The following is a 142,883-nucleotide window of genomic DNA, read 5'->3' as shown; positions in this document are numbered from 1 at the left end:
TAGTTACTTCAAATCTATTTAACTTTTTAAAATAAGGTTTGTTAATAACCATAATATTTCCTTCCATTTCAACATTTTAAAGTGAACTTCAATGATGATCACCTTACACATAGAATAATATGCAGTCCAGGATTAATTATTTGATAATCATAGAACTAACTGGGCTTAAATTAGTATTTAACTAAGAAACATGCATGTCCCATAAATTAAAGATATCCAATATAAAGATATGACTGCAGGGTCAACAGCACACATGAATTGATTGATTACAAGCAAATGGTGTCCCTAATAATATACTCACAAAGATACTTATCCGTATTACTACGTTTTAAAATTAATATTTAGTTCAATAAACGAAAATAATATTTAGCAGCACTGTTTAGTTTCTATTAATTTTAAGTAAAACTAACGAAAAGTCCAAAAAAACTTTTCTTTTAACAAAAAGTCATTTTTAAAAGTATAGTGAATAGTGCTAGTTAAAGGAAAAAATGTGGTTTTTCATTAAAAAGTGAACAGTACCGGAAGTGTTTTGTTAAAACTTCCATAATTTTATCATTAATTTTTATCATTAATTTTATCATCAAGTGCAGTTTGGGAAACAAACGAGCCTACCCCTAACTGGTGATACTTTATTTAAGGGTAAAATTTTTCCATCTTAAACAAAACACATAAACTGAAAATTACAATTGAGCTGCGAGACATCCCACTCGCTGCCTTGCACATGGTGCCCTGAATTGTTCATGTCAAAACCCATGAAATCGAAAGAAAGGGACAAGGAGGAAAATAAAATGGCATCTTGTTTTATTTGTTTTCCTCCTTTATTTTAATGTCATTATTATTTGTTAGATTAAGTTAATGACTTGAAAACTAACATTTATTTTCCTCTTTTATTCTCAATTGAATAACAAATCATTATTTATAATAAACTAACTCTAATCCCCACTAAGCAAGAAAATAAAACTCTAATTTTAATGGGTTAAGCCCAAAACTCAACAATAAAATAAACCTAAATGTTATTACTTTTCAACACCCCTCGTCACATAGGGAAGAGTTAAACAATGCTCAAAACTCAACCAAAAGAATTGAAACAAAGAAGATGGGTGATGATGAGTTGGGGGTATGTTAAAGTTTTACATGGCACCGAAAATCAAGAGATGCATTGGCATTTAAGGTAAAATGTACCTATTTTTCTTGAATGGTGATTGAGAAATTTCCATTCATGAATCATGATTGATCACTAATACAGTCTAATCTTATGCATATTTAGTGGTTGAGTTGTAAGTATGACTTTAATGGTGTACCATAGATCTCTGTGTCATCTAATTGTCCCATAGATCTTGTTCATCATGAAGCCATGAATTCAGAGGAATTCAAATTTAGTTGGATGTAATTTCCCTTAGAAAAGGAAAAGAAAAGCCTTAAAGATAGGAGAGTTAAATTACAAGTTGCTAAGTTTAGACCCAAAATACGAGAAAAACTCTCACATGCCCATTGTCATACACCGGTGTCTTTCTTTTACATCACGTGATAATAAATCATGTATAAAACTGGCGTAACCAAGTTTTTGTTTTCAAAACCCAACAAAATTAAGTAAGAAGACACTCAAGAATTGCATGTAATATGAGGTCATGCAAGTATGACAATTCTTCACAACATAAATTGTCATACAAAGAATAGATAATAGAAATTATAGAATAAAATACAAGAACTATATATTAAAAAAAGAATGTTGAGAGAAGTGGGAGTGGGGAGTGTTTTGGGGGGGGGGGGGGGGGGGGGGGTGGTGGAGAGCACCGCAGATTCCGTGGTTCCAGGCTTGCACTCCAATCATCATCTCACAAATCGTCGAGGCAAAGTAGTGGGGCTTTGCCTTTCAGCCTTTGCCTTTGCTTTGCTTGCTTCCCTTCAACACACTTTGTAAATACCAATTCTCTCTCTCTCTCTCTCTCTTTCATACTAAAATAGCATGTACACATGAACATGTGTAGCTGCAGCCTGTATTTTGCAGTATCTTCAACAAGATGTGTTAGTAAGTGTGGTAGTGTACACGCGCCTAACAAACCTCTAGGCTCCACCACCACCCTTTTTCAACTTTGATCAATAAACACTGAGAAGACTATGTTATGTGGAATTCCATTCAAGCGTTTTAGACTTGTATACTGTTATAACAGATTTGTACAAGTTACTTAAATTCTAAATGCTTGCGTTATGTGTCATTAAATATTATAGTACAGATACAGGTTTCATCAGTAAAATACTTAATCTTACATTAATTAATAAGACATTATAACTCTTATTCTCCTTCATTTCAATTTAGTCTTCCTAACTTATTACATACATACTATGATATGTTACATGCATGTGATATGGTTTCTCTACACACAAAATATGCATTTAAGAGTATAAAAAAAAAAAAAAAAACTCAATGAGTTATAACAAGCAAGTACGCCAATGAAGTTTGTTTTCTCTATAAATTATCCTTTATCAAGTAAAGAAAAAATATAACACAATTAAATGTATTTATTTGGAATTGAGATTACTTACTTAATATTAACTAATTAGTTTAAAATTAACATCTAACTGAAAAGAAAAGCTAAAAACATACATTTGGTATAGTAGGTAAGTGATTTAAAAAGTCCTACTTCCTTAAATCTCAATCAACAAGTTGAGGGCACTTATTAATTAGTATTTTATTACAATCTTAGACTTCGCACCTAATTTGTGGGACTAGTACAAGTTGATTGTTGGAATGAAGAGCTTAATTAGCTAGGTGTGGCACTTACTAGTATAGTGTGTGTTGGGAAATTGGAAGGTGAAGAACACGCGCTTTGGAGGTGAGAGTAGGTTAGATTATGAGGGTGCATGGTAACGTACGGAAATATTTTTGCGCATCACCTCAAGTGATGGTGATGCTCACCACTCTATTTACCGTTATTGGATGAGTTTAAATTTTGAGATCTGTGTAGTGGATAGATACAAATCTCAAAATTTAAACTCATCAAGGTGATGAGCATTACCATGGTGGTGAGCAAAAATGCACCCCAACCTCAATAACTTTGGTTTGTTTGTTTTTGTGTGTGCAATTGGTGAAGAAGTAATGAGTTGGCAAAGTGTGAGAAAGAGAGCATGAAACGGACTTTGCGTTTAACAACCTCTCTTCTCTTTTGGGGCTTTACACTCCTCATCTCTAAATTTGCCTCTCTTTTCCGTTATGCCTGGATTTTGTTTTTGGCTTTCTTTGCCTTAATCTCTATCTATCCCACATACATTTACTAAAACCTCACTCTCTAAAATTACAACTCCTCATCTTCTTTTGTTTTGCTGGTTTTTCTATTAATTTATTTTTAAACACAATTTCAATTTTATAAACGGAAGTGACTTTTTCATATTATATTTCTCTTCATGCATACCTCTGTTTTTTTCCCTATATTTCCCTTTATAAATACCTTTGAAACTCAACAAAAGATGGGAGAGACTAAATTCACAGTTACTGTTGTATAGGGGCATGGCCTTAAATTGCGACTCTCTCCAACATGTCAATATTCACCATATATATATATATATATATATATATATATTGTAATAACAGTCTTCCTCTCCTTGCTTCCTCCCTACCAATTAAATCTCTCTCTTTTCCTCTCTCTTCTCTCTCTTTATAAGCTATAATTCCAAGTCTCTTGAAGGTAGAGGAGGGGGAATTAGCCATGGAAGCAGCAGGTGGTGATCATCATCATCAAGAGGATGTCATGATCTTGGGGTGCAAGGAACAACACAGCAACAACATTAATATTATGAAGGGTAAGCGCACAAAACGCTTGAGGCCCCAATCCCCAATCCCCTTTGCCATCCCAACAAACTCATCGTCCCCTGAGGGTGGCACCAGCCGTGGAGGGGATGATGGCGGCGAAAACAACAACGATTGCATCAATAGTACCAACTTGTCCCCCACCACATCAGCTGAATTATTCCAAGACAGCACATCAGAAGAGGAGGACATGGCAAACTGCCTAATTCTTTTGGCGCAAGGCCAATCCCGGGCGGCTTCTTCCTCCCCCAATCACCACCACCAACCCCCCAACGATCATATTACTACAACTAGTCGAAAATTCTTGGAAGCAACAACTGTCACCGCAGGCAAGGCGGCAGGGGCGGCAGGGTATTACGTGTATGAATGCAAGACTTGTAACAGAACGTTCCCTTCTTTCCAAGCATTAGGGGGTCACAGGGCGAGTCACAAGAAGCTGAAGGCAAATATCGGAGACGATCACAAAAACAAACATCTTGGAATTGGGCTGTTGCCCCCGTCGGATGAAGATCAAGACACGCAATCGTTAAAGGACAACATTTTCCACAGAAACAACATCAACACATCTTCATCTCCACTTTCTCTCCATTTGAGCAATAGGGGTTTGGTTTTGAGCTCCAACAAGTCCTCTCCTAAAATCCACGAGTGCTCGATTTGCGGAGCGGAATTCACGTCCGGGCAGGCCTTGGGAGGCCACATGAGGCGCCACAGGGCGCCGATTGGAGCCACCAACACAACCTTGTCGTTGACGCCTCCGCCAGTCTCAGCCGCCTTTGAATCCCATCAGCAACAACATAAACATCAACAGCAGCAGCCACAGCTGCCCATGAAGAAGCAGAAAAGCATGTTGAATTTGGATTTGGATCTCAACCTTCCAGCACCTTCAGAGGATGATCACCACAAAGAAACCAAGTTTGTGTTTGCATCAAACCAGCAGCAGCAACAACAACAACAAGAACAGCAGCAGCAAGAAAGGTTAAGAACACAAATTTTGGTGGATTGTCATTACTAAAAAAAAGGTTAAGGTTTTTTTTAGTGATTCTTCACTCCACTATTGATATGATCAATGGTCAACTTGATGTGAACTACCAACTTTTTTCTTTTAACTTCTTTTATTATACCACCATTCAAAATTGAAACACTATTCTTTGGATTCTTGGGATATATCATGACCAATGTTATAAAACTATATGAACTTTGATCTAATTATTTTGTTAAGGAAAATGTTAGATTTCTGTTTCTTGATTGGAAAGTGCATGATCATGAGAAACCCTTTTGGTTTGTTGGATTCTGCTTTTCAAAAATTCAATTGAATTTTGAGACTTCGAGTATAAATATGAAATTTTTTAACCGAGTTATAATCCTCTTATCTCCTCTTGTTTAATCGGATTATTTTGTTGGTGTTATACACTGAAATTTGTCTCTACCAGTAAAACCTTAAAAAGTCATCATGCTGTAAGTTTCATTGTTTCATCTACAAGAAAGCCTGCCCTGGCCATCTTCCTTTTTCACACTAATCTAAGTGATAATAATAGAATAAAAAGTACAGAAAAAGCACTCATATTACTGCAATTTCCACATGAATATCCCAACCTATTGTACTTTTCTCTTTTTATTCTATAACAATATGTGCTACTAAAAAATTGTATCTAGTTGCTATTTTTGTCACTTTCTTCTCTAGGTCCACCTCTTGTTAGTTACTACCCCACTGTTATGTATATACACCCGAGCATTAGGCTTGGCAATTCCTGATACGACTCGATAACCCGACACGACACGACACAAAATTAACAGGTATTTAGGTTGACACGATAACGAATCGGGTCGTTATCGTGTAACCCGATAAGCACCTGTTAAGATAACGGGTTGGTTCGGGTATACACGTAGGTAACACAATACACGATAAACAGAATATTAATTTAATAATTTTATAACCCTAAAAAATACTATAATTATATATATATATATATATTAAATTAACTATAATAATTATATATATAATTTTAAATTAAATTTTATACCCCTAAAAACTATAATAATTATACATATATAATAAATAGATTTAAATCTTCTTAATAAATAAATAAATAAATAAATAAATAAATATATATATATATATATATATACTATTGAACTTGATGGGATACGAATTATACGAAACTAATTTCAACGATCCTACCGTCAAACTTGTTCGTATATGCTTCGAGATTGTATCAATAAAAAATCGCAAAAAACAAACATTCAGAGATCAAGTAATCGAACAAAACTTTTCAACGGTTATAAAACGAAAAATCACGATGTAACTGTTATTTTAACTCCGCTTTTTATGATTTTTATAGCTACACTCCTTGACCCTATATGAATACAATGAATGAATTCGATCTTCAATTTAAAATATTTACACTAGTGTGGATATCTTATGTTATACTTAATGAAAGTATGAATAAACTCTTAAGTGTTAGTGAATTTATTGTTTTGATGGGATACACATTCTACCAAACTAATTTCAACGATCCAACCGTTAAACATGTTTGTATATACTTCGAGATCGCATATGCCAAAAATTGCAAAAAACGAACATTTAGAGATTAAGTAACCAAACAAAACTTTTCGACAGTTATAAAACGAAAAATCACGATTTAATAGTTGTTTTAACTCCGATTTTGATGATATTTTACAGCTACACTCCTTGACCATATATGAATACAATGAATGAATTCGATCTTCAATTTAAAATATTGACACTACTTAATGAAAGTATGAATAAACTCTTAAATGTTAGTGAATCTATTGTTTTGATGGGATACCCATTCTACAAAACTAGTTTCAAGGATCCAACCGTCAAACATGTTTGTATATACTTCGAGATCGCATACGCCAAAAATTGAAAAAAACAAACATTCAGAGATCAAGTAACGGGACAAAACCTTTCGACGGTTATAGAAAGAAATATTATGATTTAACGGTTATTTTAACTCCGATTTTGATATTTTTTACTGCTACACTCCTTGACCCTATATGAATACAATGAATGAATTCGATCTTCAATTTAAAATATTTACACTAGTGGATACCACAAAATGTTATGTTATACTTAATGAAAGTATGAATAAACTCTTAAGTGTTAGTGAATCTATTGTTTTGATGGGATACGCATTCTACGAAACTAGTTTCAACTAGGGGTGGGCAGGGTTTGGTTCGGTGCGGTTTTGAGTGAAACCAAAACAGAAACCGAAATTTTTTGCGGTTTGGTTCGGTGTGGTTTTGAAGCCAAAACTAAAATGAAACAAAATCGTTTGGTTCGGTTCGGTGCGGTTTCAAATGGTTTCGGTTGGTTTTTAAGAAAAAATGTACAATTTACAATTTAACATATTAATAAGCATTTCTCAGTAGCAATAGGAAAAAGACATTTGTTATGTAAGCAATTAGCATGTTGCATGCATTTGTGATGTTAAAATATGTTTGTGCAACAAAAGGGTGTCTCATACAAGGTATAACATAAAACAAGTTGAAAAACTTTGAATTCATTAAACGTGAGCGAAACTTTCATACTAGAATATGTGATATCATGCTTCAAATGAGTGGACTTCATTAGATCAATGTTCGACTCTTGATAACAAGAGTAGTCCACCCTTGTACATATGTGTGTGTGTATGTGTGTGATGGTATAAAATAACAAAGGTCCTTCAAGTTAATGAACAAAAGAAAGTGATGAATGATGATATTCTAGTGTGGTTGAGTCCATACTAAATGTATGGATTCTAACAAACAACCAATTAAAACATGAAATCTAATATGGACATTTAATTAAATGTTTATTAATATTTACGGTTTGGTTTGGTTTTGGTGCGGTTTTCAAAAGCCAAAACCGAAACCAAACCATTTTCTATGTTGCGGTTTGGTTTCAAAACCGAAACCGTTTCAAAACCGCAAAACCAAACCATTTGGTGCGGTTCGATTTGGTTCGTGTTTCAGTTTCGGTTTTCGATTCTAAGTGTCCACCCCTAGTTTCAATGATCCAACCGTCAAACACGTTTGTATATACTTCGAGATCGCATACGCCAAAAATTGCAAAAAAAAAAACATTCAGAGATCAAGTAACGGGACAAAACTTTTCGACGGTTATAAAAAGAAAAATCACGATTTAACGGTTATTTTAACTCTGATTTTGATGATTTTTTACAGTTACACTCCTTGACCCTATATGAATACGATGAATGAATTCGATCTTCAATTTAAAATATTTACACTAGTGGATACCACAAAATCATATGTTATACTTAATGAAAGTATAAATAAACTCTTAAGTGTTAGTGAATCTATTGTTTTGATGGGATACGCATTCTATGAAACTAGTTTCAACGATCCAACCGTCAAATATGTTTGTATATACTTCGAGATCGTATATGCCAAAAATTGCAAAAAAAAAAAAAGCATTCAGAGATCAAGTAATGAGACAAAACTTTTCGACGGTTATATAAAGAAAAATTACGATTTAACGGTTATTTTAACTCCGATTTTGATGATTTTTTACAACTACACTCCTTGACCCTATATGAACACGATGAATGAATTCGATCTTCAATTTAAAATATTTACACTAGTGGATACCACAAAATCTTATGTTATACTTAATGAAAGTATAAATAAACTCTTAAGTGTTAGTGAATCTATTGTTTTGATGGGATACGCATTCTACAAAATTAGTTTCAACGATCCAATCGTTAAACATGTTTGTATATACTTCGAAATCGCATATGCCAAAAATTGCAAAAAACAAACATATAGAGATCAAGTAACGGGACAAAACTTTTCGACGGTTATAAAAAGGAAAATCACGATTTAACGGTTATTGTAACTCTGATTTTGATGATTCTTTACAGCTACACTCCTTGACTCTATATGAATACAATGAATGAATTCAATCTTCAATTTAAAATATTTACACTAGTAGATACCATAAAATCTTATGTTATACTTAATGAACTATAATAATTATATACATTAATTTAACAATTTTATACCCCTAAAAACTAAGATAATTATATAATATAATTATATATATATATTGTTTATACCATATTTAGGGCCTCGTATTTAGATCTCGTACAAATATTCGGGGGATTTAAATGTAATTATGTGATAAAGGAATGGGCAAATATGTAATAAGTGAGGAGTCCTTATTTTATAAAAGGACCCCTCACCTTCACAATGGAGGAGAGCCTCATTCTCACCCTCGAAGACCAATTCCTAAGGCTCCTCACCCCTTCTCAAAGCTCTCACTCTCAGAGCTCTCTCTCTCCCTCAGATAAATACATAATCAGTGTGGACGTAGCCCAAACCTTGGGGTGAACCACGATATATCTTGTATTATTTACATTTCTTGCAGATTCACGGTCAGATTTACGTTATTTCAAGACATCCGGTTTTGTGCATCAACATATATATTAAATTATGTGTTTTAATGTTTTGAAATAATATTTATGTGGCAAAGTGTGGTATGTGCAAATTTAAGAAAAAAATATATTTTTCTTAACGGGTCATAACGGGTTATAACGGGTCGGGTCACTTTACCATAAAATAACAGGTGTGACACGACACGACCTTTTAAGATAATACGTGTTACACGAAAATGACACGAACACGATAGACACGACCCGTTTGCAAGGCCTACCGAACATTATCTAGAATGTGATGCACTGTTTCATGACCCCACATGCAGCTCTGCGTCAGTCCTAGGCCTTTAAACTAGGGTATTCAAGAGAACATCCTCCCACACTGAAGGAGGAGAAGTTTCGAACTTAAAACACCCTATAGTTTTAAAAACGAGATTTTGCTAGTTTGTTCGACTTTGTTAAGGAGTTGCATTGTTTGACATTGATCTCAATATTGCAATTATCTAATATTATTTGCACGACATTTACTGATGAAATTATTTATCATATATCTCGCATAAGTGACAATATCCATTAGTATGTATGGATGAAAACCACTTGCATTAGATTGTAGATCCGTTCCTATAAAAAAAATGATATAAAATAACTTAATTTGAGATTTTTCTAATTTAGTAATTTAATTTTATAGTGTTAAGTACTTAGCTCGGCACCACGTAGTGTAAAGAAGTCCGACAACCCATGTAGTATTAGTGGCTCATGTCCAATGCACATTGCGTGGTTGGAAGATTTTTCTTAAGCGTTTGGATATGCTAATCGCAAATGCTGGAAGATTTTTTTATAAAGCTTTTGGAACATGATGCTAATCTCTAATGCTGATAGGGTTTGGCAGATAATGGAGTACCTAATTAGATATTGGAAGTATACTTAGGCTAGCTAACTAACAAATCAAACTTGCGGTTGTATGATGGGTGTGACCACGTGGAAGCACAAAGTTGCGATGATATCCTTTGAAGACAGGATTAAAGAGAAGACAAAGAGCCTTGTACACAACTGTACGAAATCGGCAAATCCCCTTGTCCTTGTATCATGGCATTGTTAAGCATAATTAGCTGTTTCTAGGTAAAGAGTTGGTGTCCGTCTACCTCAATGTGTGTGTGTGTGTGAGAGAGAGAGAGAGAGAGAGAGAGAGAGAGAGAGAGAGAGAGAGAGAGAGAGAGAGAGAGAGAGAGAGTGTGTGTGTGTTTTGAGAAGTTGGGCTAATTGGGAGTTGAGTGAACATTAGAGCTAAATAAGAGATTGAACTTGTGATATTAAAAAAAAACAGTGTTTTTGTAGTTAAGATTAGACTTGGTTAAGCATTCGATTTTCTTTTATTGTAACTAAACGATGTATATGTGACACATGTTGTAAGGATGTGTGAGGTTGAACAATTTTATGTGGTGGTATAGGTAAATTTAAGGTAACATGAATGCACATTTTCCTAATGGTTTAAGGTTGATCCAGCTTGATAATGGTTGATGGAAAGATCATACGTGAAATTTTTTTTTTTGGAAAAGGGTAAAACCATACCTAAGCCATGTGTGAATGGCGTTTTAAAGAGTATTAGGCATTATGTGAAAGTGGGTGCATGTTTAATTTGAAATTTTGTATTCGACCCTAAAGTTCTACTCCGAATTTGAAATTCATAAAAAAAAAAAAAGGATGAATCGTGTAATCAAACTACAAATGCGATTATTTTTTACATAAAATTGTCAAATTTATTCCGATCTAAAACTTAAATAATTGTATGAATCTTGTAATCAAATTTATCATGTTCATTGTTAACTTGGGATCTGTTTTATATTTTAGTTGTCATTTTAATAAACAGATATATTAAAAAAAATGAGGGGTATAATATTATAAGTATGAAAAGATGTTTGTATTGGACTATGTGTATATACTATGAGAGAATTTATCGTATATAGTCAAAATTTAACATACAAATTTAAAAATGTCAGTTTTTATAAAATATTTTAAATATAGCCAAAACTCCACTTGAATAGACCCAATTACCCTTAAAATTTACACCTAATTACGTCAAAAACACTTTCAAATCTTGTGTCATTATTGATGAGATTTTGGGAGTGGTCAATTGGACACGCACGTATATTAGTTACAGCCATGGTTGAACAAGGAAGACACCATGAATGTACTTCAGCTGCACCATTGCGAAGATGGAAACGCATTCCACTTGTCTACCCTAAGTATAAAATTTGAAGAACTCTACCACAAATATAAAGTTCAAAGAATAAATTATATTATTAGAATAGATGGGAGCCATGGAAATGACCATTAAATCAAAAGAATCCAAACGCGTTATAATTGCTAGACTTGGCATGCCTTTCATGCTCAATATCCATCTCTTAATTAAATAGCTAATATGATTTCGGGGATCCAACAAATATGCAAAATGCCATGAGAATGTGTAATGGCAATTTCCATGAAAATTTCTGAAAAATAGCAATTGAATCTTACACAAAAACATAGATAAATTGTATTTTTGTGTAATTTTCTTCATGGTATTGGTTGTAAGTTTGTCAATTATGAATTGAATTTGAGAATATAATGGGCTCGATTCCATCAGAATAGATGCCATATTTCTTTCTATATTTTCGAATTACAATATGGAACCTTAAATTGAAAAGGAATAAAAAAGAACGAATAGAAAATACACATCTCTTTGGTGTGTGATTTTTTAATAGGAGGGTATTTTGGTATATTAATGCACTATTAAAATTATGCTTATAGGACACCATTTTTTGCACACCATTTGCAATTGGTGGCCATGGATAAAAAGCACTCACTCTTAGCATTTTTTTGGTGTCTTTACAATGGGATGCCACTGATATGGGTGGCTTTCAACATTGAGACACCAATGATTGGTGTCTGTTAAATAGTTTTATTTCTTAAAATTACTTTTCTTCTACTTGTTTATTTTATTATTTATTTTGTAGGCACCGATCGAAGTGGTGCTGGTTAATTTTTTTGTTTTCAAAGCTGGGATATATATTGCAATTTTTTTTGTTTTGAACGTTGTGATATATATTGCAACGGGAGAAGGCTCGTCCTAAGAAGAGAACCTATAGATGCAAGTGAAATACAAAAGGGAGACAAAGGCCAAAACCCATAAAAGGACAGAGCCTTGGACCCTAATCGCATCTCTCGGCCATTATTGCATTAGTGATGAAGTCGGGCGGTTCCATGAACCAGTCGCACTCGCAGGATGCAGATAGGGTGTAGCGGCCAAGGGAAGGTGAGCGGCCTCGTTTAGTTGGCGACGGGCGTGGTCAGCGGAAGCTCCACTCCCAGTGAAGGGCTGGTTATTTGCTTCTCAATCCTTGCCCTTTCAATTTCTCAATAGATTAAGCTCCTCGGTTCACCATTTATTTTTAGTTGGGTTTCATACAATCAATTTGGGGCTGCAAGACATTGAATTGATTTTGGGGAGTAAAAACAGGTAATTTTGCGTTTCTTATATTTAATATTCAAAAATTTTTAGATCAAACTTTTCAATTTGGTTATTAAGTATTTGATTCTTGGGAGTTTTTAGAAATTGGGTTTGAAGTGCTTCTTCTATCTGTTCAAGTTGGATCAAACTGGAAACCATACAAGGTTTAAGCTTATAATTGTTCTTGCAGATATAAGCTAGGTGTTCGTTTCTTGTTATATAAATATGTAAATTCCTTTACTGTTTCCACGAAAGCATGAGTTAGGCAAATCGCAACTACGTTTTGGAATTTGATAATTTAGGTGTTTTTTTCTTTCTTGTTTTTTGAATGACTACGAATGTTGCTGGAAGGTAGGTGGAATTTGAAAATTTAGGTGTTCTTGGACCTTTTTTTTTTGTGAACGACTATCCTTTAAGCTTGTAGAAACTGAAAGAAAAGGGATATAAGTAGAAATATCTATGTAAAGTTCCACTCTTGGTTAAGCTTATGCTATAAGGATATTGCATTTTGTTCTTATGTTCTGTAAACACCGTAATCACAATAAGGGACTGGGTAGAGAAAGTCTGGCTTATATTAACAAGGCTATGAACGAACTTGCATATGTTATTTTGTGTGTTTTTAAGTTTTGGTATGATTTTTAGCTGATACCTATTACCACTACATGAAAACTAATAGTTAAGCTAGATTTCATGCTTCGTTATGTGGTCTAAAGCTTCAAAACAATGTTATTATTAGTGAACGAGGAAGCGACATGACCTCTGTTGGACAACTCCCTGCTGTTTACCTACGTGCATTCATTTTGTCTCATCAATATATATAAATAGGAGATTTCCCTTCATTACAGCATTTGCACCGCTCTCCAAGAGTGATGGATTAACATTCAAAAATCACAAGGGGTTTTCGACACGTCTTTGCTAAAGAGCCCTATCTTTCTTCATTCAAGTAATATGCTAAACTCGCTCACCTTCTATACATTACATTAGTAGGGTAGGAGTTGATCATTTTGTCGTCAACCGTTTTGGAAGTTTGAGATTGAATTCAAATGGGTAGATATATCTTTCTTGAAGTCGTGCCTCTTAATCAAATGGTGCAAATCAAGAGATTTAGGTTTTGAATGGTTGTTTAACCATTCTAGAATGGAACACTTAAACCTCTATAGATAGAGATGAATTTGGAAGGACACACGATTAACATTCCTACAAATACTATACAAAAGCTGTACACAAAACATACTTATTACCTCTACCTTTTTTATTGAGAAACCTAAGTAGTAAAGACCAATTTTCTGTAAATTCTCTTCTTGGTATAAACTTGAGTGTTTCTTGTTATTTTTTGTGTGTTAGAGATTTTCTTTAGGAGTGTGCAAAAGTTAGGCCTCTGGTGAATTATATGAACTTGTTACTATCCCTTGCACCCTGTGTTCTATGTACAAGCCTCATACATACAATGTCACTCATAAAATCAATTGAATTTTTGTTTTCCTATTACAAATGATTCGTTCGTACAATATATACTCTCCCTTGCAGTTGGAAATTGTAAAGTTTTGCCTCTTTATTCGCATACTATATTTACTTAATTTGTTTCAGTTACATATTTTACTTGACTTCTTAATCATTAGGCACCTTATTGTTCCAATTCCGAAATCTATTTATTATATTCAATCATGATGGACAAAATTTGGGCCACCTTGAATCCGTTAGCAGAGGATTATAGAACAAGGCTAGCAAAATTTATCTCAAACTCATTACAAGTTTCCTCTCATGATGGCAACATCAAATGTCCATGTGCTAAATGCTTGAATAGGTTTTGGTTGAGTAACAATGAAGTCGAAGCGCATCTAATTGTTGAAGGTATGGACCGTTCATACTTGGAAGGCTCATGGGTATGGCATGGAGAGACATTTGGTGACCCTCTTCCAAGTAGCCAAGCTGCACAACAAATTGTTGTTGTTAATACTCCTTATTGTGAACTAGGCCCCTTGCTTGAAGATATTTTCTCGGGTCCCAATGTAATGGGTGGCATGCCTATTAATAATCACAGTGGTCAGGAAGCTCTAATACCTGAATATGCACGTAAGTTTGAAGCCATTGGCACCTGACTGCAGTGTAGGATTTTGCTCGTACTCGACTTGGACGTGAAAGTTAGCCTCTAGGTAACGCAAAAAATCAGGATCTTCATGATTGGCAGTGAGTACAGGGACAAGGTTTTCCTGGGTGGGAACCGGGGTTGCAATGTTATTGGTTGGGGCAGGCATCATGGGACCAATTACTTCATGATTAACCACAGGAACAAGGGGTTGTGTTAGAAAACAACTGTCTGCGAGCGTTTAGGAATAAAGGGGCCATTGGTGATTAGGTGTGATTTTGAGAGTTTTTGAAACTGCTGTAAGTCCAAAAAACTCTTCAAGGTTGATATTTATAATTGACATTAGAATGGAGGGCAGGGAACTTGTAAGTTCACACCCACTTAGTGTAAAAAAATTTAATTAGGATGTCTTGGGATTCTCCTTACAAAAGCACGGGACTGTTATCCACACAATGCATATGCCAATCGCATCAACCATGATTTCCAAATCTGCCAACTCACCGACTATCAAATTATTTAATGGGTTGTCAATTTTTTTATTTGATAATAGCAACACCTGGCCAGTTTGTGTGGCTAGGGGCTTACCTCCATAAGGGTATATCAATTAATTAATGGTTTTACTAGGGATTACTTGGCGGGAATGTTGGAAATGTGCCCTAAAACCAATCATATGATGATACTTTACGGACATTTCACATGTTAAACTAATCTAGTTTAATATCAAGGGCAAAGATTATTGTTTTAAGCTGTCTCATATAAATGTTATATGCTTAAACGATAAGTCCAAGGAATATGTAATTAGGAGAATGTAATTTAAGGAAGTTAGATTCATGAGATCATTCTCTTTCGTATACATATCCTAAACGTTCCTGATCATAGGATTGCCAATTGGGCATTGACAGTCCGTTAAGATTAGTACGTGCTGTGTCTTCTCTCAGGAAAAGTGACTGGTCTCGAGTCATTGGTGTGATTGACACCAAGACAAGCATGTAGGTGCTCAATAGAGAATGAGTCCATTGAACACAATCAACGAATAGTTCTCATACTCATGTCACATGAGAACTCATGGTTGGGATAATGCAAAGTAGTCCTTTGACCTGAGGCATCATAGTTGTCTTGTAGTTATGTCCTTGATCTTTGACTATGTCAAAGTCACTCTGTCAGAGGGTGTCCACGGCATAGTTGGGGTTAAGTCACTTAGCCATGGAAGCAAGTGAATGCGCAACAAGGGATCTCTAACCTTCAAACCGTTTGAGGGAGAATATTCTATGATATGTTTAAGAATCTCTGGCCAGAGTATGAATGAGATTTAGGAAGTCGTTCCAAATCACATTCAAGGTAATCATATAAGTAAATGAATCACATTGGATAGTAGACATGAATAAACTATCAAACCAAACAATGTGGTCAAGAGTATTGTATTAGAGAAAGACCGTATTGCATTGTAATCCTAAACTGAATAGGTTCTCCACCTATTCTGATTAACTTGGGTAACCATGACATACTGTTAGGTGTCACTCATGGTCTATGGAAGCCCTAAACGTGTATAAACACTAAAGGGAGAATTGAAAGTAAGTTTCAATTCACAATCGATTTGAAAGAGTTCTAATCGCCCACTGCCTCGCTAAAAGGAACCTAATGGATCGTACACCGTGTAAGGTAGAGATTGAAGAAACAACGGAGATGAGTAAGGATAATTAAATGGTTTAATTATTTATGGCAATGATTAATTAATATGTTAATTAATCAAAAGAATAAAGTTCGTTAAAGACCTCGGGTTAGTTTTGGGCCTCAAGGCCCAATGGGCTTCGAACGTCAAGCCCATTGACTTAAGTTGTATGACAACTTAATGACTAATTATTCACAAAGGCCTAAACAGCCCAATAACACCCTATGGCCGGCCATATTGATAAAGGAGTGGGTTTTGGACTTATTACAAGTTTGTCACTCCAATGAAGGTAGGTATAAATATGACTTTATAGCCTTTTCTTCATTAGGGTTTCTTTTAGAGAAAAGATGAGAACACAAGCTCCATTTTTCTCTCCAAGAGGCTGGCCCCCTTGGAGGAGATTAGCTAGCAATCTCTCATTCTCCAAGGTCACTTATCTCTTTTTCAAGTCCATCCTTGGTGTGGAAAAATTAAAGGTTCTCAACTTTGGGAACTTGGAGAATCCTTTCAACCATCCTCATCCAAGAAATCCATGTATCTAAGAAGCAAGGAATGAAGGCCCTCTCCTTGGGTGATTAGCCTTTGCTTATGCAAAGAGGAATCAACAAAGGTATAAAATCTCTCAACTCAATTTGTTCTTGAGTTGAGTCTTGGTTCACCTTTCTACTAGGCTTTGAATTTCATGGGTAATGTTTTGTTTTGAGTGCATACAAGCATGATTCTGCCTTTAATTGTTAATTGCATGCCTTAGATGTTGCTCAAATGAACATGTTTTTCACAAAATTTCCTTCAAGTAGTATCAAGAGCCTAGGTCTAGTAGTTGGTGAATCCTTTTGGGTTTTGTAGTTCATAGTCTTTGATTTGAATGTTGTAATTGTTACAAGCTTTATGCTTGCTTCTTTGAATGTAAATTTTGTTAGAAAATTTGCCATCTCAAATGTTGTAGATGTAGTTCATATGAGCATGAATTTTGGAGCTAAAATTTGGTGCCATGTTTTTGGGGAAATTCTGCCAAATCCAAAGGGTGGATTTTTGGGTTCATGTTTGTCTTGTTAAAAGTGTTTTAAAGTGACATTAGGAACCCCTAAGTACCCTAGTATGGTAATATCTTATTTCCCTTAAGTTTGAGAGTTTTTGGGGTGTCTTTGGGTGAAAATTGTTCATGGAGCTCTTATGGGTTTTCATGGATGTTCTTCATTGTTCTTGTTATGTTTTTGGCAAGAACAAAAAAGTTGGGTATTTTGATTCAAAAGTTTTGGTTGTTGAATAAAGTTTTTGTTTGTGATGGATGATTTGAATTTTCAATAAATATCCATACCAATCACTTACACATTTTCCTTGTTTCAAGGAACCATGTTTTATGGAAACCTACTTTTTCAAACCAACCCATCACCTTTCACTTTGTTGAAAAATTCAAAAGTTTTTATGACACCATCACTCTCACCAACCGACCACCCTATTAAAATAGGGTACTTTTGGGGCTTTTATGAAATTACATAAAGTTTTGATACTTTTATGTATTTGTACTTTGACCCGAAAGTTTACGTTTTTACGTAAAGGCCCAAAATCACTAAAGGACAAATTGTTTTACTCCTTTAATGAAGTTTTTGTATTTGATGAAATTTTTGGGTTCTAGTTGTAATTACATGAAGTAGTGGACTTTTGTGTTCTTACAAAGTGACCTCAAAAGTTTGTGTTTTGCAACATAGTCCAAAAAGTTGAGGTTATTGCATTTGGTCCAAATTAGTTGAGAACAAAATAGTTTTGTATCTTTAAATGAGAATTGGATTTTCATTTCATTTAGCTCCATTTAAATCAATTCTATGGAAACAAAAACCAAATGAAAATATTGCATTCAAGTTTAATTAGTTAAAGCGTTAATTAATTAAAGAAAGGGTGATTATGAACCTAAGCCTACGATAATTGAGCTATGTGAAAGGCCGTCTCAAATTTGTTTGAACCATGGGAATGTGTAGATTAGATTTTGGTTGTAATTTGATATGATCAAATGTTGTAAAAGAGCATAAGCTCTTCTTTACTTTAAAGTAATTTGTTTTAATCAAATGTTGTAAAAGAGCATAAGCTCTTCTTTACTTTGAAGTACTCCTTTCTTGTTTTATTTGATATGCATGAAATTGGAGTAGTTGGGTCCAACGCCCAATAGGAAAAAGACGCCTTAATATAATTAAACGCGTAACTATAATCAATCACCATCCCTAGACCGAGATTCAACACTAGGCTCGTGTTGGATCGAATCAAAGGTTCATAGTCATCCTAAGGCCCTAAGGCAACTATATAGGCCATCAATGAATGCAAACCTTATGTTAGTAGTACCATATACTCTTGCTTTAAAAACCGTTTTACAAGCATAGTGGGAGTATTATATACAACTAAATCAATCACATGGACCAATAGTTGTAATAGGACCAAATTGTTTTAATAAGATTAAAATGCATGCTTATATGTGATGAGACCTAAAATCCTCAACCAAACCATTATTAAGTTAATAAGCGTGAGAGTGCTTTGAACACTCTTTCGTGGCCTTCCACCGTGGTAGGCTCCAATCGTTTGTGACTCGTACACCGACTTCACCCTATCATGGGGGAGTACAAAGTGCGTGCTTACACTCAGGAGGAGTTCTATATGCATACATGATGTTGTGAAGGTAGGCAACGAGAATGATCAACATCATATCATTGTGAGGTTGTTCTTAAACGCCTACTTGAACTTGCATGGTGGGAATGACTTAACTAAGTGCAATGGAGCCAACATCATATCATTGTGAGGCTTCATTCTCTAGAGGTCAAATAAGATGGGTACTTGCAAGAGATGCAAATGAGTAAGCGTACTCTCTCATTATTATTGATGCTAGCCAACATCATATCATTGTGAGGTGGGCTTGGTAATGATAAGTCTCCCATACCCTACTAAGAGTTTCCTCCAAAACTCTCGAATTCCGATGAGGGATATGGAATGTGCCAAAAATAGTGGGTGGTGCTATTTGATTTAAAGACCCGGATCAAATGGCTTAAAATCAATCAATTTATATTCGTTATGTATTTATTTACCAATATATTTGCAAACGCTATCCAAAACTTGACAAAGAAAAAGCTGAAAGCTTTAGTTTCCGGACTTGGTACTACAATCCCATAGATTGTCTATAATGGCTTGTATATGTATCTAAGTAGTCTCATCCTCACAATCTTCCTATTGATAATGTATCATTGAAGAACATGTTAGATAAGTCTATCATAAAGAGGACAACACTTTTAATGTCATAATTTTTCAATTACAAATTGTTGTATGAAGAAATAAGAGTTGCTTTGAACAACCCTTAGCTAACGCAAACATTAGTGCTTGTTTCTTTGTTACATGAACAAGGAACTTGAGAAGTAAGCACAAGGGCATGGACACTTTATATGCCATGATTCTTCACTTACAAATTGTTGTATGAAGAAATGAGAGTTGCCTTGAACAACTCTTGAAAGTTTGTAATTATGTTTAGAACATAATGGTTGGTTGACAAAAATAGTCCATCAACATGGACTTATGATGATTTTGAATCATTGAGTGTTGAAGTGTTAAACCACTTCTAGAGACGGAAACTAGGCAAGGACTTCACCTTTGTGTCCCTATCCAAATGGTTCACTAAGTTTATTGTAAACTATATAGTGAACAATAAACACACGCTCTCCAAATCGTTTGATGTGTATAACACAATTGAAATAAGTTTCAAGAGAGATAGTGGGAGTTTAGGGACCATGACTATTGTAATCAAAGGAGAAGTCAAATGAAGAAGGGGAAATAACTCCAAGGGAACAAACTTTCTTTATGAAATGATGGACATTGGAAGGGGTATTTGCAAGAAATGTCTTGCAAGTGTCAAGAACACACCTTTCGAAGATGTAAATTGTTCTTGAAAAGTTCAAAACAGTTAGTTCTTCTACTTGAATGCTTGATTCCGTATTAGTAACTATGTTTTACAATCGTCGTAAAAGTGTGGCTAATAAGAAGTAGAAGATTAATGAGAGAAGAGAAAGTACTTCACATTCGGAACGTAAATCAAATGTAGATCTCTGCAAAAGCAGATCGTACTTACTTCCTCATATGAACTACCAAAGAAATTGGAAAAACCAAAGATTGTCTTTACATTCCAATTTTATGGAACTTAATTCCGTCACTATGAAAGATGGATGAATGTTTTGTTTGACAAAACATTGTTCTTTATTAATGAATGATTAGATTATTGTAATCTAATTGATTATCTCTATAGTAGAGATGATATGGTAGTGTTAACTGTTTAGAATATAACGATGCTTAAAACCCAAAAGGTTGCAAGGTAGTGACTAATCCCAACTGAGTTGTGATACCTCTAAAACACAAATTACGAGTTGGTCATAGATGGATGCTTTGGATCGTTAGATCCGGATCCAATGCCTTCTTGTTAAAATTGTATAGAGGCAAAATGTTTGAATCTTTATTCTTTTGGAAAGGAAGAAAGAATCACAAAGTTGTTGAGGTTAATTCACTTAGATGTTAGTGGCACTTATCCACAACATAATACTACTCATGTTGTATGACATTCACCGAAGATCGCTCTCGGTTGGACTATCATTTATTTTGAATAAACACAAGTCCGAATACTTTGCAAAAGGTTTCAAAGAATTCAAGAAATGTAAGTTGATGAGTAAGATGTCTAAAGTATTTACCTCCTTAGATTTGATCCAAGGAAAGGTAACACTTTAGAACAGTTTCCTTGAAAGATATCAAGGAAATAAGCATCATAAGATAATGGATTTCTCCATTAAGAGAAGAACGAACTCAAATAAGATTTAGTTCGTTGGATGTTATCAATTACCCATATATAAGATATACACTTGATTGTCAATTAGAAGATCTTCTAAAATTTTCATGACTCCATAGGATGTAGTTGGAAAGAAAGACAAATCTTAATCATGTTAAGATTTGGGGTTGTGTGCTAATAAGCAATATTTGTTTAAAGAATTATCTTGTGGGTATCCTTAAATTAACATTTGGATATCACTTCTATAAACCAACTAACAAATGTTGTTTGTTGGGTAGCTCATTGTAATCCTACACTAGGATTTGCCTAAGATAGAGCAAATGAACGAGGGATAGAACTCAAAGAATGGGTTCTTTGAGATACAAGATAGTGATCAACAAATATAACAACCTAGTTCCTATATCACAAGCTCCAAGGTAGTCGAGAAGGATTTATAAATTGTCTCAGTTGAATGGTTTGAACTTTATGATTATGTCATAGAGTTACACCTCTTAATTCGAAAGAAATAAGAAAGAAAATCCTTATGACTACATTGAGTGTATATACGACATATACTCAAGGAAATGGTAAAGTACCATTTGACCCGAAACAATGAAACCTTTATAGCTAATTGGTAGCTTAAGGTGACTACAATCAAAGAGATTGGTTGACTTTGAAGAAACCATCTTTAACGTAGTCTTGGTTTCAATTAATTTGAAGATTGCTAGCTACAACTAAATGGTGATTCAATGTTTGGACATAATATGGGTTTCCGAAACCATTATTAAGATAGTCTTGATAATATATATCTAAAACTATGAATCACAAGACATGTAAGTTGTAGAGATCCATCCATCATGAATCTTAGCAAGCTAGTGGGAGCTATAAGCGTCTTATGAGAGAAAAGATCAAATCGTTTGATTTCTCATAAAGATGTAAATGAATCTTTTGTTTACTAGGTTTACAAAAGATTAGTGGGAGTTAATCATGTTCCTAAATTTGAATATATATATATATATATATATATATATATATATATATATATATATATATATATATACACATATATGATATATTAATTTGGGAAATGAAAAGAATACTTCTTCGTTAAAGTTATGACTTTAAACATTCTATAAAGATAGAATGTATATGGGAGACATAGTCTATAAACATGGGATGGAAATCTATAATGATAGATTTCAGAATATAATTGGATTATATCAAGCCCTAATGATAGACAAAAGATGCTAGGAAGTTTCTCATATGATGATAAACTTCAACCAGAAGAATAACTCTACTAAGACTAGGAGCTAGCTCATCTCAAAGGGAACGTACCCTTTGACTCCCAAAGAAATAATGCGTAAATAGAATCCTTTATGTATACGCAAAAGGTGATTTATGTATTTCATATTGTATGAAAAACGTTGATATGAGTTGTACCAAGATCGGTACAAGACTATATCAATGCAAGCCTAGGATCAGAACCATGGCAACTGTCAAGTGAATCCTTAAGTATTTGAGAAATAATAAAGGATGGATTCCTCAAGAATGAGGAAGAATTAGAGTAACGTAATGGAAGCGTAAATGTATTAGATTATGAATCTAATCCATTATTGGATGTTTCTTCATTATGAATGAAGAGATAATCATATATCTCTTTATTATGACTAAAGAGATATCTGGATGGAAACATTAAAAGTAATGACTTTAGTGTGTTCCATTATGAATGCAAAATATATTGCCATATAGAAGCTTACAACAATGTTGTTTGGATGGGAAAGTTCATTTATGAACTCTCTATTCGGTTCCAACCAGAAAGCGTCTCCAGTGTACCGACACTATGACACTAATGAGGCGATAGATCAAGCCAGGGAATCACGGTCTCATCAAGATTCGAACTCAAATGAGAGACTGAACCACATGATTGAGAATCATGTATAATAGTGACGTCGTTATTCTCAAGGTTGTTTCTATGGATAACATATAAATATCCATTGCCTAGGCCTACTATTTAGCCATTTTTTGAAATGACTACAAAAGAGGTATCATCATTGATGACCAAGCTAATTGGCTCTAGTGCAAGTGAGAGATTGTTGGAAATGTGCCCTAAAACCAATCATATGATGATACTTTACGGACATTTCACATGTTAAACTAATCTAGTTTAATATCAAGGGCAAAAATTATTGTTTTAAGCCGTCTCATATAAATGTTATATGCTTAAATGATAAGTCCAAGGAATATGTAATTAGGAGAATGTAATTTAAGGAAGTTAGATTCATGAGACCATTCTCTTTCGTATACATATCCTAAACGTTCCTAATCATAGGATTGCCAATTGGGCATTGACAGTTTGTTAAGATTAGTACGTGCTGTGTCTTCTCTCAGGAAGAGTGACTGGTCTCGAGTCATTGGTGTGATTGACACCAAGACAAGCATGTAGGTGCTCAATAGAGAATGAGTCCATTGAACACGATCAACGAGGAGTTCTCATACTCATGTCACATGAGAACTCATGGTTGGGATAATGCAAAGTAGTCATTTGACCTGAGGCATCATAGTTGTCTTGTGGTTAGGTCCTTGATCTTTGACTATGTCAAAGTCACTCTGTCAGAGGGTGTCCACGGCATAGTTGGGGTTAAGTCACTTAGCCATGGAGGCAAGTGAATGCGCAACAAGGGATCTCTAACCTTCAAACCGTTTGAGGGAGAATATTCTATGATATGATTAAGAATCTCTGGCCAGAGTATGAATGAGATTTAGGAAGTCGTTCCAAATCACATTCAAGGTAATCATATAAGTAAATGAATCACATTGGATAGTAGACATGAATAAACTATCAAACCAAACAATGTGGTCAAGAGTATTATATTAGAAAAATACCGTATTGCATTGTAATCGTAAACTGAATAGGTTCTCCACCTCTTCTGATTAACTTGGGTAACCATGACATACCGTTAAGTGTCACTCATGGTCTATGGAAGCCCTAAACGTGTATAAACACTAAAGGGAGAATTGAAAGTAAGTTTCAATTCACAATCGATTTGAAAGAGTTCTAATCGCCCACTACCTCGCTAAAAGGAACCTAATGGATCGTACACCGTGTAAGGTAAAGATTGAAGAAACAACAGAAATGAGTAAGGATAATTAAATGGTTTAATTATTTATGGCAATAATTAATTAATATGTTAATTAATCAAACGAATAAAGTTCGTTAAAGACCTTGGGTTAGTTTTGGGCCTCAAGGCCCAATGGGCTTCGAACGTCAAGCCCATTGACTTAAGTTGTATGACAACTTAATGACTAAATATTCACAAAGGCCTAAACAGCCCAATAACACCCTATGGCCGACCATATTGATAAAGGAGTGGGTTTTGGACTTATTACAAGTTTGCCACTCCAATGAAGGTAGGTATAAATATGACTTTATTGCATTTTCTTCATTAGGGTTTCTTTTAGAGAAAAGATGAGAACACAAGCTCCATTTTTCTCTCTAAGTGGCCGGCGCCCTTGGAGGAGATTAGCTAGCAATCTCTCATCCTCCAAGGTCACTTATCTCTTCTTCAAGTCCATCCTTGGTGTGGAAAAATTAGAGGTTCTCAACTTTGGGAACTTGAAGAATCCTTTCAACCATCCTCATCCAAGAAATCCATGGATCTAAGAAGCAAGGAATGAAGACCCTCTCCTTGGGTGATTAGCCTTTGCTTATGCAAAGAGGAATCAACAAAGGTATAAAATCTCTCAACTCACTTTGTTCTTGTGTTGAGTCTTGGTTCACCTTTCTACTAGGCTTTGAATTTCATGGGTAATGTTTTGTTTTGAGTGCATACAAGCATGATTCCGCCTTTAATTGTTAATTGCATGCCTTAGATGTTGCTCAAATGGACATGTTTTTCACAAAATTCCCTTCAGGGAGGACTTCCCCGCTCGCCTTAACTATCTGCTAGAATTTGAATATTGGATTTCAAAAAGGAAACGTGTATGGCGTAATAGCTATCACTTTATTCACTTTGCTTGTTTAATTGTATCAAGTTATCAACTCAAACAAGAAAATATCTTGAGGGCACAAAGGTTTAATTGAAGCCATTTGAGGAGGTATCTACTACTCTTCTCTTCTTACCATAAAATTAACTGAGGTATTAAATAAAGGGGTGTGCTATCCACACACCCCTTTTTACTTATCCCACACCTCTTGTTAATTTCTATCATGTGATCTTCTTCAATTCATCCGATTCGACGATCGAAAATTAAAAGGATGTGAGAGAAGTAAAAAGGGGTGTGTCGATATCACATCCCTAAATAGAAATGATTTTGTTTACAAATGTTAATTTAACACATATGTCTTGTGTTTACATGAAAGGTAATTACTTCAGTACTGTGGGTCAGCAACAATAACTCACTTGCATCAATGTCAATTGACGATGGCTTCGAAACTCAACCACTGACATTCAACCTGATGGAACATGACCACATAGATCATTTCATGGTTCCAAATAATGTCAAATGCGTCGTGGACGAATGTCAACGTATGACCCGTAGAGCACATGCTCCTAGGGGAATAAATAGGCCATGATGGGCACCAAATAGTACAAAGGAACTAATGAAATTTAATGAGAAAGGGTAGCCAGTAGAGCCTCTTCATACTATTGCTAGATTTTCTAGGTTCATAGGAATGCTATCTTAAGAACCATCATATTTTTCAATTAACATAGTTGATTTGAGGCATTTCTACAAGGCTTCAAACATGGATCGTGCTTGGCAGATGATTAAGGTAAATCAACAGAAGAGGCATTAATGGTTGGTTGGTATTCCTATATATATATAGCTAGTTATGTCATTGTCTTTTAGTTTTAACCCTCGAATAAAAAAACCCCACAAAATGCCATCAGTGGAAGGCTTTTATTTACTTTGTCAACAAGCAAGTTGAAAGCATACGTTTTTAATTATGGTTAATTCATTCCAAACCTACTTTGACCTCAACCGCTGTTATCCATACACAAGTTTAACTCTTCATTAGTTATGTCAATTATTTTGCAGTTGGTCACTCAGAAAGGAGCACTAGAATAATTACAGTTCATTGTGATATATTTGAAATAAGACGCACCAATTACTTAGTAAGAGGCTCCATATACAATTAGAATAGGGTCCACATCACATTATGCATCACTAAAAGGCAGCATCTGTGCAGATTGGTGATGTGCAAGATGGCTTCTTTTAACTGTCTCTTTCAATTTTAATTTGTTATACTAGAAAAATATTTGAAACCTACTGGAGGGGTATTACAAAGTAACTGTACAAATTCATATTTCATATATTAAATGATGGTGCATAATTAACAACATCATATCTGTGTATATGGGTAGGGGACTCTTGATTGGATAGATGCTATAACACTAGAATTGGAGCAAAAAATTCGGCGGGTTTATGAGATGAAGTTGAATGATAGATAGAAGAAGTACAAGGCAAACCTTAAGAAGGCATACTGTACTCCATGCCTGCACTCACCATTATCGAAAAGGTTCCATTGTCATGATGGACATGTCAACCAAGGCCAATGGAAATTGTTAGTGCAACTATGGGATACTGTAGATGCTCAGGTGGTACCACACACAATCAACAAATGTTCTTCCTTTTTTATACACCATATATGCTTCATTTAGTTATGACATAATATGGATGATATTTGTATGGATTGTATGTATTGGAAATTAGAATGAATTTCCTTTCACATAGCCCTACTAATGCATGCTAAACTTAACATATGCAGAAGTGTGCTACATCATGTAAAAAGAACAGGAAGATCCTACAAATAAATCACACGACTGGAATCAAGACTTTTGCACAAATCAGACACGAACATGAAAGGCTCTTCCAGGTGTTTTATGTTATGGTAAATTAAGTACATGTTAGTACAAATGGAATGAAGGTGCCGGTTGATGTCAAGATATGAAATAATGTGGAAATTAGTTGTTTGACAGTTTATGTTAACAGGAACAAGCAAATGGAAGCAAATCAAGCTGCATTACATTCTTTATGCTGACACATACACGGAAGAATGAGGAATCAGTGGATGCTCGGTTAGCTGCAATAATTGTAAGTATGCCATCAATTACCAGCTGCTACTATTTATATGTAGGTATTATATGATATGGGGTGACTGATGTTGTATATGACTGATGTTGTATATGGTTTTAGGGTTATTAGACGATATGGGGTGACTGATGCTGCATAGGACTGATGCAACATTAATCACCCTATATTGTCTAATACAGCATCAATCACCTTATATCGTCTAATAGTAAGCAAGATATATAAAAGGTTTGTAGATTATGAACAATCATGTGTTTTAGATGATTTGCTATTTAATGTCAGTGAAACAAAGAACATAAGCCAACGACAGCTTGCATTAATGAATACAGTGAAGTAATGAAAGAGATTCCCAAACATATGAGTTTATTGGTATGCACTATAGCCTGAAGAACATAACAATCACTCATAGTACACGTATTATTAAGAAACATGGTTGGAATATCTTTGATTTAGAAGGCTTCAAATATATGTAGAGTGCATATACATTAGTAATGAATCTTGGCAAGTACTTGCAGGATGATTTCAATACAAAGCTGAAAATGTACGAGGATAGGAATGAGATCATAACTGATGAGGTTCGCCATATTGTGTACGCTGATGTATTAGGGCCTGAGAGAAACAATCGTGTAAGAAGGTTTGGGACAGGGGTTGTGTGATCTGACGTGCCAATTATTATAACTGAGAAAAGGGGAATTTGTAGAGAGGTTGAAGCAATTAGAGCATCATATGAGGAGCAAAGAAAAAACTGCTAATATTGAAATTGAGAGACTTAGGATGGAGGCAAGTGAGAGAGAGGAAAGGCAAAGGATTGAGTCAGCAAATATGGTTGCACAATTGAGGAAAGAGCATACCAGTTTAATGGTGGCACACAACAGACGGGTGGACTTGGAAGTGGAGGTTAGCCAAATTTCTAGTAGTGATGTAAGGTTTTGGGTAGATTTGAAAGTTTTTATAAAAATTGACATTTATGAATTGAAGAGCTAAATTTTGGGTATAAACGATAAATTCTCATACTATGAGGACGCATTGTATTATATTTTGTCTCATATGTATCCATAATATATACCAAAAAATTAAGAAAAAACATTAAATTGCATATACACAAAAGTTCCTAAATATGTTTTGAAAATTATGAGATAACTTTGATACTGAAAATTCTGAATATTCTGAACTCTACAAATTGAAAAGAAAGTTTGATTCTAAAAATTATTTTATTGAAAATTAAAATGTTTTTTCCGATCTGATTCATCTGAAAATCATCCAAAGTGAAACATAAGCAGGAGGTATAGTCTTTCTTCTTTTCTCTTCTCCTTATCTCTCTCTTAATTTTCTTTTCTTTTTTCTGACTGGTTTAAAAGGTCAGTCAATTTTTAAGTGATGAGTAGACTTGACTTAAGTTGGAAATATGACTATGCCAATGAATTAGTACATGCGGACATGAAAGTGCACCGAATTGGACATCAGCAAATGCGAAAAATGTTGAAGAAACATGCAATCAGGCTATCAACATCTTGAATGAAAGTCTTGATATATTCGTTCTTGGAGATTACAGATTAATGGTCTTTTATCTTTTGGTTTAATATCAAGGGTTTAAATTTAAACACTAGAAGCATATTCATTTGTTTTTTTATCCTTGATATCAAATTCAAAGATGAGTGACCATATATTTCTTGGTCACAAGACTATTTCTATCTTGAATGTATCATCATATTTGTTCACATTTTCCACCATTTTACCAACATATTTTAATTATTTTTTCATTATGATTGAGAGAAGGGGAAGGGTTCGAAACTTTTACAATAATTTAAGAGATGAGACAATTTCAAACTTAGAATACATGGGTAAAAACTCAACACCCAATCACGATGATATTGTTCCACATGCTACCAACATATATATTTTTTGGGAAAAGTTGTTGCGCCATGGTGGGGATTATTCTTAGGCTTTATACTCAAAATAGTCCCTATAATTGGCATAACTCCTCACTTAAGTTTTTGAGATTTAAAATTGATAGAACTAGTCCTTTAGTTGTCCACCATCAATCATTTTGGTCATTCCATAAAATATCTCCGCTAAATAAGAAAAAAATGGCAAAAATACCCTCAAAATTTGTCAAATCATTTCGGCTCATTGTTTATTAAATTGAGGGTATCTTTGTTATTTTGGTTCTTATTTAACAAAGATTTTCATGAAAGGACCAAAATAATTGATGGTGGACAAACTAAAGAGCACTTCTAATGATTTGAAATCTTACACTATGTTTGGACGAGGGAAATAAACTTGGAATTTGGACAAAAGTCAGAATTTATAATTTGACATGCACTAATTCTCTTGTTTGAATTCATAAACATAGAAATTTAGAATTCCCGCGTGGAAAAAATACTTGGAATTTGGGACCTCCAATTCCCAAGTTTAAATTCTATGTAAATAGGTGTCATTTCTCAATTTCTATGAGTGAGAGTTTTAAATGTAACAAATTTTGTATTCAAATTTCATTGTTCTTTTAGGTTAACCAAACAAGAAAAATTTACAAATTCTAGAAAATAAAATTCCGTCATATCAATTTTTGTCATTTTAAAATTTCTTAGTAATCTTAAATTTCCTCATCCAAACAGCGTGTTAAAGACCAAATTAATGAGTTTTTATCAATCTCAAGAATATTTTAAGCTAAAATGCTTTATTCTTATAATGTTTTCCTCCTTAACGTAGCATGTCCAGTCACCAAAAAAAATATTAAATGACTCATCTGTTGTAGGCATAATTTACTGAACGATTATGAAGGCCATAGAGAGAGAAATGTGGAGCAATAGTAGAGAGAAGAGAGAGATGTGTAATTGTGGGTGTGTGTTATTCCACCCTTATTGTGCCTTTATTTATAGTAGTAGGATATGTAAAAACCTTTAGGATTACAACATTTAATAGGTAATCTACTCCTAATAGGAATATAAGATACATTTCCATATCTACTAAGATTTACACAATCACATTCCTAATTGAGTGTGTAAATACTCAAGTAAATGGCGCATTAGGTCTTCAATGATGAAGCAAGTACAGTTGATGAAGTCGTCGGCACAATGAGCGAACTCGAATCTCAAATCAATGGAAGAATGCATAAAAAGGTAAAACTCACAAAACCTCGCTATGGTAAAACCCAAGGTGGGAGAAAAACCCATAGTCTAAGGAGAAAAGTGAGAAGTTGCATTAAGTAAAAACTATATGCCTTTTGGACGCAAGTAGAAGAACTCACAAGGGTATGATCAGCCCAGGATGGGTGCTTCGTTAAAACTTAGTTAGGTAGAAAAAATCTAGTGGAAAAAATGCTCCTAATTGTAAGGAAAAATAATACATTAAGATCAAGTGAGTATACTTCTGGATACTCCCCCTAAGTTTGACATAACTTCCAAATGAGAACTACAAGCATTGCATATGAATAGTTAGGCATACCAATTCCTTAGACAAGCTTCTGGAAGGTTGACTTCGGCAGTGACGTCGTGTAGAGGTCGGCAAGGTTGTCTGGGATCAGCTTGCATGACTTCAATCTCCTGATGCTTTGTTGATGTAGATGTAGAGGCAATATGTCTTGGTGTTGACTTCGTTGATGTATCATGGCTTGGTTGGGTGGATACATGAGGCATAGCCGTTATGGATTGTCGTTGGGACTTAACGATGGATGAAAATAGCAAGTACTTCAAATATGCTCAACAAGAACTCCTAACCATGTCTCATTTGTGGCGTAGTGAAGTGAGGTGAGTCTTGGAACAATTAGAAGATTTCACAACTAAGGTCATATCGTGGACCTTCAAGATATTGCGATATGCCTAATAGTAAAGACATAACCATTTGGGGATTTTGCCTTGTGTGCGGGTTTATTAAGTAACCAACATCAGCATAACCAACAAGGCAAACATCATTCCAAGGATCAAGGGGGTTGGATCCGTTGAGATGCATTGGGATTTGATTTGCCCAAATTCGTAGTACTTCATGGTACGTCTTTAATACCAATTCAGTGGTTGCGTATAGGCGATGTGCTGCATCTTTACCAAGATTAACAGCGAATGAGATATCTTGTCTTAATACAATGAGCTAAGTACAATGAAGCGCAAAGTTGAACTTTAGATATGGAATTTCGGATTCCATAACCTCTTCAAGGGTTTTATTTGCGTATAACGTATGGACGATCAAATGTATACTCAAAAGGTGACACTTTCAGGGTGTAGTTTGACTGGTATACCAAAATACCATCAAGACAATGCTTCAACTTCAGGTCAAGGAATAAACGAGTTTTCCTAAGATCCTTCATCTCAAATTCCATCTTTAGGTGCGAGGCAGTTTTCTCAAGCTCTTCCGGAATCTTAGTGAGATTTGTTTTAACGACATAAACTATAACTCTAGCAATTTGGAATAAGACTTCATAGTTTAACACGCAAGGCATAATTCATATTCCTGACTAATTAAATAATCACTTAGACGGGTATACCACATTCGTCGGATTTTTCAATCCATAAGTGAACGCCTCAAAACGAGTTAAGAGGGTGTTCCGTGGGGTTATAACTATTTGAACCAGTCCATGTAATTCTTCGGGAACTTACATGTAAATCTCCGTATCTATATCCCTATAGAGAAACACTAACCACATTTCATAATGCTGCTATCAATCATATGACGTTTTGAGAGAAACCTTACGCCATAAGGCGTGCATCATATCGCACTATTTCATTCATCTCATAACACTTCCTTTCCCACTTGTAACACAACGGGGTTACCTTGGGCAGTGTAGGAACGACAGGTCCAATACACACTTTCATAAGGAATTTGACCTGGACTGTAATTTTAGCTGTCCAATCAGTTTTACGTTGTCACTTAATCAACGAAACATGGTTCGATATCATCACTTTCATTATTGTCAGTAGCTACCATATAAGTGAAAACATCATCGATGGTAATCTCATTTCAATTCCATTTAGCTCATCCAAACTAGTATACTGGACCAAGAACTTCAAGTCTCGGGAGTAATCCGGATTAATCTTATGAGATGGAAATGATTTCAGACAGCGATCAAGAATGGATTTATTATTGTGTCGTGTCTTCCTCTTCTAGGGAAGTGAATCCTATGAATCGAGTAATTTGTCATGCTCCAGGCCAAGACAGATTGATTGGCTATCCGCTGGTGTACCAGATAGTCCAACAGGGGCATCCAAACCGTCCAACAGGGGCGGCACACCCTCTAAGGATGTTGACTCGACGTCCGTTAAGTACGTCTATCCTTGCAGGCATGTTTGTAACTAGTATATGATCTCGTCACTTTGGCTAGATCAGAGGAATGCGTCTGGAGCAACATTCTGAAATCTAGAATTCATTACACTTGCTTATCATACTTGTGCGGTATGGGGATTGAGATGAGACATAGTGGGCAACATTCACGCAAATTCGCGCAGATCTTCAGGAACGTTAACGTTCTTATCTCCCCCTAACGACGGGAAAACTGTCTCATTAAAGTGATAACCTGCAAATGAGCGGTAAAGAGATCGCGTGCAAGGGCTCGAAGATAGCTAGTGTGAAGGAGAATCATAATTGACAACGATTCACATCCTTCGTTGAGGACCCATGTTGGTACGTTGTGGCATTTTGCATATTGGCATATGGAATGCACACCCAAATGCGTAAATACGAAAATTGTCAGGTTTGTACCCAGTAACCAACTGTAACGTCATATAGGTTGGGTGGTAATGGGCCTTAAGGCGGACCAACATAACTGCGTACAAGATTGCATAGCCTTAGGTAGAAACTGAAAACTTGGTATGTTTACCAAATTTTGGGTGATCATTTAAATTGCGCTTTTATGATTGCTAGGTGAGGCTATTTGGTGTGAACATGGGAATTCAATGTTCAATTATAAACCTAAAATACATGCAATACTTTATTGGAAACTATCGATGTAAACTCTCCGGCATTATCCAGTCTCCCAGACCTTATGGAATAAGTAGGGTGGTGAACTTTTAATCGGCCAGGAGGTTTAGCAGCAATGTGTGTGGACAAACATGTGACCAGTTTGTCGATTTATCAACCAAAACCATAAGTATTTATATGGTCCGCATTTTGGTTGGATTAGTCCACATATATTCCCTTGAATCCACTGTGAAAAGAGAAGCATGTCGTATCTTTGTAAGGAATGATATAGAAATCAATTTCCCAAATGAGCGAGCTTTGGCAAAGTGTGCTTGTAGGCACAAGATCCTTACTTCGGGTAAGGAGATGCATCGTAGCATCATTGTTCGACCTAAGTGTCCCAAAAAGTCGTGCCAAAGCAAGTAAACTGCTTAATCACCAAGCTCCAGGCTGGGCACATGTGGTGTATTCCCAGTTAGGAGACAACTCATTGGCTTCATGCTCATTTTTGGAGGTGGTGCAAATATATTTCACTTTATTTTCTTTAGTGGTTTCATTAATGATCATTGTTCTTTTGAATATCCTTAAAAGTTCAACGACAGGGATAATTTAAGGTATCTTAAATGGTAATTCAGTACCATTCATACAACGAGGAGCGTGCCAATGCTCTTAATCAGGTTGAATAGACCTAAAGTCGTTGTTAGAGATGTGATTTAGGTGTAAAGTTAGTGTACGTAGTACGCATTCATCTTGACAACTAACTTTCCCACATTTCTACCTAATCACGTGTTTAATTGAATCGGTCACATGTATTAAGAAACATGATTCAATTAACTTATATTCGAGGACAATATCAATAAGATTATCCATAAGTAAAACATACACCAAACGTGAATCGAATAACATGGAAAAATGTTCACAAAGTAAATGGTTTACTAAGGGGATTCGGCCAACAAGGCCATCCATGTCAAAATTTTGCTCTTCCAACGATGTTTGGTGGAGCAAAATTAGTCTCACATATTGACTTATAGAATGGTACCTAATTAACAACATTGGTAGGGGCACGAACATGTGCATAACCAATGATCTATTCCATCGAGATGGAAGTAGATTTTGCAGGGTTAAGGCTTAGGAATATTATTCCTTTATTCTTGAAATCTTAGGTCTTAGGTGCCAAAGATCACGCTTCGGGCATGATGCCATACCTTGGCAGGCCCTAATTCTACCATATGTTTGTGGTAGTAATCAGGTCCAAGAATTTGGTAAACTTCCACTTTGTACACTTGTTGCTTTAGGAGCGAGTTAGAAACAAGGAAGGACCAGAAAAGTATTCTCTAGTCAAAGTTCGATCAGATTTATAAACTTCAGAATTGTACTCATTCATGGACGTAATCATGGTGCGCTTCATGCAATGTCTTGCATGATCAGACGGTCCATAGAAGCAAGCCAAAGAGCCATGGAATCCTTGTTCATGAGGTACTTCCGTTTGTAATGCTTTGGGCATAAGTCTTTGAATGAAGATCATGACGGAGGCTTATTCATCTCTTCCTTGCCATTGTTGGCTTCAATGGTTTCTTAGCTACTTGATAGTCAAATGGAGATTCATGTCTTGTACCCCATATAAAGTGATTTCTATTAGAAACGTCCAAATAAGGAAAATCAAACTTGTGACGGTTCGACAATCCATTGAATTTGGAGGGAACAAGATTGTGATTGGTGTTATAGGAATGAATCATCCATACGCATCAAAGTTAGAACATTCAAGTTCTAAGACATGGTTTTCATGAAAAACGTCGAGTTTTCATGGGTGTATTGTTTTATGAAATCTTCGGGTTTCAAATGTACTAAATTTGAAAATATAGGTTCAATTTAGTTTATGAACGGTTAGTTCATAAAAGAGAGGTTCCTGCAAGAACATATAATGCAATATGCTGATTTAAGTGTAGTGGATTTGAGGTTCTTCGGGAACTCAAGTGTGAGAGCTTCGTTACTACGAAAGTATGTCAACGGTTCAAAGTATAAAAATAAATTATTGAATCGTTAATGTTCAAAAGTAATCTTCAGGTCAATAATTTGGATTCATTATCAGATTAATGGACTGCAGGTCACTATTAATTAATTCAATAAATCGGGACCAAACATGGTCGATTGTAGAAGCAAAAATAATTATAACATTCGGGGTTAAAATTATTTAAAATGCCAAAAATTAGCATTAGATTCAAAAAGCCATAGCCCAATAATATTGGGCTTGGGTGCTGTGAGTAACGCACCAAAAATATGGGCTGAAAAGAAAAAAAAAGCCAAAAATTGGCTTTGGGCCGAGAACAAAAGGCAGCCCAGCAAAGGATTACTGGCTGCTGTCCAAAATAGGGCCCTGCAATTTTAGGCTACGGCTGGGCTTCTGATCATGGCTGCATGGGGCAGCCCATGCAAGTAGGCAAGTTGCAATTGCAGCAGGAAGTGGGCCAAGGGGAAGAAACGGGCCCAGCAACACAGAAGGCTGCTGGAGGCGGGCCGAAACGTGGAAGCAAAGTCCAGAGGCTCAAAGGTTGCTGATTGGTGGGTTGAGGCTCAGAATAAGCCCATCATTTGCTGGTTTTGGTTTTGCGCCAGAAACCTAACGACGCACTGAGATGTGGAAGGGAAGCCCAGCATGAAAGACTCATGCAATCAGGTCTGGTCCAATACAAGTGCAACAAATCCAAACAGAGGTTGCTGATGCATGACTGAAGTCGTCCGTGTCACTGGCTCAAGCTACAGGCTTGGCGTGGCTGAGAGCTGCGGCTCAATCGCAACTTCCCCCAAAATATTTTTTTTTTTCAACATCTAGGGTTTGAAAAACCCTAATTGCTTGTAATTTATTTTGATTCTAAACTTTGACTCACATATTCCACATAGCAAATATAATTGTGTAATGCATGAAACAAATATATATATATATATATATATATATATATATATATATATTGACAAATATATGAACATATACAATATATATATATCGTAAGGAGAATAGAAACATAGGGGGTTCATGCATCATGGGGAATGTTTTCATGCTACAAGGTCGTTTCAAATATCTTCCTTTATTTTAAGCGTACATGATTGGCAGAAAACAACAAAAGCCTTTGAATTTGTAGAAGATTCGTCTTGGAAAGCCGGAATTGCATCTCCAATGTGTTGTATCGCGTTCAACACAGAAAAATTAAATTGAATCAATAGCATGTATATCAATTCAATAAAATAATAAATTAATCATAAAAAGAATGATTAAAACATAATACTCCCCTAATTGAAGAATAAAATCTCTTTAGCGCAGTGTCAAAAATGTGCTGATAACGTGTTGTAGACATAATTTACTGAACGATTATGAAGGCCATAGAGAGAGAGAAAGGTGCGGCAATGGTAGAGAGAAGAGATAGATGTGAAATTGTGGGTTTGTGTTATTCCACCCTCATTGTGCCTTTATTTATAGCAGTAAGATAGGTAAAAACCTTTCCCTTTAAGATTACAACATTTAATAGGTAATCTACTCATAATAGGAATCTATACATTTCCATATCTACTAGTATTTACACAATTACATTCCTAATCTAATAGAACTGCAACATCACCTACTATTTCACATAAATTGAAAATGACTTGTTTATTGTTCAAATGGCGTGACATGTTCCACATAATAAAGACTCAATTGATCAAATTTCAACTTGGATTGTAATTAGTTTTCTTAGTTTTCTTTAAAAATGAATAAAAAAAATCATAATTAAAAGCGCGCAACCCTAATTTCTTAGTTTTTTTAAGTAGTGAAATGTCACTTAGTATTACAGTTTGCTAGTATTTCTCTTTACTTGTAAGTGAGAGGTATTGAGTTCTATTCTCGCCAAAGGCAATTTTGAACCACATTATCACTAGCCTATTGTAAGGCTAAACCCACTCCTTAGTGTAGATAATATCGTTTGTTCAAAAAAAAAAAAGTGTGGCGAATTGCCTTGGTGGTTAGGTTCTTCCTGGTCAATCCATTCCATCCCAAGTTTAAAACCCTCTCTCTTAATATAAATTTAAGTAGTAATATCGTTTTTTTTTTATAGAATAAAAAAAAACTTGCAAACCCAGAAACATCAAGCTCACTGCTCCATCATGTCTGTTGACTCTAAAAACTACTAAGTCTTACGTTACGCGCTAAATGAGTAAGTAAGAACCAACTGCATTTCGACCCGTCGTAGCTCTCAATCATTTCGTGGGATCGTGCATGGCTAAACCATTACGACCGAGGAAGAAACATTTTCGGCCTAGGGTTTTTGTTAACCTACAGACAAGGTTGCTAACCTTGCTGTGAAGTTCAATAAATGGTTTAGCTTTCGTTGTACCGAACATGGAGTAACCTGAGAACACCTCGCTTCGTCAAAGCTGATGAGATTACATGATCAGTAGGGAATTCTTCGTCCGCCGAGACATAGATAACCAACAAGGATAGGAGAGTGATGTTTAACCAAAATGAAGGTCTCCTAGGCTAGACAGGTTTTACGACTCCAATGTTGTTTAACCAAACTAAAGGTGTCGCCAATTGTTAGCACAGTGATGTTTAACCAAACTGAATATTTGCCAATGAGAAATGGTTAGTGAGCAGTTAATGTTTTTCACAAGATATGAGAGGGTTTCGCATAGAGCGTTAATTTGTGTGTTGAGTTGAAGAACCCTCCAATGTTGCAAAACCTCCTTTATTTATAGACACACCATATAGTTGCTTGACACGGCCTGATACTCGTGAAGAGTGCTAAATTGCTAATTGCAATTCTAACGTGTGGAATTGCAATTGATTCGTATGCCATATCCTCCATTCTTTAGAGGCTAAAGCTATCTTTAAGCATAACACATACCAAATCACCCCACCTGCTAATTTTTTGTAATGTGATAATCATTATCACATCACCACCGCATACTAACTGAAGATCAGCCAATCCTTATGGTAACAGCAACCTGATGCGAAATATATAAGCACACAAATTAAACCCTATTTTTATCAAATGTAGTAAAGTATGTAAGTAGGGATCGTTCTAGGCCGGGGATTAGGAGGGATTGCTAAATCACTTGGAAACTGACTTGAAAACGTAAAAACAAAGTTTAAAACACTAAACTAGACTCAAAGAATGCAAAACTATACTTTAAAATACTAAGATAAACAAAAAGATTCAAAACAGCAAATAAACACTCAAAACTGCCTTAAAAACACTTTCTGGGCAGTTTTGAACACCTAACACAAACTTGGACGAATTTTGGTTTTCTAATGGACTAAAACACTTAAAAACATAATCTAAGACAAGTTCTAATTAATATGACTCAAAGAAATAAGATAGGGTTGATTTTGGACGAAAATAATTAAATTAAGACAAGAACAAAGTAAACAGATTCTTATACAAATTTGGGTGAATCAAAACAGATTGTAAATGAATTTGAATTAAACTTATGGATGGAAGGCTAGCTAGGAGGTTCTTCTCCACACATGTCACACTTGCATACAAAATGATTTCCAGTTGCTTTTCGATAAACTATGAATACTCAACGCCCCAAATTAACCGTGAATTGCACTAATTAACCCTCAGTTTTTCCACAAGTTATTAGGTTGGATGATTGCATACGACAACCCAAAACATTCCCTACAAGTTCCCTACATGAATTGCATAATAGAGATACAAGCAAGAATCATTAAGTTCTATGAAAAACATAAGCATTGACGAGGCACTCGTTACTATGATTTGCATGAAACTTATGCCAAGAATTTACTTAACGTGATTGTGACTAGCAACCTTCACTACTGGTGAATATAAGTTCATAACGATTAGGTGAAACTCCCTTATATTCTAGCGTCAAATTCATGCATGAAAATTAAGCGTGCACTCTCAACCAACATACACAAATCAGTTTTTATACGAACGGATAAGTAAATTGAATTCACAACTGGATGTAATCAAATCATATTGCAAGCATGAACATAGTTTCGAATCACCCCCTAATTAAGAGGGGTTTAGTTCCTCATACTTACAAAGCAAAGATGCATAAATTTAGACATTAAAAACAAAGATAGAAAACACCTAGAAACGCTCCAACACTCCCAAGGCTTGGGCATAGGCACGGCACAAGATGTTCCTTCTCTTTCCTTCCTTGCAAGCAGCGACACTAGAGGTTTTGGACGGTTTTGGGTGGTTTTTATGGTGTAGAATGGATGGGGAATGGTATGGAAAGGTTTAGGATTGATGGGTGGTGTGGCTAGGGGTGGTTTTTGGCTGAAATTAGAGAGAATGGTGGTGGGAAGTTTCGGCCAAAGCAAGGAGAAAATCTGTTTTGTTGATGAATATGGGAGGTGGTATTTATAGGCTTGAGAGATGACCACTCCATTTCCTTTGCATGTGCAGCTTGTGTGGGTGTGTGTTGTCATGTTTCCCCTTTACATTTACACACACATGCTTCATCATTTCAACCACCAAACACACACATTTTCTGCCATGTTTTCCTTTACATTTACACACACATGCTTCATCATTTCAACCACAAAACACACACAATTCCTACCCATGTGTGTGTGTTTCCTTTGCCCATGTGTGTGTGTTTCATTTGCCCATGTGTGTGTGTTTTTCCTTTGCATTTGCAGACACATGTTCTTCATTATTTCAGCCAACAATCCACCCATTTTCTGCCCATGTGTATGTGTTTCCTTTGCCCATGTGTTGCCTTTCTCTTTTTATTAGCCAAATCTGCTTAGCCCTTTTCTGACCTTTCAGTGTTACAATGCCCATAACTTCTTCTAGAAAAATTAGATTAACAATCCGTAAATTGCTCCAGAAAATAGACATCCGTAGCTTTCCACGCATATAAGGCTCATTCTCTCATTCATTCTGAACTGTTTGTAACATGCTTCCAAAGTCAGATAATCTGCACAGGCAGTTTTGACGAATTTGTTACTTAATAATTCACTTGTGCTACTTTTCTTTTCTTTGCTTGATAAATCACACAAAACACAAAAACATAGTAAATAGCTCAAAAATATAAGGAACTAACTAAGAAAAGACAAGTGAATTTTATGTAAAATATATATAAATATGAGCTTATCAAATACCCCCACACTTAGCTTTTGCTAGTCCTCGAGCAAAATAAAGAAAACAAAACACAAACTAAACCTTCCAACGTTTGCCTTAGGGATTTCCAATGCACATGACATGTTAAAAATCATTATCCCCACAGATTTGAGTCATCTTCACACTTAAGCACATACTTAATCATAGTCACCACGTACTAGTTCACATTTAACCAATTAAAATATGATTTTGAATGTAGTAACATGCCTTAGAGAATTTGCTCAAGTCCTTACAAGATATTCACTCAATTTTCACTCAGATTTTCTATCTACACACCCTATACTAGTTATATGTGAGAAGATTGATGTAAACATGAAAATGAACGCTCACATATATGTATTACAAAGAAAGCGATTTCTGGAGTTATTAAGCATGTTTAGATATGATCTCATGAATGGAATGCTACTACTTAGATGCGAGAACCAGTGACACCATATGCTCATACCAAATTCAAACTCCACAAATTGAAACACATAACACTCAAGATTGAAGTCAAAGGTTGTAACGGGCTTGGGGTGTTGGCTAACAAATGAAGGATAGGGATAACAAACGTTCTTAAAGCAATAGCAAGCAAAGTAATGAACTTGAAACTTAGAATTCACTTAGATTGCAGAAATCAACTTTTAAACACGACGGGAAGATTCAAGCAATAATTAGGGTCAAATTCAACTTTTTTTTTTTTTTCTTTGGATGAATTTTTCTTTTCTTTTCTTTCCACCCGTGCTTATGGCACACTACTTACATGAGAAACACTTCCCCCACACTTATTTTCTGCCATACATAATCAAAAGGAAATCAATTTGAATCATGCTTTACTATGCTTTAAGAACAAGGGTATGAATGTCCTAATCTAGGCTAGGTGGAGATGATGTGATTAACAAAGAAAAACAGGCTAAACAAGGCTCAACGGGGTTAACTTAAACATATAATGAAGTAGGATACACGGCAATTTGGCTTTGGTGGTGGTAACTACACAACTTCATCTTGAATATGTGTTATACAAATCAATATCATGCTTTGAATGAAATGGGCATGAGTTCTAGCATTTGGAACTAAATGATGAAACGCCTTCTAAGTAGTAACCAAGCAAAGAATAATGAGATCATGCAACGACATAGAAAACAATAATGCACAGATTATCAACTCTCCAAATATGTTTAGGCTCAAGTCTCACAAGGTTGTAGCGTTTGTTTGAGTTCCTTCCTTCAAGCATGTTACAAAAACTAATTTTTCCTTTATGATTGCATGTGAATTCATAAATTATAACCACAACCAAGCATACACCAAAGAGTAAATCAAATGTTCATCCATGTTTATAACTCTCTTTAACAGTCATGTAATTAAAAACCAAATCCTCATCATTGTGTTGGAAGGTACCCTAAGACACAAATAAACATACAAAAACAACTCTTTTTAGGTTTTTCAAAACAATTTTTCAAATTTTTTATGAGATTTTCGGATTTTTATATCAAAACAAACTAAAACACTTCAAAACAGCTTAAAAACACTTAAAAGAGCAAGAAACAACATTAGAAGTAATGGGTGATAAACTCCTACGACTTTCATGCAAAACAATGGTTACCCCCCCACACTTAAATCAAACATTGTCCTCAATGTTTCAAGTATAAACTCACAATAAAACAAGCAAATAAACAAATAACGAATAAACATGACAAGTATAGCAAGGTAAAAACAAGAAAGAGTAGAGTTTAGGAACGCAAATCTGGTTATGGAGGTAGATGATCTTGTTGCCTTTCCACAGCTTTGATCTTGAACTGGATTGGAATTGTACGGTGAAGCTTTGCTCTTTGGCAATGTTGTTGAAGCTTCTTGAGTTCTTCAACTCAGACTCCTTCTACTCTCGAGTTGATTGTGCAGGCTCAATTCCTTATTTGTTCTCCAAGCAGATGTGGCAGCTTCTCTAGTTCTTCAACTCAGACTCCTTATGCTGGGTTGATTGTGCAAGCTGCATTCTTCTCTGCTTGTTTCTTCTGCATGTTGTCTCCATATGCTCCTGGTATCATTTTCGCTTGCCTTATCTGTTCTTCAAGTAGATGTGGCAGCTTCTTTGGAAGTACATCAGCAGTGGAAGACGAGTACTCGAGAGAAATTTCTCCATGTCCTGCAGGTTAGAACAAAGATAAGGAAAAGGACATGGAGAATGCATGATATGAGATACTCTTGGTTTCAACCTTCATGATATGAAATACTTTTGCTTTGGATAGGTTGTTTGCAGAGGTACTCCAAGGAATAAGGAACACTGAGTGACTCGAGAGGGTTTGTTGGAAAGGCATTCTCGGAGATGAAGGAAGGTTATGTATGTCTGCCTTGCCATGGAGGGTAAAGGTCGATATTTATAAGAAATAATAAACGGTACTGTCCTTTCACTCCTGTCGGCAACCGTTTGATGATTGAACAGTAAACTTCACGTGTTTTCTACTTCAACAGAAATCGTCGACAGATTGCCCGTGATTTCCTCAAAGCTGACGAGGCTGAGAAAGACAGATGGTTGGAATCGGCGCTTCGACAAACTGCCCGTGATTTTCGCAAAGCTGAGTTTGCGTGTGACGGGTGCTGACGAGGCTAAGAAAGCTGACACTTTTCGATATCTGGAATCGGTGGTTTGTGAGTAAGCCCAACTTTTGAGAAAGCTGGCGCCTCTTCGATTTCTGAATTGGCTTCTTCGACAAACTGCCCGTGATTTCCGCAAAGCTTTCTCTGCATGTGACAAGTGCTGACGAGGCTGAGAGAGACAGATGGTTGGAATCGGCGCTTCGACAAACTGCCCGTGATTTTCGCAAAGCTGAGTTTGCGTGTGACGGGTGTTGACGAGGCTGAGAAAGCTGACACTCTTCGATATCTGGAATCGGTGGTTTGTGAGTAAGCCCAACTTTTGAGAAAGCTGGCGCCTCTTCGATTTCTGAATTGGCTTCTTCGATTTCTGAGCTCGCCCCTTCGATATCTGAAATCCCATCGCGTGCTGATTTTTATAGAGGTATGCAGGACGTTCAAAGCACACTTGAATTTCTGCCTGTAAGAACTCCCGTTTTGCACTTCTACGATCTTGACTTGTCCGATCTCCTCTTTCTTTAACACCTCTGAAAAATGTCTGGCCCTTCCGACCATCGTTTTGACTTGAACCTTGGTGAAGAGGTAGCCCCGCCTTCTCCAGACAACATATGGCGCCCATCCTTCATATCCCCTACTGGTCCCCTTACCGTTGGGGATTCGGTGATGAAGAATGATATGACAGCTGCGGTGGTGGCCATGAACCTTGTCACTCCCAAAGATAATAGATTACTTGCCAAACGGTTTGATGAGCTGGCTGTTAAGGAATCTCTGGCTCTCAGTGTGCAGTGTGCAGGTTCCGTGTCCAATATGGCCCAACGCCTATTTGCCCGAACCCGTCAAGTTGAATCATTGGCGGCTGAAGTGATGAGTCTCAAGTAGGAGATTAGAGGGCTTAAGCATGAAAATAAACAATTGCACAAGCTTGCACACAACTATGCCACAAACATGAAGAGGAAAATTGACCAGATGCAGGAATCTGATGGTCAGATCTTACTTGATCATCAGAGGTTTGTGGGCTTGTTCCAACAGCATTTGCCTTCGTCTTCTGGGGATGTACCGCGTACTGAGGCTCCAAAAGATCAACCTCCGCTGCCTCCTCCTTCTGGGGCTCCGCCGACTGCTGAGGCTCCGCTGACTACTGAGACTTCTCCCAAGCAGCCTTTGTGAAGGCTCCCTCTTGTAATTTTTTTGCTTAATGTTTATTTGTGTCTTTTTTTTTTTTTTTTTTTTTTTTTATGAAAATGAATGTAAGAATATCTTGCATATCTATCAATGTTTCAAAAATAAACCCACACCCAAAAATAATTAAACAACAAAAATAAAAAATGACAATCATGGCAAAATAGAAATGCAGAAAAGGGAAGGTTTTTAGAAACGCAAAACTGATTGTAGAGCGATTCATAGATCTTCTTTTTTTGAATACATGGGTTGCCTCCCAAGAAGCGCTTTCTTTAACGTCTTGCAGCCGGACGATACCTCCCGTCACATTCCCCTAGGTTCCATGGAAGTGATCTTCGAATGGAATGTGATACTTGAAGTGATCCGGCAATGGTGTAAATTCTAGTATGGGTGCCTGAATCATCAAAATCAGCAAGTTAGTGGAAAACGTATGTAAAATTGGAGAAGATGACTTACTTGCTTTGTTCGACAAGAACTCAATGATAAACACCACATTTTTGAAAGTTTCAGGGATATTGGACTTGGCCAGATTGAATGTGATGGTTGGGACTTGTCCCATGTCATAAAATTCAACTTCTTTATGAATGGTTGTCTCAAGCACATCCTCTTTGATGCATTCTACATCTTCTCCAGCCACTACTTTCTCTTGAATCATTCTTCTTGGTGTACAAGGTCCTTTGAATATTTCAACACAATCTGGAACTTGATTTGTTGCACCAAGAATTGGAATATCATTTTGCACCTTTGGGAAGGCTTCCACGATGTCTTTTTCACTCTCTTCTTTCTTGGGAATCAAAAACCTACGAGGAAAAGGGACGTTCGGAGGAATAACATTAGAATGAAATGAAATTGGGACGTCCTTACTTGTGGTGGGTGGTTTAGAGGGCTTAAAGGGCTGCGGCAAGGGTTGTTCTACCCTTTCCGTGTGTATGTCTTCTTCCTCCTCCTCAATCAGCAGCTCCTCATCCACTTCTAGGCTATGTTTGGATGTTTTTAGGTTAGCTCCAACCTCCATAGCACTTCTCAAAGTGATAGCATCATGGATTTCAAAATCTTCCTTCGAATTTTCAATAGTTGAGTTGGGGAGTTCACTCTGCTCTTGAATTTGTGCCATGAACTCCATAATCTGCCCAGGTTGCTTCTCCAATTCACTCGCCTTCTTGGCTTGATTTTGAATCTCTTTGTTTTGATTTTCTACCTTTTGGTTCAAAGAGGTGAGTAACTTATTAAACATATCATCATCCAAAGACGTACCTGAATTGAATTGGGCAGATTGTTGTGGTGACTGTGACGGTTGATATGGCCAGTGATAGAACTCCTCCGATGGTGGCAGATATTCTTCTTGTTGTGAGCCCTGCACCATAGAGTTTAATTCATTAAGAATTTGATTGTAATCTATTAATGAGTCTGAGTTTGATTGGGCATATTGTATATGAGGTTGTGGTGGCTGCATAGGTCCTGAATAGAACTCCTCATATGGCTGCCAATATCCTTCATGTTGAACTTGTTGAGCTTCCCACCACATAGAGTTTGAATGATCACTCCAATCTCTTTGTGGGCATTGATTGGCTTGATATCCTTGCCTATAAGACGCACCAAATGTAGGGACACTTTGCATTGTGGTCCTTTCAGCATACTGTGACAATTGAGAAGTAAGATTTGCCAATTGAGTATGCTAGCAAAATCCATGTCTTACTTCTCTAGTACCTAAAATCAAAGAAAGAAAACTAAATCAAATATCAAAAGTAAAACAAAAGACATGAAAAAGAAACAACGGGGGATTAGCAACGGCGCCACAACCCCACACTGAAATAATTATCCATGCTAGCACCATTATCAAATAATAAAGTTTGTTGAAGCTGTTGTCATCAATCAGGTGTTGGTTGGCGTAGGAAAATATCGGCCAAGATTATCCAATGCTTTGATGTTGCAATGCAAATACACCAAGTGCATGCACGCATTTGCCCAAGATATCATTCATCACCCTTATCTGAAGCTCTTCCATCAGATCACATAGATTAGCATCCCATGTAAACTCAATCATATCAAATTGGAATAGCTAATTTGGATAAGTCCTTAATAATCTCTCAAAATAATTATCATGATTTAAATAACAAATGACATCCATATAATTTTACAATAAGAGGAGAGGGAGTTTGGCTAAGCCACACAATGGGCAACCTAATTTGGTATCGAATTCACCATTCACGAGATTCGAACCTAAAACCTCTCACTTCCAAGTGAAGAAGAATACTGCAGACCGTAGTATTGAATGGCACCAATGACAATATCTTGAAATATCATTAAAATTTATTTTATTTCCTCTCATCCAACGACCAAAACGCATAGCCGAGAGCGTGGAAAATAGGGTAGAATGTCAAATATTGGATTTGTTGGTTTTGTTTTCTTCAAATTCTATCCTATTGATACTAGATTTCTGGTGGTCTTGGATTTCACGGGGAGATTATTATCCTAACGAGAGAGAAGAGTTAGAAAGCCCGCCTAATTAATAATTATATTGGCTTTCATGTGGAATACTAGCTTTAGCTCTTCAGTTTAGTCCTATGAAGATTCACCACAAAATTAAGAATGCATGTAGAGTCTGGTCATTGGCACTGCAATGGCATGTTAAATAAGCAGCCATATAAACCAATGTTCATGACTAAATACGTAGTAGTGGATAGCAGTGCTGCATATACTCCTTGTACGTACTTAACGTAATTTAATTTATTATTTTTGGGAGTACAATAATTTGTGTATGAAAAAGGGATTAAGGGATGAACTCTCCTCCAGTCAAATACCAAGCCTAACGAGCAGCGCCTCCAAGTTCAGATTTTCTCTGAAAAGTAAAAAACAACATGCATAATTCTTCTTCTGGGTTGGAAACTATGACGAGAGATTGGGCAAATTTGCCTAAGGAGCTTTTATATTTAGTTGTAGAGAGATTAGAGTCACCAGTAGAATTTAGCTTTGTTTGCAAGCCATGGCGTTGGGCTGTAAAGGATATATATAAAAATCCATTGCGCCAAATGCTATTGATTTCTTGGGATAAAAAAGACAGATGGAATTTATACAATGTGGCGGAGGATAAGGTAGTGGTAGAGCGAGAAGGGAAGGGAAGGCACGGCGAGGAAGGGGAGGTTCCTTCATATCCCTCATCCGTCTCTTCCCTCAACCGCCGCCTGTCGGAGAAACAAGCTCGTCATGGTATTCTGCATACGATCCTTCAAACCACGACGGTAGGACAAAGACTGAAATGTGTAAAATACCATTAGAATATGATTTCCTTAAATAAAAACACCACATTCATCAGGAGCAATATAATATGAACTGAACATTAGCAAATATCTTATAGAATAAATAATAGCATAGAATCGAGAATAATATAGTTCAAACTGCAAACTTAGAGAATCCAGCATTAAAAAAAAAACAAGTTTCCTTCATCGTCCAGCTACTTACAGCATCTTCCAGTTCATCCAGCATCTTCAAACGTTACCCTAGTAGTAGTTGTAGTCCAACATTAGACCATATGTTTGTATCCGAATTTACACCATCCGGTCTAATTGATTATAAATTTCAATCTGAGGTCCAACTGAAGGTGGAAGGAATTTAATATCAGACCATATTAGTCATATTAAATCCCACACATAATTTAAGTCATTAAAACCAATTCTCACTCTATCACCATTTCACATCATTTGGTTGTTCATTCAACGGCAGATCCTAGGTCGAGGAAAAGTTCCTTGGCTGGCCAATTAGAATCAAATTCAAGGCGCAAACACAATCACTTTCACATATTTTCTATGTCAGACAATCTTAGTCATGTGGTGACATACTTTAACATCTAATACAAAGAAGGTGTGCTGTGCTTTGGAAAAAAACTGCTGTGCTTTGGTATTGCTGTGCTTTGGAAAAAAGCTGCTATGAGAATAAGCGGCTGTGAAATAAATCAGTAGAGTATTTGGTAAACTTTTTTGTAAAAGTTCTTTTGAAAAAAAAAACCAGTCTGATAGTGGGTCTTTTCATTAAAGGAGCACTGTAGCTCCGTGTGCTTTGAAAAAAAACCAGTTTTCCGAAGCTGCAAATAGCAGCTTCAGCTTTTTCCTTTGATTTCAGCTTATTCTCACAGCAGCTTCCAAAATAAGCATTTTTTTGTTCAGTTTACCAAACACCTAAAACCCTCATAGCTTTTTTTCATGGGTGCTTTTTTTTTTAAGCACCTCACTCCCAAACCATCCCTATAAGTCATTTAGAACGCCCAGTTTAGTAAAAAAAAGGTAAACACCATGTTTTATATTTCACTTATTATTATCACTTTACTGTTCCCTAAATTTTACTTTCAATAAAAGTTTATTACCAGTTATGTTTTTGTGTATTTCCCTATCTTTAAACTATCACAAAACATTACCAAAAATTAATAACCAAAAGAAATTTATTATAACATATATCTTATAAAAAGAAATTTAGAACTTGTGTGGAGAAATCCTATAATTTTTTTTCTAACAAACGATATTATCTACACTAAAAAAGAAAGAGATAAATTTATTCTTACAACATAATAGCAATAATGTGGGCCTATCATTTTCTGGGCTCCTTTCATTAGACAAGGTTATTGCATGTTCATCGGAAAGCAAATCAGGTAGCGGATAGACTCGCGCATGCTGGACTTGGATGTATGGCTGAGATGGTTTGGTGTGAACACCTACCAGTTTTAGTTCAAGATGTTCTAATTGAGGATGTTCTTTAATTAATTTATGTGTTAATTGTTCGTTTGGAGAATAGTTACATTGTTAATTGTGCGGGATATTCTTTTTTTCTTTGTTCGGGTTAAAATCTCCAGCAAAATTGTTTCCTTCATTCAGATTGAAATCTTCAGAAAAAACAAAAAAATGTGCACAACGTGTGTCAGAACTTAGGGAGGTTGGTGGGTTCGGAAAAGTCGTTAAAAGAGAGCGCACACTTTCTTTAATTATTAACTTATATTTTTTGGGGTCAAAACTCAAAATTTGCAGCCTACCAAAGTACACAGCACACTCATTGTCATCTGTCACAACCTAACATATGCTTTGAGCAAAAAATTCAGAGGAAAAAAAGAAGAAAAAAGTCTCTTTCTTTTTCTCTGTGAAAAAGAAAACAAAAATGGCGCTCTCACGGCTTCGCCACCCAGTGATCTCCCGTGCGCCGTCTCTCCTGAGAGCTCGACTTCTCTCCTCGTCCACCAGATCACTCACTCGGTACCCTCTCTGTCTCTGTCTCTGTCTCTGTCTCTCTCTCTCTCTCTCTCTCTCTCTCTCTTCCTTCTTTTTTTTCCAATCACTTACGATACATTTGGTCATCTAATGAATTGTATGGGATGGTTTTAGTGTAAAGTATTGATTTTTGTGAAATGGGTTGGTGGGAAATTGTTGAAAGATTTGGTATTTGATTGAATTGGAATTGAAATTGTGAGAATTTTGAGATTTGGGTGTTGGGGATCGGCGGGTAAGTGTTGGGGTGGCTTCATTACTGGCGTATTTATCATTTTAAGCTAGAGGAACTACTTTTCAGTTGAAAATTTGGAAATTTTAATGTAGGAATATTTGTTTTTAACTGATTGATGAAAATGTGTGTTCTCTGTTTATGAAATAGCATTGGGTTTTTGTGATTTTGATAATTGTAGAGTGTGTTAATTGTTGAACCCGACTGTTTGACAAAGTTGCCGATTGAATTTGATCTAGAATATAGGTCCTCAACTTCAGCATTCTTAGCTGAACTGATCACTCGTACTCTCTAGCTTCACACCTAATTTGTATGCTAGCGCTACTTTTTTCAAACAAGACCTAGAATACCTAAGCTTTGTAGACTTTAGGAAGATGAACCAACCAAATAAACTAGAAATAAATTTTTACGCCCCTAGTACTTAGACACATATGTAGAATATGTATCAATCTAAAATGCTCATGATTCCTAAAACATATGAAACTTAAGAAAACGAGTAGAAAATAGTTTAAAGCATCATTTAGAATTTTATATTCTTGACTAGTAGATGGTGCTATAGTATTTTTGGCCATTGATGTTAAAGTAAGTTTGGATGCTGATTCCCCTACTCTTCTGGGCACTGGATTTTGTTGTAGCTTATGATGCATGGTGAATATAATACCTTTACATCAGATTGCATGTCCAAGCTATTTAATCTCTGTTCTTATTTGATGGTGCAGTACTTTCAGTGTGCAAAATTCTGCTGAGCTTGGTGATGATACACCATTAAGGTCTGTAGTCCTTGGTTTTTTACATCACTGTTTTTGCAAAGTTGAGCTATGGATGCATACTTTTGGCACCCTTATATCCACCAGCATGGAAGGATGGTTATTTATACTGCCTTAAGTTGTTGATGTTTAAATTGAGGACAGTGGCCTGCCATTTTTCAATTACATGAGGCTTGTTTTGACAACCACTTGTTTTCGTTACCCTAAGAGGGGAATTTGGCTTGAATTCAGCATGTTAGGATCTACAATTGAAACTAAAACCCGGGTTTAGATTTTCATCTAAACATGTATATTAGTTTGTAAGTATTTACTATCAAGTACAGTATACATGTACATGCTTATTCAAATAAGGTCTTGTCGGTTTGGGCTATACTTTGCTTCCCTGATTATTTTCATCTTCTCTCTCTGCTGGCTTTTACTGATAATTAAATTGATCAGGCCAGCAACTTTGTCCATGCTCACTGGAGTTCATGATAAACCAACAAAGCTGAAGGTTAGTGTCTGAAATGCATATTTGGCACACAGCTACCCTTAGGTAAAGTATTTACTGATGCTTTTATCATTTTCAGCCTTGGACGGGTGTCAAGTATTATTCAACTCAAGGTACGAAATTTCCACTTAGACTGATTAATTTACCAGTCCAGTCCAAACTGAAAAGATGTCGGTAATTAAAATTAAAAAAACTAATGTTACCAACCTATTTCCCGTTCTTCCTTTTATTATCGACAGAGAGGACTTTCCAATTCTTATCCTGTGTATGATGTTATTTAATTATGCATGTGTATGGTTGTCCATGAATGATTTCTTTTAACATGAAGTTGATTGATATCACAGATCCTTTGCATACTGTCATCGGGATGCCGGCGTTGTCTCCTACAATGGTAATGTTGTGGGAAACTATGTTCACTCATAAACATCTGCCAAGTTCCCTCCATAATTTTATTAGTAGTTGTAGGTTACTTGTCTCTTTTATAATTATTACTAACTTACCATTTTAACTTGTAGACTCAAGGTAACATTGCAAAGTGGTGGAAGAAAGAAGGAGACAAGGTAAGTTCTACCAAAAGGTTTATAAAATGAGGTTCTAGGTTATGTTTCATGTGATCTGGTTTAGTAAGTGCAGAAGGAAATATCCTTTCTTAGGGTAGAGCAGATAACGATATGTTGGTTTCTTCCGCAGTTCTGATCCTGACTATTGTTTAATCTAACAGATTGAGCCAGGCGACATACTATGTGAAATTGAAACTGACAAAGCTACTATTGAATTTGAAAGTCTTGAAGAAGGGTATTTTTTATAATCTCTTTGAATTTGTGGAGTAAATGATCTACTTTAGCTTTGGTGTAATACATTAGATAGTTCCAATGTTCACTCCCTATGTGTTGGCATATACAATGAAATTGTTATTTTACTAGAATATTTTTTCTTCGTCTTTTTGTCTTTTTTGTCATTATTTTTCATCATCTTGGATGTTAAACTGCAAAGAGTTCATTTCTTTTTTAATTCGTAGTTATGTTCTATGATGTTCTTTTTTTATAACTTATACAGCATGGCACAAGAACTATTCGAGTCCTGCAATTCTGGCACAATCTAAAATGTTTTGAACTAGTATGGACGTTTCTTTGTTCTACTCTTGTTTTGAAGGTTTCTAGCCAAGATATTGGCACCTGACGGTTCAAAAGATGTGCCTGTGGGACAGCCTATTGCAATAACGGTAGTGTGGATTATTCTATAACCATGATTGCCTTGAATTTTTTTTTTTTATTATTATTTTTTGTGGAGGCAAGTGCCTTCGCCCATGAGCGGTAGGTCTCGGGTTCGAGACTTGGGAGCAGCCTCTCCATAAATGGGGGTAAGGCTAGCCGACATTCACCTCTCCCAGACCCTGCGTAAAGCGGGAGCTTTGTGCACTGGGTACGACCTTTTTTATTATTTTTTGTGGAGACCCATGTCCAGTTACTCGCACCCACCCCCTACATATGAGATGGAGTTTAATTCAATTGTGAAAAAAAATTACAGTCATCCAAGTCAATCTAATGATAAGTCTATTTATTTATTTTTAGGGAACTATTATTGGCACTCCAAAAATTTAATTGTGCACTCCTCCATAAGAGTATTTTTCTTTTCTAATTACAGAAAGTTTGGGGTGCACAATTGGATTTTTGGAGTGCCAATAATAATTCCCTATTTTTATTCATAAGTATTTAATCGAAAAGTGTCAAATGGGCTGCGACCTAATTATACAAGCTGTATACATAGTTCTACAAATGAAACAAAAGGAAGAAACTCAAATATAGAATACAATGAACGTGCTGGTTTCATATGTAGCCATTCAAAGAGTTGTCAGGCTACGGACCCTTAAGTCCATTGTTGAGATTCCTACTTTTGAAAAATCATTCCTTTCAAGCCACAAGGTCCATAACACATGATGGGTCCAACAACAACAACAACAACAAAGCCTTTTCCCACTAAGTGGGGTCGGCTATATGAATCCTAGAACGCCATTGCGCTCGGTTTTGTGTCATGTCCTCCGTTAGATTCAAGTACTCAAGTCTTTTCCTAGGGTCTCTTCCAAAGTTTTCCTAGGTCTTCCTCTACCCCTTCAGCCCTGAACCTCTGTCCCGTAGTCACATTTTCGAACCGGAGCGTCAGTAGGCCTTCTTTGCACATGTCCAAACCACCGGAACCGATTTTCTCTCATATTTCCTTCAATTTTGGCTACTCCTACTTTACCTCGGATATCCTCATTCCCAATCTTATCCTTTCTCGTGTGCCCATACATCCCACGAAGCATCCTCATCTCCGCTACACCCATTTTGTGTACGTGTTGATGCTTCACCGCCCAACATTCTGTGCCATACAACATCGCGGCCTTATTGCCGTCCTATAAAATTTTCCCTTGAGCTTCAGTGGCCTACGATGGTCACACAACACACCGGATGCACTCTTACACTTCATCCATCCAGCTTGTATTCTATGGTTGAGATCTCCATCTAAGTCTCCGTTCTCTTGCAAGATAGATCCTAGGTAGCGAAAACGGTTACTTTTTGTGATCTTCGCTAGATTGCTCCGGTCATTAGTGTGGATAAGTATATAAATGGATAGAGATAGGAAAGCAAACACAAGATGTACGTGGTTCACCCAGATTGGCTACGTCCACGGAATAGAGGAGTTCTCATTAATTGTGAAGGGTTTACATAAGTACATAGGTTCAAGCTCTCCTTTAGTGAGTACAAGTGAATGATTTAGTACAAATGACATTAGGAAATATTGTGGGAGAATGATCTCGTAACCACGAAACTTCTAAGTACTGGAGTGTGGTATCGTCTTGACTTGCCTTATCTGTATCATAGGTAGATGTGGCATCTTCTCTGGAAGTACTCTTCCTCCATCCAGGGGTGGCTGTAACTGGTGGAGATGCACAAGGTAATGTATCAATTTCACTTGAAGCTTACTTGTAGTTTCAGGCTTGGTCAAGCGCGATACAAACCATGTAGGGGATCTGCTGAAAGAGGTGACAGACAAGGTAAGCAATCAGAGCTCCGGCTGATTGTTCACATTCTCCCTATCTTGCAGGCAGTATGAAGGATAAAGAGAAGAAAAATGAGAAGAGATGATATGGGATACTTTTTCTTTTGAAGAAGTAACTTTCCACAGGCTTATTCTTGAACTGGGCTGGAGGGTTTTCTGGTTTCCTCCAGAGTATAAGGCCGACTGAAGAATTTGAGGGTCAAAACAAGTCCATCAAATCTAGAGTACGTTCAACCCTGCTGATATGGGATACTTTTGCTTTTGACAGAGTAGTGAATGTATCGGCACGTGTGCTGTTACGCTTGTCTCCACATGCTTCCTTGTATCCTTCTCACTTGCCCTATCTGTTCCTCAGGCAGATGCGGTATCTTCCCTGGAAGCATAAGATGTTGAAGATGAGTACTCGAGAGCAATGCCAGGTAAGTAATCAGGTAAGGGGTTCCAGGCAATCAGTTCCTGGCTGGAAGCTTGATTCCAAGTGCTGACTGATTGCTCTCTTTCTCCTTGTCTTGCAGGTAAGAACAAGGTCAAAGGAAAAGACAGGGAAAAAGCATGATATGGGATACTTTTGCTTTTAACCCTGATGATATGAGATATTCTTGCTCTAGTATAGCTTGTTTACAGAGGTGTTATCGGGGGGAAAGAAAGCTGAATATTTCGAAAGGCTTCGTTGGGAGTGCCCTCTCAGATAAGAGGAAGGGTTGAGCATTTTTGCAGGTCTGCCTGTCCGTTGGGGATGGAGGTCGACATATATAGGAGTCTCCCTAACATTAAGTAATAATGCTATTCCTTTACCCTGCTTGGTCATAGCACGGTAGTGGGAGCTGCCAGCTTCACATGTTTTAACTCTGTCAGAGCACTTTGAAAAAGTGGTTTGTGGTATCTGGAAAGCTGATGTTGCGTGTGAAGATTACAGACAAGCTTTATCCAAGGAGATCCAACTCTTGAAGTTGGGAAAGTGGTGCCTCTTCGGTTTTTGAACAAGCAATCCTGTCGGGGATCTGGCTCTCGAGATTCGGAGAACGATGCCTCTTCGATTTTTGAGAAAGCAATCTTGCTGGGGGTCTGGCTCTCGAGATTCGGAGAGTGGTGTCTCTTCGATTTTTGAGAAAGTAATCATGTTGGGAGTCTGGCTCTCGAGATTCGGAGGGCGGTGCCTCTTCGATTTTGGAGCAAGCAATCTTGTTGGGAGTGGTTTCTCGAATGTGAGTAAAGGTTGGGCATGTTTGCTAGTCTACCTTGCCACGAAGCACAGAGGTTGACACACAGGGACTTTCCAATTATCCAGCAGTGGTACTGTTCCTTTACCCTCTCTTCGATTTTTGAGAAAGTAATCATGTTGGGAGTCTGGCTCTCGAGATTCGGAGGGCGGTGCCTCTTTGATTTTGGAGCAAGCAATCTTGTTGGGAGTGTTTTCTCGAATGTGAGTAAAGGTTGGGCATGTTTGCTAGTCTACCTTGCCACGAAGCACAAAGGTTGACACACCGGGACTTTCCAATTATCCAGCAGTGGTACTGTTCCTTTACCCTTGTGGGTAATAATATGGTAGCTAGACCTTCAAAATTTATGTGTCTAAACTTTGTTAGTGTTGTTTCTTTGCTATTCTTTTACCCTTCTTGGTCAGAGCGATGTAGTGGGAGCTGCAAGCTTCACGTGTCTCAACTTTGTCAGAGAACTTTGGCAAAGTTATCTGTGGTACCCATGAGCTACTGTTGCGTGTGGGAAGTGGGTGATTGAACAGTACGATTCATGTGCTTTCTACTTCGCCAGAAATCTTCGACAGAATGCCCATAATTTCCGCAAAGCTGAGTGTGCGTGTGACAGGTGCTGACAAGGCTGGAAAAGTAGGTGCCTCTTCGATTTCTGAGATCAGCCCTCGTGGTCTCTGAGCAGCCCAGCTTTTGAGAAAGCAAGCCTCTTCGATTTCTGAGATCGGCCTTCGTGGTCTTTGAGCAGCCCAGCTTTTGAGAAAGCGAACGCCTCTTCGATTTCTGAGATCGACCCTCGTGGTCTCTGAGCAGCCCAGCTTTTGAGAAAGCAAACGCCTCTTCGATTTCTGAGCAAGCGCCTCTTCGATTTCTGAAGCTTCGTCGAGTGCAGATTTTTATAGGGACTGACATTAAGTTCCAAAGCACACTTGAATATCCACCAGTCGAAGCTCCATTCTTGCACTTCTAAGATCTTGATTTGTCCGACCTCTTCTCTCTTCAACACCTTTGAAAATGTCTGGCCCCTCCGACCGTCGTTTTGACTTGAACCTTGTTGAAGAGGCAGCCCCGCCTTCTCCAGACAACATATGGCACCCATCCTTCGTCTCCCCTACTGGTCCTCTTACCGTTAGGGATTCCGTGATGAAGAATGATATGACCGCTGCGGTAGTTGCCAGGAACCTTCTCACTCCCAAAGATAACAGAGTTGGTCTGATGAGTTGGCTGTTAAGGATTCTCTGGCTCTCAGTGTTCAGTGTGCAGGTTCTGTGTCTAATATGGCCCAACGCCTATTTGCTCGAACCCGCCAAGTTGAATCATTGGCGGCTGAAGTGATGAGTCTCAAACAGGAGATTAGAGGGCTCAAGCATGAGAATAAACAGTTGCACCGGCTCGCACATGACTATGCTACAAACATGAAGAGGAAGCTTGACCAGATGAAGGAATCTGATGGTTAGGTTTTACTTGATCATCAGAGATTTGTGGGTTTGTTTCAAAGGCATTTATTGCCTTCGTCTTCTGGGGCTGTACCGCGTAATGAAGCTCCAAATGATCAACCTCTGATGCCTCCTCCTTCTAGGGTTCTGTCCAGTACTGAGGCTCCGAATGATCCCCCTCCGGTGCCTTCTCTTTATGGGGCTCTACCGACTGCTGAGTCTTCTCCTAAGCAACCTTTGTGAAGGCTCCCTCTTGTTTGTTTATTTTGACTCAAGTATATGTACATATTTGTAACTTATCAGGGAATAACACATGATGGGTCCAATTTCCATATTTCCTTATGAGCAAATTGGAATGAGAGCCAAGCATTATCCAATTGGGTAGTGCTATCCACCCACCCATTTTTATTTCTCACATACCCCTCCCAACTTTTGGCCATCGGATCGAATGAACTGAAGAAGGTCAATGGCAAAAAATTAACAAGGGTGTGTGAGAGGTAAAAATGGGTCTGTGAATAGCACTATGCTATCCAGTTAATCCTGTAAAGTGAAAATTTAAAGCCCATAATCACATTCTACAGGACAATGTAATAGCCAATATAATGCTAAGTTGACTTGCTCCACTATCTGAAACTTTGGCTAAACATATACTTTCTGCTTAATAATTGTTAAACTGTCATGGTTTCTCACATCTTTTTTTTACTAATTACCGCCTATATCTTTCAGACTTTAATGTTAAGCATTTACTTTGATTACGACTCAAGCACTTAGTTGTAGAGAGACTGATTGTTGTGCATTTACAAGGTTGAGGATGCAGATGATATCCAAAACCTCCCTGCTAATGTGGTCGGTGGATCTGAGGTCAAAGAGGATATACCAGCACATCAGAATGTCAGAAAGGAAGAGGAGGTACAAGATACAAGTTCTGTGGGCATAAACACATCAGAACTTCCTCCTCATATTGTCATTGAAATGCCAGCTTTATCACCAACAATGGTAAGGAGGCTTCGATTAGTTTTTATGCACTGATTATTGTTGAATTCCCTCCAGAGGAGCTTAATGCTGCTATTCCTGTATGTCTGTTCAGAGCCAGGGAAACATTTTTAAGTGGACAAAGAAAGAAGGAGATAAGGTTAGTTATATGAATTTACGGTTTTGAATTTTCTTTGGAAATTTTTTCATCTGAATTCGTTAAAAATTTGACGGTATTAACATGAATTGTTTTCTTGATTACTTGTCTAACAGATAGAAGTGGGTGATATAATATGTGAGATAGAGACAGACAAAGCAACCATTGAATTTGAATGTCTTGAAGAGGGGTAATTTTTTTTTTTGTTTCCTCTCTCATGCTGACTTTTTCCATTGGTTTGGCTTATGCTAATTGTCACTTGGTCTCAATTCTATTATTTATTTGGTTGTAGTATTTCAATTGAACAAAAATTGTCAAGGCATGCTTTATCAGTTGAAATGCCTTACAGCGGCTATTTGATGAAGTGTCTTATTCACATATGCCGATATGTGTTCAACATTGTAAATAGGATTAGGAACCATCTCTTTTGATAACTAGTATTTGAATGTCCAAGTAGTAACTGATGGCGAAAACATGAGGAATTGGGATTTTCATTTTCATTTTGAAGCGTTATCTCCTTGGTAGTATTGAACTTTATGCTCATGTGCAACTGTAGAAATCTTGGTTCTTACCTAATAAGTAGTATCAATAATTTCTCGTGATCAGTCTGCTTCTGCTTTTGGTGAATCTCTTGGAAAAAATCATTTTAGTATTGTTTATGAAGCAGCTGTTTTTGTGGGTAATCTTGAAAATTTCTTATTAATGAAATGTTGGTTGTAGATACTTGGCTAAGATACTAGCGCCAGACGGTACAAAGGATATAGCTGTTGGCCAACCAATTGCAGTAACAGTAAGTACAAAGATACTTGTAGGACTCTGACCTGTCTCTCACTCGTCCTTGAGGATAATTTACATCTAGAGCCACTGTAACATGGCTGTTATTTCTGTCTGGCAATTGGTTAATTTATGAAATGCTTTCCCATTTTATACAGTCCAATTATTCTAGTGTCTTAGATATATGACAATGATGCTGTCTGTCTGGCAAGGTTGAGGATGCATCTGATCTGGAAACTGTAAAGAATGCTGTTAGCAGTGGTTCACCTGTCAAAGAAGAAACACCAGTCCGTCATGATACTAGAGATGTAACTAGATCAGAAAAAACCAGTATTTCAAGGATCAGTCCAGCAGCAAAGTTGCTTATTACAGAACATGGATTGGATACATCATTGCTGAAGGCATCTGGTCCTCATGGTACATTGCTGAAAGGGGATGTTTTAGCTGCAATCAAGTCAGGAATAGGGTGTTCAAAAGTTTCATCCAAAGAAAAGACTACTCCATCACCGTCAAAGGCATCAGGTGCTCATGCCCCGAAGCCATCAGAGTCAAAGCCTTCAAAACAGACAGATTCTTTTGAAGATTTTCCCAATAGTCAAATCCGCAAGGTAGGTTTCATTGACTTGATATTCAGATTTGGACAAAAAAACAAAATTTATTTTGTCAGTTTTGAACTGATTCTTCAAATGTTCATTATAATGGACGCGTACCTATCAAATTACAACAACATTATGTGCATGGCTTTAAAGCCAGCCATGCTTGTGGTACAAGGTGCAGCATTTTGAATCAACATGATTACAAAGGCTCTCCAAGTAAGAATCCATTATGACAAAAAAGAAAATGATAGTTATAATAGACTACCTGATTCAATATTTGTAAGTGGCACATGTACTGTCTTATTCTTCAAAAATTTTGTCAGTAATATTTCTCAGTACTTAACATGTCAAGTGAAAATATCTATTCTGATTACACCATACTGGTTTTGATGGTTTTGGGCCGTAAGCGTGGTCTCATTTATTATTTGCTAAAATAGTGTCTGCTTTGTTCAAGTTGTGGTTGAATACATGGTGATACTGTAAGATTCATGGTTTTTTGTTTTTTTGTTTTTGGGCAGGTGATAGCTACTAGACTGCTAGAATCAAAACAAAACATACCGCATTTATATTTATCATCAGGTCATGTAACTATTTGGTGAAGTCATTTGTTAATACAAATTAAAATTTCTCTTTTCTAAAATTTGTCGATTTATTCCATTCAGATGTTATACTGGACCCTCTTCTTTCTCTTAGAAGGGATCTTATAGGTATGGATTATGAACTTCAAGTTGTTTTTATTCTTGACCTTGAGAATTTTTGAATCTAGCAAGTCATTTCTTTTTATGTGTTTCCTTAATTGCAGAACAGCATAATGTTAAAGTTTCAGTTAATGACATTGTTATCAAAGCTGTAGCTGTTGCACTGAAAAATGTACCGGAGGCAAATGGTAATAGAACTTTCACTTTGATAGTTATTCTTGATATTGGTGCCCAACATTTTCACTTTTATGGAGTATATTTTCTTTTAGAGATTCCTCCATCCACAGTTGAAGTAGTAATTTTCATTTTTTTGTGTGTTTTTTTACTTCTATATATTGGTTATTGGAATTTGCCAAAGTAATTGAGTTTTTTTTTTCTGTTTCACTTCCATATTCTGGAACTGATTTGTAATCAATATTAGACCTTGCTAACACATTTGTTATTCTAATACCCAACAGCTTACTGGGATGCTGAAAAAGGAGAAGTCTTTCTTTGTGATTCTGTTGATATATCAATTGCTGTGGCCACTGAGAAGGTAATTTGCCGATTTTTTGTGTTTAAACTTGTTATACAGCACCTCATATGAACAGAAAATAGTATTGTGCAGTGTCCATTCTTACGATTGGGTACTGTTACAGGGCCTGATGACTCCAATTGTGAAGAATGCAGATCAGAAATCAATATCAGCAATCTCTGCAGAGGTACTTACAGTAATCGAAGCATTTTTTAGTTCATTTTTCCTTTCTTGATTCCACCTTTTCTGTTTCCTTTTATCTTTCCAACGTGCTAACACTTAAGAAACGCGTTTCTTGTGATCCCCTCTGGCTTGCTATGCTCATGGTAAATTGGAATATTGAGAAATTTGTGGCGAAGTCATACGATAATCATACCTATGTAGAATTATGAGTTGAAAATCTAACCTGGTCTATGATATTTTTTATGTTTTTCAGTTAGAATTTTACCTTTGGAAGTGAAGTCATATTAACATTTCTTCAAATATCAATTTGGTTGATATTTTCTTGTCAGGTCAAGGAACTAGCTGAGAAGGCACGAACGGGAAAGCTTAAGCCAAATGAATTCCAAGGAGGAACTTTCAGGTGAAATTTATTGCATTCTTAGTTGCTTTTACCCATTCTTTCGTCAAATACAGTAGTTATGAAATACTTCTCATTCGTTCTGCAGCATTTCAAACTTGGGGATGTTTCCAGTGGATCATTTCTGTGCAATTATAAACCCACCTCAGGCCAGTATCCTTGCTGTTGGCAGAGGCAACAAAGTCGTTGAACCAGTGATCGGAAGCGACGGTAAGATATCTTGTTGCTCATTCTACTCAGCAGTCTAAATTTGATGCATTATGGAATGGGAAAATGAAGTGAATTTCCCTCCCCCCACCACAGGAATTGAGAGGCCGGCAGTTGTCACCAAAATGAACTTGACATTATCGGCTGATCATCGAGTTTTTGACGGAAAAGTTGGAGGTGCGTAATGCTACAATCTTCTTCCAAACTGAAACTTCAAAAACAAAAATAGATACGAAATGTAATTTGTGCTGATACATTTGATTTCTTCACATATGCTTATGAGACAATCCCAATCTATCCTGCAGGTTCGTTCCTCTCAGCTTTACGTTCAAACTTCAGTGATATCCGAAGGCTTCTTTTGTAATGACAGGAAAGAAGCCTCGGCCTCATCATTAGCTAGGAGATTTGCCAGAAATAACCGTGGTGGCAGGTTTCTTTCAAATCGTTCGAGAGGATCACAGCATTTTTTTCCCCATGATTTGCCTGTACATTTGCATTTGTTGTGCCACCTTGTTTTCTAGAATTTCCAACTTCCTTTGTCCATCGACGCAGAAAAATCATTGAGGTACCAGTGGGTGCAAAAATTTTGCATGACTTCCCATCTAATTCCAAGTGTTACCATCCCTTGAATAAAAGGGAATAATGTACAAACATGGCCACAGAAAACATCCGCCATTTTTCAACAATAAATTCCCTTTTTAATGTGCAGATTTTGGTTATTTTTTTTCTGTGGCATTCAGTTGTACCGAACAACATCATTCCCGCAGCACAATGAGTTATTTCTTCCCGGCGCACCACGCTTTCCAGCAATTCAGCCATTTTGTCATCGCCCTTGTTGCGGAATTGAGATATGGTTGTTGGGACAACGTTGAGTCCTCTCGCCTCGTGCACGCAATGCTCGATGGCAAGGCGCGCCATTAGGTCTGGAAGTGGTAGTTGCCGAGTCCCAGAGGGCCAGAGGCCGTCGTGGGTCGCCAAAGCTCCATAAAACAAACCCATCTCCTCGAGGCGAGATGCCAGGAGAGTGAAGTGATGCCCTTCATCTTGCGCCACCTTCACGAAATCCATGAAGAACTCTCTCGGCATTGCCTCTTGCTTGCCGAACCTAGCAATTATGTCCTACAACATTCAATATTTAACACAAACAGACTCAAAACTACAGTATACATTCAAACTCACTGAACTACAAAAATTGAACAAAAGAACGTAGTCTAACTAACGTAACTGAAACACCAAATCAAAAAAGAGAGTGCCTGCTTTCAGCATTTGTTCTCCAATGCGGGATGAACGATGCAAAATTGTTCACACACTATTTTGTCGTCGCGCTCATTCCGCATTGGGGGAGAATCAATTTCCTACGTATGGAAATGTCATTGTGACGGTATCAGAATCCGCCATTTACTTATCAGAATCCCTAAAACCCATCATTCAATGGATTCCTACAAGACTAAATTGCATTAAACAAACGAGTAGTAGTGAGTGAGTACCCAAGACAAGTCAACAGCCCAAGCTCCTGCACACTCATACACAAAACACCGAGACATTTCATCAAAACATTTGGCGCGCAAAAAAAACCACTACAATTGAAAAGTATACGGAAAATTGCTGAGCATGGTGAGGCGATCGCAAGGAGAGGTTCACGGACGGATCGTAGGCGCGAGTAGTAGTCCCTCTGAGCCACTGAGTCGCCTTCGACTCGCCGACTCGGGCCTTCTCGAACGGGTGCGCCGTGTTCAAAACCCGTATGGCCGCTTCCACTAAGCTCTCGTTTTCGCTCTTATTTTATTATTTGCCAAACAGGGCTTTAGCCTATACCGAATTTGTTGAATTTGAACGAAGTCCGAACCAAATAATTTGCCAATCAGGGCCTGCTTTTGGAGGTAATTTCATTTCTTTCACAATCGTCTGTGTGCGCCTGCTGCTTCGGCGACTCGAGCTTCGCAGGGACGATGAGTCTGCACGCGGGGACGAAGGCGGAGTCGACTCACCACCGACTCTACGAGTTCGCAAAAGCTGCACTCACCAGAATCTTCGTCCACCCTTACGCCACGGTCCGACTCCGCCCTAGAAATATCAATCTCTGCACACAAATTTCGCAGATATTCGTGTCTAATTGTTATTCTGTGATTTTTGGTGGTGCATTTTGAAGGTGTGCGAATTGTACTGCGGCGGAGGAGTCGACGCCGAGAAGTGGGACGATGCTCAAATCGGCCATTACATCGGAATCGGTACCGTTCATTTCCCGTTTCTTGCAACTTCGTATTGTTTCTGTGTATGTTTGTCTGTAATTTGTGAGTGTTAACAATGGCGGTGCTTGCTGTTGGAATTGGTAGATATTTCGTCGTCGGGAATAAGCCAGAGAAGAGAAGCGTGGGAGAGCCAGAGGAAGGCTTACACTGCCGACTTCTTTGAGCTTGACCCTTGCATGGTAACGCAGCCTAGCCTCTCTTTCTTTGTTTCTTGCTTTCTTCTTTCTCTTTGTTGGTTTCGCATTGTAAGTCGAAAATTCAGAATCAGGGTTATTTTGGGTTTATTTTAGCATGAATTCAGTGTTCTTCCTTCTTGTGATTCTTGGACTGTAGATTATTGGTCTTCAATTTTGCTGTCTGCCATTTTTAAGACTAGGAGAAATATGTTATGTCCAGAAATAGAATGTCTGTTGTAAGAGGAGTTTAGTTCGAATGAAAGGATAACGATTTTCAGAACTGGTAACATGAAGTACCATTTCTATAGTTTGAAAGGAATTGATCTCTTAAGCCATATGGTTGAGCAACTCATTCATCTTATAACTCATGTTGGCGGCAAATCTGATGGATTGAACTTTTATGAACTTTTGAGCAATGCCTTTGAGAGGTTTCTATGAAATGTAAAAGTGCAGATTTTTTGGTCGTTTGGAACCAAAGTTGTCACTGGCCATATATTAAGTGTGCAGATTGAAAATAGTGATTTCTCTCCTCTGCTTTTATACTTTAGATTTCGGAGATGGACTGTATTTCCATGAACTAACAATTGTCTTAGTTGTTAGTGTGCAATTTAGTCATAAGTTTCAGGCTTCAGCTGTATCTAATAATGGTTGCTGAGTGACATTTATCTAGGATTCATCTAATATGAAATTTTTAGCTGCTTTTAGTTGCTTGCTTTGGATAATTTTTGGTCTTTGACAGTGGATTACTTTGACAGGAAGATGTAGAGATGCATTTGAAAGATAAGGCAAACACGACTGATTTAGTTTGCTGCTTGCAGAATTTGCAGGTTTTTAATTTATTTTAAAGATTGGTATTTTCTTTCCATTTTAAGAGTCTCGTTTTTTTTTCCTTTTTGTTTTTTTGTTTTTAATTTAAGAATTGCATATTCCAAAATTAAAAGAATTTTTACTTACAGATGTGTTTCCAAACTGAGGAGAGAGCAAGGAAACTATTGCTTAATGTGTCATCCTTATTGAAACCGGGGGGTTATTTTTTCGGTATTACTCCTGACTCATCTACAATATGGTATGGAAGATGCTTGACAAAGATCTGTTGTTTAATTATATATTTTCTATATGTAGCATTGATTTGGTTAAATTGGTACATTTAGTGAACTTTTTTTTCATGGCACATCTCTGCCTTGGAGCAGGGAAATAGCGATTGCTAATTTGACATTATGGTCATACAGGGCAAAGTACCAGAAGAATGTTGAAGCATACCACAATAGAAGTGGTGGCATGAAACCGAACATTGTCCCCAATTGCATTAGATCAGAGAACTACACGATTACCTTTGAAGTTGAGGAAGAGAAGTGCGTATAAGCTTGAGATGTTAAGCACCTCTGAGGTTTTGTTTTCTTGGATGATTTTGGTAATTAGCATTCAATCTTTTTTCCTAAGTGAATGTACTTCCACTTTCAGGTTTCCTATATTTGGAAAGAAATACCAACTGAAATTTGCTAATGATATCTCTCCTGAAAGTCATCACTTGGTTCATTTCCCAAGCTTTATCAGGTTTAGCTTTGCTTCCAAAGTTTGGTCAGAATGCAGGCAGTTGCATTTTTTTGTCTGTTGCCTTTGATGTTGATTTTCAATTGATCTTGATAATGACCCTCTGTTGTATGTTAACAGGTTAGCCAGAGAAGCTGGTCTTGAGTATGTGGAGATTCAAAACTTAACTGAATTTTACGATGACAACAGGTTTGAATTCTTTTTCTCTTCAATTTTCCACAAGCATTCCAGTGTATATTTCTAACAAAACCTGCGAATAAAACCTTCAAACCATATTATTACTGTTATCATTTCACATAACTTTTTCTTTAACTTATTGTGGCTGAATTTTCCTTTTTCCTATATATTTCTGCTGTAAGAGCACAATTTGCAGGCATGATAATGAATTCCTGTTCAAACCTTGTGGATCCTCGAGGAAGACTTCTTCCTCGATCATATGATGTATTAGGTGATGCTTTTGTTTCTACTATGTCGTCTGTTACAACTTGCTCAGTTGCTCTTTATTTTCTTTCCATCATGATAATGAATTCGTGTTCAAACCTTAAAACAAAATTTTATTTTTCAGGTTTATATACCACGTTTATATTCCAAAAGCCGGACCCTGATATTACTCCCCCGCTCATGACACCAGTGCTGCACGATGTAACTTACATTCAAGATGAGGTAAGTTTTTTAAAGTTTGCAAAGATTACATAGAAATTGGACCTATTAGTCATGACTAATCTACTAGTCACTGAATACTCAACTTTTTTTAGTCTTAACAGCCAATTTGTTTAAGGTAGATGATATAAGATTGATAGTTATGATGGAAGCCTTTTGATATTGCAGAGAGAGTGGCAAGTGCCAGTGACGACTATCTGGAGAGATGACGAAAAGACCGTACCAGTAGAGCCGCCTCCTGGGCTGGGAAAGATTAGTGAACAAAAAGGGATTTTGGGTCCAGGCCCTGCTGAGTTGCGTTTTTCCGAGGCACTTTGACCTGGTGATTGAGGGATGCAAGACGAACGTGCATGGAAGGACTGATTATTAACATACAGGAACCCGCGTTTTTGGCGTAAAGACATTGTAAGAGTAACAGTAGTCTGTCCTGTTTAGATGATTTTTTTTTTTTCTTTTCGTGTGGGGTTATCGTCATGGGTGACATTGTTAAGATCTGGTAGATTTTGTAAACTAGGTTAAGTTGATGAATGGAATGATTTTATGATTTGGAAATATTGTATGATGCTGATGTTGTCGTCTCCTCTTTTGTGTTCCCTTAAAGAAAACCATCGCACATTCTTGTGTTATGTTTTGTGGAATTTTTAAAAAAAAAAAAAATTAGAAAAAATAACAATAGTGGAGAATGCACGCACGCCCAGTGGGACTCGAACCCACAATCGCCTGATTAGAAGTCAGACGCCTTATCCATTAGGCCATGGGCGCTTCTTGTTGTACACGATGATAAAATTAGTCGACTTAAAAGAAATGGACCTCTTTTCCTGGTTTAATCTAACAACTTATTATTTTTTGTCAAACTACCAAAGAGAAGGGCCAAGGGTCCACTTCCAACAACATCAATATTGTCCTTAACTTGTTAGTTATCACCTGCACAATTCGACATGTATGGGGTTTTTATCACAAACGGCGTCGGTGTTGGTTGGAGTGGTGTTATGACATTTAAACTCTTCTGCTCTCAAAGAGACAACTAATGTTGATATTTCAAAACCTCGCTCACGTAAGACCCAATTAGTGGGTCACACGTGAGAGATCCACAAATTGAAAACCACGTGGAGCCAAGGAGACTCACCCAGTACGCAGGGTCAATGGACTCACCCAACACGCGGGGCCAAGGGACCTAACATCATTGTGTGGGGACAAGGGGACACGCCCTTCACATGGTAGTATGGACCAGCTCCCTAGCTCTAATACCATGTCAAATTATCAGAAAGATGGGTCAAAGCCCACTTCCAACAACATGGATATTATCCCCAACTTGTTAATTACCACCTACACAGTTCGACAACTTCCAACCGAATAAAACAACCCAGTTCAGAAGGAGTTCATCAAACAGTACAACCTAGTTCGATAGCTTCCAACTGAACAGAACAATCCAGTTCAGCAGGAATGTGCTAGATTGCCCAGTATTTTTGTAGTACCCCTTTTCTCTAATCCTTTAGTGTCTATTCCATCTTCTCTAAATATCCAAGAGGTAAGTATTTTAAATGATAATACAACTAATCCTGATATTGGTGTGAGTACTTATAAATTGCCAACAAGACAAAATCGTGGTGTGCCACCTGACTGGTTTTCTCTGGAATGGAAGGTCAAGTATCTGATTGCTAAGTGTGTATCATGTGAGCACTGTTCACCAGACTGGAAGGCATTGGTCGATTATATGGAATCAATCAAAACTCCAACTCAGGTAAAAGAAGCCCTACGAGACCGGATGAAGATATTTCAGCTTTGAAGAAAAATTAAACTTGGAGATAATGTAATTACCAAAAAGGGAAGAAACATGTTGGTTGTCGTTGGGTGTTTACAATCAACTACAAGGCTGATGGATTAGTGGACAGGTACAAAGTAAGGTTAGTGACTAAGGGGTACACTCAAAGTTATCAAAAAAACCTTTTCTCTGGTACCAAAGATGAATATTGTACGTGTTTTTATTTCCTTAGCTGCAAATATGGATTGGCTTCTTAGATAGTTGATGTGAAGAATGCATTCCTTCATCGTAGCTTGGAGGAGGAAGTGTATATTGTCCTTCAACTAGGTTATGGTGCTAGTGGTAATATAGAAGTGTGCAGATTGCATAAGTCTCTTTATGAACTTAAGCAACTGCCCCATTCTTGGTTTGACAAGTTTACTTAAGCAATGAAGAAATATGGGTATCCCTAGAGACATTCATATCACACTTTGTTTCTGAAGCATAGGCTTGGCAAATTGACTACTTTAATTATTTTTATGGATGATATGATTATTACAAGGGATGATTCTAAAGAAATCCAGAAGTTACATTTAAATCTTGCATCCGAATTTAAGATGAAAGATTTGGGAGACTTGAAGTATTTTCTTGGAGTTGAGGTCGCCCATTCAACTAAAAGTATTTTCCTATCTCAATGAAAATAAGTTGAAAGAGATTGGTATGTTAGGGTGTAAACCTGTGAATACTCTTATGATAGAAAAGCATCACTTGGGTATTATCCAAATCATGGTCCTGTTGATAGGGGTAGATATCAATTGACAATATGGAAAGTATGCCAACTCTTTATAAGCACATGCAAGGTCTCTTCTCCCATCAATATGATATTCATTCTTAACATGTCACCTCATATGCGGTGAATTTTTAAGCCAAACACGTGGACAACACAAATCGGGTGACGTGAAGCACATGTCGTAGTTGGGCTTCACACGTGGAACACCTGCTCTGATACCATGAAGAAGTTGAGGTTCCCTAATAAATCCAATTGACAATATGTTGGAGATTAATAATTTTGGTCTTTTATGTTTTAATTCAATCAATTTACTCCTTCATGTTTGCTATGGGAGTATTTAGAAAACTTAAGGCTTTAATATTGAGACTCTCCTAGGTTCAAATCCTGATTCTGTCACCGTTTAGGTGATAAAAATCTTAATTATTAATTTGTAAATTATTACTATACGATGTTACTTTTTATTTATTTATTTATTTTATAGTGCTTATAAGATAGTAGTCTAATTTCATTTGTTAACATTTTTTCATCCCACACTCCAAGAAATCGATTGTAAGTGTGATGAGTACACAGATTCTAAATAAATCTCTTATGTCAAAGAAAATAAAAGAAAAGTTGAAGTATTAATTCTTATGTGATACATTTGAATTCAAAATTCTTGCTAGCTACCATATTATTTCTACGGTAAAAAACTGTTTACTACCCTCATGTTTTGTGGTTTTCAACATTTAGTACATCAAGTTTTTTTCGTCTCAGATTCATACTTAAAGTGTAAATTTTGGGACAGTCTCATATATCCGTTAGTCAAACTGTTAAATTTGCCGTTAATTGTGACGTGGCACCATAACTGGGCGCCACGTGTTATCCACGTTTTTTTTTCTTTTCTTCTGCAATTTTTTTTTCTTCCTCCTTCTCCTTCTTCCTTCCTCCTTCCTCCTTCTTCCTTCCCCTTCTTCTCCTTCTTCCTTCTTCTTCCTTCTCCTTCTCCTTATTCTTCTTCTTCCTCCGAATCTGGGGTAGTTTTTATTTTTTATTTATTTTTCTTCTTCTTCTTCCTCCGACCGCAACCTTTTTTTTTTTTCTTCCTCCTTCTTCTCCTTCTTTCTTCCTCCTTCTTCCTTCCCCTTCTTCTCCTTCTTCCTTTTTCTTCCCTCTTCTTCTTCTTCTTCCTCAAATTTGGGGAAGATGAAGGTTTTTTTTTTGTTTTGAGGAAGATGAAGAAGAAGGAAGAAGGAAGAAGGAGAAGAAGGGGAAGGAAGAAGGAGAAGAAAAAAAAAAACCTTCATCTTCCCTAGATTCGGAGGAAGAAGAAGGAAGAAGAAGGAGGAAGGAAGAAGGAGAAGAAGAAGGAGGAAGAAGAAGGAGGAAGAAAAAAAGAAGTTGCAGTCGGAGGAAGAAGAAGAAGAAGGAAGAAGAAGAAGGAAGAAGAAGGAGGAAGGAAGAGGAAGAAGAAGAAAGAAGAAAGAAGAAAAGAAAAAAAAAAACCTTCATCTTCCCTAGATTCGGAGGAAGAAGAAGGAAGAAGAAGGAAGAAGAAGAAGGGGAAGGAGGAAGGAGGAAGGAAGAAGGAGAAGAAGGAGAAGAAGGAGGAAGAAAAAAAAAAAACCTTCATCTTCCCCAGATTCGGAGGAAGAAGAAGAAGGAAGAATGAGGAAGAAGGAGAAGAAGGGGAAGGAAGAAGGAGGAAGGAAGAAGGAGAAGGAGGAAGAAAAAGAAAAAAAAAAAGTTGCAGTCGGAGGAAGAAGAAGAAGAAGAAAGAGGAAGATGGAGGAAAAAGAAGAAAAAAGAAAAAAGAAAAAAAAATTCCCCAGATTCGGAGGAAGAAGAAGGAGAAGGAGAAGGAGAAGGAAGCAGAAGGAAGAAGGAGAAGAAGGGAAAGGAAGAAGGAGAAGGAGGAAGAAAAAAAAAGTTGCAGAAGAAGGAAGAAGAAGGAAGAAGAAGAAAGAAGAAGAAAGAAGAAAAAAAAAACGTGGATGACACGTGGCGCCCAATTATGGCGCCACGTCACAATTAACGGCAGATTTAACAGTTTGACTAACGGATGTATGAGACTGTCCTAAAATTTACACTTTAGATATGAATTTGAGATGAAAAAAACTTGATGTACTAAATGTTGAAAACCACAAAACATGAGGGTAGTAAACAGTCTTTTACCCTTATTTCTATATATGCTATACACTGAAATTTTGATTGTACATCTAGTCATTGAGCATTGGACGAATAATTTAACAGTTAAAAATAAGGATAACTAATGAAAAGGGTTTGAAAACTTTTAGTTTTAACGATAAGGACAAAATAAAGGGTAAAGTGAATAGTACCATGATTGACTTTTTAGTGTAAAAATATGGTTTTTCGTTAACGTGAACAATATCGAGAGCTTTTCATTAAAGTTCCCTTAAAAATATTGATATACATTAAAACATAATTGATAAATTAATTAGCCTAAACGTGTCATTGAGCATTGGACGAATAATTTAACAGGATAGGTGTGCTTGCGTGCTGGTTGCATGCTGCTTTGCATGCTCAAAACGTGTCAAAAGTTGTGGCACCATCTCTACCAATTATACTGTATTCCGAACTTTTCAAATTTCTGGCTAAAAATAATTTAGCCAAAAATGGATAAAAAAATCTACTATTAAGCCATATATCAATGATATATTTTTGTTTTGGATCTAATCAATGATATATTTTTATGGGTTTTTATCACAAGTCATCTTTGAAATTGATCAATCCCATCAAGATGGTCCTGAAATTCAAAAAGCGATCAATGTAGTTCCTGAAAATGAACGTCGCAAATCAATGTGGTCCTTCCGTCACAATTATGTCAAAAATTCTATTATATGTTGATGTGACACATAAGAGGATCCCACAAGTTTAATTAAATATTATGATGTGGAAAAAAAAAAAGTTGGTTGTCGTGAAGAACAAAACAAGAAGCCTCTACAGCTGCCCAGAACCCACCAAATCGAGTTGAGGGATTTTGTCTATAGAACTTGTCAGTTGTTTCCAATTTTCACAACGATCCAGTTGGGACTTCAGTTTTAAAATCCTAACACAATTTTTGATGGAAAAAATCTTTAATTTTAGAGGAAGAATATAGCTATATTTGTTTATTGTGAAATTACTAAGAAGGAAGAACAGAGCTCTAGTAGTAGTTGTTGTTGTTGTTGTTTTTTTTTTTTTTTTTTTTTTTCGGTGAAGCCCTAATCAGATCACTGCCCCTCCCTAATGGGTCCTTCCCCAACCCATCGCTCCAAACCTACTCTCACGGATCTCACCCTGTTCCCCTTTGATGCAAGCCCCCTACCCCAACGTTGATTACTTGTTTAATTTTGACTGACGGTAGTGATCTTAATTTGGGTTTCGATTCCGGCGAAAATAGATGAAAGAGAGATAAATGAGTCGCATGAGCAGTGAGTTGGGTTAGGGTGCTGGGTTCAGATCTCTGACATTCATCCTTCTTTTTTTTTTTCTGTTTTTGCTTGCTCTGGAAGCGGCCATGGTGGTGCAAGCTTGATGCGACGGGGTGGGATGGGGATTAGAAGAAGATGAATCTTCTTTGTTTATTTTTATTTTTTATTAGTTTTGATTTATATAAAAATAATAAATAAATTATTATTTAAATACTTTTAATTCACATAATAATATTTAATTAGACTTATGGGATTCAGTTATGTTCCACTTCAGTACATAACAAAATTTTTGATGGAATTGTGACAGAATGACTACATTGATTTTGAACATCCATTTTCAAGGACTACATTGATTGATTTTCAATTTCAATGACCACTTGATGGGATGAGACAATTTCAAGGACCAATTTGTGATAAAGACCTTTATATAAATCTAAACTGATAAAATAACAAATAAAAACAAAGAAGATTCATCTTCTAATCCCCATCCCACCCCGTTGCATCAAGCCTGCACCACATGCCCGCTTCTAGAGCAAGCAAAAACATAAAACATAAAAAAAAGATGAATGTCAGAGATCTGAACCCAGCACTCCAACCCACCTTGCCACTCATGCGACTCATTTCTCTCTCTCATCTATTCTCACCGGAATCGAATCCCAAATATCACTACCATCGAACAAAATTAAACAAGTAATCAAGGTTGCGGTGTGGGGCTTGCATCAAAGGGGAAGAGGGTGACATCCGTGAAAGTGGATTTGGAGCGACGGGTTGGGGAATGACCCATTAGGGAGGGGCAGTGATCTGATTAGGGTTTCATAAAAGAAAAACTAGAGCTCTGCTCTTCCTTCTTAGTAATTTCACAATAAAAATATAGAGTTATGGTCTTCTTCTGAAATTAAAGAATTTTTCCATCAAAGATTGTGTTAGGATTTTAAACCTGAAGTTCCCAACTGGATGTTGTGAAAATTGGAAACAAGTGACAAGTTCTACAGAAAAAATCCCTCAACTCAATTTGGTGGGTTCTGGGCAACCGTAGAGGCTTCTTACTTTGTTCTTCATGACAACCAACTTCTGTTTTCCTTTTTTTTTCCAACTTTATAATATTTAATTAGACTTGTGGGACCCACTTATGTGCCAGATCAGTACATAACAGAATTTTTGACAAAATTGTGACAAAATGACCACATTGATTTGCAATGTCCATTTTCAGGGACTACATCGATCGATTTAGAATTTCAAGGACCATCTTGATGTGATAGATCAATTTTAGGAAGCATTTGTGATAAAAAAAACTCTTATATAAAAATAATAAATAAATTATTATTTAAATATTACCCTTATATAAAAAATAATAAATAAATTATTATTTAAATAATTTTAATTCACATAATAATATTTAATTAGACTTGTGGGACCTAGTTATGTGTCACATCAGCACATAACAGAATTTTTGACGGAATTGTGACGGAAAGACCACATTGATGTGGGACACTTATTTTCAAGAACTACATTGATTGATTTTCAATTTCAGGGACCACTTGATGGGATGAGTCAATTTCAGGGACCATTTGTGATAAAACGCTTATATAAATCAAAACTAACCAAAAAAAAAAAAGATGAATGTCAGAGATCTGAACCCAGCACCCCAACCCAGCTCATCGTTCATGTAACTCATTTCTCTCTCTCATCTATTATCACTAGAATCGAATCCTAAATATCACTACCGTCGGACAAAATTAAACACGTAATCAAGGTTGAGGTATGGGGCTTGCATCAAAGCGGAAGAGGGTGAGATCCGTGAGAGTGGGTTTGGAGCGACAGGTTAGGGAATGACCCATTAGGGAGGGGCTGTGATCTGATTAGGTTTCACACAAGAAAAAGTAGAGCCTTGCTCTTCCTTATTAATAATTTCACAATAAAAAAAAAGAGCTATATTCTTCCTCTGAAATTAAAGAATTTTTCCATAAAAGATTGTGTTAGGATTTTAAAACTGAAGTCCCCAACTGGATCGTTGTGAAAATTGGAAATAGGTGACAAGTTCTACAGAAAAAAAAATCCCTCAACTCGATTTGGTGGGTTATGGGCAGTCGCGGAGGCTTCTTGCTTTGTTCTTCACGACATCCAACTTATGTTTCCTTTTTTTCCACCTTTAATTAGACTTGTGGGACCCACTTATGTGCCACATCAATACATAACATAATTTTTGATAGAATTGTAACGGAAAAACCACATTGATTCGTAATGTCATTTTTCAGCGACTACATTGATCGATTTTGAATTTCAGGGACCATCTTGATGAGATGGGTTAGTTTTATGGACTACTTGTGATAAAAACCCTTTATATAAAAATAATAAATAAATTATTTAAATATTTTTAATTCACATAATAATATTTAATTAGATTTGTGGGACCTATTTATGTGCCACATCAACACATAACAGAATTTTTTACGGAATTATGGCGGAATGACCATATTGATTTGGGACACCCATTTTCAGGGACTACATTGATTGATTTTCAATTTCAGGGATCATTTTGATGGGATGAGTCAATTTCATGAACCATTTGTGATAAATACCCTATTTTTATTAATTAGGCATAGTTCAATGATGAATGCCACATAGGCTTTAAGTCATTATAAATAGTTAGAATTTGACTATTTTATCCTTCTCTATTTCTCTCTCTATAAATATCATATGGGCTTAAACTATTATAAATACGGATTTACATCCTCTTCGGATCAATTTTGTGGAGATCCTTCAGGCCGATTACAAATCCAATGGCTAAAATCTCTTATCCTTCTCTTTTCCCCTCAACTCTTCTCTTTCTCAACCTTGAACCACCAACTCCCAAAATTTCAAATTCAATTCAACTCCATCTCAAAATCAGCCCCAACACCGCTGCAACCACCAATTGCAGGTCCCTCACCTTACCCTCTCCAAAATCAGTCCCATAATCGCCACATCCCTCAATTGCAAGTCCCTTGATCTTAAAGTCTCAGTCGATGTTAACAAAACAATAAAGAGAGGGGTTGTGCAAACCAATGTCTTTTGGTTGCAGAGATTTTTTTCATAACTATGGAACTATTATAGAGGGAGAAATCTCAAAGATGAAGAAGAAGAAAGATATGACAAATAAAAAGCTAAAACAGAAAGGGAGCCCCAAAAAAAAAATCTGACTTTAAGCACAAATGACCTGCAATTGAATTTGGGGTTTGTTAACAATGGTGGGTGTGGGGGTGCGACGGAGAAAGAGAAGTTGAGGGGAAAGAGAGGCGGGGAAATAGGCTTCAGCCGTTGAATTTCTATTCCTATGAAACTGATCTTGAGAGGATCTGAATCCTATAAATAGTTAGAACATGTATATTCTATCACTGTCTCTAACCATTCGTTTACATGGATGAGTTTACTCAACTCAAAAAAAAAAAAACAAAACAAAACCAAGAAACGGACACTACATTGCAATGTCCAAATCCAAATGTGTCTGTATATATAAGGAAATAGACACTGCATTACAGTGTATGAATCCAAATGTAAAAAACAGACCTAGGAAATAGACATTGCATTACAGTGTCTGAATCTAAATGTAAAAATCAGAAGTCGCATGAGGTGTGAAGTGTAGGAAATGCGTGAGTGATGGAAACAATAGAGCCAGCAAACAGACACTACAACGCAGCGTCTGAATCCAAAAATGAAAAACAAAATTAGGAAACGGACACTGCATTTTAGTGTCTGAATCTAAATGTACAAAGGAATATGTAGGAAGCATATGAGTGATGGAAAAAACGAAACCAGTAAATAGACACTACGTTGCAGTGTCTGAATCTAAATGTAAAAAACAGAATCAGGAAACAGACATTGCAATGCAATGTCTGATCCGTATTGACATATTCCGAATATAAAACTATGAGAAATGGAGTGTTAGTTGAAGTGGGTGCCAACTGTAGTGACAAATTTTGTAATTTTTGTTTATTTTAAATGCATTTAAGTATCACAATACATGATTGATCTATTTACAATTAACATAAATATTGTTGATCTATTGTTAATCTTATGACTTTTTATTGATTTTTCATAAAATCATTCAAAAATATATAATATTGTTGCTTTAGGTTACCTCACCAGTCACCACTCTTGCAAGAGCATACTCAGTCCATATATGGAATTTTAAGTCAGTGTTTAAAATTTATTTGATGCAGTTGATATTTTAATAGAAATATATATATATATATATATATATATATATATATATTAAAAAAAACTAGAGAATGTATGAAAATGGAGGTGAATTTTAAACGTAATTTCATATCGAAGAAGCTCTTCAATTTAGGCTAAAATCGACATATAATGTCAATTTCTAACAATGTCACATCCCCGCCTAGGCCCCCACCACATCCCCGACTCGACTCTACCGTAGCACGATATTGTCCGTTTTGGGCCCCGACCAAGCCTTCACGGTTTTGTTTCTAGGAACTCACACAAGAACCTATCATGAGATTACTCTCGCGCGAACTCGTTTAATTTCAGAGTTCCGATTAAACCCGAAACTAGTGAGCTCCCAAAAGGCCTCGTGCTAGGTAGAAATGAGAATATACATATAAGGCTTACATGATCCTCACCCCTGGGCGATGTGGGATGTTACAATACACCCCCCTTTGGGGCCTGATGTCCTCGTCGGCACACATCCAACCAGGGATTGGTTCTGATACCAAATTGTCACATCCCGGCCCAGGCCCCACCACATCCCGGCTTGACTCCACTGTAGCACGATATTGTCCGCTTTGGGCCCCGACCACACCCTCACGGTTTTATTTCTAGGAACTCACACGAGAACTTCCCAGTGGGTCACCCATCATGGGATTGCTCTCGCGCGAACTCGCTTAACTTCGGAGTTTCGATGGAACCCGAAGCCAGTAAGCTCCCAAAAGGCCTCGTAATAGGTAGAGATGAGAATATACATATAAGGCTTACAAGATCCTCACCCCTGGGCGATATGGGATGTTACAAACAATCTGTTAAATATTGAATAAACTTTTATATTCTTTCATACAAATGTTTAACAATCTCTAAAGTTTCATTTTAAATTCTACCATTTCTATCGAAAACAACCGATATAGATATCAATGTTTGATATATCTGTTAATATTTCTACAAATTTGCATATTGATATTTTTACAAATATCAATATGTTAAAGGCTTTTTATATTAGCACCCCACAAAATGTTGAATGCACCTCACATTAAAATTTAATATTAAATAACTTATTTATCCTACTATGCAATGACAATTTTGACATTGTTAGGTTAAAAAAAATAAAAAATTCTATATACATCCCAAATCACTTTTAACGTATTATTTATCTTCTTCAACTATCAAAACCCATTCGACCCTTCATTGTTGAACAAAACCCTAACCAATGAAACTACAAACATGTAGATTGAGAAAAATAATTTTTGACGAGTGAAACACGAAATTGATGTTTCGGAAACTTCACATGAGGTAGACTTCATATTATTTATTGTTTTAGTGATTTTGACAACATCGATAATTATTTAATCTTGCTTGTGATGCGTTATTCAAGCTTCTATGTTCGTATTCATCTTTTAGGGATCACAAGGATTACAAGAAGAATTAAACACCTAAAATTACCACCAAATATTAAAAACAGACGACATGGGTTTTAATGGTGTAATTGAAAACAACTCACATATGCTTTAAATTTTAGGCGGCATTATTTGTCAAACTTTTAGTTGGCATTATTTGTCCAAATTAAAAGCTTTATAAGATTTGAGAAATGTGGGGTGTATAGAAATTATGGAGTGCATGTAGAAAATGTAAGGTGTATATTAAGAATGTGGGGTATGAGGATATTATGGGGAAGTATGTGGGGTGTATTAAGATAATTTTTAATTGAAAAAGTAAATATGAGGTGTATTAAGTATGTATGGTTTATTCAACAATTTGTGGGGTGTTAATATAATAAGCCTATGTTAAACACTGTTTCCAGTTTAGATAAGACTCCATTCATTTTTGTTTTCTTTTAATATTGTTTTTCTTCTTACATTTGTATTAAGACTCCAACAATTAATTTCATTTGTATTAAGCAATACGAGTTAAAAAAATTGGAATTACACTTTACACCTTTTAAGATAGGACCGATATTTTAAAATAGATTACGAGATTTCAAATTTACTACCTTGCATTTAATACTGTTGAATTAAATCAATTTACATCTTTTATCTGTTTGAACATCACCGATATTTTAAAATAGATTATGAGATTTCATTTTTATTACATTGCATTGCATTTAATACTATTGAATTAAATCAATTTACATCATATAGAAGAGGGGAATGATTCATAACTATTACATTAATTTAAGAGATTGAGAAGTTTCGAATTCAAGACATATTGATAGAAACCCAACATTATATTTACTAGATGATAATACCAAGTAATAACAAACAACAAATAAAACTCAAACATCTAACACAAAATTCATCGAAATGACTAGAATAGATCCACGATGTTTTAAACTCAAGCTAAAGTAGATTGAAAATAAAGAAATAATTGAGCATCCAATATGAAAAGAGTAAATATAGTTTCCACTATCTTTAATTCTTTATGCAATCACGTCTTTTTACCGTAGTGGACCGTCGAGTGGATAACAGTCACTAAAAAACGTTACATTATTGGCTACAAAATTGAGTGATTAGTTGAAAGTTTAAGACTTTGACTAAATTGCGACAGTGTTAGGGGCATTTCATTCACAACGAGACAAATTATTAAATAACAAAACTCCGGCTGAGAAGGCGCGTGGGGGCTGACGGCTGAGTGAGTCAAACAAAGTTCCAAATTTGCCGTTCCAAGGACAGAAGAATTTTGTCCAACCACATTAACTTAAACTGTAATCCATTTTACACTAATCACACTGTTTTAGGGCTGCAAATCATTCTAATTTTATGTTTTAATATCGGTGGTACCATAGTTTAATGTTATATTTATTTTCACTACACAACGAGTAAAGAGTTTTGAGTTCATAAATAACGAGGAGGATGTTTAATATATTTGTGTTGAGTTTGAACTCTGACTCAATTCTTATTCTCTTTAAAGTAGAATATCGTTGTGTCAAAGAAAATTGTTGTCTAAATTATTGTGTAATGATTAATATATGATTCAGCCATTTGTACAACATAACCAGATCTCGTTGTACACTTTACACGTATGCTACAGTCCTACCCTCCAACCCCACCAACCTCAGGAAGTTTCCCATTTTCCATCTCTCTCTCTCCCCCTCCTCTCGTTCTTGTGTTTTATCAAAAAATAAACAGAACCACCTTCACATAGCTAAACAAGAATTGAGAAATAGTGAAAGCTTTTTGTTGTTATTTAATTAATTTGATGGGTGTAAATTGAGTTGAAACCAGCACCAAAGAATGAAGGGTTCTTCACCAAAAGGAGGGAGCCACAATTATGATTACTCGTTCAAGATTTTGCTGACTGGTGATTCTGGTGTTGGAAAGAGCAGCCTTCTCCTCAGCTTCATCTCCACTTTTGTTCAAGACTTACCTCCCACCATTGGTAATATTTTAAAGTTTATCTCCCACGATATTTTCATTTGATATTGGTTAGTTCTTGCATCTTTTTTTTTTTTTTTTTTTTTGAAATTCATGAATCAGTGACATGTTCAAGTGCTTATTTTGGTTCTAATTAACTCTTTTTAAACACCCAGTTTTTGTTTCTTTATGTTGCAAATACCATCTAGACCTGGGGTTAGTCAAGGTAAGTCAAGTTAGCTCGAGAAGTGTGCTCCCTCTAAGTTTGAATCACTCTTCTCGCGGTTTAGATGAATTTTGTGTAAATCATCTAGAAAAATATTCAATTAAGCAACGGTTTGCATAAGATAATTTCTGTATTTAGGGTTAGAAATATAGTTTGCATGTATATCTGCTTATATTTTCATGTCCTCAAACAGTTATCATGCAATTGTAGTTGGGGACAATAATAGCTTTTTTCTGGCTTGCATCTCGTAAATACCGATTTCAGTGTAATTACTCACTTCCCTAAACGGAGCAGAACTCCTTGTGATTCCTATACATTTGTTAGGTTTCCGGCATATGCCTTGCTCTTAGCCGGCGGACTAATTTCCTCTCTTTTCATGTGGAAGTTTCGAGGCGAATTGTGAAATTCTTGATTGACTGTAATTTTCGGATTGTCATTATATTTGGTGCTGATGTGCTTTACCAACCATTTGAAGGTGTGGATTTTAAGGTCAAGCAGATTTTAGTTGGCGGAAATAGATTGAAGCTTACAATCTGGGACACAGGTATTCAGTGGACCTAACTATCATCTGTCAACTTCCTTGTGACTTCAACAAGGGAATATATTCTCCTCATTAGTTTTCTTTCAATACTAAAACGTTGATTTTACTTGGCCTTTAAGTAAATTGTTGATTTTATACTTGACTTCAAGAAAAAATATTCTCCTCGTTTATTCGTGAAGTGTTTTTCTTTTGGTTTTGCAGCGGGACAGGAGAGGTTTGGAACGGTAATAAGCTCTTATTACAGAGGTGCACATGGTATCATTCTTGGTACGTATGTCGTATGTCGTATGTCGTATGTCATTGCGTGTAAACCTTACATTACGCATTTTTTGAGTGGTTTTCAACTATCAGAAGCAAAGGAAAAGGGTGCTTGGCCATTGAAAACATAATATTCCGTTGCACTTTGATATATATATATATATACACATATATATTTTTTTTCACAATAGAGGTGACTTAGAAGTTCATAACGCATCTCTTTTTGACTCTGACTCTTCCACTCCAGTTGTTTTTCTTTCTGTTGCTTCGAAAGTAGCTGCTTCAGAAAAATATCTGACTGATTTGCCATTTGATTTCAATCTTAGTGTATGACGTGACAAGGCGAGAAACCTTTACAAACTTGTTGAATATCTGGGCGAAGGAAGTAGAGACGTACTCCACTAATCCCGAGTGTATCAAAATTCTAGTAGGGAATAAAGTTGACAGGGTAAGTTTGTTTGTGCTGTGGTTTCTTAAATTATGGATTACATACTTCTTTCTTTTAGTATATGCTCTGAGTTTCATTTAGTATATGCTGTGAGTTTTCCTGCTTCTCGAAGCTGCTGTTGCTGATTCCTATATTGTTCAACACTTTCCAGGAAAACGAGAGGGCTGTAACTCGAGAAGAGGGCATGGCTCTTGCACAGGAGCATAAATGTTTGTTTCTTGAATGCAGTGCGAAAACTAGAGAAAATGTTCAACAATGCTTTAAAGATCTCACACTGAAGGTATATTCTTTTGGAAAGGCTTGCATTTTTTCGACTTCAGACATACGAGCCAACTGATTTTCTGTCGAGTTTGCTGCAATAATTCCCTAACTCCCACGGCATGGTTCAAGGCTTTCATTTAACTTCGTTACAATCCTAATATTTTGACAGATGCTGGAGGTGCCGAGTTTACTAGACAGTGGATCTGTAGAAGTGAAGAGACACATTTTGAAGCAGAAACAAGAAGATCGATTTCCTTGCAATGGTGATTGCTGTTCTTAATGACAACGCTAGAGAACGTTGGTACAAGAATCGGTGTAATGACAATTGGCGGCTGTGTACTCTTCGAAGAGCTTTTGTCAAGCCATTGCCATCACTCCCATTACCAATTTGAGAACTAAGGGTATAGTAAAAAGGTTCTGGTTTAGCTATATTTGTTTGGACATCGAACTTAGTATTACGCAGAAGGTGTTAGGAGTATGCTTGAGTTTTAGTCAATTTGCTTAGGGAATTTCAGTGAAATACAGATTAGAGAGCACTGGTTGGAAAAACAATAAAATAAATCGCTCTCTATCGATAAATGTCTGTAAATTATATGAGATGTGCAGAAACTGAACAGTACAGAAAACGGCTTCGATGTACAAATGGAAAGTGGGATTTTGCATCCTTATTTGAGTTTTTAGCATTTTGTTTCAATCATGTTTTCATTCATTGTTGTTCATGAGAACGAAATCCCTCATTGTTTTCGTCCGTGTGAAAAATGTGATGAATGAATTCAGGAAGATCCATTCTATCTTGGAATCATTCTCGTTACTACTCCCACCGTTGTTGGTCCTCTTGACATAACATTCGGCTCCTGGTTCGGTAGGAAAGAAACGAGTAGCCAATGACTAGTTCCGCTATGGAGCCACATGTATACCTAGAAGACAGCTAAAAAGGTCGTACCCAGTGCACAAGGCTCCCGCTTTACGCAGGGTCTGGGAGAGGTGAATGTCGGCTAGCCTTACCCCCATTTATGGAGAGGCTGCTCCCAAACCTAGAAGACAGCTAAAAGCCTAAAACACTAGTCTCATCAAAATGCCTTGGCCGGAGTCCACCGGACATTGTCTTTCTGTACAATATAACTCAACTTCACCGGATAACGTCGTCTTAGTTTCCGATCTGCCATCAAACCATGGTTTTTGTGAGCTTCGATGAGGATTGACAATGTATTCTGCTTATGAAACCGGATTAACTAAAATAATCCCACACAATTAGCACCAAAACTTATACACAAGTCCCTATCTCACCACTACAATAATCTTCATAGACAAAATGGCAGCGCCAGAACGTTTTAGCCATCTTTTCATCCCCGAAAGCCTTATGCTTTGCACAAACAAAGCTGGAATATAACTCAGTTAAATTGTCTGCTCAAAGTCTCCGACAAACTTGATGAACCTCCAACGTAACAAGAAACAAACCGTCCTAGACTCAGCCTGTCCTCTTCACACGCGTATTACTCAGTTAAGCCCATGACACATTATGGAGGAGCTTTCCAATCTTCCAAGAGGGGTTCGTGAATGTGTTCCGTTGCTGAGCGAAAATTCTCAACTCGTAGCAGTCACTCGAAATATTTGTTCGGGGGTTTTGGTTTAGCTCTCTCTTTAGCGACATGGTTAAAGTGGGAAGCTTGCATGAGAATTTGATGATTTGGATATGGTTGATGGTAATAGTGCCCTTTGCATCTTTCGAACAAGTCGTACCTTTGATAATGCGAAACTAAACTCCTTTATCACCAATAATCTCCACAGGAACAGTTCCCATCTTTAAAATGATGGAAGCGATTCAAGTCTCTTACAATTATCTCCCGTTCGTAGATTCTCGATATTAGCTTGGTGGCCGTGTGGCAATCTCCACAGATTCGAAGGTTCTTGGTCACTCGAAGAACTACTCCAGGACTAGTATTAAGAAGTCCAAAGGCAATGGCAAGCTTTTCACTGTGGGTTGTCAGGCTATGTTCTTTCTCCTCTTCACTAACATCATGCAAAACAAAGCTAGTGTCAGGTACATAACCGGCTGCCTTAATTTTCTTCGGTAACTCGTCCAGCAAGAACTCGTAAATTTCTTTTGCTTGAGGGTGAGATGTATCTCCACCAAGAAACAAGTGAGCTTTCCCATTGACCTCTGTCCAACTGCATCCAGGGTTCTTCTTCACGCCTTGAGCTTTCAAAAGAACTCTCAAATTGTCCACTTCCTTCCACATGCCGGCTTCAGCATATATGTTTGACAGCATGACATAATTGCCACTATTTTCTGGTTCTAAGATGAATAGACTTCTTGCTGCAATTTCGGCAATTTCCAAGGTATGGTGTTTCCGACAAGCCGATAACATTGCACCCCAAATGCTTGGCCCTGCTTGCATTGGCATTTTACTTATAAGATCTTTAGCTTCTGCCAAGCGCCCTGCACGACCCAGAAGATCAACAACACAAGCATAATGTTCAACCCCTGGTTCGACAGAGTATACTCTTTTCATGTAATCGAAGTATTTTAGGCCAACATCGACGAGCCCTGAATGGCTGCATCCTGATAACAACCCTGTGAATGTAATGTTATCAGGTTGAACCCCGGCCACAATCATGTCCTCAAAGGTGGAAACAGCTTCTGATCCGCGTCCATGTGAGGCATAAGCTGTTATCATTGTATTCCATGCAACTAAATTATTTTGAGTTCCACGTACTCTTTCGAAACACTGACGAGCATCCAAGAGGCTCCCACATTTAGCATACATTGCGAGGAGTGCTGTCTGTATGGAAACATTAGACTCTAAACCAATCCTGCTCGCAAAGTTGTGAATTTTTCTCCCTCGCTCGAGGGCAGCTGAATGTGCACATGCAGGAAGAACACTCATTATCGTCACCCAGTTCGGCTTAACCTTAGAATCTTTCTTCAACATCTCATCAAACAAAAACAATGCTTGCTCCGCAAGCCCATTTTGAGTGTACCCCGATATCATAGCCGTCCAAGAAACAATATTTCTGCCCGGCATTTTCCCAAACAAATCCTCAGCAAGACAAATCTCCCCATCTTTCATGTACCCGGCAATCAACGCATTCCAAGATGAAACATCTCTCACAGTCATTTTATCGAACAGCCTACGTGCATCGCTCATATCACAGCATTTCACATACATGTTGATCAAAGAAGTCCCAACATACATATCAGATTCCAACCCAACTTTCAAACTCAACCCATGAACACATTTTCCAATCCAAATCCTCGACAGTTCCGCACAACACTTGAGAACAAAAGGGTACGTAAAGTTGTCTGCTTTAAGCCCTAAACAATGCATTCTGCCATAGATTTCCATGGTTTCCTCAGAGAACCCATGTAGCGTATACGCCCGAATGATCGAATTATACAGAAGCGTTGATGGGTTGTTTACTCTGTGGAAGATAGCGACAGCTGAGTCGAGATCATCTGAGCTTGCATACATTGCGACCATCTTGGCGCCGAGATATGCATCGGGTTCGAACCCGCGTAGGGCCATCTGGGCGTGGACTTGTTGGCCTAGTTTCAGCAAGTTCTTGCCAGTCAAGGACTGAAAAATTGGTGCATAGAATGAAACGAAGCGTGGATCTTGTGCCAGAAGTGGTTTTAGGAGGGTGCGCATGGTTGCGTGCGGTGAAAGCAATGCAGCACGGATTTTGGGTAGTGGAGGAGAAGGACGTTAAACTTGAGGAAAAGAGAACGGACCCTATTTTTTCATACCATGTCAAACAATTTATTGGAAGAAAAGGCATTGCTCCAATTTTACTTATTGATTAGTTGATTCTTTGAATTAATAAAAGAATAATATTTGGTTGCTCAAGCATGGATAAAAAAATTTACTCAAAATTCTTAATGGACAATTTATATATTTTTGTGTTTATGATCGAATCGGTCTTATAAATTATTCTGTAAAAATCTCTATAAAAAATAAGTAAAACTAATATCATTTAATCAACAATTGTAGCAAATAGATAGACAATTCTTAATACGATAATTAATTAATTAAACCAAACTGTCAAATTGATGCTTCTAGCACTATATATTAGTTTTGAGTATCAAATCCATAATTACGAAGCAAAATACAATGTCCTCTCTGAAAAAACAAGAACCAAAAAAGATAATCTCGAAATTGATACACGTGGTAGAGGACATGTACGTCTTCGAAATGAAGATTAGCTACGAGTTGATCAAAACAAAGCCATGACTAATTCATCTAACCAGCCGGCTTGCTTTATCTTGGTCACTAATGTTTGTTGTGCTTTTGACAGAAAGAAATAAATAAATAAATAAAATTCCATGGTGTACTACTATTTCTATTACTTTAAGTGCTAGATATCAACGATTGATCCTAATTCCCAGCTGTTTCCTTTCCTATTCCCAGCTTGTTTTTTCCCTCCCTTTGTTACTTACGTATATAATATAAGCTTACATGGCCTATTTGCAAAAACAAGAAAACCAGAAACGCAGAAAAACCAGAACCTGCATTGCAAATTTAGGCCTTCAAACATGGCCTGTACCGGCTTTAACCGCCGCTCATTTGCGTGGGCAGTTCTGATAGCAGTAGTTCTTGTTGCTAGAGCCAATGCTATTGACATATTTCTGGAATGGCATCTTACACTTGACACCACACTCAAGCCTGTGACCCGAGATCAACCTGTAAGAACAAGAACAAAACCTAGTTGTTAGTAGTTTTTTCTTTTTTTCTTTGGACAGACGATATTATCTATATTAAGGAGGTGAGGAAGTGGACTAAGCCTGACTGGGCTAACCATAATAATGTAATTCAAATTCGCCTTTGGCGAGAATCGAACCTAAGGCCTAATCACTTACAAGTGAAGGAATAGCACTAGTTTTTAGTAGTTAGTTCTCGGCAGTTCCAATTTGCCAATAATGGTTGTTCTAAATTTCCTTGATTTCGAGCAGGTTATTGTGATTAATGGATTGTTCCCGGGGCCACTTATCAACGCCACTACGAATGATTTTGTTCATGTGAACATCTTTAACGACATGGATGAACCTCTTCTCTTTACATGGTACGTAACAAATAATTAATTTTTGCATGGAGTTCAAATGTTGGTCTGAGAACTTGAGAAAAAATGTGTTTCTAGTGCAGGAATGGCATACAGCAAAGGTTAAACTCATGGCAAGATGGAGTTTCCGGAACAAACTGCCCGATTCAACCTGGTACAAACTGGACTTATGTGTTCCAGACCAAGGATCAGATCGGCAGTTTCTTCTACTTCCCTTCCATCAATTTCCACAAGGCTGCTGGAGGATTCGGACCTATACGTGTCATCAACCGCAATGTCATTGCCGTCCCCTTCCCCAGACCAGAAGCTGAATTTGATCTCCTTATTGGCGATTGGTTTTATGACAGTTACCAGGTCTTTTACTTGATACTTTGTTCATGAACAACATCAATTTGCTCCATTTCTTTTGGCTGACACAATTTTTTTTTGGGCATGAAATTCGAATAGAGTACTAGGGCATTGATGGGCACTCCTCTAGTGGCATACCATGCAATCCCTGATATAATTTTGATGAATGGCAAAGGACCTGTTGGTAACCCCATGTCAAAATCCTATGAATCATTCAATGTCACACAAGGTACTTTAATTCAGATTCCAATTACTGAATTCAAATCTCACAAACAAAAATTGTTACTGCTATTTAATTTACGTACAATAGTCTGACCAATATTTCATATGATGGCATATTTGTTATGCAGGGATGACTTACAGGTTGAGAATATCAAACGTGGGGAATGCTTTGAGTTTCAATTTCAGGATTCAAAACCATCAAATGGTGCTGGTTGAAACAGAAGGATCTTACACTGATCAGATCGCGTTGGATTCTCTGGATGTGCATGTCGGCCAATCATACTCGGTTCTTGTCACAGCTAACCAAAATGCAGCTGATTATTACATGGTGGCATCTCCCAAGTTGGTCAACACGTCTGAATTTACTAGCCTTGTGGGCATTGGGGTTTTGCACTATTCCAATTCAGTCTCACAAGTTAGTGGGCCTCTGCCTGATGGACCTGACCCTTTTGATTTAGATTTCTCAGTCGATCAAGCCAAATCTATTAGGTAAGAAAGCTTCATTAACAACGATTATTGCTTTGTACTGGAACATTCTCGTACAAACTATACAATGTTACCAACATTCTCGTACAAACTATACAATGTTACCTATTTAAGCGTTATTGCATAGGTGGGCGAGGGATTTATAATTTAGGGTATTGTGTTTATTGTCATACATGTTTATAACATAATGTCGATTAGTAAATTATGCGATAATGTTGCACTCTACGGTTTCAGTGGAGAACTACTTGTATATGCTATATAATGAGCTTGGAATAATTCTCATCATACACAGTCTAATGTCCCCATTTAATTTGTTCCTTCACCATGATCAGGTGGAACTTGACTGCAGGAGCTGCTAGGCCTAACCCACAAGGAACCTTCAATGTGTCAAATGTGACCCTATCCCAAACCTTCATCCTCCAAAGTTCAGTAGCTGACCTTGGTGACGAACCACGTTATGTTGTCAACAATGTGTCATATAGAACACCAGAAACCCCGTTGAAACTCGCCGATTTCTATGTCAATGGCACTGGTGTATACCAACTTGATGCTTTTCCGACTCATTATGTCAATGACGATGCTGCATATGGAGTGTCCGTCGTGACTGGAATCCACAAAGGGTGGATAGAAATTGTGTTCATGAATACTTTGGATGCCATGGATTCTTGGCATTTAGATGGTTTTGGATTTTATGTCGTTGGGTAAGTAAAAAACTTATACGTGCGACATGTTATGTTTTTAGTCTATTAATATGTCTATCAAATTAACAGTCAGACAACATATCTATGGTAATTATCTGCAGGTTTGGGAATGGAGATTGGTCAACGGATTCACGGGACACATACAACCTCTACGATCCTGTTGTGAGATCAACAGTCCAAGTGTACCCTGGAGGATGGACTGCAGTTTATGCATTCCTTGACAACCCTGGGATGTGGAACTTGAGATCTCAACTGTTAAAGCATTGGTACTTAGGGCAAGAACTCTATGTGAGAGTTTATGATGCTGACCCTAACCCTGCTAAGGAGAGCCCACCACCCGAAAACCTCCTTCGATGTGGTTAGTGCAGTCCGTTAATTCCATGATTAAGCCCTTCAATTTGTTTTCAATCGTCATAATTTAACCTCTAATCGAAACCCTAGCTAATCTTTGACTTTATTTCTTCTATGTGGAAATTGCAGGAATTTTCTCTTCTCCTCCGGCTCCGGCTCCGGCTCCAGCTTCATGGACTTGATGCTGATTGGGAATGACCTTAATTAGTAGAATTATAGATGCATTATGAATAACTAGCTAGCAAACTGCACACACAACTATGAGTGTGCTTGAGTGAGGCTAGAATAAATTTATTTGTTTATTTAAGAGGTTTTTATTTTTTTTATTTTTTTTTATTTTTTAAGGGTAAATCGCAGTTTACTATCCTCAAGTTTCTTGGTTTTCAACATTTAGTACATGAAGTTTTTTCATCCCAGAGTCATACCTAAAGTGTTAATTTTGGGACAGTCTCATACAACCGTTAATCTGGTTGTTAAGTCTTTCGTTAACTGATGACGTGACGCCCATATGGACAATGACTGGGCAACACATGTTATTAAGGGGTCTACTTGGAAATTAAAATTTTTTAAAAAAAAAAACACACACACACACACCCGTCTTCTACCTTGCCCAACCCTCTCCCTCCCTTCTATACACCCACCAAATTTACTGAGCCTAACTTCAAATCAATTCGAACCCGCTTCGTAATCAATCAAAGCCTGCGTTTTATTCCCACTACTTGGATCCAAATTCTTAGCAGAAATAGAACTACCCACTTCAATTCCAACATGAATGTTTCCATCACTCACTACTAGAAATTTCCACTTTGCCGACAAACTTAGTTTGTCGGCAAAAGTCAAAATTCGTCGGCAAAGAGCCTTTCCCAACGAAAAACTTTGTCGGCAATTTTGTCGCTAAAAGCATGTCGCGCAAGATCTTTCTCGACAAATCTTGATATTTCGTCGGCTCATTTTAAAGGCGACAAATCTCAGCCGTCAAACTGTGCCCGTCACCAAAACAACATTGCGACAAAATATTTTGTCAGCATAGGTTGTTTTTTCACGATGAAGTTATTTGTCGGCTTAGTGATCTTGTCACGACAAAATATTTTGTCGGCTGAGTAATCTTGTCGCGACAAAACATTTTGGCGGCTAAGTAATCTTGTCGTGACAAAAAGGTTTTTCGGCTACGTAGTCCTATGACAACAAATTGGTTTGTCGGCTCAAATTACTTGTGTAGACAAAATAATTAGTTGGTTGAATCTTTTGTGAACAAAAACATTTGTCGGCTAATTAATTTTGTGCCGACAAAACATGTCAAGTCCAATATTTTCTAATTTTTAATAATATTTTTAACCATCACAAACAAGCAAGCTTAAGAGATCGAGAAGGGGCGTGAATGAAGAATTAATGTAGGAACAACACAAAATTCATGTGATATAAACTAATGTAAGGTTCACAATTCGGTGTAGTTACAAAATACAAAAATATATATGTTTTCATTTCGAGATTACTATAATATAGATAAAATATCCTTAAGTATCACCATTCTCACTATAGTCCTCATCAAGTTGATATGCAGCATCATGAAATCGGGAAACGATAAGGATCATCATGAAACATTCCAGTATCAAACAACTGTAGAAGAAAAACAAATTAAAAAACTTGATTAGCAAACGTTAAGGGTGCTAAATATCATTGACATTAAGGAACGCAAGGCCACACTAGAGTGGTATTTCTAAACAAATAACTTATGAAACCATAAATGTGTAAACAACAAGATAAAGATATCTATTAATCAAGTTAACTTACCAACGCCATGCAGCATCACAACCTAGCAAAATTACATGTTTAATAGATACCAGGTAATAATCAAGTTAGCATCAACTACTTATATGTCATTCATCACTGTAAACAACAAGATAAACATTATAAACAGCAAGGCAACATGATTATCACACTCTGTAAACAAGGCAGCATGATAAGTAGATCATATAAATCCTTGAAAGGTCTATAATTTATATAAACATAACAATACCAATCACCTAGCTAAGTAGGTTATAACTCTAGAACATAAGCATATGCACCTGGAAACATTAATAAACTATACTAAAGCATCCTAATTCATCATTGTTTATAATCTTTATCAGTGTAAACAAGAAGATATAGGCATGTACTAATCAAGTTAATCCTCAAATATCAAAATTACCTGGTGTGAATGATCCTCACATTGGTCTCCATGCCGTGCTGATACCAGTTGTAAGCTATCTAGCCCAGAATCCCACTGAGCCATAGACAACCTGCAAGTGTTATAGAAAGGAAAAACAAATATGTCAAACCTAGACCACAATATCGAAAAATTACAGTGGAAATCTGGAATTAAAGTCAAAGGGCATTGTTTTCACCAATATTATACAAATGGATGGCCAAATCAACCAAAAATTGGAAACCTAGATCATAAAACTCGAACCCAAATGAAATAGTTCAATTAAGAACATGTTTTTCATCCATATATGCGATTCAATCAAAGCAAATACAATTATTTCATTTTCCAATAAAAACATGGAAAACGAATACAAAAACAAACAAACAAGTTAGCAAATTATTGTGGTAAGGAAAATGCATATACAAAATGACGAAATTATTTAGACAAAAACACAATGAGCAAACTAAATACTGACTTACTAATAATCTAGATCACTATCGTCATCAGTAGTACTGCTTGAACTATCATCACCATGACTACTATTTTCCTCATTGCTTATGTAGTCATCAGTATCTATACTACTTTCTTCATTATAATTGTAAATGAATTCATTTTCATCAATTCTAGGAAGAGCCCCAAGATCTATAATGATGGAGTCAATCTCAACTGCAACTGGAGGAACGTTTTCCAAGCAGTACGGAGTCAGAGTTTCATCAATGTGTTGTATTTGTGCCATATCAGGAATGTCTGATGAAGAGTTCTCTTGGTATGTCACATCATCATCACTACTATCACCCTCAGAGTTCCCCTTTTCCGGAATATCCCATACATTTCTATGTTGAATTCTTTGAATTACTTTCCAACCAGTACCTGCCTTAGGATCAGCCACATAAAACACTTGCTTTACTTGAGTGGCAAGAATATAAGGATCATTATCATACCAACGAGTGTTTGTGTTGACTGATATTAAGTGGTAGTCGCGCTTTATACTCCCTCGTCTAGAAGGGTCTGTATTGAACCAGTGGCACTTAAATAACACCACTTTATACCCCTGTCTATATAACAATTCAATGACACTAGTCAACTTTCCATAAAATTCTAGTTCTCCAGTATCGACATCTCCAGGCACATACACCCCACTATTCTGAGTGATTAATCTATCATCTCGTTCGGCAACTACAAACTTAACCCCATTCACAACACAGCCTTGATATGTTTCAGCTCGCACAGCACCTCTCGCTAACTCAAACAACTCATCATTATATAAAGGTGACTTTTCCTTTCCCAAGCTCCTCATCTAGTAATATGATGGACAATGTTATGCACAAATTATTTTAAAATAATGAAACACGTTACAATAACTACAAAGTTCGACTTACATGTTCACGAAACCAAGAAGGAAACTTATCTTTGTGTCTTTGCTCCACGTTTGAACTACTTTCACGCTTTATTATTTCCTCATGCTCCCTGCTTAATAAGTCAAATAAATATTAGAGCATTTGAAAAAAACTACTTAAAGTAAATACAGAATATGTCACCTACTCAAGGAATGGTGTCACCTCGTCACAATTGTTGAATATAAACCACTCAGCTATCTTCATGTCAGCACTAGTAAATTCAACACTTGAACTACCCATAAACGGTTTTGCAATTTGAGCAAATACAGAAAGCTTCTCTAGTCGCACGCCACCATCAATATTTCGTTCACGTCGATTAAAAGAACTTTCAACATTACGGAGATACATCCCACAAAAAGTGAGGGATTCATTTGAAAGGTATACCGATGTAATAGATCCCTCAGGACGTGCTTTGTTCCGCACATAGCGTTTATACCTTCCCAATAGTCTGCAAAGAAATTAAAGTGTTACAATTTAAATTTACAATTTCATAAGAACAATGAGATTAAATGGGAGAATAATATTGCTACCTTTCTATAGGGTACATCCACCGAAAATTAACAGGCCCAGCAAGTATCGCTTCATCTACTAAGTGGATCATGACATGAATCATTACATCAAAGAATGCAGGGGGAAATATTTGTTCAAGCTTGCACAATATGTACACAATATTTTCTTTCAGCCTTTCCAAGTCTACCATACACAACGTTTTGGCACATATTTGCTGAAAGAAGCTCGATAATTCAATGATCGGTTCAACCACATTTTCCGGAAAAAAATTTCGAATACCCACGGGAATAAGTCGCTGCAATAACACGTGGCAATCATGACTCTTCAATCCGGAAATCTTTTTCTCACCGACTTTCACATTTCGAGAGATACTGGCTGCATATCCATCTGGGTACTTTACCCATTTCAAAAACTCAAGGAATTCTTTTTGGAACTTTGGTTCCACGGTATAAAATGGGTGACCTTTATTCCACTTACTCCCGTCCCACTCTAACCACAAATTTTCTTTTATGCCCAAATTCATCAAATCATTGCGAGCTTTGTGCGTGTCTTTAGATTTTCCTTCTAGGTCCAGTATTGTTCCAACAACACTATCAGAAACATTCTTCTCGATGTGCATCACATCTAAGTTATGCCTGATTTTCAACTTTGACCAATACTCCAACTCGAAGAACACACTCTTTTTCGACCAATTTCGATGCTCAGGCGTTTTCTTCATTTTCTTGTTCGGATTGTTGTCATGTTTACCCATCCGACCAAAATTTAAATTAGCAACTTGTGCTAAAATCTCTTCCCCTGAGAACTCCCGAGGTCTAGCACGATATTCAGTTCTCCCATCAAAAGAGTCTTTGTTATCCCGCCATGCATGATTCCAAGGTAGCCACCGTCGATGTCCCATGTAACAAATCTTGTCGCTGAACCTTTCTGATGTTCCGTCCTCATTACAAACAGGGCATGCATTATAGCCCTTAGTGCCCCATCCCGATAGATTTGCGTAAGCTAGAAAATCATTGATTGTCCACATCAATGCCGCACGTAAGTTAAACACAGAATTAGTAGCCTTATCATATGTTGGCACACCATTTTCCCATAATTCTTTCAGCTCATCAATTAACGGTCGTAAATACACATCGATTTCTCTTCCAGGTGCTTTATCACCTGGGATTAGCAATGTCATAATGGAAAATTCTTTTTTCATACATCTCCAAGGCGGCAAATTATATGGAACAACCACCACAGGCCATATACTATAAGGTTTACTCATATTATTGAATGGATTAAATCCATCCGTGGCAAGGCCTAACCTCACATTCCGAGGGTCTGCTGCAAAGTCAGGATATATATTGTCAAACTCTTTCCATGCAATTCCGTCAGCGGGATGTCGCATGACATCATCATCAACCCTCTTTTCCTTATGCCACCTCATATCATTGGCCGTGTGCACTGACATGTACAGCCGTTGCAATCTTGGCTTAAGTGGAAAATATCGTAGCACTTTTCTCGGAATCTTCCGCTTCTTGTCCGGAGAACTCTTATGATACCTAGGCTCATTACAAACAGGACACTGATCTAACGCTTTATTTTCTTTGTAAAACAACACACAATCATACTTGCAGGCATGAATTTTTTCACACCCTAACCCTAAATCTTTCAAAATCTTATTTGCTTCATAATGTGATGGAGGCAAAACATTATCTTTCGGAAGCATCCGTTTGAAAAGTGCCATGAAATAATCATAGCATGTGTTGGACATTCCAAACATGACCTTGCCATGCATGAACTCCACAATTGCCGTTAGTACAGAGAAACCTTCACACCCAGGGTACAATTCTCGTTATACTAGTCCTTTAGTTTATTGGATTACATGCAGCGATGTATACATAAGGACTTTTAGTTAGTAGTTGGAATTAGAACCCCTATTCCATGTCGGACTCGGCTGAAACTTAAGGGGGTGTTTGATCATCATGGTATATAACATTAATTTTATTAAATTTCTTACTCCCGTGTCGACGACGAACTGCACTCCTCTTTCTGGCAGGTGCTTCAGTAGGTAAATCATTATGAGTATCATCAAGTTGGGATCCTGCTGCACCTTGGGATTGAGTGTGATGAAGAGAGGTCCTGTTCGGACCACTCATGGTTTGGGAACGAGTACAGGGCGAAGAAGGTATGGTGTTTTCCCGCCAAGGTCGTGGAGGATCAATGTTTCTTGGCTCTAGTTGAGGAGTATCACTCCTGGTCGCACCACCCATAGAATGAGATTGTGTACGAGAAAGATAAGTCTGCCTCAAAATATCAGGCCTATTCCTCTCTTGACGAAAAGTAGAAGGAGCTCCGATAGCAGATGTACACCGTGACTGGGATGGCAGAGGCGGAATTCTTGTTAACACAAGAGGTCGTTTCCTTTTTTGGCTAATCATTGGCATCTACAAAAAAAAAACCAAGTTTAAGTTAAATGTAAATACATATATGCAGTGCATTAGAATTCATTGGTAAGAATAAACCTGGTTGCTTGTGGTGCAGCTTTTGCAAAAGTATGGAGACGATCGTGAGAGTTAGAGAAGGGAGAGAGATGATAGAGGCGTGGATGAGAATCAGTTAAGAGTGCAAGAATCGTAAACCTAGGGATATAAATCGTCAAAATTGTTTTTGAGCGGGAAAGACCCCGCCAATCGTTAGAAGATAAATAAGAATTCTTATCAAACTGAAATCGAATGGCGTGAGCGAAGAATGTGGGAGGGAAGTCATGAGCAATTGGGATTAGCATGCAATTGGGAGGGAGATCATGAGGCGACAAAATAGGAATAGCATGCAATGGGAGGGAGATCAGGCAATTGGGGGATGTGAACCGACAATTAAGGGATGTGAACCGACAATTGGAATAATAGAAATATTATGGGAGGGAGATCATGAGGCGGCAAAATAGGATTAGACAGAATATGGGAGGGAGATCATGCAATTGGCAGATGTGAACCGACAAAATAGGTTTGGATTGCCATGGGAAATTTATAAGTTTGTTCTTATAATTATATGTTATGTTTTTAGAAAACTTGGCATGCTTGTCGAATTAGAATGGATGATTACATACAACTGTATTCAAATTTACAATTGTAATTGACTAATAATTGATCACAACCTAAACCAAGTTATCTGTTGCTAGAAAGTAGTTTGGAGTTAGAATTGATAGGAAGAACTTTTCAAACACTCACATATTATGAAATCAAATTGTCAATATAGATTATTGATGGCATAAAACTACAATCTAGAAATATGAAATGCTAGATATCTCTTTATCTATGCTCCCGTTCATATAGAGAAACAAGAGAGAATGAGAGCATAAATAGTTGCCAAGAGCTTTGATTGCGTTCCCCGGAAAAAAATGGATAGGTGCACTAGTGAAAACCTCTCACGTAGAGTTATTGTTAATACCTTGCCAATGACATACTTTATTGCCTCTCTAATCAATTTGCCGATGAAATACTTTGTTGCCTCACATCATCGGCTAATATTTCAATATAGCGGGAAAAGTTCCCGCCAAAGTTTACCCGTCAAAACAAAATTTGTCAGGGCATCGAATTTACGCCTACATAATAATCGTCGGCTAACGTTTCAATTTTCTCGGCTAAGATTGGCATTGTAAATTGGTTCTAGTGTGAGTATTCAGCCGACAAATTAAAAATTTTGTCGAGAAATGACTCTTGTGCCGACAAAATTTTGCTTTGTCGGCTTATAATTTGTCGGCAAAATTATAATTTCTAGTAGTGACTCAATGCATCAAATTTAACCGCAGCAACTTTGAATTTACTTTTACCATTTCCCAGAGAAAGCCCAAATAGGCTAAGATTAAAACCCTTTGGAACCATTACAAATGTCAATCCATCCCCACCACCATTGTAAATAGAAAACAAGAAATTCGTCAAAAAAGACACAGATTTCCAAGGCTTACCTTCATACAGCTCGATGGGTTTCTTGTAAATAGCTCGGCCGACGCTCGAGCTCATTGAACTGGTGAGTTGAACTGCGTATCTGCCATTGACGACCTCTTCATCTCCGTACAGAGCAATATATGACCCAAAGTTTGAAACTTTATCGAAATCAGTGAACGAAAATGAGGAGTTGGAGGCGGTGAAGGTGGTTCTGAGGAAGAAAACGAGGAAATCTAATGCGACGAAGTGGGTGGAGATGCAAGATGCGACCATGGATGAAGTGGGTTAGAGCTAAATCTGGGTGGAGATTGAACAATGGGGTTTCTAGGGCTTAGGGAAGATGCTCATTTGCAATTAAAGGTGAATTTCTTTGGTTTTTTTAGGGTTTGGAAGTGGAAGAAGGCAGATGAGGAGGGTAAAGAATATGGAGGGCCCGCAGCGACGACAAGTACTGAGAGGTGGACGACGGCAAGGGATTGCTAATGAATCTCAAGTCATTGTGCTTGAAGAAGGATTATGGGGGGGGTTATGGAGGTTTGTGACGACGAATAAGAAGGAATTTGAGGCTCTGAGGTCGCAGATGCCTCTGGCTTTGGGCGATTGTGTCGATCCGGGGAAGTTCATGTTGGAGGCGATATCAGAGGAGTTTCTGGTGGACAAAAGAATGGAGATGAGCGATAGGGGGTGTGCAAAGGAGAGGGGTTACAAAGGAAAGAATGGGAGGAAGGGGTTGGGGGAAGTAGAAGACGGGTGTGTATTTTTTTTTTTTTTTTTGAATTTTTAATTTCCAGGTGGACCTCTTAATGACATGTGGCGCTCAGTCATTGTCCACATAGGCGCCACATCATCAGTTAAACGGAAGACTTAACAACCAGACTAATAGATGTATAAGACTATCCCAAAATTAACACTTTAGGTATGACTCTGGGATGAAAAAAAACTTCATGTACCAAATGTTGAAAACCACGAAACTTGAGGGTAGTAAACTGAGATTTACCATTTTTTTTAAATATTTGAGGTATTTTAACATCATCTGTAGGTGAGGCTTTAATAAAAAACAATAAAATTTGGACCTAAGAAATTACATTATTGTCTATCATTTTTTTGTGTCATAGAAGACTAATTTGTCTTTTCACCCTCTTTTGGTTGACAAAAAGGGTTTTATTAATTAGTAGAGATAGGATTGGCCATGTTTACATGGTTATGATGCTGGTGTAAAAAACAACAAAATTTATGTTGCATGTAATTACTATCTCATTGGAATGAGTGGGCCTTGAACGAAAAAATATCTAAAATCACTAAGGGGAAAAATACCCCTCCACAATGGAATTGGATCCTCTCTGAGGCAATGCCATAGGATCCTACTAACCGGCAACATGGGCTGTTGGATTTTGATCCAACGGCTACAAACAAGGGGGTCCCTATAAAGTTATAATAATTGTAGCTGTTGGATCAAAATTTAACGGCCCATGTTGTCTGGTTAGTAGCATTGCCTCGGAGAGTATCCAATTCCCTCCACAATTGAACAAAAAGTGGATGATATGGATCCTTTCTGTTTTATATCTTTAATCATTTTGTTTAATTGTTCTATTTCCTTTTTGTCGATAATGAGGATATCTTTAGGCCGATTATCGCAACACCTAAAGGACTCCCCTTATTTATCTTGATACAAATCTCCGATTAAGTTAGCTTTTCCGCACTTGTTGCTTTCTTCGTCACACTTTACTTTGGGCGCCGTAGCATTATAAAGAAGGTCAAATTAACACCCAAAAAAAGTGATCCAAAAATGTATTTGCCCTAAAGTTTCAAGGTATGTCCGACCTTTATTTCATAATATTTGCTTCTCGCACCCAGACACCAGAAAGATTGAGTGAGATAAGTGCACTAGCATCCGAACGCACCAAGTGTTAGACTACGGAGCGGAGTAAGCCCCTACCTGTTTACTTAGAGAACCTGGGCCCAAGCATAACGAAGATTATTGATTGAACTAGTAGTCTGATAAGAAACTGTTCACACTCAATTTCTCGCTCAGTCTAGTCGAATGAATGAGAAGGTAACTCCCTTTCATGATCTTGAGCTTTAGAGTAAACAGACAATTTTTTTGTGCCCAGCTTCAAGCCAAAAAATTATAGTTAGGCAGTAAAGTTCCCTCAGTTGCAACAGGCCATGTATGAGGAATTGTCACTTGCAGAAAACATCGTTCATTACCTTATTAGATAAAGAGGGACTCAAACCTCTTCCTGACAAAAATACCACCATTGAGGAAAATTCAGACTCACTTTTGGTATCGATTCTGAGAAGACTTTTGCCCACAAATTTTATTTTAGTTCAATTTTGATGAAAGAGTTAGAATGGTATATTTTTTAAGTTTTAATTGACGAAGAATGTTCTATTAATAATTAATTTGATTTGCAAATAATGTAAAAATATTATATGAGCACACATGTAAACCTGCAAACTTTTTTTTTGCTTTAATAGTTTTACACCTTTAAACTTAATTCATTGGCTTTATTACTGGAGTACGGATCCTCGTTAGATCCTCTTTGTGAGAATTTCAAGGATCCATGAGTCATATCCGTTCATCGAATATCGTACGGTCAGAAATCATTTTAAATTTTTTTATTTAAAAATAAACATAAACAGTACTTCACAAAATTGACCACACGATGTACGATGAACGGATACTATTCACGGATCCCCAAGATCCTCACCAAAAGGATCCGGAGAGGATCCTGTTGGTTATTACTGAATTCCCTTTGGTTGCATGTTGGTGGTCCTTATGGTATTCTTGCTATTTAATAAGCAAAGCTATCGCCACTTAGTACTATGATTTAGTGATATTTCTCTTCACTTATAAGTGAGAGGCCTTAGGTTGGATTCTCGTCAAATACGAATTTGAACCACATTATTACTAATCCATTGTGAGGCTTAATATCGACCTTCATTTTAATACAAATCGAGAATTCTCCAATCAAAATATTTTCTATTCGTATTTTTATCCATATCTCGAATATCATCTTCTATCATATTTAATGAATTTTGTTTATGTGTGTTGTAGTACTAAGTGGCGGATAAGACACTATTTTTAAGGTATGTTGGAAGACGAAATGTTAATGAAAATTGTGACAAACATAGAGATAGGAGAAGGGTTACTCAAAAAGAAAATGTATCCATTCAATCCTCCCATGAAGATTGGAATGACGAAGTTTTCTTCATGTCTAATTTTTTCTAGTCCTTTCAAAATACAATATTATTCTCATCTACTTTCAATATGCTATAAATTTAGGGATTATCATTTCCAATCCGATAATTTATACCAACGAGTCCTTGGAATAATAGTCCGAAGCCATTCCTCCCTCAACGACAAGCAATCAAAATAGGAGAGTGCATGATTTGGAAACATGCCGTACCCCATCAAATATATGAGACTTTTTTATTTTTATATTTTTATATTTATTTATTTATAATAATGTCACATCCCAGGTTCGACTCCATTGTAGCACAATATTGTCCGTTTTGGGCCATGCCCTCACGATTTTGTTTCTGGGAACTCACGCAAGAACTTCCTAGTGGGTCACCCACCCTAGGACTGCTCTTACCCAAACTTGCTTAACTTCGGAGTTCCGATGGAACTCGAAGCCAGTGAGTTCCCAAAAGGCCTCATGCTATAGGGAGGGGAGCATGTACATATAAGGAACATCACCCCCTCTCCGTTGGTCGATGTGGGATCTTACAATCCACCCCACTTAAGGGGAACCCGACGTCCTTGCAGGCACATCCGCACCGAACGACAGAGTGGCTCTGATACCATTATGTCACATCCTAGTCCTAGGACCGCTCTCGCCCGAACTTGCTTAACTTCAGAGTTCTGAAGGAACTCGAAGCCAGTGAGTTCCCAAAAGGCCTCATGCTATAGGGAGGGGAGCATGTACATATAAAGCACATCACCCCTTCTCAGTTGGTCGATGTGGGATCTTACAAATAACATTTATTTTTGTTATAAAGATGCTTTACTCAAAATGAAATGAGAGCCTAAATATTTTATGATAAATTTTATTTGAACCCTTATAACTTTTTTTTACACTCAATTTACTCTCTATGCCTATATTATTTTTAATTAAAAAGCTAATATCTTTTAAACTCAAGTTTATTACCTAATCTACCCTCACAAACTCAATTCAACATGTAAATTTATCTTTACACCCATTTAGGAAATAAAATTCTAATTGAATAATTTTTATTAAAGAACTAATTTGAATAAAATCCCAAATTGCATAAGCATAAAGTCATAAGGCATGCTTTCGTTAATGTAATACAGTATTACGTCGTAATTGTTGTAGTACAACATTATTCTATGTAGAAATTAATAGAATTTCTTAAGATGATGTGCCTCATTGCTGGAGCTGCTACGTACATCACTATGGCTCCCATCACTATTGTTGCTAGCTAATTTGTTTGTATTTTGGTGTCTCTTTGTTGTGGTATCTGCTGCATCCTAATGAACCAATTTTCAGTTATTCCATGATCTAAGGTAAGTGGTAGCAAACAACATGCTCATTTACTTTAGTAAGTGGTTGCAAACCCTTGTTTCTTTAGGTCAGCCCTAGATTTTTCAACCATGATGATGGAGTGGATTCGAGGAAACCAAATTGGCAGGGGAGGCTTCGCCACCATTTACACAGCAAAACACAATAACTTGTCTTTTCAACATTCAAGATTGATGGTTGTGAATTGAAACTTAAAAACTCATCTTCCTAACTCTAAAAAAAATTGAAATCAAACGAAAAAAGTTGCATAAATCAATTCATACCTTAGTTGGAGGATTTAAAACTTCAAAATCACCATCCATTGATAAAAAAAATAAATAAAAAAAAAAGCTTGTTTTCTCTATAAGAGCTCTTAGCGTTTTAACCGGAATGAGCGTAGGATAAATATTGCGTAAAACTAGGGTTTTTTTTTTTTTTTTTTTTTTTTAACAAATGATATTTTTACATTAAGAAGGTGGGGGAGTAGGCTAAGCCTCACGATGGACTAGCAATAATGTGGGTTTATTGATAAATTTTAGTTTAATTGTTAGTCTTATCGTGTACTTGACTGTGATTATGCAATAGGATAAGAAAGACAATTCACATTTAAAATTTAAGTTGGGTGTAGAAAGAGGTTATATGGGTTCAAATAAAAAATTTCTTATTTTATTTATAACCTAAACATGAAATTAGGGATTAAAGTGTCTTCCTTTATTATAAAATAACAAAGTCATCCTCCAAAACTGAAAATTATAACAAACAATTAACAAAATAATCTGTTGTACCATATTTGGGACTCACTTTCTAGGGCTCACTCTTTAGCCATGAGCTATGTACGAAAGAGGGAAAGGAAACCCTTGTCTTATAAAAAGGATCTCTCACCCTCATTTTAGGAGGGTGAAAATTTTCTAACATCTCTACTCTCTCAAAGACAATAAGCCACCATGTGCAATGTAACTCTCATACATAGTGAAATTGGATTTACACCCCCCAACTTGAGGTAAACCACAATATTTCACATGTGTTCTTGTGTTTGTGTAATTTTACGGTCAAATGTAAGTTGGTTCAAAATCAACCCGATTTTGTACATAATCAATAGAGCATACGTGTACGTTCTACTAAATGTGACAGTATATTTTGCATTTTCCGGAAAGAATATCAGATAGAGATGAAAGCTGGAGCTAACATCTTGTTGCGTGCACGTCGGATTAATATAAAAATGTATAAGAACCTTTTTACCTTTTCTTCTTTGATGTACAACTATAAAACAAACTTGTAAGGGTCTTCAGGTTAATTGTCACGTAGTATAAAATAATGTCTAACGATCTCGCAATGTTGTAAAGTTTAACTGGAATTCAATCATCTTCTACAGAAGCCCAACTCAATCAGATTTCTCTTTCAAAATAAACAAAAATACTTCTTCCGAATAGTGTGCTAAGCCAAACTTCGTGCACGGCCTCCTAAAGTGCTGAGAAAAACAAGGAAATCTTGTTCTCATTTAATTCAAATGTGCCTCTACAATTTTTGTCATCTTTTTCCTTGGCTCTTTGTGTTTACACCTGATCAAAGTGTCGTAGCTATCTTATTTTGTTTGTTTTGGCAGGCGTTTATGATCACTATGATATTAATTTAAAGGATTATATAATTAATTACTAGCTCATTAGCCGTTAATTACGTGAGAATACACAAGGAGGAGGAGGAGGGTAGTTTAGTGCAGGCTTTGCAAGATTCGAAGAAATTGAAGTCCATGTGAAATGGCATGGCCAAGTGTTCCTGCAGCTCTTCTCATATTCTTTGCCCTAGCAGTTTCTGCTGAGGATATATTTCTTGACTGGCACGTCACACTTGACACAAGTATCAAACCGGCATCTGTCGACCAACCTGTATGAACAACATCACAGACTAAGAGTTCAAAACTTGATTTTTATTGTATTTGTTTTATTTTATCTTATTTGTTTTTCCTGAGATCTTTTACAATTGGTAAATTCAGGTTATCGCCATCAACGGGCAGTTTCCGGGGCCGCTAATCAATGGCACAACCAATGATATGTTTCATATCAATGTGTTTAATGAAATGGATGAACCGCTGCTCATAACTTGGTGTGGCCAAATATCGTGTGTTTATATGATCTGTAGTGGATTGTGTTAAATTGATGCATAATTAGTGTTCCAAAAAAAAAAAAAATTAAGTCCCCTTAAAATCATATTTATTGATCAATAGTCTCTCATTCAAGTTTAGAAATAGAAGAAAGACTAATAAATTAAGTCTAAGATAAACTGAGAGAGATCTAGTTCCCACACTCCGTTTGTCAACGCAATTTTTTTGTGTGTCAAATATTAAGTTATTTGAAGTGCAGATAGAGAAAAAGTGCCAAAATCACTATCATTTAGGGAAATATTGATTTGACATTTAGAGCCCTAAAGATTGAGAGTTGTAATGGTGCAGGAATGGCATACAACAAAGACTAAACTCTTGGCAAGATGGGGTATCAGGCACAAACTGTCCTATTCTTCCTGGCAACAACTGGACTTACATGTTCCAGTTCAAGGATCAAATTGGCACTTTTTCCTACTTCCCCTCACTCAAATTCCAGAAAGCTGGAGGAGCTTTTGGTCCGATTCGCGTCAATAATCGCGCAGTTATCCAAGTACCATTTCCGAAACCAGAAGCAGAATTTGATCTTCTCATTGGTGACTGGTACGAAAGAAGCTACAAGGTACGTAATTCACAACCGACCGACATGTAATTGATCGACAAATGTGAACTGCGACCAAAATATGTAAATTTGTTGCTCTAATAATGTAACAGGAAGTTAGGTCCTTGATGAGCACCAAGACCATGGCCTACAACAGCACCCCTGATAAAATTTTGATGAATGGAAAAGGCGCGTATTTGGTACCTCCTACAGAAGGCCATGAGTCTTTAAATGTTACAAAGGGTACGTACAATGATGAGTATACATTTATGAAGTTTTTCTACATTTTGGTTAATCGCATTTGGAATATGTTGATATTATTGGCACCGTTAACTTACAAATGTCGATACATGGTTGATATGGCATCACTCTATAGTCTATATATGCAAATATTTACGATTAAATATGCTATTATATATATGCAGGGAAGACTTACAGAATTAGGATATCAAATGTTGGGACTACATGGAGCTTCAATTTTAGGATTCAAAGTCACAGAATGGTTTTGGTTGAAACAGAAGGATCCTATACAAATAAAATTACATTGGACTCTCTTGATGTTCATGTTGGGCAGTCCTACTCTGTGCTTGTCACAGCTGACCAAACTGTTTCAGACTATTACATGATGGCAAGTCCTAAACTGTTCAATGCTACAGATGTGAGCAAATTTGGCATTGGTGTACTGCATTATGATAACTCCACCACACCTGCCAGTGGGCCTCTTCCAACTGGTCCTGACCCATTCGATCGAGAATTCTCCATCAATCAAGCTAAGTCCATTAGGTAATGATCGAGACTTCTTCATTGGTTGCTAATTGATTTTGGGTTAGCGTTCAGAGTGATCGTCTTGTCTTGTGATTATTTTATTATATTCCACATTTTATGATTGAACATTTTTGTCTTGTGAAGGTTGAACTTGACCACAGGGGCTGCAAGGCCTAATCCGCAAGGATCCTTCAATGTACATAATGTGACATTGTCACAGACATTCATATTGCATTCATCCACTGCAGAGATTTTTGGTTTACCTCAGTTTACAGTCAACAATGTGTCTTACTTGGCCCCAGACACACCACTAAAGTTGGCTGATCAGTTTCTCAATGGGTCGGGAATTTACGATCTTGATAAATTTTCTACCAACTCTTCAAATGTTGAATCCGTACGTGGAGTTTTTGTTGCCACGGGGACCCATAAAGGGTGGATAGAACTTGTTTTCCAGAATGATTTGGAGGACATGGATGCTTGGCACTTGGATGGATTTGGATTCTTTGTTGTTGGGTAAGCACAAGTCTAACATTTTTAGGGGTAACGTTTCTTGTCGCTCAAGTATTAGTGCCATTGATTAAATCCAACAGTACATAACATATCAAACTCCCATATTTCATACCAATATCGTGTCTCAAAATTTATTTCAGTTTTGGAGCTGGAAAATGGAAGCCTGAGTCGCGCTCTACTTACAACCTTTATGATCCAGTCGTGCGATCTACTGTGCAAGTGTACCCTGGCGAATGGAGTGCAGTTTATGCATACCTTGACAACCCAGGAATGTGGAATTTGAGGTCACAACACCTGAAAAATTGGTATTTAGGGGAGGAGCTTTATGTGAGGGTGTATGATGCTGATCCCAACCCTGCCAAGGAAAGGCCTCCTCCATCTAACCTCCTTCTATGTGGTCAGTAATAGTGTTGTTAATTGTACCCCATCTCCTTAATTTCTCAGTCTTATTATTAATTAAGTTAATAATCCTCTTGTCTTGCTTAAACATCTATTTATTCTTTTATATCTTCATTTTTGCAGGAGCGTTTGCTCCTTCTCCGCCTGCAGCTCCGCCACCGAAGCCATCTAATGCACCATCTTTGCAAACAGCAGAAGGGTAATACTTGATTAATGATTCAAAGTGTTAATTATTCTTGATTATTTTTGTTTTAATTTGAAAAAATTAGTCCTATGATTCAAAGCTAACCTATCTTTCTTTCTTGTTTGCGTGTTTGTAGGTTTCACGTTGCTTGCATCTGCATTGTTGCAACATTCCTTCAAATTTCTCGAGGATTGTCCAATTTTTTATAGGGGTACCAAATGGCCATAGATTTAAGAAACTAAATATTAATTTTTTAGAATATTCATTGGCAAAGGGGGATGTGCAAACACTTTCAGAGGCATTACAGTAATCTAGTTTTTATTGTAATAATGTTGAGATTTGATTTCTCACCTAGCCAATGAAGGGAACAACAACCCTTTCATCTATCCATATTATAATATGTAAATTAATAAAATCATGTGAATGTGTGCTGCATATAAACATATTCGAACATCTCAATTGAGAGACATATTAGCCACTTGAGCAAAAAAACTCATTGCTTAACCTTCTCTAGATTGGTGACTATGTTGACACAAGAAACCCCAAAAAAAAAAAAAAAAAAAAAAAAGAAAGAGGAAGGGACTTGGACATTGAACTCATGCAATTACACTTGTGGCAAGAATGTCAAACACGCTTACATTTAACCCATTTGACAACATGGTGTCACTAACAATCCAGATCCCTTACCTTTTTTTAGAATATTCAGCACAAGAAACCTTGTTTTTCTCTTGGACTAGGCACAAGTTAAAGTATATTAAAAATAGAAATGAATGACTCAGTCCGTCAACGAGACTAATTAAGTCTTGGCCTAAAGACCGATGACAAGAGAAAGAAGAACGAACTCATACAAGTCTAATATTGAATTCCAATTACCACTTAATACTACGGTCCAATGTATTCTTTTTCACTTGTAAGTGAGAGGTTTTAGGGTCGAATCTCACCAAAAGCGAATTTGAACCACATTATTGCTAGTCCATTATAAAAGACTTAGCCCACCTTAACCCCTTAATGTAGATAACATCGTCTTTTAAAATAATAATAATAATAATAATAATAATAATATTGAATTCCAATTAACAAGATTTCCAAGTCCTATAACGTGTTTATATGAAAATTTTTACTTGTGAACAAGGCACAAACTTTGTTGATATGCTGCAATGCTCATCTATAAATAGAGGCAAGGAAACTCAAGACCAACAAAATAAAACCCTTACTCATCTCTCTATCTATCTAGCTACCAAATCCCGGAAATGGCCTCCAAAACCTTGCGTAGCCTTATCCCTCCTGATCTTTGTGTTGCTATCTCAAAAAACCCTTGCAAAACCTACTGATGACCATGATCATAAGCATGACTCCTTCGAGTTCATTCAATACTTGGAGGGATGCCACAAGGGTCAAAACGTCAGTGGGTTGCAAGAGCTCAAAAAACACCTCACCAAATTCGGCTACTTTAATTATGATCACTCAAAACACCCGGACAATGACGAGTTTGATGACCTTCTAGAGTCCGCCATCAAGTCATACCAGAAAAGCTACCATTTAAAAGTCACCGGAAGCTTAGACACTACCACAGCGAAACAAATGATGGTGCCAAGATGTGGTGTGCCAGATGTTGTCAACGGCACGCGAAAGGGAAGCAAAAAGTACAACCGCAAACTCAAGTCCCTCCATGGAGTTTCTCATTATGAGTTCTTCCCTGGACCGCTAAGATGGCCATCTACACAAACCCATCTGAGATATCGCTTTGCTTCCAGTGCAAGGCAAGTCCCTGGCACAGAGAATGTAAGGTCTATATGTGCACAAGCATTTCAGAGATGGGCACAAGTGACCACTTTTACATTTGAGGAAGTTCCTTCTACTTCAGCGGCTGACATTACCATTGGCTTCCACCGTGGCAACCATGGAGATAGGTCCCCATTTGACGGCTTCAAAGGGACTTACGCGCATGCGAATCCGCCTGGAGGTGGAAACTTCCATTTTGATGCAGATGAGACATGGAGTGCCAATCCAGGGTCGAATGAGATAGACTTGGAATCCGTTTCTGTACACGAAATAGGCCATCTTCTGGGGCTTAATCACAATCCTGACCTCCCCGATGCAATCATGTATCCCTACTTTGAATATGGGATGGTGAAACGTGATCTGAATAGGGATGATATTGATGGTATACGTGCTTTGTATGGTTTACAGTAGCAAACACATCATAGATTGTTATTACTACATTGATAAGAAGATGGAGTGAGGTGACTGCAAGTCCCTATATATAAAGAAAATAAATGATTTTTGGTACAAGATATATACATTTTTGCATTGATGAAGATGTACAATTTTCTAACCTTTTTTTTTTTTGGTTGCAGATGTTATAATGAAAGTGCTTGTAAGTCTTTATGGTATTTCTTTTCGCGCGATTTGGTTTCATTGTCCCCTCGAGAGGTCTAGGTTCCTCAAGTCCTTATGCTATTTCTTGTGTAGTTTTTTTCGATCGCTCTACTTCTTTTATCTAAATTTTGTTGTGGGTCTGTTTGGAGGGATGCGAGTGTTCTATTGAGGGCGAGGTTCCTTTTATAAACACAATTGTGAGTATCAATGACTTGTCAATCAAATCATTTGATCCTCGAGTAACTTATTATTTGGGTGACTTGATTTTCTAAGTGATCTTATGGCCCAATATGGTTAGAATAATAGAGTTTTAACCTCTGATTAACCTTTTATATGATCCCTATTTAGTAAGCCTTATTATGGTGGGACATTGGTTGATTGGATTATGATTTGGTAAATCTCTCTTTCCTATAATAGGATGGATGGGGAGAAACTCTTGTCAATATAAAAGGCATGTCCCTGCTCTCACAACAATTATTCTCATACACAATACCAAAACCATATTCTCTTGGTCGAGAACACTTTTGGTTGCTAAGAGTAGAAAACTCATTTGTCACATGTAAAAACCATGTCTTTCAGATTTTACAGATAAATTCAAGTCACATCTTTCACATTCTACGGATAAGTTCATCTCTATTTTATATTGATTCGATTCATTATATTCATTATCCTAATGTGTTGTTGCACTTTTATCTTACATGTGGTATCAGAGCCAAACTGTTTGAGTAAATTTTGACACAAGTAAAAGCACAGTTTGTTTGTTGTTTTGGTTGGGTGTCTTTTACCTATCGATCATGATTCTTCCGCTTACTTTTATACTGTTTGCACGAGGATTCTCTAATTACAATTTTGCAAAAATTCAAGGCAAAAACAGCACTCCCATTTATTTAATAATAATAAATAAATAAAGGGAAAACAAGGGGGAAATTCACGTTTCCTTGCATGTTTTCTTTGGCTTCTTTCTCTTCCTGGCGTGGGCGAGTCGAAACTTGAGACTTTAAAATTTTTTTTTTTTTTTTTGGCTTTTGGTTTTTGGCTTTTGACTTTTGGCTCTATTCGATATTTTCCAGTAAGAATTTTCTCTGCAAAGGCATGAAATTATTCTTCGCAATTTAATCTACCTAATTTGGTGGAATTGATATTAAGCTTTTGGTTCCAACCGAATTGAGAACTAGATAAAGGTTTTGTTGATTTCTGGGCAATCAGCCTTCTTTTTCTTCTTCAAATTCTCCATCTCAAAATTGACTAGGTTGAGAATTTACGCTTCCTCTTATTGCTTTGTAAAATCTAGTCTTCAAAAAATTTTAAGAATTTTGGTTACTTTGCTTATATTTTGTTACTCAAAACACGCCAACGATGATGAGTTTTGACAACCTTCTAGAGTCCGCCATCAAGTCAAGCTACCATTTAAAAATCACAAGAAGCTTAGACACTGCCACGGCGAAACAAATGATGGTGCCAAGATGTGGTGTGCCGGATGTTGTCAACGGCGCCCCAAGGGGAAACGCACAACCGCAAGCTCAAGTCCATCCGTGAAGTTTCTCATTACGAGTTCTTCTTCCCTGGACCGCAAAGATGGCCTCACGGCCACCTACAAAAACCCCAGATATCGCTTTGCTTCGAGTGCAAGTCAAGTCCCAGGATGTAGTTATGTATTCTGAAAACTATAGTGCATTAAGTAGTTTCACTCTGAAAAGCTCTGTGATGTGGTTTTTTTTTTTTTTTTTTGGAACAAACGATAGTATCTAGACTAGGGGTGGAGAAGTGGGATGCCTTACAATGAGCTTGCATTAATAATGTGGTTCAACTTTGCCTTTGGTAAGAATCGAACCTAAAACCTCTCACTTACAAACCAAGAGGAATACCACTAGACCCTAGTACTAAGTGGCGTGTTATGTATTCTAAAAACTATAGTTCCAATCCCTGAACAGGTCTGGCCATGAGATTTCGAAGGGCCGTGTGTGAAACTTAAACTAAGTCCTAACATGATTTAACATGATAATACAGAAGAAAAAAAATTAGCGTGAATAGGTGCCGTAAATTAAGCAGTCGGTGTTTAATTGACAAATCGAACATGGCTAACTTTTTGGTGCATTAGGGGACAGTAAGCATGGCTCACTATTCCAACTCCACATCGAACATAGACTACTTTCTTGCCGTGGATCTTTCCCACCTGGAATCGCCACCCTGCAACACCACACTGCCTCTCAGATTAGCTAAAGTACAATATGCAATGCTTCAAAAGGGTAGGGGGGGAAAATAGAAAAGAATCTGAGATAACAATTGTGGCAAGCTCAGAAATCCACAAAAGGATGCTTTCAAAAGCCGCGGTCTGTAGAAACAAACATCTCCGGTGATGGAAACACTGTGATATGTCCAATGTACGGTCCTCAGGGGTTAACTTCTTTGATTAGATTCAAAGATTTTCAGTTTAACGGAAAAGAAAACGAAGAAACAACTAGCAGGCCGATCAAAACCAGCATAATGAAGCATTCCGGCACCTGTTTTGCAGTCATGGTCGCGACTTTAGAAAGAAATTGTTGAAAAAAATTGTACTTGCTGATCAGAATTACTTGCCACTGAAGACCTTGTATAAGCTTCATTCCTCTGACCACAGTGCAGGCCTTTCACTATCAAAGTTTGAAATTATAAGAAGGCACAGAGAATTATTAGTGTCTTCAGTATATAAAGAATATAATGACACTGATAATCATCTGCGTAACATTTCGACCAGCTCAACATTTACTGATATAACAGCAATTCAACAAGAGTTGAATAATGACACTGACAATCATTCACTTATTGAACGGGGTTCTTTGGTCGGTCTGTGACCCTTGGATGCAGGAGGCATCCTTGGATAAGTGACCAGGGTTCTATGGTTGGTCCGTGACCCCTGGATGCTGCCTTGGGGTGGAGACGATGGGGTTGGTCCATGGATTTCTGAATGACTTCAAGCTTCAAATTTTTATCACAGTTCTGAAGTGATTCAGAACTCAAAAATCGCCGCGGTGCACTTCTCTTTACTTTTCCATTATGCGGCGCAGATCTTTCTAACAGTCAATTGCAACAGTATCCATCTCAAAGTTATGAACAAAATGCAACAACTTCACATCTCATTTGGTTTCTTTAGAGAGACATCGTATCTTTCAATGAAATATTTAAAATTTCATTAACTGGATTGTAATTTTAAATACAGTATGAAAGTAATGATCCCAGCCCCTTTACAGACCCTACAACTTAGGACCTCAGAGAGTACAAAATTATGCCACACAGAGCATGAAACGGGCGAAAAACCCTTATCGCATGCTTAGTTCTAGGCATCGAGAGGGACGGGAGCTTTGCACCTTGAAAAAGATGAATCCGCAGATGCCAAACTCTTTCATTAAATAATAATTACCCAGGGCACATCTTTGTTCCTCCTCACTATGATGATATCCAAAAAAAACTCTCTGAAAACCACGCACGGATTTCACCGATTTTGAAGCCCCTCAATTGCCTTCTTCCACTGCCAAGCTCTTTGTTTGGCATCCTCAAATTGCAGTACCTTTTTCGGCTGAAAATTTTACATAACTTGAAATCAGAAAAGGAAAAATAAAGATAATGCAACTACTTAAAACTTGAGAAGCAATTTCATCAACTCAACGCTACAGCATCGCATTTCACGGCACTAAAGAGTTCAATGTCATATTATCGTAAATACATTGGAAAGCACTCAGTAATAAAGCCATGCCGCAAAATATTAAGGGAAAACTGATTGAAGATAATAAATAGGTGACTGAGTTATGAAAGAGCAGTAGAGGCATACCGTACAAATCTTGAACTGTGATGGACTAGCAACTTGGATACTGAAGTCATTAGAGTTGTCGGACCAAATTATATTTCCCTTCACTATTAGCTTTGCAGGATCCACATATATCAGTTTCGGCTTGTTGGTGAGGATAAGCTGCACCTTCTTGCTGGTCAGCTTTTGAATTTTCTTCACCATTGAGATCATAAGAACGGACTCCCCGGGCTCAAGGAATTGTTGCCTGTTAACATGGTAAAACACAGATTAAAACATTGACGTGGAATTCATAACAGAAGCAGCAAATGCAATATCATAAACTCTCTGCAGGGGTTCTGGGAAGTACTTCCAGGATAAAGGACGTAATTAAAAATGCTAAAGAAATTAGAACAAAACAATTAGCCTCTAATCAAGTGAAATTATCTCATTTAAGCATATATTTGGATCTGAGACACTTTTCAAGAATAACATTATACTTATTACACAGAAGTTCACCATAAACTTTGTAAGCAAAAATATCTAGCTCTTAAAGTAAAAATAAGTGATGATAAACATGAAGCACGGGTGTAGAGAATACCATTTTGAATCAAAGGAATCAATAGAAGCAAGCCTAGTTACATGACCAGATCCTTCGGAAGAAGATGTGGCACCACTGTTACCCTCATATTGTTTTGCTGCACCATCTCCAATGTGTGTGGGGTTCCATGAGTTATCACGGCTATCACCCTCAACTGACTGAACACCAAAAGCATAAAAACCAATGTTTAACAACCTAAAAATGCTCATGTAAAAACAGGAATAATATAAGCAACAGTTGAATTTCCATAAATAATTACTCCAACAAAAAATTGAAAGCCATACCCCCGTCTCTAATGCAAGTTTTGGAGGAGTTTGTCCTCGTACATTTTTCCAGTCAACTCCCTTAAAAAATGGATGCATCTTCAGTGCAGCATAACCGTCCGGCCCAGCACCTGGTCTCCTGCTGGGATCTAAATCCTGCAACAGTTGCACAACACTAGTTGATCAATATTAAAAAGGAACTACACTTTCTCAAAAGCGCAAGTGGTACATAACTCCATGGCATTCTTAAGGGAAAGAATTTCAATAAGAATTTAAAAATATGGATGTTAATAGCCTCATCCTAAGGGAGTGCTAGTTACTGATAGCACAATCACTAATAAAAGCTAGGTTGCAATAAGTAAAGCGGGTAGCTTACCAATAATCGGTCAATAAGGTCTTTAGCTTCCTCCGAAAAATAATTTGGAAACCTAATATCTCTTGCTATAATTCTTTGGAAAATAAGCCACTCGCTTGCATCTTTGAAAGGTGAAGTTCCTGAAAGCATTTGGTACAAGGTGCAGCCAAGTGCCCAGAGGTCATTTCTGTTTTGATATGTTCAAACGAGCAAAAACAATGTTATACTACATAGATCATATACTATTAAGAACAGAAAAAATAAACAGGAAAAAAGAAAAGACAAACTACTTGTCAAAAGTTGTAAAAAGTATACAAGTTTTAGGGTAAGCTTAAGAATTCATTAGAAATATAGTACAAGCCCCAGTGACTAAACATATGTCACTTACCCGAAAGTTGCAGGAGACGAATTCAGGACTTCGGGAGGAACATAGGCAGCTGTCCCCACAAATGTGCAGGCCTTATCATCTACAAAAGGAATCCAGAGAACAATCTCATCATATTATTCAAATTTTAAGCACAGAGCCATAGAGCCTTCACCATGACTACAATTATAAGATACCTGATGCTGCATTCGGAAGAACAGTAATTCGGCTATCTTGCATGGGCTTTACACTCCCAAAATCAGCAATCTTGATATTACCCTCTGATGTAAGTAGCAAGTTCTCTGGCTGCCATTTAAAAATATATCAGCATTTCATACGACGTTAAATTGCACAAATATAGTCTTAAGGGAATACCTTTATATCTCTATGAATCAATCCCATACTGTGTATGTACTCAAGGGCGTCTACAACTTCTGCTGCATAGAAGCAAGCTTCATCCTCAGAGAGACGACCTTTCTGCACACAATTCAAGAATAAAATATATTAGTTACAACATCAAATGAATTATTCTCAATGAAAAGAGGTAATTTCAGAATAACATGAAGAACACATGTTCTAAGCTTAAAGCTTACCCTAGTTATTTGATCAAAAAGTTCTCCACCTTCACAGGACTCAAGTGCCATGTCTTCGTACAAAAGTAGGGAGACCAGTGTCAATAAGATTCCGGAATTGGAAACAACCAATAAACAACAGAGAATACAAAAACACTGAACCCGAAAGAATAAGTAAATCTGAACCAAGTACAGAAGACATGGGGAGGTTACAACCAGAATACCTACACAATGAAAAGGAATCTTGAAATGTAAAAAATAGCCGCACAATTCCTGGATGATCCAGCTGATCAAGAACAATACGTTCCAACTTCACATAAGCTGTTTTATTTTCTTTGGTGATGAATTTTTTGTCCATGATCTTTAATGCATAGACAGTTCCCGTGTCCTTCTTCTTAGCCCTCACAACCTGAAATTCATTGGTAATAAGAGACAAGAACCCAGCAAAGTTTAAGCATTACAAACAGTTCAGCAACCATATGTATACAGCATCATAAAAATATTTATAAGAATAGTGGGCAGAGATCTATCTCTAATTTCTGTCGGAACTGAACCCCATAGAGTGCCCAAAATCTTCGTTTCCCAACTCTCCTTGTAATCTCAAAACTTCTTCTACCAGTTCATAACATATTAACTAGCTAAAAATCCTATGTCCCTAAATTTACTATAAGCTCACAACCTCACACCAACCAAATGCAGGTTTGAAGCTCCACCAGTCCCGAGACTAAAGAACAGGAACACACCATACACAAGCATCCCAACTTACAACTGATCGACCCATATGACACTTGTTTTTGCCCGTCCATTACGTTGTAAAAGTTAATCCCTTTATCGGCCAGTTTAGGCTAAGTAGCGAAAATGAGGACTTCCCTGCCTTACAGGGTGAGTTCTTTTGCAACAATTGATATTTTCTACAACCTATAAGCAATTATCATTTTTTTCAATAAATTTACAGCATATGCAACCCATTAGTTTACAAATGAATTACATCATTCAATAACACAACTAGGCATCCAATTCATGACAATCCCCAATCTGAGAGAAAAACCCAGATGAAAAACGAGCATTTTAATAGAATTAAAACAACAAATTAATCAATAAAATTTCCAAAAACTGGATGAAAAATGGGACCTTGGAGTAGGAACCAACGCCATAGATCTTGCCCAATTCAAAGTCTTGAATGGTGAAATGCTCCTGGGGAGCCCTGAAAGCGAAGCTCTTGGATCTCGGAACATTGCTGTTGGCGCCATTAGAAGAATTCCCCTGAATCGTCAACTTAGCATCAAAATCTTTCTCCATTGCCAACATTATCTTTTCTCCCACAATTGCTCTCTACATGTTGAGCTCTTTCTCTCTCTAGAAACCCATTTTCTCTCTCTACAGGACAAGCCTAGGGAGGAGAGCAAAGACCAGCACTTGGATGGGAAGAGAGTTCCTTTGTCCCCCCTTCTCTGATATTCTACTCTGTAAAAAGAAAAAGTGAGGTGGGATTGGATTGGATTCCTGATTGTTGAAATCTGGGTATGTGTGTATTCAGAGGAAGGTGATCAGCTTTAGCTTTGGTTCCAATTTCAAAACCCTAGAAAGCAGAGAGAAATTGGATTATTGTGGAATTGGGTAATGGGGAGGAGAGAGAGGAGAGTGGAGCAATATTAGTATTTTTGGATGGAGGAGAGGAGAGGGAGGTATGGGGATGGAAGAAGAAACAAGAGAGGAGATAGGTGACACATGCCACATGGGATTCAATGATGAATGGGTGGATGGATGGGCTTCCCAACCCCCAAAGCCCCAAAATGGAAAATTGGAGGGAGTGGCAATGAAATTTGCTCATGCATATGATTGTGTGCTTTTTAAGCCTTTTTATGGAGCATTGCAAATTTGCAATGTCCAGTGGGCTTCTCTCTAGCCTCCTAGGACCATTTTGTTTTAGGTCGAGGATTCAAACTTGAGTGCATAGATATAGAACGTCAGCTTTAATCAATGTGATTATGCTCACTTATGATAGAATTCAAAACGCTTTTCCGCCAGACTTATCTAACACACACAAGGATGTTTATATTATTAGATAGTGATTCGAACCGCACATTCTTAAGGAAGCTAACCCAATAAAGAGTCTAGATCTATAACACCTTGTGTTGTCATATTATGTGACAAGAGAGCATTTAAAATTTTATCATAGCTCCATAAGATAAACAATTTCAGCTGTTTTTCACGAGAAAAGTGATGACATGGAAATGGAAGTGCAAATGGTATTTAGATTCAATGGAAGGTTCAATTGGTCCTGTTAGGCAGACAAAAAACATAAAAATATAATACTACAACAAAAAATCCGCAAAACTTTCAGAAGTCGCCAGCAACGGAACACGATTGTGTCATTCAACAACAGTTTTCTTCCATTTGAATTCGAAACTATGCATTGCCTGGACCCTGTCCATTTTGTTCATTTTCCTCCTCACGGCCTCCGTTTCTATCTCCATAATGAGCCCATGGTAGAAATGACTCCAACAAGACTGCGATTGCATTTCGATTTGCAACATCGCGTGGAGCATGGCCGCCCTCCACTGGATTGCCAACATTTGCAACATTACCGGGAGCATGACCGCCCTCCCTTGGATCACCCAAAAATTGTTGCAGAACTTCCGGTGGGGCAGTTGGCACTGACAAAGAGAAATCTGAAACTAACAAGTGGGCGTACCTATAGCAAACAAGTAAAGCAGTCAGTCATTTACCAACTTCAGGCTTAACATCCGCAGTTATAGCTTCGCGAATTTACACAATAGTGATAAACAAAACACTAGGAAGTGTTGCCGAAATGCAAAATTGTAACTGCACGCTTACTCGTTTTTCTCGGATGAGAATGCTTCTTTTCTCACGCATGCCCAATCGTTCTTCTCGCTACTATCATGTCTTAGTGTCTCGATCACAAGCTGTGCAGCATCCCTCAGCAAATCTTGCAGATCTGGAAGCCTCCATAGAAGAAAATTCCTCTCGACATATATGTTTATTAGGTGATCCAAGGATGGGATTCCTACTTGATCTGCTTGAAAATATGGATTTTTAAGTATCTGTGCCCACACCTTGTCCTTCAAAGGCACCTTTTCCACTAATTTCTTTAGAACTGAGGGGTGAAGCATTAGTGCCTGCTTCATAAGATCAGCTGAAGTAGACTTAGCATTTTCCGGTGCACCTTTTGAAGATTCCTCTTTCTCAAGATACAAACGGCACATGGCAAGGGAATATGAAAAATTTGGAAACAACCACAAGGAGTTATCACTTTTATATTCTTCAGAGAACCGTTCTAGCCATGCATACTCCTCCGCCCTCAACGAAAAATAGTCAATGCAGAACATGGCCCCCATTGGATCATCAGAATCTAGCGAAAGTAACAACTTGCAAACTTCTAAAGCCGATCGATGGCAACCACGCCTATCCATATTTCTCATGTGAGTAAAAAGTACAGTGAACAGAGGCTTGTTTGTTTCATGGCTGTATTTTAGTTGGCAATTGCCCTGCAAGGGGGTGAACATTGGATTCCATGCACATTCCAAAGCATACAAGCACTTCGAGATAAGTTCTGCCGATATTTGATGTTCACCCGAAAACTTATAGTACTCTGCCATGGTTATAAGCGAATCCAAATGATAAGGACTGTATAACAAAATACTTGCAATTCCATTGATGTCATGTGTAGCTTTGGCAGCTTCAAATGCCCTCTGAGCTTGAAGGTAGGATGAGGAATGTACATATCTGCACATAAGATCAAAATCCAGATTACGATGCATGTGTCAAAACCAAACCAAAAGGACGCAGGACAAATATCATAAATCCTAGTCTGACAAACTCTAAGCTGTGAGCATAAACACTGTAAAAATAGGAGAAACTAAAATTTGAAAAAATAAAAGGAAACAAGAGTACTGAATATTTGACTCAAAGGGACACCCATAATTGCTTAAAGAGCAAGATGCCAGTCATAAAACATAGCTGGATGACAAATTTATGACTATGCCCTGGTTTGGTACTGAGGTGATTCTGAAAAAAGTCGCTATCAAAAAAAGTTGGGAGCTTTTTTTTGTTTGGTAAACATTCAGCTTCAGCTTTTTTTCACAATTTTGGGTGAAAAAAAAGCCAAAAACACAAAGCTGCAAAAACCAACTTTGAAAAACCAACTGTTTTTTCACATCTGTTTTACATAAAAGTTTATCAAACACTATAATACTGTTTTTTTTTTTTTCAAAAGCACTTTTACAAAAAAGTCTAACAAACACTCTGCTGCTTTATTTCACAGCACAGCAGAAGCAGTTTTTTTTTCAAAGCACAGCCAAACCAGCCTTATATGGTACTAATGACATTTTAGTAACGAGTGTGCTTCTTTATAATTTCACGCAATCATCAACTAGTTCGTCCAGTACAAGGTAGACATTCAAGTGTTACCAAACTTAACTGATACAGTTTCAAACTTTCAGTCACGTAAGAAATTTATGTTAAAAAAAAAAATTTGTGTTGGGACTACACATATTTGCACGTCTTAATGTTCCATCAACTTACACAACAAAATCCCCATGAATACAATTTGCAAACACAATTCAACAACATTACAATTCATACTTGCATCAACTGCAGTTGTCTACAACACCATTTAATTAGAGGTCTGCTGAAGTACGAGTTATTACATATTTGAGAACTACTTTCTTGACAACGGTTAACAACTCTCTACATTGAGCTCAAGCCCATCAGTAGCACCAACTTTCTTCTATGTGCAGAAAAAAATTGATAGCACTAGCAGTTTTTGTACTCATTTTAAAATACAACACCAAGCAAAGAGAATGATCTTACCGAAAGTGGTGGTATCCATCAATCACTCCAAGAAATTCCATGGACAAAGAACCATCCCAGCGATGCCAATGCTCTGATGCAGTGACAAGTATAGTTTTTCTAGGAATATGAGCAGCACGTCTTCCACCACGCACCATTCTAGAACTGCCACCACTTCGCTCATGTTTCTCAAAGGACTTCACCACCTTAGAGCCAAAGATTCTCCGCAGCTCATTGTCAGCATTTAAGTACTTGGGATCCACTTGTAACGCAGAGGGCGCACACGGCTTAGCCAAATTCTCACAACCCTTTCCGCTGGCTGCTTTTTCCGGGCCATCCAAAGAGATTGACTCAAGAATCACATCCAAGGGTTTTTCTACATTGGAAGCACCCGAAGAAGAATAAGAAGCCTCTTTGCTTTTCTTCTTTTTCTTCTTCTTTGATTTCTGATTGTTGGTTGACGCTACACCGGCCTTCGTTTTCAGCTCAGGCACAACAACCAAGTGTTCATCAACAGTTTCAGATTCATCCCCCTGCAACCACCCAAAACCCCATAAGAAAAATTAGAAAATTAGTCAAAAAACCCCACTACAAGTTTATACAAAAACACTTCACGAGCTCAATCGAGAAAAAAACTCCTCGTCTATCCACTTGTCATGCTCTAATTGATTCTTACCCTCCCATTACCAATCCAATTGGGGTTTTTTTCCTAAGTTTCGAGCTTGAAGTGTTTTTCTCTAAAGTGTAACGTTATCGGGGGCTTACGCTAAAAAAATCATCCAAAGTAAAACCCTTTTACAGAATCCAACACAAACCAATCACAGCTCGATGATCACTCAGAACATTGAACGCAAAAATCAACAAAATTTCACCATTTCACTTTGTTCAAATTCTTAAATCCACTAAAAAATGCAAAAATTTTAAATTTAATTAAAAAAGTGAACCTGGTGGTCGCCGTCGTCGTCCCCGTCGTCGTTGAGGAGATCAAAGGGATTGAATTTAGCTTTTCCGTTGAGCTGCTGGCTTTCTTCTTCTTCTTCTGATTCGGATTCTATTACGTGTCCGTGTTCTTCTTCTTGTTCCTTCAAAACTTTCTTCAGCATTCGACCGGACATCGTCGAAGTAATCCGAAGCTCGATTCTCTCAAATTCTCAATGTTTTGTAATCAAATCAGCTTCAGCCCTTGAGCCTTCAGTGATTCACCTTCCAGCAAATAAAACCCAAATTGCCAAGAAAACGCGAGCTCGAGTCCGAATTCGATTACCGGATATCCCAATTGGAGACGGGAAGACTAAAACGACATCACTTCGGTGCTCCTTTGCTCCTAAACAATAGTATTATCATTAACATTTCTTATTAAGAATTAGAGGACACGCATTTTTTTTGGCACACTTATTTATAGTTCATATTTAGTAACTTAATCCTAACTATTTATATTTCAATCCAGCATTTAATCATACATTGTAAAAAATTAGACAAATTCAAAATAAATAAGACATTATATAGTGAAACAAATTAACGAAAACAGTTCTATAAAGAAATATTAAAATTCTATTAATTAATTCAATAGTTATATGGCTGCAGATTAGAGTGACTTTTGGTAAAGATGACATTTGAGGGAATACTTAAAAGATAAATGATTCAATCATTGAAATATATTATAAAGTGGGTCGTAAGAAAGTTGAGAAATACTAAGAGACTCTCTATCACCCAATGGTGGAGCCACATGGACACCAGGGTAGGGTCAGGCATATCCTAAAATTTCACAATATATACATGTTGTCGGGTGGTTTTAGCCATAAAAAGCATCAGGTTTATTGGTTGTATAAGTTTGACAATCGTAGAGGGCTTTTAGGTAGGCCTGGCAATTCCTGACACGACCCCATAACCCGACACAACATGACACGAAATTAACAGGTGTTCTGGTCGACATGATAACGAATCAGGTCGTTATCGGATAACCCAATAAGTACTTGTTAATATAACCAGTCGGTTCGGATATACACGTTAATAACATGATATACGATAAGCAAAATATTAATTTTATAATTTTATAACCCTAAAAAAATACTATAATAATTATATATATTAATTTAACAATTTTATACCCCTAAAAACTATAATAATTATATATATATATATATATTAAATTAAATATTAAAAATTGGTGACCATTGGATTGGCTTAAATATACATATCATTCAATTTCTTAAGTGTTATACGTACAAAATAAATAAATTTAAATCTACTTAATGAATATATATATATATACACACACCATTGAACTCGATGAGATATGAATTTTACAAAATTAATTTCAATGATCCAACTGTCAAACTTGTTTGTATATGCTTCGAGATGGAGTAACGGACAAAACTTTTCGACAATTATCACCGAAAAATCATGATTTAACGATTATTTTAACTCCGATTTTGATGATTTTTTACAGATACACTCCTTGACCATATATGAATACAATGAATGAGCTCGATCTTTAATTTAAAATATTTACACTAGTGGATACCACAAAATCTTATGTTATACTTAATGAAAGTATGAATAAACTCTTAAGTGTTAGTGAATCTATTATTTTGATGGGATATGCATTCTACGAAACTAGTTTCAACGATCCAACCGTCAAACATGTTTGTATATACTTCGAGATCGCATACACCAAAAATTGAAAAGAAAAAAAAAACATTCAGAGAGCAAGTAACAAGACAAAACTTTTCGACGGTTATAAACGAAAAATCATGATTTAATGGTTCTTTTAACTTCAATTTTGATGATTTTTTTACAGCTACACTCCTTGACCCTATATAAATACAATGAATGAATTCGATCTTCAATTTAAAATATTTACACTAGTGGATACCACAAAATCTTATGTTATACTTAATAAAAATATGAATAAACTCTGTAAGTGTTAGTGAATCTATCATTTTGATGGAATACGCATTTTACGAAACTAATTTCAACGATCCAACTGTCAAACTTGTTTGTATATGCTTCACGATCGCATACTCCAAATATCGCAAAAAATAAATATTCAAAGATCAAGTAACGGGACAAAACTTTTTAATGGTTATCAACGAAAAATCACTATTTAACGGTTATTTTAACTCCGATTTTGATGATTTTTTTACAGCTACACTCCTTGACCCTATATGAATACAATGAATGAACTCGATCTTCAATTTTAAAATATTTACACTAGTGGATACCACAAAATCTTATGTTATACTTAATGAAAGTATGAATAAACTCTTACGTGTTAGTGAATCTATTGTTTTGATGGGATACGCATTCTACAAAATTAGTTTCAACAATCCAAACTTCAAACATGTTTGTATATACTTTGAGATCGCATATGGCAAAAATTGCAAAAAACAAACATTCAGAGATCAAGTAACGGGACAAAACTTTTCAACGACTATCAACGAAAAATCACAATTTAACGGTTATTTTAACTCTGATTTTGATGATTTTTTATAGCTACACTCCTTAACTCTATATGAATACAATGAATGAACTCGATCTTCAATTTAAAATATTTACACTAATCTTATATTATACTTAATGAAAGTATGAATAAACTCTTAAGTGTTAGTGAATCTATCATTTTGATGGGATACGCATTCTACGAAACTAATTTCAACGAAACCGTCAAACTTGTTTGTATATGCTTCGAGATCGCATACGCCAAAAAACGCAACAAAAAAAAAAAAAAAAAAAAAAACACTCAGGAGATCAAGTAACGGAACAAAACTTTTCGACAGTTATCAACGAAAAATCACAATTTAACGGTTATTTTAACTCCGATTTTGATGATTTTTTACAGCTACACTCCTTGACCCTATATAAATACAACGAATGAACTCAATCTTTAATTTAAAATATTTACACTAGTGGATACCACAAAATCTTATGTTATACTTAATGAAAGTATGAATAAATTCTTAAGTGTTATTAAATCTATTGTTTTGATGGGATACGCATTCTACAAAACTAGTTTCAATGATCCAACCGTTAAACATGTTTACTTCAAGATCACATACGCCAAAAATTACAAAAAACAAACATTCAAAGATCAAGTAACGGGACAAAACTTTTCGACGATTATCAACGAAAAATCACGATTTAACTGTTATTTTAACTCCGACTTTGATAATTTTTTACAACTACACTCCTTGACCCTATATGAATATAATAAATGAATTTGATCTTCAATTCAAAATATTTACACTAGTGGATACCACAAAATCTTATGTTATACTTAATGAAAGTATAAATAAACTGCAAGTGTTAGTAAATCTATCGTTTTGATGAGATACGCATACTACGAAACTAATTTCAATGATCCAACCGTCAAACTAGTTTGTATATACTTCAAGATTGCATACACCAAAAATTGCTAAAAACAAACATTCAAAGATCAAGTAACGAGACAAAACTTTTTGACGATTATCAATGAAAAATCATGATTTAACGGTTGTTTTAACTTCGATTTTAATGATTTTTTACAGCTACACTCCTTGACCCTATATGAATACAATTAATGAATTCGATCTTCAATTTAAAATATTTACACTAGTAGATACCACAAAATCTTATGTCATGATGATCAGTGAATATTGAGGATTTTGTAAAAGGAATAACATGCAAGCTTTGAGTTCCATTGGCAAGGTTTAAACTTTTGAGAAAGACTTCACCTTGAAAACAAAAATTCTTTCATTTTGCATATATCCTTGCACATTTAATTTTTTTGTAATAGACTAGTAGTGCATGGATGTTCGTTTATTAGGCTTTTATTTTCAAGTGTAGATGTAGTACTTAAACGACAAATGTGTTTTAATGTTTTGAAGTAATATTTATGTGGCAATGTGTGTTATGTGCAAATTTAAGAATTTTTTTTTTCTTAACGGGTCCGGTCACTTTAATCGTTGGGTAAAGTGACCCGACCGGTTAAGGACCCATTAAGATAACGGGTATGACATGACACTACCTGTTAAGATTATAAGTGTTGCATGAAAAGGACACGAACATGACAAACATGACCCGTTTGTCAGGCCTAGTTTTAGGGTTCGAAACTCACTGGACCCATTAACTTTTGATTTTTTTAAACCCAACCTAAACCAACCTACAACCTTTTGTTTTTTATTTTTTAATCCAACCTTACAACTAAGCTTCTGTTATACCATATAAAAATTTATTTTCTTTTTATGGTCTATACAATATAGAAGAATATTCAATTATGTTGAAAGAAAAATCTCAAAGGAATAGTTTTGATTCTTGTTCTTAAATTTTTGTTTGAGCCTAATCCTTTTTTTATCAAAACTCACAAAGAAATGATTTCTTATATATAATCTTCGTAATACCAAATTTTTCTTACAAAGTTTAAAGATCCATCACATTTGTTTGATTAACATTTTCCATGTAAAAAAAAGAAATACTTAGTTTTTCTCCAATTAATTATGTTCCTATATTTTGTCTAATTTCTTTCATATGGCTTAAAGGCCCCTCCTGGGATCGATTTCTAGCTCGGCCACTGTTGTCACCTCACAATTTAACTTCAATTCACGCGCCAACATTATAGAATATTGTGCAAAAAATATGAGATGGCAGAGAGTCAACGAAGAGTCAATGTTATAAAAAGCATTAGCCACTAGTCAGGCATCGGGCATGAGGCTAGGGTTTTTTTTTTTATTTTAAATAAATTTATCATATATATATATATTTGAAAACATAAATGTAAAATTTAAGGATACATAAATTTTAAAGCTACAATTGAATGAATATATAAAAAGTTGAACCGCCTAGGATTGCTTAGGGTCGCCAGGCTTCACTGATTCCTGAACGTCTAGGCCCCAATCGGGAAGGCCAGCCTCCACCTAGCGCCTAGGCCGGTTTTTCAAATAGCGGTTAAAATGTCACCCCAATCATAACTCTTTTTTCATAAAGTGATATTTTATCTGAAATTTGTAGGGATAAAGATTCAGACTCTGGTGTAGATAAAGCACATTGTTTTAGCCAATTTAACTAGGTCCAAATTATTTAACACTAATATACATTAGGAACATAAAATGGAGAAATGATTTCGATAACGTAACTTTTCTCCTTATGGACAACTCTAGTGTAGGGGAGAAAAAACGTGTGCACCCATAGAATTTGTCATTTTCATTTTGTCCAATATTTTTTATATACACAAGTGATATTCATCTTTTAAGTTAATCTAAATTGTGGACTGGATCACTATTGTTTATGGGGTTTTGATGCTTTGATGTTGTTTTTTTCTCCTTTGAAGAGGGCTCTTGGATTTAATTTGTTGGGAGGATGAAAAACTGTAAAAGAGCTTGCTGCTTGATAAAGTGGTTAGCTATAATAACTTACTAGTAATTTTAAACAATGTTGTTAACATGGATAAAGTAAGATCCTCAAACCAACAACCCTTAACAAGCTTTATCTCACTATTTTCGTCAATTTCGTTCTTTGAGTTTACTGTATAAGCAACTTATGAAATTTGTAAAACACTAACCCTAAAACCTAATTCCCACAATCAGTTCCGTAATATGCTTTGCGAGAACTGTACGTTTGTGATTAATTTAAGTTTGTAGCAAATTAACCTTCACTACTACATAAAACAGTTATGGCAACGAATAAGAAATCGTCGTGTAAATAAGAAATTCGCCGCCTAAAATTATAAATGACGAAAACTTCGTCGCCCCAAGTTGGTTGCACAAGGCTCATAAAGAAAGGTATTGCGTGACAAAAAGAAAACACTTCGTCGCGCAAATAGTTTTACACGACGAAAAACTATGTCGTCAGTTAAATTGAATAGGGGCGAAGACAATTCATCTCATATACCTATAGGCACGACAAAACTGAACTCGTCGCATGAAGATTAGAGGAAGAAAGGGTTTCGTGCTGCAAGAGGAGAGCGACAAAGAGATCCTTCGTCGCATAAAGTTTTAAGGGACAAAGGTTTCTTTATCGTAAGATTTAATTTTGTTGTTAGTGATGACGAATTATTGCATCGCGTAAACAATTTTTAATTTTTTTTTAAAATTGTTTATAAACTGAATTTCAAAACAAAATAATTTTATGTGGTTAAATTTAATTAGGAACAATAATTGATAAAGAAGAATATTAATTTAAAATAAATATGGAAAATGTATGTACAATTGGGGAATTTTTTTAAATGTACGAATGTTTAATTAAAAAAAAAACTACAATAAAAAGTCATCAGAGTCAGCTCCTGTGGTCGGCTGTGCTGGGTCAGGGGCCTAGGAGGTCGAAGTAGTAGGAGGAGGTGTAGCGGCCGGGATGTTGAAGCCGGACAGCTGAAGCGCGACAATAATTTAGGCCATCTTAGACTCTTAGGCAACAATATGAGCTTCCTGGGTGGCGATGTGGGCAGACTGCGTCGCAATGTGCTTATGTTGGACCGCCACTTGCTGCTCGAGTTCCACTACTTTCTCTGTCAATGATGCGACCTGTCTTGAGGTAGAGGTGGAAGAGGAGTCTCTAGTATCACGATGGCAAGCATTTCCCATGCCCCGATACACTTTCCCTCGCCTAGGATCGAGTCTCTGGTCGAGGGTGTCTGTCATGATACGAAGAACCATATCCTCAGGGGGAGGGCATCTCATCCATTGAGGTGTCAGGGGGAAGCTGGGAAGCCACTTCCTCAATGATAGCATGACTCTTCTCCACCATAGTAGCCTATAATTATAAAAGCAAATTAACTAATATTTATATAACATTTATTTAAAATAAATAAGAATTATAAATTTAAAAATTACAAAAACTTACGTAGAGCTCCTCCGTTAACTTAGCCTTGAGCCGCACGTACACCTCATTGAACTTGTCAATCTCTGGAAACTTTAACCCCGCACGTACACCTCATTGAACGTGTCAATCTCTGGAAACTTCGACCCTGCCTGCATTAAAAAAAAATTAAAAATTAGTTATTAGTTGTGTAATTTAGAGTAAGAGTATTAACCTCTTTTTTTTTTTAATGTGATTACCTGACATCGCTCCTCCATCCTATATGAAAAGCGTCGAGAGCCGGAGTGGTGGAGAAGCTTCTTCTTCGACCTATTTATTGCGTTGGCCTTGGCTCTTTTCTCTTAAAAAGAAACCAACCGTATTAGTGCTAATATTAATTATAAAGTGTTAAAATAAATTAATAAATGGAATTGAAGTATTAATTAAATATTATTAATCTATAATAATTTATATAAATCACTTACCAAGTATTTTTCGTCCTGAAAATGGGTGCTGAGCCAGGCCCAATTTTCACGGCGCTTCACCAACTCCAAGGGGCACCCATGTGCTAGAGCGTCAGCCGAATCGTCGAATCTCTCGAAATACTTGTGGAGGTCGCTCTTCCACTGAGTGAACCGGCCAATGAAAAGTTATTGGATGTACTTGGCTTGATTGGAATCAAGGTCCTTGAGGTCATAGTGATGCTACAAATACGAAACTAATTAATCAAAGTTAACAGTTATTAAATTTCACAACTTTACTTACAAAATAATGAAAAAAAAAACTTTGCTAACCGATAGCTCATGAAAAACGGAGTCCTTGGTCTCTTACGGGACAAGTCTCCAAGACTCCCACTGCATGGGGCAGTGGTGATGCACAATGGAGCCAACGTCGTGGACTAAACGATTGTGCTGCTCCTTTGTTGATGCGCCCCGATGTCGAGCATACCACGTAATCTTTATACACTCCTGGGTGGTGCAGGTGAGCTGTGATGTGCCCATGAGTCTACATGGACCCCTAGTTTTTTTACGACTTGCAAAATGAAATAAGTTAGTGTAAAAACAATTGAAATAATCTACAGAAAATTCGACAAAATTTCCCCTAAAAATAAAACATTTCCCATAACCTACAAACAAATAAACAACACAACCAACACAAGTACACAACAATTCACAAATAGAGGAACCGAATAAAAGTATATTAAATTTATGAAATTAAAAATTTAGAGAAAATAATGTATTACCTGTGTCTGAGATGGAAGTTGGAACGGAAGGATGAAGAAACCATGGAGGAAGAAATGGAAGAAAACAATTGATTGACTGTAAACCCTAGCTGGTAACTGTACTCTCTTTGTGGGGTTTAGGAGCAAATTTTTCATATATCCTTCCCTTTTTTAACTGTAAACCCTAGCTGGTAGATGTACTCTCTTTGTAATATCCTTCCCTTTGCTATATGGACAAGGATTGTCTGCCCTCCCACTTCCGGTGCCTTTCCGTGCCCTTCTGTTTTGTGTGGTCACGGTTAAGCCAAGTCAACATTTTATATTTTTTTTTATGGAGATAATAAGACAAAAATGAATAGTAATATAAAATGTTTAGGTGGTTTAACCGTGATCACACAAACAGGAGGACACGGGAGGGCACCGGAAGTGGGAGGGCAGACAATCCTTGTCCTTGTTATATAATATTTGATTTTGATTGTACAACCGCACCACTTGTCACATCTATTTAAACTAAGTTTTGTAAATTATATGATGTGATTGTTAATAATTGGATTATAATTAACGTGCTTTTTTTTTAGTAGTGATACATCACATGGTTTACAAATTTAGTCTACCAAACATTACTTTTTTTATAGTAATAGCATTTAAAGTGCAATTTGCATTATTTAGTAGAATTATGAGAGCACTCTAGCACGGTAGCTTGCTACCCTTATTTTTCGTTCATCATTTTAGTTCTTTGTTCTCTGTTCCAGGTGGCGATAACGACTTTGTGGTAGTTGTGTAGCTTATTTGATGGAGATGGTTGCTTTACTTTTTCAAGTCTAGTTTCTTTTGTGGTATTCGACTTTTGTTTGCTATCCTAAACTCTCTTTGAGTTATCCTTATCTTACACTAGTTTTTTCTTGCAATGAAATTAACTTTGTTTGACAAAAAAGAAGTGCAAAACGTCTTGGCGATCAACCACCAATTAGGTCAAATATTTAATGATAAATATCACTGATACTATTCACACTTAACCATATATCGTTATGCATGAGATTTATCATAAAAGACTTCTATGATATAAAAAATAAAATATCTTATATATAAGTCATATTGTATTTTGTGGAAAAGGATCCTTGTCAGATCATTTTCTTGATGATCCTAGTGATTCTGTGATCGTGAATGTTCATCGTACATCGTGCAGTTAGTTTTCGTTAGATACTATTTATATTTAATTTTAAATTTTGAAATGATTTTTTATCGCACGATGTACGATGAACAATCACAATCACAGAATTCTTAGAATTCCCAGAAAAAGGATCCGTTGAAGATCCCTTTCCGTATTTTGTCATATGTTCGATGTCACATCGCATTAGCGAACATCGTGGTTTATATTGCATGCCTGGATTTGTAACCTGGTAAAATCATTGTGGTCAATTTGAGTTTTTTCAATGAAGAAGAGCATGCCAAAAGCAAAAGGGTGTTTTGTATAATTGTATTGTATCCGCCGCTCTGCATGCTAAAGGAGAAATTATAAAAAGAAGTAAAAGCTATATATATTTAGCTCCCCTGTGGACCATATGAATTGTGATTTTTATATGTTCATATATGATATGAAATGATCATCCATTGACATTGTAGTAGCTGGCATGCATGCAGCCGTACAAAATGTTAGCTTTGATTTCTCATCTGGCGCAGATTGTGGAAGAATTTGGAGAGATTTGGAAGAGGAACAAAAGTACCTTTTAGCTCAGCGTCCTTAAATGGTAGTAATGTTCACTACTTTATTTATAAAATAGTTTAAATTTTAAGATTTATGTTTAGCTTAGCGTCCTTAAATGGTAGTAATGCTCACTATCCTGTTTGTGAAATAGTTTAATTTTCGAGATTTGTGTAGATGATTTACACAAATTTTGAAATTTAAATTCATTTAACGGTAATAAATAGAGTAGTGAACATCATCATCACTTAAGGATGATTAGCAAAAATATTCTCGGAGGAAGGGTGGGGGGTGGGGGGTGGGGGTGGGGGTAGGGGGCACCAATTAGGGTTTATGGGATTTAAGTTTGTATATAATGTGGGGTGGCATGTGAGTGTTTATGATTGATTGCACCACAATTATAGGCTGCAAAGCAGCATCATTGCAAACACCACGTTTAACCATCTCTCATAATTATTACATATTTTGTGTGCATGTTTGCACGCCTCTTATGATTGATTAATATTACATTGATTAATTACTTAAGCAGGGTAAATATTCAAGTGTCAATAGCCGTCTTCAAACTATCTTTAGTCCTTATTACCCTTCTCTCTTTGTCCTTTTGTGGGAAATTTAAAAACTATGATTATTTTCATTTCTCAATTGTTAAAATGATCAATTTTTAGCAAATCGTCTAAATTTGATGGTTACATCATCAATATTTAACTGGTATAACTACTTGATTGATATATTGTCGACATTGATTTCGATTAATTCAACAATTGAGATTTGATTTATAATCATTTTAGTCAATTTCTCAAAACTCAATTGTTTAAAAACTGATTTCTAATCAGTTTTTTTTACTTTTAGAACTTTAACCACTCGAAGGGGGTTTAAAAACTGCTCGAGGAGTCTCGAAAAGGTTGGGTCGAGTTTTGCTTGGGGGAATCAAGCAACTATATTTCTGATTCTTAAAAATGAATTGGCTGATAACTGTTATGAATCATCACTATAGCATATTGCTAAGTATTTTTCTTCTCAAATTGGCCAACTATTACGAAATGTCTCATTTACTGTTTACATTATTGATCACATATCTCGTAGTACAAAACTCTTCACAACAAAGTTGCTAAATTAAGGTTAAAAAAATGGTAGCTAAAGTTACAAAAGAAGACCTTTGATTGAGTGGGATTTGACATGATAACCGGCGTTCTAATGATTATTATTTGAAGAGGGATTCTCACTGACCCCCACCAAGCAGAAAGACAAGGAATTAATCATGCATACTTTTTTTCCTCTCTTTTGATTTTTGAAATTGATAAAATTGTAGCAATAATTTTTCAATTTTAACTCAATTAAAGCAATGAGCTCTCAACTAAAAATCTATGATTATAGGTTCCTTAATTCATCAAAATGTGTAGCTATGATTATTTTTGTCAACACAGTTAAAACTTCTGTCAAAATGAGTCACGTGTCACGCACGTGAAGTTAATCAAGAAGCAAATATAGATTACCAAATGAAAAAAAATTTAGATTTGTTCCCTCAACTTTAACCTAATTAGAGAAATTGTCCCTCAACGTTAACTCAATTATAGCAATGGTCCTCCCAACATGAATCATTTTGATTAAATTCTGATAGAGTTGATAAAGAAAGACCATAACTATACTTTTTAATGAATTAGATGACTAATAGTCATAATTTTTTAAGAGTGGTACTAAACCCACCCCATTGTCTTACTTCCCCACCCTATTTTATTTTTCCACCGATCAAAAATGTTATTAGAAGAAAACACTATTTTCTCACCCATCATCATTCCTAAAATACCCTGTGATATTGACCATCGACACCCCAACTCCGCTGCAGTGCCGCACCAACTTCCAACACCTAACCCAGGTCCCCAACCATCGGAACACCACCATGGCAACAAAACTGCCTCACCACCCATCTTCTTGTTCCCTGCATAGTCTGGATATTTTATTTTTCCTATGAATTTCAAGTCTTGCAGATTGCAATGGAATTCAATGAGTGGGTTATGCATTTATAGTTTTAGAAAGAAGGGAAACGAAGGAGAAGGGAGGTAAGGTTTGGGTCGGGATTAGAACAAAATAAGGGGCTGGGAGGACAAAGAGTTTAAAGCCATGGATCTTATGAAGCAGTGATGGGTGATGTACAATTAGTTGGTTCGTATTTGATTTGATCCCTGAAATTAGATTTTAAAGAAAGAAAAAATGGAAGTAGAAAAACTTGTTTAAAAGAGATGACATTTCGTCCCAAAAGGCACAATAATTGAATTAAAAGAGAGAAGAATTTTTATCTTTCAGAGAGATGGTGAACAGACATAAGGAAATGGGCAATCTGGCTGTGTAGTAGGCATAAAATGACATTTTTGTTTTGGTCCTTGCATGTTATTTCACAAGAGGGTAAAATTGATATTAAAATTTATACTAAAATGTGAGAGGAAAAATAAAACAATGGAATAAGCTTATCATCATTTATTTTTAATTGAAAAACTATTGCTATCATAACACAAAAAGAAAAGCTAAGCTAGCCAGTGCTAATAGCAACAAATACTTCCATCACTAGACTATAAAACTAGGCCTCTATTGTCTATTCCTTCATTGGTAATTGGATTTACTGCAGCCATGGCTGGAGGTAACTTGAAGAATGCAGTGATAGCATTTCTCGTTCCCCTTCCCTCCATTCTCTTCTACCTCATATTCCTCAGCAACCACCATAGCCAAACTAATGAGAGCTTTCTCTCTCCTCTCTGGGCATGGTGCTATCACCACCCTCTTCTCCTAGCCAACGTCTTCTTCTTCCTCAACGTCAACGTCCTCTTCTGGGTCATCAGCCAAGCTCTTTCCAGCCACTGGGTACGTTGATTTTTCGTTCAAAATCTGATCTTTTTGGGTCTTAATTGCAAATTTGAATTTTTTATGAATTGGGTTGGTGCAGATGATCGATTTGTACTGGACTGTGATCCCTGTAATGCTCGTTCACTACTATCGATGTCACCCTCTGGCGGATTACAACCGGTGGCGGTCGACGATTGCAATTTCGCTGACTTGGGTTTGGAGCCTCAGGCTTTCCCACAACTACTTTAGGCGGGAAAATTGGCAATGGGGTGCCAGGGAGGACTGGCGGTTCACCGATATGAGCTCACAGTACGGCAAGCACTGGTGGTGGGTTTCCTTCTTCGCCGTTTACCTCTCTCAACAGGTAGTGCTCTAAGTGTTTGTTGAATTGCCTCAATGAGCTTCCAAGCTGGTGAAAAATGTGAAAAATGGTCGCTTTTGGTTTTCTGATGGTTGTTTTTAACCTTTGTAGGTTTTTATAATTGGGATATGCCTTCCATTCTATGTAATCCACTCAGTTAATGTGCCACTGAACATATGGGATTCTGTTGCCATCATAGTCTGCATTACTGGCATTGTTGTAGCATACTTAGCTGACACGCAGCTCCATGACTTTGTGAGCCGAAACAACAAGCTGAAAGAGCTTGGAAAGCCCGTTGTGCCGAATCTTGACGAAGGGTTGTGGCACTATTCGCGGCATCCCAACTACTTCGGAGAGCAATTGTGGTGGTGGGGATTAGTCATATGTGCATGGAACTTGGGACATGGATGGGCCTTTGTTGGGTCTCTGGTCAATACAATGTGTTTAGCTTATGTGACTATACTTGTCGAACGCCGAATGCTGAAACAAGATTACCGAGTAGAAGCATACAGGCGGTATCAGAAGACAACCTCAGTGTGGATACCTTGGTTCAAGTCATCTCCAGGAGGAAAAGATAAGAACGCTTAATCGATAATCCTTTCGGTGTGTTACGCTTTGCTAGTTGTTTTTTTTCTGCAATCTATCCATAATCTGTGTTCGTGTCTTATAATGTCCTATGTTCAAAAGTTGACATCAACTGGTATTTGTTTGAAAGAAATGAGTGCAAGTTGGATTTTATTTGTGATAATCTCTCTACTTAATAGTAGTAAGAAATTGTACAAAATTGTTCAGAATTTACTTAAAACAGTTTCCTTTAGTTTAGAATGTGGAATTTCCATGAGATCTGGCTTTGTTCTTAAATTCCATTGTGTTACGATAAACATAAGATCGAAATCTACACTGTTAATAACAGCACAAGATGGTTGCTTAAAGAGCTAATTGTATCATGAAGACACGATTCATTCCTGAACTTATTTCAATTGAAATGCATAAGGCTCAACAGCTTCAGTAATAATTATAGTACTAAACCAGGACATCTTTTGCCTACTTTTGTGAAACTTGAAAAACTTCCATTGGGAATGGGATCCCAAGTTACATGGGTAGGCAAGTTTCCACTTTAACATTTGCCTGATTGTCATTGTTCTGGGGAATCTTGGATGAACCATTCTGTTTTTGTAGTTAGTCAACTCATTTGAAATAGTCATGTGTTGGAATATATGATACAAAAGTAGAATCAGCTTTAACCCACAATCACCTCTTTAGCTTTCTTTGTTCATGGATTTCTAGTATGCATCGGTGTATATGTGTGGCCGTTAGATCTTTGACTATTGAATCCTTGATTGCACATCCAACACTTCATTCATCCGGTGTAAATCATACACCGAAACATGGAAAATTTTCGGTGTTTTCAAATACACAATACACATATTTGACTTCTCAAACGGACAGCTAGCTGTTCGTTTTGTCAGTGCATTTAGAAACAGTAATAGGACACCTGTCCCTTTTTTTTTATTTTTTATTTTTATTTTATAGAAGTAAGAACCTTTTGCTTTTAAACCCCAAGAATCCCACTGATAAATCTGCTGCAAAGGAAGAGGTGTGGTGGTCCTGGCATGTGCTTAGCTATATATGCATACTGGGAAACCATGCTAGAATTTAGGAGAAGTCCAATTTAGGAGAACGACTTATATAGAATGGGTTCATTGTGATGTCCCAACCCACTAATACAATTCCATATATAAGTTTTTGTCCACTCGTCATTGCATTATAGGACCGAGACACCATGTAGCGGTGAACCTGTTCCATGCAAGTTGCTCCCTTGATTTCTAGGAGAAAATAGGATGAACATCTGCAAAAAGTGAAATTCACTTTATGAGCCTTGTAAAATTAGAACTGTTTTGAAAGATGAAGCCTTTGAGTATTCTTTTAGAGCGTTTACTCTTGATCTGAAGTTCAGAGTTTACCCTTGTATCCAAATACTAAAAAAGATGTTCGAGTTAGTTATAAAGATAATGTTTTACAGTGAGGTGATTCAATGAGCTTAGCATTTAACCTTCTCAAAGTGTAGGGGTCCCAGTCCCACGCAACTCTATAATTCCTGTGATTGTGAGGGCTAAAAAAGCAGGTGGCGCGGTATCTTTCAAAAGTATGAATGAGATTTGAAAGTGCTTTCTGCAAAGTGCATTCTTTGAATATTGAGGACACATTCAGAAGTCTGTCTAGTGGCATATGTTTGTTTAATCTCTCAAAATTGGATTCTCCTCAAGCTGCAAGACGTGGCCAAATTAAAGTTTCAAGCAAAAGCTGCAAAACAGATACCATGGGGATGGATGTACTAGTTCATTTCATCACTTCACTTTTTATCATGTTTCTGCATGCATTCCGTTCTCAACTCATGTCTTAGTTCGGCTGTCGCCTGATCAACGAGCCAGATAAACTGGCCTTGCTTGAATTCAAGGCTAATATGTATAATGATCCCTTTGGAGATCGTGGAATGAATCCATCACTTTTGCCACTGGCATGGTGTTTCATGTGGTTACTGCCACGAGAGGATCACCATGTTGGAGCTACAATCCCTGAAACTTGGAGGCTCTATATCACCACATGTTGGAAACTTGAGTTTTATCAGAGTGTATAGTCTCTTAAACAACAACTTCCGCCATGGAATCCCTCCAGAAATTGGCCGTCTGCGCAAGCTGCAAACTTTGGTATTGCACAATAATTCACCGAATGGGGAAATTCCAGCTAATTTATCAAGTTTAGCCTAACCTTGAAATTGGTAATCTCTCTTCTTTGTGGGCTTTCTGGACTCACTTTTTCATTTGCCTTTTTAGCCTTCGTAGCTTCCAAAGGAAAAAAAAAAAAAACAAGGAGCATCCTTCCAGTGGTTTTGAAAATTTTCCAAAGATGTCTTACCAAAGTCTTCTTAAAGCTACTGATGGATCCTCCTTTGCCAACTTGATTGGTTGGGAAGTTATGGTTCAGTTTATAAAAGATTACTTGATCAAGGTGAAACGACAATTGCCATCAAGGTACTCAACCTACCTTGTTTGACGTGGAGCTTCCAAAAGTTTCAAAGTTGAGTGTGAGGCCATGAATATTAGACACCGTAACCTTGTGAAAGTACTTTCTGCATGCTCAGGATTCGACTGTCGTTGTTCTGATTTCAAGGCCTTAATTTAAGAGTTCATGGTGAATGGGTGCTTAGAGAAATGGATGCATCCAGCTCAGACAAGTAATGGGACAAATGAGAAGGCAAGGAGCTTAACTTTTTCTCAATGGTTGAACATTGCTATTGGTGTTGCAATGGCATTGGACATATCCACCATCATCAGTGTCACGTACCAATAGTTCGTTGTGACCTATCAAACCCAGCAATGTTCTTCTCGATGATGATTTGATTGGATATGTAGGTGACTTTGGGTTGGCAAGATTCCTTCTCACAACTCTTAAAGATGCTTTTGGTAATCAATCAAGCTCCCCCAGAGTAAAAGGAACAATCGGTTATACTTCAAGTGAACACTTTTCTATTTCTTTTAGTAGGGCTTCAGCTGATATTTACACTGTTAAAAAAATTGTATAAATGCAGAGTATGATAGACCTGGCATTTTCAACCCGATCTATTAACCCGATTCGTTAAAATTAGTATTCGGGTGAGTACTAAACGGGTCGGATGGTTAACGGGTCAATCCGTTAAATAACGGATCATTTTGGATTATCCTGCCTGTTAACCACCCGTTAACATCCGTTATTGAGGGCTTTTGTGTAATTTCAATATTCCTAATTGAAAACCCTCGCTCTTTGTCGAATTTCGTAAACCTAAGACTACCAAAAACACAAAAACAAGAACTTTAATTAGCACTGGGAACTCTGCCTGGAACCTCAGGTCCTCAACCGCGAACTCCACTGGAACCTCAACCTCAAAACCCAAATCCCTCTCTCTCTCTCTCTTTCTCTCTCTCTCTGTTTCTCTCTGCACTGTAAAATCTTTTGGGTGTCTCTGAAATGCAGAGACTTTTGCTGTTGCGGTAGAGAGAGTACAAATCTCAGTGTTACAAGCAAAGAACTGAAATGCAAACAAATATAATATATATGTATATATATAGAGGTATATATATGTATATTATAATGATATAAGAATTGGAGGACGAAGTAAAGCGTACCGGGACAGGGTAAAGACTCGGGTTTTGAATCGCATTGAAGAGATTGGTTGGCGGTGATGGAGTCGGCTGCAAGGGAGACTTGGGTTTTGAGGTAGCAGAAGAAAACAACTGTAAGCGCCAATCTTTTCTTGGTTTGGATGAAATGTGCAAAAAAAAATAAATTTGTTAACGGGTGAAATGGATGAAACGAGTGACTTATTAAATTAATGAGTTGTATTTGGATGATCCATTAAATTAACTGGTTGGATCGAACCCGACCAAAACCCAATGAACCCGACCCGTTTACAGGTCTAAAGTATGGTATGGGACATGAAGTGTGGACACAAGGTGACGAGTACAGTTAGGACATCCTCCTGTTGAAAATGTTTACCGGAAAAAGGCCAACCAGTGACGTGTTTCAAGGAACATCAAATCTTTACAACTATGTCAAGGTAGCACTACTAGAGCAAGTGGTTGGGATTGTGGATCTTGTTCTTCTTCACGAAAAACAGGAAGGGGAGATGAGCGCAAACCAACGTCTTACTAAGGCTAGCACAACGATTCACGTCAAATTTGAAGAGAGCTTGATTTCAATCCTTGAAAATGGCATTGCCTGCTCTTCAGACGTGCATGGAGAAAGGTTGGACATCGCAGATGCTATGGCTAAGATGTGTCGGATCCAGGGCCGGCTTGAGGGTAGCCCAAGTAGGCGCCCACCTAGGGCCCCCACTTCGGAAGGCTCCCAAAATTTTTTTATATCCTGTAATTAACATATAAATACAAAAAAAAAAGTAAGAAATATCATAATTCATTTGTTAGTGCAGTGGAAATGTTGGCTTCATTTTTCTTTGGGGTGTTGAGTTTGAAACACGAAGCTGCATTTCAGTCACTAGATTTTTCTTGTTTTTCAAATTTACTGCCAATCTATCTGTTCAACTCCCAATCCATCTGTCCAAATGCATATAAAGTTATAAAACTCAAGTCTCTTTGCAATCTTTTTTCTTTTAACTTCGCATTCTCTCCATTTCTACTGAATGTTTAAACCAACTTCTCATTATCTTCATTTCTATTGAATGTTTAAACCAACAATCATATGGTCTTAAAGATTGTACTTTAAGGTAATCAAAACTTTGAATTTATATTTTTCTTTTCAATAACTTTTTATTCAATAGATTTGTAAACACGAAATTTTCCTGAAACGAACTAGACAAGAACAATGTGCACAAAATAATATTTGTATTTGATGATTTTGGGTTACAATCTCTCTCAAATTTGATCTTCTGATTCGATCTCCATAAGGTGTTGATTTGTGGATTTTTCGTTGATCCAAGGGCCGTCGAGGCTTGATTTTGGATGAACTGTTGGAAGTTTCTTCAAGGGCCGTGGGCTTGATCTTTGAAGGTGGATTTGAGCGGATCTTCAAGGAGCCGTTGGGGCTTGATCTTGAGGATGAGTGTTTCTTCAAGGGCCGTTGAGGCTTGATCTTGAATAACGGTGATGAACGGATCTTCAAGGGCTTTTGGGCTTGATCTTGAAGAACAATGATGAACGGATCTTCAAGGAATTTTGGGCTTGATCTTGAAGAACGGTGATGAACGGATCTTCAAGGGCCTTTGGGCTTGATCTTGAAGAACAGTTGGATGTATGGATTTGTCGACGTTTGTTGATCCAAAGGGCCGTTGGGACTTGATCTTAGGATGAACAAATGATGAACGATGGTGCTTTCTTCAAGGGCCGTCGGGGCTTGATCTTGAATTGGTGGATGATTGTTGATCCAAAGGGCCGTTAGGGCTTGATCTTGGAAGAACGATGAACGAAGAACGAAGAACACTTTCTTCAAGGGCCGTCAGGGCTTGATCTTGAATTGGTGGATGATTGTTGATCCAAAGGGTCGTTGGGGCTTGATCTTAGGATGAACGATGAACTAAGAACGAAGAACGAAGAGAGTTTTCTTGATTCTTCGGGAACCTGGATGCTTGAGAGCTTCGGAGTTTCAGAGCTTCAGAGCTTCAAGAATTTTGTCTAATAATTTTTTGGTTCTCAGTGTGTAGTGTGCAGGTTCCGTGTCTAATATGGCTCAACGCCTATTTGCTCGAACTCGTCAAGTTGAATCATTGGCGGCTGAAGTGATGAGTCTCAAATAGGAGATTAGAGGGCTCAAGCATGAGAATAAACAGTTGCACAGGCTCGCTAATAACTATGCTACAAACATGAAGAGGAAAATTGACCAGATGCAGGAATCTGATGGTCAGATTTTACTTGATCATCAGAGGTTTGTGGGGTTTGTTCCAACAGCATTTGCCTTCGTCTTCTGGGGCTGTACCGTGTAATGAATCTCCAAATGATCAACCTTCGGTGCCTCCTCCTCCTGGGGTTCTGCCTAGTACTGAGACTCTGAATAATCACCCTCTGGTGCCTCTCCGATCTGGGGCTCCGCCGAGTACTGAGGCGCCACCTGATCAATGAAGGCTTTTGTTTGTTTGCACATTTTTTATTTTTTTGGCATGTAAATGTTCCCTCTGTAATTTTCCAGAGAAATCAATGAAATGGACTTTTATTTCTCTCAATGCAATTTTTTTTTTTGGTGCTGGATGCACTAAGTTCCATAATCCTTTTTTGTTATTATCTTTTCTTTTCCCGCACATGGTGCAATCTCAGCTTTTCATTTTTTTTATTATATATATATTTTTTTATTTTCTTCTTTCCTCATGTCGTGCACCATTGCACAGCTTTTCATTTTTTTTTATATTTTTTTCTTCTTTCTTTTCACGTGGTGCAGCACTACTTTGCTCACCATCCTTTTTTTTTTATTATATTTTTTTTGTATAAATTTGGATGACGGGTTGAGGAATTTGCAAGGAATGACGAAGACGGACGGAGAGCTGCAGTCGAGGCTTCACGACTGGCTAGTTGTTTGACGGCGGTTATTGAAGTTCTTCGCCATTGCTGTTTGCCACGGACGGAGAGCTACAATCGAGGCTTCATGACCGGCTAGTCGTTTGACAGCGGTTATTGAAGTTCTTCGCCGTTGCTGTTTGCCACTGCCACTGCCACTACACAACCATTGCACCGCCACTACATTCTTGTTGCCTTGCACCGCCGCCATCGCACAGCGACTACACAACCATTGCACTGCCGTTGCTGTTTTCCTGCGTAGATAAGGACACACCGTTGCCTAAGGACGAGCCGAGATATTGCTGTGCCTTGTAGAGGAAAAGATGACGAGATGGTGATGTGCCATGCAGAGGGTGATCACTGGATCCTGCACAGAGCCTAAGCAGCAGCAGCCGTAGCAGGCGAGTGAGGACGTTCAAGCGATGGATGAAGTAGGAAGGGATTGAATGCAGCGACGCCCTCGAACTGCGGGACGACGGAGCTACCGCCGGAGGAATGGGAATCAGTGTCAGAGCCGTCGGCGACGTCAAGGAAGGGGACATGGTGGCCATAATACCAAAGCTGGCGTGCCTCACCATCAGAAACGCCGCCGCTGCTGCTGAACCTGAGGCTGCTGAGGCTTGGGAAAATGAGGAGTTAGTCGGGCTGGCGGTGGCTCTGATGTATGAGAGGAGCCTGGGGAACGCTCCTGGTGGGCCCTGTACCTGGAGATGTTGAGCGAAGAAGAGGCGGCAGCGTTGCCGTTGGTTTGGAGTGCCCAAAAGGTGGAGCGTCTGCTGCAAGGGACGGAGCTGGAGTTGTAGGCAGCGAGCTTTGTCGATGTTGATAAGGACGCGAAGGCTGAGAACCTTGATGTCGGAAACTTTACCGTCGCCATTGCTGCTTGGAACTGGTGGGCAGAAAGGGAGAGCTGCAGAGATGGTGATGAAGAGTCCTGCTCGCGACTACCGCAGATGTTGTGACGATGGTTGCCGTTCGTGGCTGAGCTGGAGTTGTAGGCAACGGCGCAGTGGTGAGGAGAACTCTTACGAAACTTTCGAAGCCATGATGGTTGATGGTAGCTGTCGATCTTCCAAAGACGTTTGCAGCGCTATAGAAAACCAACGGAGATCTCACCAAAACGTAGCAGCTCCAGATGCTGAGGATTCAGGGCAGAGGGGATGAAGAGATGGCTTCGCGAATCAGGGATTGCAATTCGTAGTTAACGAAGATGAGTTTTGATTCACTACGGCCCAGGTGTACGGAGACGGTGCGTGTGTCATGGCGGGTATTGATGCCATGGATGTGTCGCAGCCCAACACGCGATACCTGATGAATGCCACCGACAGGGGAGAGCTGAGGTGGTTGTGGCTTTTTGTATTTAGCCCAGTATTGCAGGGTCCTTTGCGACATCCTGGGCAGCGAGCCTAGTGTAGTGTGGGCCTGATTTGATTTGGGTTTCTTCTTCTTGGAGCTGGATTTGGATAATAGGTTTGGGCTTGGGCAACCTCCTTTTGATGGGCTTATTGCTGCTAGATAGAACATACATACACATATATATATGTATGAATATGTTCCTTTTTCTTTTTTTTTTCTTTTTTCTTTTTGTAAATACATATAACATGTATCTCTCTTTTTTTTTCTTTTTTTTTGTACAAAGAAATTGTAATAGCATCAAAACTTTTAATTAAATCTTTATTCCTTATTTTGGTGTGACTGAACTCAAATTTTGAATATTCGAGTTGCCAACGTACCCTTCCAAAGAAAGAGATCAAGTCAAAACGTAGTTCAAATACATACATATTTTTGGTATTTTCTTTTTGTGCCGTTTGCAGTTTTAACTCATGCAGGCAATGAGTGTTGGTGTCGTGTTGCAGTTTCAGCTCGTGTAGGCAAGGAGCGATTGGTGTCGTTTGCAGTTTCAACTCGTGCAGACAAAGAGCATTTGGTGCCGTGTTGCAATTTCAGCTCGTGCAGGCAAGGAGCGTTGTGCCATGCAATTTAGACTCTTGTGGACAAGGAGCATTTTGGTGCCGTTTGCAGTTTTAGCTCATGCAGGCAAGGAGTTTTTATTGTCACCTTTTAGGCTTGTGTGGACCAGGAGCGTTGATGTTGCCTTTTATGCTCGTGCAGACCAGGAGCTTTGTGCCATGCAGTTTAGACTCGTGCGGGCAATGAGAACTGGTGAATTTGTCAAGCAATTTTGGAGAGGCGTTCCTCACAATCCTCATAGCAAGGAGCCTTAACCGAGTGATTGAAGAAGTCTTCGGGTAAGAAGTCATGCATCGTGATGGCAACGGACGATCTTTGTGTCGCAATTTCATCATCCTCAACACTTTTGTGTAACTTTGGAGGTTGACGAGAGCTGCTTTGCCCCCTTTCCGATTGGCGGACTTGTGGAGGAGACGTATGATTCTTGTGCAATTTCTTAGGAGTGACTTGAGTCCATCCTTCAACTTTGCTTGTCTTGGAGAATGCCCCCAGTGGTTGAGGTGAAAACTTTGAGTCGGAAGAGCCAAAAGTGATGGTGGTATAGTTTGACTTCACCACATTGTCAAGATCTAGCTCGATGATTCTTTTCTGAGCCAGCTTCATGATGAGATCTTTCAGCACGAAGCATTTTTCTGTCGGATGACTGATGAAGCGGTGAAATTTACAGTACCTTGGATTGTCGGTGCGATTCATCTCTTCTGGCCGTCTGCACTCAGGCAAACCAATCACCTTCTTTTCCAGCAAGTCTTCTAACATGGCCACCACATCAGAGTCAGGGAATGGATAAGTCTTCTCCTCAAGCTCCTTCAAAGTGCGTCTACGCATCTTTTGATCACGAAAAACTTCGGCTTGAATCACCTTGCCTCGTATAGGGAATTTGACGGGAGCTGTGTTAACCGTCATTACTTCCTTGGTGGATTTCCACGCAGCCTTCTCCACCTTTGTCTCAAGAACTTTGTCGTTCTTGTAGTCGGCGATCAGTTCCTTCTTCCCATGATGGGCGATGCTTAACTCCATGTCATGGGCGCGAGTGGCCAATTCCTCGAAGGTCCGTGGTTTAATGCCTTGAAGGATGTATTGCAAACCCCATTGCATGCCTTGGATGCACATCTCGATTGAAGAGGTTTCCGAGAGCCTGTCTTTATAGTCGAGGCTTAGAGTGCGCCATCTGTTGATGTAGTCAATGACTGGCTTGTCCTTCCACTGTTTTGTGCTCGTTAGCTCTAGCATGCTCACAGTACGGCAGGTGCTGTAGAAGCGGTTGAGGAATTCCCGCTTCAATTATTCCCAGCTGTTGATGAACTCAGGCTCTAGGTCCGTGTACCACTCAAAGGCATTTCCTTTCAGCGAGCGCATAAACTGCTTGGCAAGGTAGTCCCCTTCGGTCCCTGCGTTGTTGCAAGTTTCAACAAAGTGGGCAATGTGCTGTTTTGGGTTTCCTTTTCCATCAAACTACGTGAACTTCGGCGGTTGATAACCTTTCGGCATCCTTAAGGCGTCGATCTTCCTGGAGTAAGGCTTCGAGTACAACGTGGAGGCATGAGAGCTCCCTTCGTATTGTGCCTTGATGGTGTTGGTGATCATCTCTTGCAGCTGCTGGATAGAAAGAGATCCCATGAGTGCCGCTGCTTGGTCTGGCTCCGGCTTCACATTGATTTTCTTCACCGGAGGCTCATCTTCTTCGCCATCTTTTATTTTTAGTGGATCATCTTCTGGGTCGGGTTTCTCGCCGTCTTGCGCCTCCAGTTGGTTGACT

The 142,883-nt window shown here is 37.2% G+C and overlaps 13 protein-coding genes and 1 non-coding gene across 14 annotated transcripts; 8 read left to right on the top strand and 6 right to left on the bottom strand.

The window, feature by feature from the left end:
• Positions 1-3,456: 3,456 nt before the first annotated feature.
• Positions 3,457-5,159, top strand: LOC126629138 (zinc finger protein ZAT5-like). Its single transcript, XM_050299052.1, has one exon. The coding sequence runs from the start codon at positions 3,705-3,707 to the stop codon at positions 4,815-4,817; it is 1,113 nt and encodes a 370-aa protein (XP_050155009.1). The 5' UTR covers positions 3,457-3,704; the 3' UTR covers positions 4,818-5,159.
• Positions 5,160-49,090: 43,931 nt separating this feature from the next.
• On the top strand, positions 49,091-61,703 carry LOC126629129 (dihydrolipoyllysine-residue acetyltransferase component 1 of pyruvate dehydrogenase complex, mitochondrial-like). Its single transcript, XM_050299038.1, has 22 exons — positions 49,091-49,313; positions 50,277-50,327; positions 50,763-50,817; positions 50,894-50,927; positions 51,159-51,205; positions 51,330-51,374; positions 51,536-51,609; positions 51,967-52,036; positions 57,302-57,493; positions 57,585-57,629; positions 57,743-57,816; positions 58,347-58,416; positions 58,613-59,008; positions 59,515-59,575; positions 59,659-59,703; positions 59,799-59,882; positions 60,153-60,229; positions 60,333-60,395; positions 60,721-60,791; positions 60,877-60,998; positions 61,092-61,172; positions 61,301-61,703. The coding sequence occupies exons 1-22, from the start codon at positions 49,219-49,221 to the stop codon at positions 61,357-61,359; spliced, it is 1,911 nt and encodes a 636-aa protein (XP_050154995.1). The 5' UTR covers positions 49,091-49,218; the 3' UTR covers positions 61,360-61,703.
• On the bottom strand, positions 61,556-62,617 carry LOC126629144 (uncharacterized). The gene is made up of 2 exons (XM_050299059.1): positions 62,483-62,617; positions 61,556-62,114 (listed from the first exon to the last, which is right to left on the bottom strand). Exons 1-2 carry the CDS (start codon positions 62,537-62,539, stop codon positions 61,611-61,613), a joined length of 561 nt encoding a protein of 186 aa, XP_050155016.1. The 5' UTR covers positions 62,540-62,617; the 3' UTR covers positions 61,556-61,610.
• On the top strand, positions 62,599-66,183 carry LOC126629139 (mRNA cap guanine-N7 methyltransferase 2-like). Its single transcript, XM_050299053.1, has 12 exons — positions 62,599-62,737; positions 62,861-63,046; positions 63,145-63,223; positions 63,329-63,423; positions 64,176-64,247; positions 64,377-64,486; positions 64,650-64,772; positions 64,882-64,974; positions 65,092-65,160; positions 65,331-65,419; positions 65,537-65,634; positions 65,800-66,183. Exons 2-12 carry the CDS (start codon positions 62,945-62,947, stop codon positions 65,947-65,949), a joined length of 1,080 nt encoding a protein of 359 aa, XP_050155010.1. The 5' UTR covers positions 62,599-62,737; positions 62,861-62,944; the 3' UTR covers positions 65,950-66,183.
• A 137-nt stretch (positions 66,184-66,320) lies between these two features.
• Positions 66,321-66,393, bottom strand: TRNAR-UCU (transfer RNA arginine (anticodon UCU)). The gene has a single exon. It is a non-coding gene; the product is annotated as a tRNA-Arg (tRNA).
• Positions 66,394-78,821: 12,428 nt separating this feature from the next.
• Positions 78,822-81,556, top strand: LOC126629143 (ras-related protein RABC2a-like). The gene is made up of 6 exons (XM_050299058.1): positions 78,822-79,153; positions 79,830-79,898; positions 80,097-80,162; positions 80,480-80,601; positions 80,753-80,881; positions 81,032-81,556. The coding sequence occupies exons 1-6, from the start codon at positions 79,009-79,011 to the stop codon at positions 81,140-81,142; spliced, it is 642 nt and encodes a 213-aa protein (XP_050155015.1). The 5' UTR covers positions 78,822-79,008; the 3' UTR covers positions 81,143-81,556.
• Positions 81,557-81,963: 407 nt separating this feature from the next.
• On the bottom strand, positions 81,964-84,605 carry LOC126629130 (putative pentatricopeptide repeat-containing protein At3g49142). The gene has a single exon (XM_050299039.1). The coding sequence runs from the start codon at positions 84,510-84,512 to the stop codon at positions 82,632-82,634; it is 1,881 nt and encodes a 626-aa protein (XP_050154996.1). The 5' UTR covers positions 84,513-84,605; the 3' UTR covers positions 81,964-82,631.
• Positions 84,606-85,396: 791 nt separating this feature from the next.
• LOC126630199 (monocopper oxidase-like protein SKU5) lies at positions 85,397-88,040 on the top strand. Its single transcript, XM_050300313.1, has 7 exons — positions 85,397-85,546; positions 85,814-85,923; positions 86,004-86,274; positions 86,368-86,497; positions 86,619-86,979; positions 87,309-87,677; positions 87,779-88,040. The coding sequence occupies exons 1-7, from the start codon at positions 85,397-85,399 to the stop codon at positions 88,038-88,040; spliced, it is 1,653 nt and encodes a 550-aa protein (XP_050156270.1).
• Positions 88,041-90,216: 2,176 nt separating this feature from the next.
• Positions 90,217-93,950, bottom strand: LOC126629128 (uncharacterized). Its single transcript, XM_050299037.1, has 5 exons — positions 92,141-93,950; positions 91,756-92,058; positions 91,593-91,680; positions 90,693-91,510; positions 90,217-90,307 (listed from the first exon to the last, which is right to left on the bottom strand). Coding segments are annotated over exons 1-5 (2,967 nt in total). The 5' UTR covers positions 93,898-93,950; the 3' UTR covers positions 90,217-90,306.
• Positions 93,951-102,279: 8,329 nt separating this feature from the next.
• LOC126629132 (monocopper oxidase-like protein SKU5) lies at positions 102,280-105,590 on the top strand. The gene is made up of 9 exons (XM_050299042.1): positions 102,280-102,455; positions 102,563-102,672; positions 103,019-103,289; positions 103,382-103,511; positions 103,694-104,051; positions 104,178-104,546; positions 104,684-104,940; positions 105,066-105,141; positions 105,263-105,590. Exons 1-9 carry the CDS (start codon positions 102,327-102,329, stop codon positions 105,333-105,335), a joined length of 1,773 nt encoding a protein of 590 aa, XP_050154999.1. The 5' UTR covers positions 102,280-102,326; the 3' UTR covers positions 105,336-105,590.
• Positions 105,591-106,275: 685 nt separating this feature from the next.
• On the top strand, positions 106,276-107,534 carry LOC126630198 (metalloendoproteinase 2-MMP-like). Its single transcript, XM_050300312.1, has one exon. The coding sequence runs from the start codon at positions 106,276-106,278 to the stop codon at positions 107,317-107,319; it is 1,044 nt and encodes a 347-aa protein (XP_050156269.1). The 3' UTR covers positions 107,320-107,534.
• Positions 107,535-110,657: 3,123 nt separating this feature from the next.
• On the bottom strand, positions 110,658-115,157 carry LOC126629135 (3-phosphoinositide-dependent protein kinase 1-like). The gene is made up of 11 exons (XM_050299050.1): positions 114,552-115,157; positions 113,649-113,829; positions 113,442-113,494; positions 113,224-113,325; positions 113,046-113,154; positions 112,873-112,951; positions 112,506-112,671; positions 112,151-112,285; positions 111,867-112,024; positions 111,311-111,533; positions 110,658-111,058 (listed from the first exon to the last, which is right to left on the bottom strand). Exons 1-11 carry the CDS (start codon positions 114,726-114,728, stop codon positions 110,975-110,977), a joined length of 1,467 nt encoding a protein of 488 aa, XP_050155007.1. The 5' UTR covers positions 114,729-115,157; the 3' UTR covers positions 110,658-110,974.
• A 487-nt stretch (positions 115,158-115,644) lies between these two features.
• Positions 115,645-119,567, bottom strand: LOC126629131 (uncharacterized). Its single transcript, XM_050299040.1, has 4 exons — positions 119,177-119,567; positions 118,254-118,765; positions 116,259-117,167; positions 115,645-116,115 (listed from the first exon to the last, which is right to left on the bottom strand). The coding sequence occupies exons 1-4, from the start codon at positions 119,345-119,347 to the stop codon at positions 115,830-115,832; spliced, it is 1,878 nt and encodes a 625-aa protein (XP_050154997.1). The 5' UTR covers positions 119,348-119,567; the 3' UTR covers positions 115,645-115,829.
• An 11,866-nt stretch (positions 119,568-131,433) lies between these two features.
• LOC126629140 (uncharacterized protein C594.04c) lies at positions 131,434-132,944 on the top strand. Its single transcript, XM_050299055.1, has 3 exons — positions 131,434-131,776; positions 131,859-132,122; positions 132,231-132,944. Exons 1-3 carry the CDS (start codon positions 131,546-131,548, stop codon positions 132,705-132,707), a joined length of 972 nt encoding a protein of 323 aa, XP_050155012.1. The 5' UTR covers positions 131,434-131,545; the 3' UTR covers positions 132,708-132,944.
• The last annotated feature ends 9,939 nt before the right edge of the window (positions 132,945-142,883 follow it).

This window comes from Malus sylvestris, chromosome 7 (assembly GCF_916048215.2).
Source record: "Malus sylvestris chromosome 7, drMalSylv7.2, whole genome shotgun sequence".
NCBI classification, from domain to species: Eukaryota; Viridiplantae; Streptophyta; class Magnoliopsida; order Rosales; family Rosaceae; genus Malus; species Malus sylvestris.
The sequence above is the reverse complement of the archived record's forward strand: the minus strand, read 5'-3'. Positions and strand labels throughout refer to the sequence as shown.

What these genes read in the sequence shown, in the direction of transcription:
- LOC126629138 (XM_050299052.1), top strand. Translation starts at nt 3,705, where the DNA reads ATGGAAGCAGCAGGTGGTGATCATCATCATCAAGAGGATGTCATGATC.
- LOC126629129 (XM_050299038.1), top strand. Translation starts at nt 49,219, where the DNA reads ATGGCGCTCTCACGGCTTCGCCACCCAGTGATCTCCCGTGCGCCGTCT. An exon ending in GCCAACCAATTGCAGTAACA is followed by an intron (nt 58,417 to 58,612) that starts GTAAGTACAAAG and finishes CTGTCTGGCAAG; the next exon opens with GTTGAGGATGCATCTGATCT. An exon ending in TATCAGCAATCTCTGCAGAG is followed by an intron (nt 60,396 to 60,720) that starts GTACTTACAGTA and finishes TTTTCTTGTCAG; the next exon opens with GTCAAGGAACTAGCTGAGAA.
- LOC126629144 (XM_050299059.1), bottom strand. Translation starts at nt 62,539, where the DNA reads ATGTCTCGGTGTTTTGTGTATGAGTGTGCAGGAGCTTGGGCTGTTGAC. An exon ending in GGGCTGTTGACTTGTCTTGG is followed by an intron (nt 62,115 to 62,482) that starts GTACTCACTCAC and finishes TGAATGTTGTAG; the next exon opens with GACATAATTGCTAGGTTCGG.
- LOC126629139 (XM_050299053.1), top strand. Translation starts at nt 62,945, where the DNA reads ATGAGTCTGCACGCGGGGACGAAGGCGGAGTCGACTCACCACCGACTC. An exon ending in GAATTTTACGATGACAACAG is followed by an intron (nt 65,161 to 65,330) that starts GTTTGAATTCTT and finishes TTCTGCTGTAAG; the next exon opens with AGCACAATTTGCAGGCATGA. An exon ending in TCGATCATATGATGTATTAG is followed by an intron (nt 65,420 to 65,536) that starts GTGATGCTTTTG and finishes TTTATTTTTCAG; the next exon opens with GTTTATATACCACGTTTATA.
- LOC126629143 (XM_050299058.1), top strand. Translation starts at nt 79,009, where the DNA reads ATGAAGGGTTCTTCACCAAAAGGAGGGAGCCACAATTATGATTACTCG. An exon ending in TGCACATGGTATCATTCTTG is followed by an intron (nt 80,163 to 80,479) that starts GTACGTATGTCG and finishes TTTCAATCTTAG; the next exon opens with TGTATGACGTGACAAGGCGA. An exon ending in TAGGGAATAAAGTTGACAGG is followed by an intron (nt 80,602 to 80,752) that starts GTAAGTTTGTTT and finishes AACACTTTCCAG; the next exon opens with GAAAACGAGAGGGCTGTAAC.
- LOC126629130 (XM_050299039.1), bottom strand. Translation starts at nt 84,512, where the DNA reads ATGCGCACCCTCCTAAAACCACTTCTGGCACAAGATCCACGCTTCGTT.
- LOC126630199 (XM_050300313.1), top strand. Translation starts at nt 85,397, where the DNA reads ATGGCCTGTACCGGCTTTAACCGCCGCTCATTTGCGTGGGCAGTTCTG. An exon ending in CTGTGACCCGAGATCAACCT is followed by an intron (nt 85,547 to 85,813) that starts GTAAGAACAAGA and finishes GATTTCGAGCAG; the next exon opens with GTTATTGTGATTAATGGATT. An exon ending in GAACCTCTTCTCTTTACATG is followed by an intron (nt 85,924 to 86,003) that starts GTACGTAACAAA and finishes TTTCTAGTGCAG; the next exon opens with GAATGGCATACAGCAAAGGT.
- LOC126629128 (XM_050299037.1), bottom strand. Translation starts at nt 93,897, where the DNA reads ATGCATGGCAAGGTCATGTTTGGAATGTCCAACACATGCTATGATTAT. An exon ending in GAGGTGACACCATTCCTTGA is followed by an intron (nt 91,681 to 91,755) that starts GTAGGTGACATA and finishes CTTATTAAGCAG; the next exon opens with GGAGCATGAGGAAATAATAA. An exon ending in CTTCTTGGTTTCGTGAACAT is followed by an intron (nt 91,511 to 91,592) that starts GTAAGTCGAACT and finishes TCATATTACTAG; the next exon opens with ATGAGGAGCTTGGGAAAGGA.
- LOC126629132 (XM_050299042.1), top strand. Translation starts at nt 102,327, where the DNA reads ATGGCATGGCCAAGTGTTCCTGCAGCTCTTCTCATATTCTTTGCCCTA. An exon ending in GAACCGCTGCTCATAACTTG is followed by an intron (nt 102,673 to 103,018) that starts GTGTGGCCAAAT and finishes GTAATGGTGCAG; the next exon opens with GAATGGCATACAACAAAGAC. An exon ending in TTTGGATTCTTTGTTGTTGG is followed by an intron (nt 104,547 to 104,683) that starts GTAAGCACAAGT and finishes AATTTATTTCAG; the next exon opens with TTTTGGAGCTGGAAAATGGA.
- LOC126630198 (XM_050300312.1), top strand. Translation starts at nt 106,276, where the DNA reads ATGCTGCAATGCTCATCTATAAATAGAGGCAAGGAAACTCAAGACCAA.
- LOC126629135 (XM_050299050.1), bottom strand. Translation starts at nt 114,728, where the DNA reads ATGTTGGCAATGGAGAAAGATTTTGATGCTAAGTTGACGATTCAGGGG. An exon ending in TGATTCATAGAGATATAAAG is followed by an intron (nt 113,155 to 113,223) that starts GTATTCCCTTAA and finishes TTTAAATGGCAG; the next exon opens with CCAGAGAACTTGCTACTTAC. An exon ending in CACAGTTCAAGATTTGTACG is followed by an intron (nt 111,059 to 111,310) that starts GTATGCCTCTAC and finishes TAAAATTTTCAG; the next exon opens with CCGAAAAAGGTACTGCAATT.
- LOC126629131 (XM_050299040.1), bottom strand. Translation starts at nt 119,347, where the DNA reads ATGTCCGGTCGAATGCTGAAGAAAGTTTTGAAGGAACAAGAAGAAGAA. An exon ending in ACGACGACGGCGACCACCAG is followed by an intron (nt 118,766 to 119,176) that starts GTTCACTTTTTT and finishes GGGTGGTTGCAG; the next exon opens with GGGGATGAATCTGAAACTGT. An exon ending in TTCTCATCCGAGAAAAACGA is followed by an intron (nt 116,116 to 116,258) that starts GTAAGCGTGCAG and finishes TGTTTGCTATAG; the next exon opens with GTACGCCCACTTGTTAGTTT.
- LOC126629140 (XM_050299055.1), top strand. Translation starts at nt 131,546, where the DNA reads ATGGCTGGAGGTAACTTGAAGAATGCAGTGATAGCATTTCTCGTTCCC. An exon ending in AAGCTCTTTCCAGCCACTGG is followed by an intron (nt 131,777 to 131,858) that starts GTACGTTGATTT and finishes GGGTTGGTGCAG; the next exon opens with ATGATCGATTTGTACTGGAC. An exon ending in CCGTTTACCTCTCTCAACAG is followed by an intron (nt 132,123 to 132,230) that starts GTAGTGCTCTAA and finishes TAACCTTTGTAG; the next exon opens with GTTTTTATAATTGGGATATG.